General features: G+C 40.5%; 3 protein-coding genes across 5 annotated transcripts; 2 read left to right on the forward strand and 1 right to left on the reverse strand.

Annotated features, from left to right (window-relative positions):
* Window positions 1-16,373: 16,373 nt before the first annotated feature.
* Window positions 16,374-22,068, forward strand: pcdh20 (protocadherin 20). The gene is made up of 2 exons (XM_088414139.1): window positions 16,374-16,526; window positions 17,342-22,068. The coding sequence occupies exons 1-2, from the start codon at window positions 16,479-16,481 to the stop codon at window positions 19,958-19,960; spliced, it is 2,667 nt and encodes an 888-aa protein (XP_088270265.1). The 5' UTR covers window positions 16,374-16,478; the 3' UTR covers window positions 19,961-22,068.
* Window positions 22,069-35,376: 13,308 nt separating this feature from the next.
* Window positions 35,377-47,943, reverse strand: tdrd3 (tudor domain containing 3). Its single transcript, XM_088414063.1, has 13 exons — window positions 47,774-47,943; window positions 46,902-46,986; window positions 45,580-45,645; window positions 44,601-44,758; window positions 42,808-42,949; window positions 42,648-42,719; window positions 41,712-41,855; window positions 41,388-41,525; window positions 40,720-40,897; window positions 40,459-40,581; window positions 38,549-39,444; window positions 37,569-37,694; window positions 35,377-36,448 (listed from the first exon to the last, which is right to left on the reverse strand). Exons 1-13 carry the CDS (start codon window positions 47,809-47,811, stop codon window positions 36,332-36,334), a joined length of 2,283 nt encoding a protein of 760 aa, XP_088270189.1. The 5' UTR covers window positions 47,812-47,943; the 3' UTR covers window positions 35,377-36,331.
* A 1,227-nt stretch (window positions 47,944-49,170) lies between these two features.
* On the forward strand, window positions 49,171-116,577 carry diaph3 (diaphanous-related formin 3). 3 transcript variants are annotated; one of them, XM_088413527.1, is made up of 30 exons: window positions 49,171-49,285; window positions 49,541-49,706; window positions 50,435-50,467; window positions 50,797-50,976; window positions 51,261-51,365; window positions 52,164-52,294; window positions 52,896-52,970; window positions 53,196-53,265; window positions 54,815-54,951; window positions 55,137-55,242; window positions 55,848-55,958; window positions 56,784-56,902; window positions 57,116-57,232; window positions 59,093-59,211; window positions 59,303-59,367; window positions 59,511-59,615; window positions 61,282-61,611; window positions 63,023-63,137; window positions 69,788-69,820; window positions 71,481-71,576; window positions 73,325-73,419; window positions 73,959-74,060; window positions 76,468-76,707; window positions 79,976-80,105; window positions 82,487-82,611; window positions 84,122-84,286; window positions 86,338-86,473; window positions 91,509-91,604; window positions 92,292-92,354; window positions 115,200-116,577. In XM_088413527.1, the coding sequence occupies exons 2-30, from the start codon at window positions 49,584-49,586 to the stop codon at window positions 115,535-115,537; spliced, it is 3,660 nt and encodes a 1,219-aa protein (XP_088269653.1). In that variant the 5' UTR covers window positions 49,171-49,285; window positions 49,541-49,583; the 3' UTR covers window positions 115,538-116,577. The 3 variants fall into 3 exon arrangements, with proteins under 3 accessions (XP_088269653.1, XP_088269656.1, XP_088269654.1); XM_088413530.1 differs by lacking the exon at window positions 69,788-69,820; XM_088413528.1 differs by lacking the exon at window positions 49,171-49,285 and having other exon boundaries at window positions 49,408-49,706.
* Window positions 116,578-121,896: the final 5,319 nt, after the last annotated feature.

Raw genomic sequence — 121,896 nt, forward strand, 5'->3', positions numbered from 1 at the left:
ATGGGCTCGGACCGTCACCGGTATGGACCTGGCGAGTCGTACCGTATTTTTCATACTATAAGACGCACGGGTATATAAACTTGTTTTTGTCACGGATAAGCCGCACCGGACAATAACTTCAGACAACTAGGAAGAGAGAAAGTATATGGAAGTGTTTCAACTTTTTTTAAACCTTTATCTAAACCTTTTTTTTTTTAATTGCCTGCTTACAACGACAACCTGTCTTCAAAAGACTGAACATGTCTACATGTTTATCCCCAATATATTTATAGAAAACGGATGGGGGGGTATTTTCGACATAACGCCGACAAAATCCTGCAGTTAAAAAGCAGTTCACACACCACAATGTGGATGTGAAAATAAACGAGAGAAACTATGCTGTTCTTGATCAGTTTTTCCATTTTAAAAGTTTCCGCCACTTGTTTTTTCCGCGTTCGTGGTTCTCATCTCACCTCGGCGTTAATTCGCTAGCTAAACAGCCACTCGGAGCGTAGCTCGTTCCGATGATTCAACGTGCCGATTCGGCCCGAAATATTTTTCCGACGAAGGCGGACGTTCCGAATTCCGAATTCCGACAGCCGACGTCGGCTCGGCGTGCGGGACTGAATGAAAATTGCGTCTTGTTGTTTACCTAGGACAACTCAGCTAGCTATAATAAAGATAACAACCACTTGTTTTGTTTTTTTTCTCCTGAGGGGATAAACGGAGATGTGTATTTGGCTGGAGGTGTTTATTTGCTCTGCCTTATCTATCTGAGTGATACATTTGCCAGTGCCCCGCGCACAAATATATTTGTCAAGGTGAATGTTTTTGACGCTGATGCCAGGCAGATTTTTAAGAATCAATCACAGATGCCTGTAGGCCAATCAATACGGTGAGTTGAACATTATCGTTCTTTTCGACTTCACAAAGCTATCGCGCCTATTATTATTGCTACCGCAATTCACATCAAAGAGATGGAGAAAAAACGGTGAGGCTCCCCCACGTAAGATTTTCTGTTATGTATTTACTGTCATCAGAGGAATATTTGTATGTATGGTGGCACATTGAGTGGATTTTGAGCTACGGAAATTCCACAAAGCAAAATGTTAGCAGCTCTCGTGGGATTAAATCCATTTTAATTTGAATTCTAATGGACGGAACAAACAAATAAATGAACAAACGAGTGTTATAACTGCAAGTATCGGAGGCACGGATGAATGGAAGGAAGGAATGAAGGTCATGACTACAAAATTTGGTGGATGGATGATGAAAAGAATAGGAGGAAAGATTAGAACTAAAAAAAAATTGAACAGATGGACAAGTTGGACAAGTTTGGACAATGTAAAAACTGCACTTTAAAATGCATGAAATCCGATTTGTTGCTTCCTGCAGAAACCCCGTTTCAAATGGCGTGTACCCCTGAAATGCCTTCAGGTAGCCAAATTTTAGAAGTGTCAGTAAATCTTAACAAAGTGAACAATATTTCAGTTAACATACTGTATGTGTGTAGTGTGACTTTTTTTTCCAATGTAAAATATGTAGTTGATTCTAACACCGGTCTACAGTGTGTAAAGGTCATTAAAAAAAGACACTGAAAATTGAGCGCATCGCAAATAAAATAACTGTCATATTTTTCTTGCTGAGGAAATCAGTTGCGCCTCATTCCGTGATGGCATTTTTATTTGAAATCCATATCGGACTTGATCTCCAAATGTAATTGCGTGATTTCTTTTGTTTTTGTTCCCGAGACGCTGTCAGCAAAGTGAAAAGGACACAAGTCATGCGGCTGATGGACGGGCGCAAAAAACGTAACCGCGGGGGACTCGGGGGGGGCGGGTGGCCCGTCAGACAAACGCGTCTCCCGATTCCCACACAAAATTGCAAACGTGAACACATCAACATAGCCTCCAGATGCGTTCTCCTTTGTGAGCGCTATGTAAAATCCAATTATGCATGTCTGCGTAGTATGTCGCTGCGCGGAGGCTGGGATTACAATCGCGTGCAACGTAACAATCGCAATTATTGGCCTTTCGCAGCTTTTTGTCAAGAAAACGCTCAATACATATGTACAAGTACCTTGCCACAGTGCTAAAGATGGAAGGGAAAGCAAAAGCCGGTGCCATGTTTTACATTCTATAAGGTGCACCAAAACATCTTGAATTTTCTCCAAATATTAGAATCCAGCGCGCCTCATACGGCGCACAAACTGCGAGTTTTTTATTTTTGGGGGACAAAAAATAAAATGACTTCAATTCTTCAGTTTTCATCTCTGCATCTCAGTTATAAATTCTTCAGATGTAGAAAATACTTCTGCATTCTTCAGATACTACTTTCAAGTCAGCTTTTTTCTTCAATTGCGATTGTCTATTAGTAAACTTTTTGTTGACATTCCCTTTAGCGCAGCTCCATCTAGTGGATGCATAACGCAACCCCAGCCACTACTGTAGCTTCATTTCTATGTGCCTTATATATGAAAAAGGTTTTAAAATGGGCCATTCATTAAAGGTGCACCTTATAATCCAGAAAATACGGTACAGAATTTCAATCCCAGGTGCTTAGATTTTTAGAAAAGTGTTTTGCTAAAGGAAAATGTCTGGTATTAACTTAATCGAGTCGTGAAGTAACTTATTGACTACGGTACTAAAGTAATCAATAATCAAGCACTTAAGTCCGAAAGTAATCAACTACTTAAGTTTATGAAGTCTGAAATTAATCAGTTTATTTGGGTATTCAAGTACTAAAATAACAGATTACTTTAGGCGCTAGAGTTATTGATTACTTTTATGATTAATAAGTATTTACTTTAAATAAATATTTATCTGAACAGATTAGACACTGTAATGTAAAAATCAATCAATCAAGCAAAATTAGATGGCAAACTGGCTATATAATGTAGTAATTAAATAAATGCTGAGTCAAGGGTTTCTGTTAAAAATAATTAGGCAAATTAGGATTTGTCACCCCCACACTTCTAATGCTGTCTACAGTTTTTGTTTTTGTTTTTTTTGTCAAAATGTATTTTCAGCATATGCGGCGGGCCGTTAAAATGTGGATGACGGACCTCAAATGGCCCCCGGGCCATAGTTTGGACACACCGACCGAAAGTAATTGACTACTTTAGCACTTAGTAACCATAATGTTACTTAAAGTAGACATTCCCTTGGCCAAACATATCGGAGAAAAAAAAAAAAAATACAAGTAAATGGATTCAATTTGTGTTCTCATTGTTGCAAAGTTACTTTGCACTCGTTTGAGTACGCTACATATGGCGCCGTCGTCTCTGATAATATTGGTGAGTGTAATATTAAAAAGAGTACGACAGCATGCTGTGATTTTGGCGGCCAAGTTATTGCAAGTCAGATCGTTTTATCTTGGGGGTCAAGGTTGTGTGTTGCTGCCGCCGTAAAACCCTGTAATGTGCTGTATAATCTTGTACCCGCGCAATGCAACCGTTGTTTATAGTACATTTATCTTTGGCTTATGGCATCATTTATACAAACAGCGGCTTTATGGTAGGTCCGATAAAAGGATGGAATGTATTGATGTTATTATATGCCGTAAAGTACAATCACTTGTGTCACTAGCAGATGAGATCACTAGGCACGCTTTCAAGCTAATGCTCGGCCGACAGTTACTCATCTGGGCCGCGCCTGTTTGAAAATCAACCGGAACCAACACACAGAAAGGGGGTTTCTCTCGTCGAGGGGACGTCGACATAACTGCACACGTGGGGTCCCCATAAGTACAAGAGGCCCCCCCACAAAGACAGTAAAGGCTCAGATTTGGTCCCCGTTGGCACACAAAGGCATGTTTGTTTTTTTATATCACTGTGGGGACATGCCACGGCAGGTTAGCAATCCATTGCCTAACCCTAACCTTAAAAGAAAATTCCACTATGCACTAAAAGCAAGTCTTGACCTTCAAAGACGGGTATGAGCTCATGGGGTCTACCAAAATAGTCCCCACAAGTAAAAGAGGCCCCCACAAAAGTCGGTAAGACCTGGGATTTGGTCCCCCATTTGTGGCAAAAACCAAAGGCAAACACAGACACGTTTTATTTGTTTGTTTGTTTGTTTTCTGTCATGGTGGGGAAATTCCAGAGAGGGTTGGCTTCAATTGCCTCAACAAAATCTGACTATGCACCCCCAAAAACTCTTCTGAATTTATGGGCTCCATCAAAATGGGTTAGGGCCAGACAATAAAACTCGAATATCGCATGTTGCATAAACCAAAGGCACACACACACACACGTCACTGGCGTCCACCGTTGTTTCCATTTTGTCTCGGCAAAAACAAGAAAATTAATTGGATCTCTTTAAATCGTATGGGACATCGACGGAAAGTCCAAGATGTCCTCTACTGGGCACACAAGGACTCAGTAAGGTAGAAAAGGACAAATGCCCACTCCGCGTCAAATAAGAACAAACATCAGATTGGTAAGGACCCACAGCCACTGTTCCTTCGCCTATCGAGAGGTCGTAGAAGAACACAAGTCCCGAGTGGCTGAGCTTTAGTCCTCTGACCTTTTGGGGGGCCTCGTCCCCGATGTCCCCTCCCTAGAGGTGTCAGATCAAGACAAGCGCCGAGGTCAAGTATGCAAAGACGTTGGAGGGAAATGCAAGTCGAGAAGGTGAAAGAGGACAGGAAGTCATTTGAATGAAGACCAGAGAAAGGGATGAGGGGAAAAAAAAAGAACGACGGGACGCTTTCCGAAGGACTTAAATGGAGATGAGGTTCAGTTAGCGGCACATCCCGAGCCAATTACAGCTGCGTGTGTGTGTGCGTGTGTGTGTCTCACTTCTATTTCTTCACTCGCCTTGTCCTTTCACTTTCCTCTTCTCACCCTCTCCATTCGCACCTGCTCTGCCCCTACTCTAACTATCCATGTGCTGTCAGCAGCAACAGATCCCTAAATGATACCAGTGTGCACTGGCAGGTTTTATCTTTCAACGCTACAATAGCAGAGACGGATCTGAGACGAGATAAGATTGGAGCCACCAGGGGTGACAACAGCAAACGCCTCATGCTGAGGCGCATTGTCCCGCGTGGCGCATCACTGCCATCTATCGGCGGCTTGCGGTTAAGCCACTGCTTCTCGATTTTATTTTTTTTTTGCAGTCCCCAATAGGAAAGCGAATGCATTTTGTTCCCCTCCACTCGCCGAGGTGGCTATAAATTAGGTTATTATCTGTAAAAGTGGATCCTATTTGATATTACAGGAAAGAAAAAAGCCAAATAAAAAAAGCTTTCAAAAAATGGTACCTACTTTTTTACAGCGTTTATACAGATTAGTCTCAAAGTGAAAAAAAATAAACGACCAAGTGCACCAAAGTGACCCGCTCTTTGAGAAGGACTGATTCAACTCATTCCATTAGTGGCTATAAACGTCAAAGTCACATGACTTAAATGTATTATTCTACCTGTCTATACTAATAGTTTGATTACAAAAATGTTGCTTCAAATCTCTGGGATGAACCTGCAAAAATAAAAATACTCCACAAAACTCTAACCCGGTGCACACAGTTCCCTACCTCGTCACTCTTAATTGAACCTTGACATGATCCTCTCCGTTTTAGTGATATTCCCGTTTGTGAAAGATGGACTCGGATGTTGGTTCAGTCTGCTCGCTTCTTTGATTGAAAATAATGCCCGTTATGGTAATTATTGCAAGTTAGAATACGGCAGCTATAAAAAAAAAGCACATCCGTGCTTCAAAACTCAGCTTATGCGGATCAATCTTAAAAAAAAGAAAAAATCCCATTTTTAAATGACCATGTATAGGACGCACCCATGATTTTAGCCTTCGTTTTTTTTTTTTTTTTTGGGGGGGGGGGGGGGGGGGGGGTGCACGTTGTAGTATGGGAATTGCCCTAAGTCAATGATTCACAAAACTGCTCGGCAAAGAGAAAATATTAAAAGCCTTAACGCCACATTTTGTGTTGTAGATGAACATTTGCCTTCAAATCCGTGATGGATAACTCAGCGTTTTATAACTGCGGCGCACCGCTTCTGCTGACAAATTGGAGTCGAACGATTATCCAAAGTTTCATTGCTTGCTCGTTAACGTTCTGTAAAACCGGCACTGGAAGTTTGGAACGTTACTAAAATGAAGTTGTTTATTGCTATCCAAACACGTTTTATCTTTTTTTTTTTAATAACTTTTGAACGTTTCGCTCATTATTTCAAACGCTTTTCTTTTTTTGGCGCAGCGCGCTGGCGTTTATGTCGGCGTGTGGGCGTAGCGTTAATAAATTTGTCGAGTGTTTGAAAGGGCTAAAAATGACAGTCATAGGAGCGCTGCAGAAATAATGGGACATCTGGCGGAGACATCTGGAGCCAGAGGACTTTTCGGAGCGTCGCGGCCTCCTCTCACCTTGCGACTAAATTAGCAAAGTGAGGAAATATGGCGGGGGTAAACGATGGTGACAATCTAACAGAGGGAGGATAGTTGCGACAGGCTGCAGGGGCATTCATCATTTTGGAGGTCTTTTTGTTTTGCTCTCCCACAATGGCTGATAAATAATAGGCTGTGTGGGAGTTGCCGCGCCAATGTGCCTTCATGCAGATGCCTGGAGGAGGCGGGATCTCCATCATCTTTCTTTGATCGCAATATTCCAGTAATAGTTTGCCGCGCGCTCTGGACTCCGCGCAAACGTTCCGTCGTCGGTTAACGGCGGCAGTGGCGGGAAGACATAGAAAGCAAGGAAAGCGCTTTACGTTTGCGGAGGGTCGCCGTTTGATATTCCTTCAAATTTGATATGACATCAAAAACTTGGAAGACGGTGGAACAAGCGGAAGAAAACGGGGCATTGAGTAAAACAGTCCCCAAACATTTTTCAGAAATGTGACAGAAAGAGCGGCCGATAGCTCTCCCCGAAGAGTAGATTTGTCCCCTTTTGGACGTTATACGTACACGTTTATGAAATGTGTTTAAAAAAATCTTACTTACCTTTCTGCAGCTTCCCATGGATCTCCTGACCTTAGTTCAAAGGCTTAACGCTTTTTGGGGGCACAACAGTCATTTTCTTTTACAACACACAACATACAGTGCGCCGGAGCTTGGTGAAAGGCTCCTGTTTTGATGAATTTGCATGAAATGTTATTTACTGACTGAATATTTTGTTTTTAAATGATTCGGTTTTGTCACAAATGGGTCTGGTTTAACCCTCGGCCAGTATTTTGTTCAATTCTACGATCTTTACGTCAAACACATTTCACGGGAAAAAGAAAGCATTGAAAGGAGGCACCGGGGCGCTGAAATTTCACCCAGATGGTGATAACATGCCTTTTTTTCCGCGTGGCTTAACCACTTATCACACTACCAAGAATGGGCCATCCATGGGCTAAAATACTCCCAGGATTATGTGGAAGGATATGACCAAAAATGATGTAAATATTGCACAAGGGCTATCCAAGGACTGACATTTTTTCCAGGCACCTTTCATGCACTTTTTTTTTTCCTTTTCAGACTAACCTGTAACTTGCATAAACCCTGTAAAAAGTTGAAATTTGATTCATATTGCCTTTTCCCCATCAATGCAAATGTATAGTTTTACGTATACTTATAGAATTTTGATCATTATCTTTTTTTATAGTCACCCCGAGCAAATAGTGATATTTGATTAGAAGCAGCTTTGAGTAAGATACATTCTTCAATCACGAGGCAGAATTTTTATGCGAGTACGCACCCTGACGGGTTAGCACGTGTCACGGAGAGAGAAAGATGTCAGATGTGATGCGGGGGTCTGTGCGCTTGTCTCTGCTTTGCCCTTGGCCTCATGTAAGGTCACAGTGGAAAGGTGGGACAGCGAATATACCAAAGCGTTCTGACAGCTTGACCCTTGGGAGAGAAAGTACCCTGTCTATTCAATGCCCCGCCTCCCCAATGCCCTATTCTCTCCCAAAACTCTTCTTCTCTTCCATTTCATCGAGTTTCTCCTCATCGGGTGTAATTTATCTTTTAACCTTTTCGCGTTTGTCATGTGCAGAATCACCAATTGTGGTGGAGGACTTGGAACGAAAGCTAGCGCCATATACTCTCACCGGTCGAAATATTAGGTACACCCGCTCGGTCAAATACAGGACATTTGATGGCTAAGGAAATTATTTGTGGCGCTGAATCCAAGGATTTCTGAAATCACTACGTTTTAGGAGAACCATTAACATACCAACCTAGAACGTTTATTTCACAACTCACAAAGAAGGAAGACAACAGACTTTAGATTCTTTTTGCTCGCGAGGTAACACGTCTTGTCAAGCCCTCTTTTTATTAATCAGAGTAGCCCCAGTGACAAAATGTCGCCCCCTAAAAGACTTTGGGGGCAGCACAAAGGGCAGCAACGCGACGTGCTATACCATCCGTCATCAGTTCAATCAGTGCAATAACATGAACATAACGGCCATCCATAGGGCGTTCTGCCCTGTTGTCAGTATATTTTTGAAAAAAGAGAAAGAGATTCTAAATTTAGGAAATATGACCTAGCCCTAGATTTACAATAGCTGTTCAAATCTCCCCTACCTCCATTTGAGAAGCACATAACGTTTTAGTGTGAACCTTGCATCGGCCACTCCGAAGAACGGAGCGTATGTAAACATGCGCACCCACACGCGCGGCTCCAAACTCCTCCTTGGCAGTTTCTGTGAACTCTAATGCCAAAAAGAAGTAATAAAGATGTCATTGAAAGTATGGCCAGAAATCCATATTCTTCCTTTTGTTCCACTCCGCTCATAATTCTCTAGAGGGCATGAGGACATATATCACCTGGAGACTGCGCTGACACAGAATTATATTGCTTTTGTGTAGCTTGTCCACATGCACAACAACCTCATGCATACACAAAGAGCAGAGAACGCGGCGCGCAAACATCGCCGCGCTTTGGATATCTGCTGATCATTAAAGGATTTATCCCATCCTAATCAAAACAATACGGCGAATGTATGTCGGAGGTCCCCGTTGAAAGCAAGGGGGAGGGGGACGCGCAGTGTTTATCCCCCCGCCATCTGATTGGCTCTGCCATGTTGTCTTGTCAGATATAACCTTGAGCGAGTCCATTGTATCATAACAGCGACACGGCGCTGTCACGCGGGAGCGTTCCGCCCATCAGAATAAAAACAGCACAACAACGGCATCCTAATGATGCCGCGCTTGCATTAGCAAACGGCTGAGGGCGCTTCGTCATACCCAATTATCAAAGCTGTCTTCCCGGTTAAACATTCGGGTCCGTTTTACCACCGCGCTATAAGGCACGCCGGATAATAAGACGCGCCTTCAATCCATGGCCTTTTTTAGCACTTTTTTCATTTATAGCGTGCACCACTTTATAGGGAACATGCCATAGAAGCTATTTTGGGTCAAATTGACCCCACTTTTTTTTTTTTTTTAAACCAAAATAGCCCAATTATGGTTAAAAAAAATAAGAGATGTGACCTAATGATTGGGTGGCTTTTACCCAATTTTGCAGGTCATTGGATACAAAACAACAGGATTTATGAGGCTATCATACAAAATATGTTCTTGCTTAGAACATTTCTGTCGAACTGACCACAGTATTTTGGCAGTTGTTTTTTTTGAACAAAAATAGCCTAACCAGGGTTAAAAAAAAAAAAAAACGGACCCAATAATTGGCAGTTTTACCCAGTTTGAGGATTGTTTTATACACAACACAATTTATGAGGCTGTCATACAAACTAATTAATTACCTAGATAAATGGGTCAAATAGACCCAATATTAGATCAATTCTTTTCGTGAAGCAAAAATAGCCCAATTATGGTGAAACAAAGACCTGACCCAATTATTTGGTCCCTTTTACCCCATTTGTTGGGTTATCTTATACAAAGCAACCTGATTTATGAGGTTATCATTCACAATGATTGTTTCCCTGGAAAATTGGGACGTGATCATTTCGTGAATTTGACCCTATTTTCTGTTTAAACAAATCACAGAATGTTTTCGGTTGTCATGTACAAAACGATCAAACAAATCATAACACGCTCAGCGTCATGTTTTCGAGATGTGGAGCCCTTCATAAAAAGAAAATGCATCATAAAATGAAGAGGCAGAACTCAACATTGCCGTGCCTTTAATTGACTCTTTTATCAGGCTGTTCAAGAGCCACAAAAACCTGCGTGAAATTTTTATGCACATACTTTCTTATAATTTCTTCCAGTGAAGTTCACCGTGCTTGTCTTACAAAATATGCCGCATGCAATACAATCCCTGCATGTATATTTTTATTTTACTTTTGTTCCCCTTTTTTAGACAAAGATATAACTGCTTAAAATTGATTGACCATTTTTGGATTGTTTTATAAAAAAAAAAAAAAAAATAGCCTTTTTGCTGTTTTAGTTTGCATTTTGGTTGCTTTTGTTTAAAAAAAAAACATAAAATATTTTTAAAAATTAAAACATTGTATTAACCTTACTGAAAAGGAAAAAAAATGCAAGAAAAATACCAAAGTAAACCTGCAATAGAAAAAGTTATGGTCATAAATGAAAATCGACAAGAGTGAAGTGGCAATAATCAAAAAGGTTGGCTTTCCTACAGAATATAATTCAAAAACGGAATATTACAACCTCCACTTTGTTCTTTATTTTTCCCCTCTCCCAAGTTTAATGAGCCCAATGAGCTTTGCACTCTCCTGCTGAGACATATAAGCAAAAGAGAAAATTCTCTTCACATTATACCCTCCCCAATGACCGTAAACTATCAAAGCCCCCCCCAAGAAAGAAAAATCGGATTTTCTATTGACCCAGCTGAAGCTTAAATTGGACTTTGTTAAATTGCCTTCAATTGTTTTCTATTGGTAATTGACAAGCTGCAGGAAACGCTCTTTTAAAAAAATGGAACTAATGCACTCAAAAACTTTAAATTAAAACTTTGAATCAGTCAGCAGACAGAAACAAGAACCTATGCTGGGCTCAGTCAATAGAAACTTCATTACTGGTCGGCCTGGCAGGTAATCTTCTCGGCTGCTGCTGCAAGAGCGATGCACTGAAGCAACTTTCACAGGGGGGTAGGAAGGGGGGGCGCCGCCCCTCCCCAAGAAAAACCCAGCATGCTCCTTCAGTCTCAACCCCTAGGATATTTTAGTCTCAACCTCGCTTGCTATTCTGTCAGCCAATCAAATGTAATATCATCTCAATGGATTGAACATGTTCGGCATTTGAAAAGAGCTCAAGAGAAAAAGAAAAAAAAAACTTCAAATCAAAAAAGCTGGGAGACGGCAGAAGACGGAAATATCTTGGGATGCATTTCTGATGTCATGCATTAATATAAGAAGGGTCTCATCAAAAACTCCGTTACACAAGCTGAGGAGTGCAACAGAAAAGCAATCATACTGTAAACTTGTCATAAAACATCATCAACGTGTATAATTCCAACCAGCAGATGGCAGTATAAGCGTAAATTCATCCAATCCGTCTACCGTCAATAGCAGGGCTGTCAAACTCATTTGAGCTCAGGGGCCACATGGAGGAAAATATGCTCTCAAGAGGGCCCCACTGCTAAAATCATGCTATATAACTTTGAAAAACAAGTCAATTATATGTATATTTTTGCTATGCGTGCCGGCCTGGTCCAATTCCAAGAGCAGAGCAGCAGTCACCTGGAAATACATTGTTGCAAACTAAATCATTAAACAAAAAATAAATGACACCCCTGAAGTAGAGGAAAAACGAATATATATATATATATATATATATATATATATATATATATATATATATATATATATATATATATGCAGATTTTCATTTTGGCCACTGGGTAGCATACATGACAGAAGAGAAGTCACATCAAATACGGAAGCGCTGTGTGTGAACTGCAGAACTGTAAATGAAGTCCGTTTAGAGAAAAAAAAAAATGCAAAACTGATTGTTTATGTAGCACTATTGAAGACTATAATGAGAGGTGGCTATACTGAGTTTATTTTATTAACATTAACACATTTGTAGCATAAACAACTATATAGCATGTTTCTGCATATATTTAGTCAAAAAGCATTAGATTGCAGCTGAACGATTAATAAAGACAATCTGGATCAGAATTTTCCCAAACACGTCAAACCTGGATAGACAATAAAAACACAAGTATATACATAGAAAATGGAACATCTACTGACGATGATAAAGAATGATAGAATATAAAAATGTATTGTTCAGTAGTTCAATTTCACAAAAGCGTTTCAAAAGGTAAAAAAAGTCAACATAAAGTGTTCACATACACTTATTTAATCAAGTTAATAAACGACCGGCCTGCCAATCATTACCCCAATGTCACGTTGCCGGCCTGATCCGAAGCTCGTGTACGTAGTAGCCTAAAACTAAATGGCTCCTTCACCGGTAGACAAATAAACAAAAGGTACCTTGCAATGAAGCGGAATCGCTCCAGTGGCTCACACGGTAAAGAAAAAGGCACTTGGAAATAGATCCCACGTCCTCCTCGCTGGCAACGCTCTCACAGGGTCCTGGTCGTCCTCGGTACCTTGCGAGTTAGCTCACGCAGTCCTTGCTAACTGCCGCTCGCTAGCTACTTAGCCAAGTCCACTTAGCTAGCCCATGTGTTAGCGGCTAACCCCACAAACTGCCAACTTCCGTTGAGTAATCCACCAAAACCAATACAGTTGTTCGCCGTCACTAGTTTTAAAGAGTCGTTTTCGAATACTTTCAACCACATCCCTTTTAGTCTATTTTCTTCTGCCTATACATGTTAACTATATCACTCGCCCGGCTTAACTGCGCTCATTCTTCGCCTCCCATTTTTTTCTTTTTATTTGACCTCTCACCCCGGATGTGATCCGATCATTTTCAATGGGAGAGAATTAAAAATTTTTACAACTCAGACAGTATTTTGCCCTTTGTGTTTATTCGTGAACATAATACGAATCCCATTTCAACTGGAAATTTTATATAACATAACAAAGTTGCAAATCAATAACACTTTTCAATGTTCAGCCTTTGCATATTGACAATAAACTTCATACTATTTTTAACTTGGCTACATTTAGAACACAACATGGACCCAAGTCCACGGACCCATTTTCAATCTCTTCTACCTGCGCTGAGCAGTCGTACGCCAAAGCTAAATGCTAATGCTAACGGGCTTGAGAGTGAAGTGTTCATCTATTGGTCACTTCCTCTTGGAAATTGCTGTGCTCGTCAAGGATCTTCTTATAAAAGGTATCATTGTTGTCTATTGATTATGGAGAGCGGACTAATTGATTTGGTTCTATTCATTTTTTAATGATTCACAAAAACATCTCGCGGGCCGAATTAAACCTCCTTGGGGCCCAAATTCAGCCCGCGGGCCGTATAGTGGACACCAAATATCTATAGTTTTTATGCACCGGTTGCCATAATTTGAACATGACACTTATCAGTCAAATGAAAGAATTAATTTGCTGTGGAGCTAGTGCGAGTGCGGCGGTCATAGCCATCCAAAGTTGTGTCACGGCTATCAAGCTAGCTTAGCAGCACTTTGATTAAAAGAGGAGCGCGTCGTTGATAAGACATCTGTTCGCAAATCTGGGAGGAGATTACCCAGCCTCATCTCACACAGAATCAAATGAGTAAGAAAGCCCTTGGCCGGATTGAAACTTCTTCTTTTTGTTTTGTTTTTTTTCCACACACGACTTGTCAATTAAAAAAAAAAAAAAAAAAATACTATTTTTGCTGTATAATTCCCTGCAAGTGAAAATGCATACATGTTCAAACAAAGTCATTGTAGTCATTTTTTTATTTTACAATGACCCTTGTATGTGTTTAATACGGATTTTAAAAGACATTTGCCTGTCACAGACAGACAATAAACATCCTATAACATAAAATTAAAATACAATTCTACAATTAACTCCTTCACCGGCAGCCTAAAATAAAAAAAAATAAAAAGATTTTGATGTCAACATCCGTCAATGGCAGTGAATGAACAAATGAGTCATTTATTTACTGAAAAGAATGCTATTTTACTCTTCAATATTTGCCGATGTATTGTAGTGAAAGATTTAATAATTTACTGGGACTTTGACGTCTGACGTCGAATGTTCTCCCTTCAAATGGAGGCTTAAATCGTATATTTACTTTGAGTCATGCATGTTATTCTTCAGTATGTGCAAATGTTGACAGGTAGAATAATGAAGTCACTGACAGCCCAGTAAAAATGGATCTTTGATGTCTATCGCCGTCAATGGCAGTGAATGAGTTATATGTTCTCAGTCAAAATGGGCAGCAATGATGCATTTTTGACGTCTATCGCCGTCAACGGCGGTGAATGAGTTGAATGTTCTCCCTTGAAATGGGCAGATGAAGTCATTTATTTACTGTTAGTAAATCATTTTACAATTTGATATATAGAAGTGTCATGTAGTGACAAGAAGATTCATTACAGCAGTGCCAGCTCAGTAAAAAGTGATTTTTGACGTGTATAGCCGTCAATGGCAGCCATTGACTTGGTTTTGCTTCATAATTTTTTTTTTAAATCCAATATGTAGATAATGTTCACCAAAAATTAAATATTGGATTTCTGGGTGGGATCTGCCAAGATCCACCTTTGCATCCCAAAGTGCGCTTGCGCATGTGCGTGAGCGAGTGTGTGTGTGTGTGTGTGTGTGTGTGTGTGTGTGTTTTTCCGATGGACTTCAATCATCATTTTCTCTCAGCAGTATGTTTCCAATCCCAGCAAACAGCTGGCCTGGCATTTAGAACACATGGGGATTAGAGTGCTGAATTATTTAAAGGCTCAATCCAGAATCAGACCATATCACTACTTATGATGCCAAGATCTGCCTTCTGATCATTTTTTTTTTTTTTTTTTGGCTATGATTTTTATCAACAAAAAAAAGGCTGTGAGAAACCCGTTGTAATCCAGCGCTCTCGTTTGCCCGCATCCCTGCGTCCTAGATGCAAAATTTTTGCCTGGGACGCATACTTTCGAATCAAAACATTTTTTGTAGGGGCGTGCTCAAAAATGGGTTCACTGTTCGCTGATTTTCATTTATTATACGATTTAAAACGTCATTACATGGATATTGCAATAAAAACGAAATTGCTACGCTTCCTGTTTTTTGTTTTTTTTGCCGTTCGCTTCTGTACTACGTCGTGATGTCGTCACGATGTCATCACGCAGCCCTTTCTCCACGGTCACGTATAGCAGGACAATCCACGAAATAATAATAATACAATGATTGTAAAAATGCGATAATAGCGGAAGTAAATATGCTGTATATTTATATATTTATAAAAATGAAATAGGAATAGTTATGATGTCATAATTAGAGTATAATGATTTTTGAAGACTTTTGCATGATGGGAGTCCAGGCTAAGCCCATCATCAAAGTCATTGAAAGGCTTGCAAATGTCATAAGTTGGCCGCTAGCGCCAAATGGTGCTTTTGAGGTGCCAACACAAAAATTTCTATGCCATTGAAAGAATTAATGCAAAAATCGGGGGAAATGCATAAAACATGGGGTTTTAAATATGTCCGAAATGGACAGTATTTGCAATTTTGAATGGCAGTAAATGAGCCCGACATGGGCTAAATTTGACACCTATAGGGTGTAGCTCTCTACCTTGCAAATATTTAGAAGGAACGGCAGCGTGGCACATTGAAAGTCGTCACGTTTTGGCGATCCATGCAATATTTTGAATAGTTTATTTTTTGCATGCTTTTTCTTTGATATCGCATATCAAAAACATCAAAAAGCCCAAGTTGGGTCAAATTTCCCCCAGGAAATCGCAGTCCTGGGAACCCAACACTTTCCAGGGGTAAAATAAGCGCTGTAATCCTACCACACACCTTTAATTTTGCTCTTTATCGTCAAATCAGTCAAGATCAAAACTGACGGGCAGCGATCTTGAACCACGGACGCCCCGGAGTGCTGAGCGGTCGAGCTGACCGCCGTGAGTACATAAAGTTAAGCAACCGGCGGAGGGTTGCCCTAATATGGTTCAATTTCACCGTCTGCTGATGTCTTATCAAGACAATGGAAAGTTCCAACCCGTGTCGTTGGCGAAGCGAAACCATCTAAGCTAAACGTTCAACAATCTGGTTTGTTCAAGCAGACTGTGTGTGTTGGAAGTTTTTGGGTCCTCCACAACAAAACCACCGTCTCCCGGGTGATTTATATTGAGCCTATTTTCAACTCGCTTGCTGTTCTTCACTTAGCGGCGGCGGAAAAACACCTTCCCGCTAGCGCGGATGAGGCCGGAGCAGAAAGGGCCAGGAGTGTGAGCGCGCATGTTGAAAGCATGCGAAAAGGGTCATCTGCCAAGCGCAGATGTCTCAGCGGCCGCCGGGACTGATTGGTCGGCATATGGGAGCGATTTGCATACGGTGGGAGTGTCCCGAGCCGGCGCCGGGATGAATGAGCGCTTCGCTTCGAGTCAGACGGCCGGTCGGCTTCGGACTCAGCAGAGATCTGCATGGCTCAAAATGCCTGCCTTGTTTCGCATGCTACGCCTTCTGCTATAAGTGGAAACAGGTGCAACTGGATATACTATAAATATGCTCGACAGAAAGCTCCCTGGACTTGGCGAAAGACGGGAAATATGGGTGAGCGTTTTTGGTTTTTTATCTTTAAAAAAAATCACAACTTGTTCAGCTGTTGCCAGGTGTGTGAGGGAGTTGCTAACAGCAGACTTTTTTGTTCACCGAGGGTTTCAATTTGACAACAAATATATTTGTTACTTTTCAGCTGTACTGAAGTTTAGAAAATAAAAATTGCATACCTCCTTAGACCAAAGCGGGTCCATTTCCGCCTATTATTTAGTCAAAAACGCCATTATAAAATAACGCTTTCCTGGCTTCATCGCCTCGTTAGGAAGCAATTGTAGGGACAAAATGCATTTAGATGAAATACAAAATTATTACATTTTGAAAAATATTTTTACTCATCCAATGCCAGTGATGTATTTTCATGTTTTTAAGAGGCCGGACAATTAAGTACATTAAGGACATTCACTTCCAGATACTTAAGTATTTAATCGATACAAATGATTTGACGGACCCCCCGCACTCAGGCTAGGTACATTAGTGAGCGGGTAAGAGCCGATCATTTAGTTCATTAAATAAAAAAATACATTTATAATAGATAATATGTCATAATGAAAAAATATATAATTCCTGCCTGAGTGTGAAATGCATATCATGTTTTGTGCGCTAGCATTAGCGGCTAGCCGCCAAAACACCGACGTAACGAACTCTCATTTGATTTATTTATTGATTTATCTATTTTTATACAGCATACGACAGAGTATGTGCTCATGAAGTTCCGGTGCGTTATAAACAGTTCTAGTTCTAAAACGGTCCGTTCAGTTTTTTTAATTTGTTGGTTTGTCTTAAAGTCTGACGCTAATTTTGCCTTGCAGGGATTTTTCCTCCTTCTGCTTTCCAGCGGCCCTCCTTCCTGTTTCGCTACCTTCAGTCAAGCAAAAGAAATCGTCTATAGAATAAAGGAGGGCTTACCCGTGGGGACCTTCATAGGAGCCACCGGAGTGGACTTAAATTTGGATTTTACAGTTGACCCCCCCTATTTATTCAGCGTGGCTCAAAAGAGGCTGAGTGAACAGTACGTGACCCTCAATAACGTCAGCGGAGAGTTTTTCACCTCCGCCACAGAGATCGACCGGGAGACGCTTTGTCCTCATAACCCCAACAGACATGGATGTTTCCTCTCCCTGGATGTGTTTGTGCTTCCCCAGCAATATTTCCAGCTCATCAAAGTTAAGATAATCATCGAAGACGTCAATGATAACAGACCAAAGTTCCCCGTGGATGAGATCCTTATATCCATCCCGGAAAACGCACCCGTCAACGCCCGCTACGCGGTGGAGCAGTCGGCGGTCGACCCGGATCTGGGTCTCCACGGGGTGCAGACCTACTGGCTGGTGAACGACTTTGGCGTCTTCACGCTGGACGTGGAAGAGAACGAAGGCGGGGAGCTGACGCCGTTCGTCATCGTGACGGAGTTTTTGGACCGGGAGACCCGAGACGAATACGTCACAGACATCATCGCGGAGGACGGCGGGACCCCCCCTCTACTTGGCGCGGCCACTTTGAAAATTGCCATCTCGGACGTGAATGATAATTGCCCCCGCTTCGCCCAATCGCACCTTAACGTCACTCTCCACGGGAACTCCAGCAGAGGGACGCATTTGGCCCGTCTCCATGCCTTTGACCCCGACCTTGGTGCAAACGCTCAGATCAGCTACGCTTACAGTGAGCGCGTGCCAAGGGAGACCAGAAGCTTGTTCCATTTGGACAAAACTACAGGGGTGATCAAACTAACGGGGAAAATAGACGCCGATACGGCCACCTTTTACAAACTCACCGTTCTGGCCAACGGCCCTGGTTGCATTCCCTCCGTTGCCACTGTGGCGGTCCGTTTGGTGAAAGTTCAAATGGGTCCGCCCGCCCTCATCCCGAGATACATCGCGCAGGAAAAAGACGGGGTGGTGACAATTAAGGAATCGGAGCCGGCGTTTACTCCAATTGCTTTTTTTACCGTCAAAAATATCGACGCCGGTCAAGGAGCGGACTGTCATTTAGAGGGTACGGGTCCTTTCAGGATTGGACCGTATCAGCTCGTCAAAAACGAATACCTGCTTGAAACCACCGAGCCGCTGGACTACGAGATGACGCGGGAATACCAGCTTGTCGTAGTCGTCGCGAGTGGCCGAGGGCCGGTCATCGAGACGTTCCTCAGGGTGCAGATTCTGGACGAAAACGACAACGCTCCCGTCTTCGAGCAGTCGGTGGTGGAGGTGTCCATCGATGAGAACAACCCGCCCAACGCGTACCTCGCGCAGCTCCGCGCCACGGACCGGGACAGCGGGGCCAGAGGAGAGGTCGTCTTTCTCCTCGGGGGCGACGCTCCCGGGATTTTCCTTTTGGATCGCGCGACGGGTATCCTGAGCGTGACCACGTCACTGGACCGCGAGGAAAAGGAAACGTACCGCTTCATAGCCAGAGCGGTGGACCAGGGAAGCCCGAGGAGGGAGTCGATCGCCACCGTCGCGGTGACCGTGCGAGACCGGAACGACAACAGCCCGCGCTTCATCAACAAGGATTTCACTTTTTTCGTGCCGGAGAACTTCCCGGGCTACGGCGAAATCGGGGCGCTGTCGGTGACGGACGCCGACGTCGGGGAGAACGGCTGGGTGGCGCTTTCCATCCTCAACGGGAGCGAGGTCTTCATGATCGACACGGGCCGAGGAACGCTGAGGGCCAAGGTCTCGCTGGATCGGGAGCAGCAGGGGACTTACCAGCTGTGGATCGAGGCGGTGGACGGCGGCGAACCCGCGCTCTCCTCCGCGACCATGGTGACGGTGCTGCTGCTGGACGTCAACGACAATCCGCCCGTGGTCCTCTTCCCTCAGTCCAATCAGTCCTACATGCTGGTTCTACCCGACACCCTGCCCGGAACGTCCGTCACGGAGGTTTACGCCGTGGATAACGACACGGGAATGAACGCCGTGATCGCGTACAGTATCATTAAAAGAAAAGGGGGGGAGCCCGGGTCTTTTTCCATCGACCCGGAAACGGGAAATATCACTTTGGAGAAGGAGCTCAGCAACCGCGGTCTGCATAGTCTCCTGGTAAAGGTCAGCGATCACGGTCAGCCGGAGCCTCTTTACTCAACGGTCATGGTCAACCTCTTTGTGAACGAAACGGTGAGCAACGAGAGCTACATCCAGAGTTTGCTGAGCAGAGAGGCCGACGTCCAAATAGAGGAGAGACCGTGGCAGATCGGGCAGTTGCAGGAGGGGCCCGAGCGCTACGACGCCTTCCCGTGTAAACCCGCGCTCGTGGCCCTTTCGGTGACGTGCGTCGGGCTCTTCTTCTGCCTCGTCGCGATGGCGGCTTGCGTGTGCTTGAGTAGGTCGCGGAGGCAAAAGACGAAAGCGGAAGTGGAGTTACCTTTGAAAATGAAGAAAGACTCCGCAAAGGTTCATAGCAGGAAGTTGCGGCACGTCCCGAACATTTGATGTCAGGTCACCGTGTCCGTTCGCGCCGATGTTTACGATACGCTGCGACGGGTCGGCGGGAATTTGAGCTGGCCGGTCTGAATATACCGCGCGCGTGTGAAGTAAACATTTTTGGCTTTGCGAAAACATGCCAACGCATTTGCAATTCCGTTTCAACGGACTGAAATCCGTTCCGACGTTCGCTCAAAACAAAATAATTGAAAAAAAAACTTCCAATACAGGTTGTTTTTACAGGAAAAAGATGTTAGCATTTAGCCCGCAACTATGAACTATTTTCGGACCTATGTGCAAATATGTCCCGGCCTTTTTACCAGTCCAAAATGTTTATTCCACATCCGTTCCACACGTATACGTTGTCACCGTTAAACATTTGTCATTTGTGGTTAAACATTCACTGCAAACACAACGAGCTCCAACTTGCACAAAAACAATCCCTCCAGAAAGATCATTCTTTCAGAGGTTTAAACGTAATCAATATTTATGGCAGTAGCTGTAGTTTGTGGTGTAAAAACGTATTAAAAAAATGTTTGAAATATTTGACCCTTCTCAAGGAGTCAAGTACGACAGTGCATTGCTGAGAATTACAATATTAATTTTTGATTGGTAGTGACAAAAGAGGACCGCTTAAAATGTCTAAATACACCAATTTCTGTCAAAGTGAAGCCGATGGAAAATAAAAGTTAGCAGTAGCATCCCGTAACTTTAAAATAAGAAAGATTGGACGAAATGATGTAAACATGTACATGTTGTAGTTTGTTTGTTTTAAAAATTGTATGTACATATTTCATCTTTCTAAGGCACAGCTGATTTTATCACTATTGTAAACCATTTTTTATCGTAACTGTCATGCTAAGTAATACAAAAACAATCTTTTTTGTATGAGCATGAAAAGATGTGTAAAATGTTGTTTTTTTTTTAAAAATTGCAATATTTATAACATGAATTTGGAAGAAAATGGAGGAATGTTTACCTCTTGGTAATTCTGCATCCAAATGTACGTCTCTCTCTCGAGGGAGATTTTTAGAGAATTTGAAAAAAAGTTTCGATTTGTTTCGTTCATTCTTTCACCGCCGGTGACAGCCAGAGACCGTGTTTTCCGTAACATAAGGCACGAATAAAAGCCTTAAATGTTCTCAAAAATCACCAGCGCGCCCTACAGTCCGGTGCGCTGAGTAAACCTGTAAAACTATTTTGGTAAGCGCTCCGCTTGAGCGATTTTCCAACCGTTTGGGGCTGACGCAGGGACGGAACAGGAAAAGATACGTAGACCGACAGCAATAAACCATTTCGAGAATATTCCATAATATTGTTCGTACAGTACGTAAGCTGCGCGTGACAAATCTTTCCGAGAAAATTACGTACGTTCCTTCTTTTCTTTTTTCGCCGACCGTACATTTGAACCTGCGCTTTTTAATATGAATGGGTGAAGTATATGGTGTGGAAATTATGTGGTTTTTTTTTTTATCTGTTTTTTTTGTGTGTGTGTGAAAGGGGTCCATGAGGAATTTGATCCATTCATTTCATAGCCAAGACTGACCTAAGGTGGCGGCGTCCAAACTACGGCCCCGGGGCCCTTCTGCGGACCGCCGTCCACATTCTCGCCGCCCACGGCATATATTAAAAGGACATTTTGATCTGGAATGAAAGGCTACCAAAAAAATATCCGAAAAAGGTTAATTGTAGACAGAATCAAAGTTAAAAAGGAAATGATAGACAATAAGTAAATACTTGCTTGGTGGATTAAAAAGTAAGAAAAACGTCTTTGTATTTTTCTGCAGAGAGAAAAAAGTTTGGAGACCCGTGAGCCCATTTGGATTTGTTTGTGCACATTTCGCCTCCCAACCTCCGGGCCTGTGTCTTTTGGTTTTGTTAATTCACAGTTAAACCTGTTCGAGCAGTTCTGTTCAGGTGCCATTGTTGGCAAGATGCTTTTCATATCTCTTATCATATGACGCCATATTTTACTCTTTGTTTGTTTGTGTTGTTATATAATACAAATCACCCTCTACAAATGTGCAATTCTCAATGTGTCTGTGAAATTTTACAAAGTGTTAGCGGGAGAAAAAAAAAACAGGAAATATTAAAGTATTTTATTTTATTATACGTGATGTTTCGGGTTGATATTTGTGAGTATGCTTTTGCGTAAATGGGTGTAAGCAGCAACAGGACGAAAAAAATAAAGAAAATCCTCCAATAATGTGACGAAAAAGCCAAAGGTGAAAATCCGGTTTGGCTGTCATTACCTGCAAAGGTGACGACTCGGGCGTTCACGTCCCGTCATGCGTAGAAAGCAAATAAACACCCATGGATTTCTAAGCTAGTCTAATAATATTCTGTTTGAATGCAAAGTTGGTTCAAGAAAGAAAGTTCGTTTGAGTAAGCACCCTCCCAAGCCGGGAACTCGGTGCTTGCCCTCCTCTTTTTAACCTGCGCGGGTTTGGCTTGAATAACAACAACAAAAATGCTGGGCATGCACTCACACACACACACGTATACAGTTTGATTTTGTTTTTGTTTTTTTTAATATCATAACGGGGACATCGAGTTGATATAATGCATTTCCTAGGCCCTAACCCTAAAATGAACCATCACAAGTTATTGCCTAAGTCTAACCCTTACCCTAACCCAGTGCTTCTCAAGTAGTGGGGTGCCCCAGCCCCAAGGGGGCGTGAGGTGATGTCAGTTTTTGTCATGTTAAGTGTGATTGCAGTAAATCATCATTTGTTTTGTTAGTTTCAGGCACTTTGATGCGCTCGGTTATTTTTTCGGTTTTAGACTAAGTTGGAATCCATATAAACACTGTAAAAAAAATGACAGTTGTTGAAAGTTGATTTATATTGCGTTTTTTCATTTGTTAATGTTAAAAAATACAGGTTTAGGTATACTTAAACCATTTCTAAATACAATAATCGTATTTATTGTCAGTGTGTCGGGGGGGGCGGCACGAAAACCTTTCTTTTTCCTGGGGGTGTACTCTAAAACCAGGTCTTGGCCCTCAAAAAGAGGTCTAAACTTGTGGGGTCCACCAAAATGGTCCTCGCAAAGACAGTAATACTTAGAATTTGGTCCCCATGATGCAGTAAAAATCAAAGCCAATCACACAGGTTTTTATCTATTATCCATTTCCTGGCCTCTACTTTAAGCCTCGTGCGGCATTTTTTCCAATTTCTTGGTCGTCAGGCAAAGAGAGCGTTGAAAGAAGACACCGGGGAGCTGAAATTTCATCCAGATGGTGACAACATGTCAAATTTGAAATTCACTTATCACACGAGCAGAAGTGTGCCACCCCTTGGATAAAGTCCTGGCAGAATGATGTAGAAGACAACGACCCAAAAATGGTCAAAATACCGCGCAGGGGTTAACCGTCACAACAGATTGCACGAGCCTAATCCTTACCCTAACCCCAAGCAAAACCCAATTCAAAGCTATACTCTAACAGCAGGTGTCGGCCCTCAAAAAGGGGCATGCGCTGGCGGGGTCCACCAAAATGGTCCTCACAAAGTCCCCACAAGGACAGTAAAACCCGGAATTTGGTCTCCACATGCGGTAAAAAACAGGATGGCACACACGCGCGGCGTCACAAGTTATCAAGAGCGTTGCAGCAGCAGCAGCGCACGTCATGTAAGCACGCCGCACATCAGGAGCAGCTCAGCGTAATCCTTCCTAATCACCTCTGCCCACCCTGTGCGGGCTGAGCTATGATATTGGTTTGACACAGAAATACCAAAAAAGTGCAATAACACCGAATAGGCGACAACGTGAATCGTCCGCTTGACCAACAAATTGTGCAATTGTAGACATGGGACCAGACGCCAATTGCCCCCGACGAAATGTCACGACAGATTGAATCCACCAAGAAATTGGTCAAATTTGTAATATACTGTAAAAACGTTGGCTGGTATAAATGTTCTATTTTTACTTTTTTAAACCGTTTTCAGACCCATGTCTCTGAAAATGGAAATTAAGATCTATTCTAACTGCATTTAATTCCTCTCAAAATGACATACGAGACACGGAGGAGCTCAACATTTGGCAAATGTTGAAATCCCAAATGTGTAAAACGCGGTCAAAATTTTGGCACGTTCATCTTTCGGTGGTGCACATCGCCTACTACGACCTGATTTTCAAACACTTGCGTTACAATTCGAAGCTTTTGGTTGTTTTGTTTCGGTGGGAATCCCAAAATGGATGTATGGGTCCAAAATTCATATTTTCGCCAATAACTCAAACATAATATCCGCCACGTGTGACTGCTTTTGTAAAAATTCATCACAAATATAAGAGCTGCGGTCAATGACGGGAAACGACCACCGCAGAACCCGTTTGATTCAAAAGTGATCAGTAGGAACAGCAACCGTCAGGCCGTCAACGTCAAAGCAAGGATCCCGCATCTATTAAACAAGCTTTGAAAGGTAACCTGGAACGCTCTCGCCCGACTATACGGAGTTCGCCGTTCAATATATTTTCAGCGTATTTACGTACTGTTTTGAATGTCCCGATTGAGCGTGATTCCAGAACAACGTCCACTCGCGAGCAAAATGAAAACATACGAAGATTTTTGCATCCTTATGCAAAATTTGGAACGTTTTTGGAAAGAAATTCTCTGTTCTGATGCGATAGATTCCGTTTGCGCCGTAGTTTTGACGTTACACCCAACTGTCGCTACGTAGGAAGTACCAAAATTCGAGCCTAAAATTAAGGGTGCGTCCTATACACGAGCAGCTCCTAGATTTGGTGAATTAGTTTATTTTGACACGCTCAGCCCACGTCAAAAGCAAGAGTAAATCTTGCGTTGCGCACAGGTGAGAAATTTTCATGGCGTTCTAATCTGATCCAGTCCGGATACAATCGTATACAAGCAAAGGTTTTTTTTGCAACTTGTACAGCCGGTTCCTGAGAAAGATTTCCGGCTCATACATTATACAAAGAGCTCAATAAATAGCCCGATGCCCCCCCCCCCCTCCCTCGGTACGCTCTATCGGTCCATCTGTCTCACCGCCAATGCCCGTCTGAAATGACATTAAATTGTTAATGGTGCGGACGGACAGTAATTACTGTACTGTATTATCCCCCCGAACACCATCCAATTTTCGGATTGGCTCGATTGTAATTCGGCTGGCAAAATAGTCCAACAAATAAAAGCGCCACGAAAAGGCCCGGGTTTGGTTACGCCGTGGTCCCCGTTTGTCGGTATGAACAGACACACACGTACACACTTCCTTTTCAAACACGTACTAAACGCTGTCTAGTGTGCTCTTGTTTTTATGACCTTGATAATCATTTCCTTTAACTTCATCTTTTATTTCAAGTTTAATGAGTTACATCCCACGCGGATGCTCAACAGATTCTTTTCGGCTTTGATTTTTTTTTTTTTTCGGAATTCTTTCTCTCTTTTTTCCCAGTGCCGATGAGTCACGAGTTTTTTATGAATGTGCTTCAATAATGTAGTACTTTTCTCTCTTTGTCATTCAAAAAATATAGTGTCATTTCCCAAATATAGGACGCACCTGCGTATAGGACGCGCCCTTAATTTTAGGGTCAAATTCTGGTATTTTCAATGTTACCGTCGTCAGTTGGCAACAATGTCAAAACTATAGCAAAACGGAATAAATCTCATCTTCCAAAACTCTCAAATTTTCTTGTGTTTATATCCGAAAGTTATATTTTTGCTGCGTGTTAAGCGTGTTTCAGATTTCCCGCATTGTGAAGGGTCAGTGAACGTCTCGCCAGTGACATTGTCTGATGGAACAATCTTCTTTGAATGGTGTCAATAAAGAAAAAAAATTTGGTTCTCAACCTTTTTTCAGCGTACCCCTTAACCATTTTTGGGTTGAAAACGCCAGGTTAAAAGGACGCACGTCTACATTTTTGAGAAAATCTTTTGCGAAATTACGGTGTATCATAAACTAAAAAAAATAGGGACCAGCTGTTTGTTTTTAAAAGTGTTTTTCTTAACATTCAAAACAATAAATAAGAAAACGTAAGTTCTCGTTTTATTTTTCGTCCCCCAAAGTCGTGGCTTGTGCACTGTAAGGGGCGCGCCGGATTTTAGGATGCACTGTCAGCTTTTGGGAAAATTGAAGGCTTTTATGGTGCGCAAAATACGGCAGTGAAAAAATATTTGAAGTGTTTACAACCACTGCGAATGCGCCAAAGAAAGAATTCAAAGGTGTTTGTAAACTTTTGAGGTCTGCCCATGTTTAGTATATGGAGATGAAGGTAAGAATAGATGCCCTTTCCGACGGAGCCTCCTGAGGAGGAATAATAGGAAAAATGCCGTTTATGGTTTGACTGCGTGGCTGAATTGTTGAATGCGGCTTGTTAATTTGAAGCACTCATGCATTTCAGGAAGCTTTTTTCCTCTGCCAAGAGGAACTAAGTCCTTGCACCGCATTTGGCAAGGAAAACGCGCAGCCCGTTTTCAGGTGGAACATCATTTCTCTCAGGTTGGTAAGCGGCCAAATTATTTGTTTGAATTAAAATGATCCATGTTTCGGTCTTTTCTTCTTTTTTTTTTTTTCAGCTAAATAGTGATGATGTTTATGGAGGACTGAAAGTGCCAAAATTAAATAAACAAACAAAATAAAATTGTCATTAATTAATTAAACATTTATTTAATAATCATGTTTCACGCCGTAAATACATGTTTAATTAACTGATTAAATATGCATTTAAATCAATCAATATTTGCTCAAATGTGTTGTGGAATAATAAATTAACAATTATATATATATATATATATATATATATATATATATATATATATATATATATATATATATATATATATATATATATATATATATATATATATATATATATATACATATAATAATTGATTAAATGAATCAAATTAAATATATACATAAATATGTATTTTTCAAGCTACTTCAATGTAATTTATATCATTTTAAAGGGAATTATATGTAAAATTTGATTACATCTCAGTGTTCATTGTCGGGGAAATAAGTATCACATAATTATAATAATATTCATCATCATCATCATCATCATCATAGGCAAGTTACTTTTTTTTTGCTTAGTTTTGTTTGTGTGATTTCAGGGCCACCGCGTAAAAAAAGACGAGGAAACAAACACATCCAAATCTCAGCTCAGTCAGCCTCACTAACTACTTTGAAATTCAGAATGAGAACGTGTTTGACAGGTTTACCCAATAAAACTCATACACACCTTCTCCATCACAAATATGTTGCAACACACACACCTTTCTTTTTAATTCGTGTTGGTATTCCTCGAATGCTTTTTCTTGTACACTGTCAATGTCTCAAGAGTTTTTTAGGACTATTTTTATACGTGATCAATCTCTTTCTGCATTACTCAGTGTTGTATTGTTTTGTCGTTTATGTGCCAATAAATAAATGCACAATACAAGAAGGCGTTTTGTATGAACAGGTGGCAATAGCGTGGTTTGGTTAGTCTCAGGTTTTCCTAACGGAGCATATGGCAGCAGGCTAGATTCACTCTCCAAATTAAAAGTGTCAGACAAAAGGATTTGTTTACCGGGCGTGACGTCCGGCAGCTATTGCGTTAGCTTCATAAATTTGATCATAACATTAAGATATGCGCACAAAGACACCCATTGTTTTAGGGGACTTGAAATTTTCAAATTTCATAACTACATCCCCTTTAAATTGTTATAATACTACGTTCAAAGGGGGCTACACTAGTCTAAAAATGGTATTTTCATACTTTAGTCTTTTTTGGCATATGAATGACCGTATTTTCTGTCTATGAGGCACACTGGATCATAAGGCGCAGTTTCAAAAAAACTCCTAAAACTCCGGACCGAAACAAAACTAAAAGTCCTGGATAAGGTTGGTTCGTATTTACCCATGCACAGGCAACACGGGTGTCATGTACATATTAGCTCTGCCATCATGGTTTTTCCTGCTGGGGCGGGGCCGTGTGTGAGCAAGGAATGCTTTGAAATGCAACGGTGAGGGAAAATGACACTTTTGGGGGTGTTTAGGGTAAGGAATCTACATTGGAAAGGATTTCTCATGATAGGGCCACTTTAAAATGACAGCAAAAGCGTTTGTACCGCACTACACCGAAACACCACGGTGAATAAAATCCTTACAGGTTGATCCTATTTCCATCCACATTTCTCTTTTATGTGTTTTGGCTAGCAGAGGCGCTTTTACACTTCTCCATATGCTTTTCTAAAAGTGCCATGACACCCATCCTCTCTGTTTACGGTAGGTTTCTTTTTTTTTTTTTTGCACTTCAATGTGCAAAGGTTAATCCTTCTGTGCTTCGTCAGACAAAGATGATTAGAGCAAATGACACACTGAAGCCTAATTTGGTGCGCGTGCACTAGATTTACTTTGCTCTTGGACGGCAGGTTTTTTTTTTTCCGTGTCTCGTAAATGTTGCAACAGTTTTAAGGATCTATGTGGATCGTGGCCCCGATCTGCTTTATAACTTCGAAATTCCTCCGTGAGGTCAGCGGGCCGGGAACAAACAACCTCTGGAGCTTGTTATGTGCATCCTGCACTGTTTGACTTTGAAGCCATTTAAGATGTTTGAAGACTTTCCAAACTCTAAAGTCTTTAAAAATGTGACCTACACAAAAACAAATGCAGTTTGTAAGCAGTGAAACTACAGGGAGCCTTCTATGGAAAAAGGAGCTGATTTGTATAAGAATGGAGAATTGACTGAATCAATAAGAAAAACGTGACTAAACCTCCAATAAAGCTGAATACTGAATATGGTTGTGAAAATATCAATAATAAAATAGACAAGTGAATCGCAACATCTAAAAACTACAATTGTGCAATTACACTTCAGAAAAATCTTCTTTAAGTTAACAGTCTTCCAATAGGTCCAAAAGTGCCGCTTCAAAAACACAAAAAAGACAGAAATTATTACGACACATGACTATGACTATGAATAATAAAAGAGCCATGTGAATAGCAACATGTCACAACCATGCATGAAATTACAGTAAAAAAGACAATCCAACAATGAAGCTGAATACTGGATGTGGTTGTGAAAATATTAATAATAATAATAGCAACAACTAACTAAAATCATGACATGATTAGTTTAACATCTATAAACACAAAAAACAACAAAAAAGCAGAAAAAATGACTAACTATCCACCCCCCCAATTCCCCAACAACGATGCTGAATTTTCAATATGGGTGTGAAAATATGATTAATAATCATAACAGACATGGGCATAGCAACAATTTACAACTACAACTATGAAATCACAATTAAAAAAAAAATAAAATCTTACTTTGGTTCCTAGCCTTCCAAAGGTGACACAAAAAATGACTATCCAAACCTCCAACAATGAAGCTGAATTCTGAACATGGTTATGAAACTATTGTTAACAATAACAACAACTACGATTGCAAATTTGCAGTGAAAAAAAACTTCCAAAAGTGTCACTTGCACACGCAAAAAAATGACAATCCAAACTCCCAACACTGAAGCTGAATATTGAACGTGAACATCTGGATTATAATAACAACCAAGCGAACAGCAACTACAATCATGAAATTACAGTTAAAAAAAAAAAATCTCTCAGTGACTATGTGTTTTTCTTGACGTTGCCCCCCCCCTCACCCACCCCCCCACTTCAAAGGCACAAAAAGGAAAGGCTGTATTAAGCGCAGATGCTTGATGCAAATTCTTCTTTTTCATGTCCGTTCTTTTCATTTGCGAACGGCGCCGCCTTCTAATGACGCCGAGCAAGCCCCACGATAAAAACAATACCCCCCCCCCCCCCAAGCTTCGCCTCGGAGCCTGCGGAAAAATCCCGGCATTCCTTTGATCAGTAAAAAGTAGGGAAGAGTTGGACGTGTCAAGCTGAAATATTACAGGCGAAGCAGATGCCCGCTTGGCCGGCTTATTTGACGGCCGGATCAAGTCGGAATGATGGCCGGCTGGCTGGCTGGCCGGCTTCCAACTCGCTCCCTCAAACATACGGGGCGAGGGCCGCCGCCGGCCCGCCAACGTGGTTCATTTGGCCCGCGCGATGATTTTGTATAGTAGAAAAAAATGAGCTGAATTTTTCCATGAATTTTTTTTTTATTAGTAGTAGTGTTATTCTATTTACTCAATCAATCCCAAAGATGTATTTTTACATTATGTTTTATTGAGTATAATTATTTCTCTGGTATAAAATTGCTATGTCTGTCTGTCCTTCAGGGTAATATACACATTCCATTGCATCCCAAAGAAGCATTTGAAGTCATTTTTCATTTACTTTTATTTATTTATTTACTTAGTCCAAGTGTGCATGAGTGATGGGGCGTGTCTTTCAGTTTGTCCTTTAGGGGCATTTTACTCATTAAATCCCAAAGACATATTTTTACGTTTTGTTTTATTTATTTATTTAATTCATTTATTTGTTATTATTTATCAAATTTATTCATTTTGTTGTTTTGTTTTGTTTTTTTTTAGTCCAAGCATGCTTGTGTGATGGGGTGTGTCCTTGTCCTTTTGAATGAAATCAAAGTGTCTTTCAGTTTGTCTTTTAGGGCAATTTACTCATTCAGTCCCAAAGACGCATTTTTGTTATGTTTAGTTTATTTAGTTATTTAGTTTATTTATTGTTATATATTTATATAAGCCAAGCGTGCATCTGTATGATAAAGCGTGGACTCGTCCTCTTAGTGTAAAATTGAAGAGACTGTCTGAAGAAAGAAAGAAAGAGAAGAAAAAGAAAGCAAGAAAATTTGTAGACAATCAAAATAAAATGAGATTTCGACCCCAGGTTTTTGACTAATTGTCTTTCTATGAATAACACGGAAAACGACGCAAAAAAGTGGCTTCATTCTATTAGCTATACGTTTGCTCTCAATTCTTCCAAAAAAGTGCAGTCAACATGTTTCTTGGGGTCATAAAGTTTACAGCGCATTCCCGTGAGCGGTTCTGGCATTCTAATATTTTGAAAAAAAAAATTGCAGGTACCGCCAGGGGTGTCCAAAGCTTGGCTGGCTTCTCTGGCAATTAAATTCCTTCTTGATGTTTTTGTGTGCAGCTTCCCTGCCAGGGACATCTTTAGCGTAAATCTTTACATCTGCTCCCTATCTCCTAATGAAAACGTTCTCAAATGTTTTGGTGCCATGTACTCCGTGTGAAATACTGTATGTTTTGAATTGCATCACTAATCCACTATTCGCATTTGTACAAAGCTTAACGGCGTAAACGCACTTAAAATTTTGCAAAGGAGACACTATAATACCGTTTAGCACTGTTGCTTCATGTTCCAATTCATTTGTTCTTTTTTCGAAAGCCCTGTTAAAATCTCACACTCCCATTCGAGCATAATTTGAGCCGTTAATAATTTATATTGCTACTTTTTGGTGTTTCTAAAGAGATGACTGTTTACCTTAAAATTTCGGATGATTGGCAGCTACGTTTTTCACACGCTTTGAACCCTGCGGCTTATAGTCCAGTGTGGCTTATATGCAGTTATTTTTTTTAGTAGCCACGAGGGGGCAATATACCAGTAAACAAAGGGAGACAGAAGAAGATGCTCTCCAAGTATTTTTTTTGCCACCAATGGACATGCTCCACCAGTAAACACAGTTAGGGATGTTACTATTGTGTTGATGCAGTATTCTAACAATTTGCATGTGTCATTGTTACGTTGGAAATATGTTTGGTGCTGCTCTTGTTTCCAAACATGCTCAGTCTGTTTTGAAGGCAAGATATTGCTGTAACCAGGCAGGTAAAAAATGTTTCAGATAACAACATTTTTACAAACTTCCACGTAGCATCTTTCTTCCTAAACGTTTATCAAGTTATAACCTACGGCTTGTAGTCCGATGCGGCCTATACATGACAAAAACGGACTTTCCGTCAAATTAGTATTATTTACAAAATACGATATATGTATTACCACACAGTAGGTCGGATATGGCATTAATGATGTAAGATTATATTTTTGTTTAAGAGATCATTGGTTTAAAAGAGGACACCTATAGCTTTGGATCCTTTCTTTTAGCATTTACAATGTTACTTGCAGCGACAAAGTATTTGAAATGTCAGTGTTTCAAATCCAATTTCTATGGAATCATAATAGCAAGAGTCTTCACTCGGGTGGACGCGTCCTCAAGCGCGGGCGGCGAGTCGCGCAACAACAAAGCCACGCTAATGACAAGAAAGCAAAAAGAAATGGCACCACCCGGACTCAATAGTTCTTTCCCGCGCGGCGTTGGGCGTCATGGAGCTCAGCAACAGCAAGGCAATAAAAGTGACTAAGGGGTGCTTTAGTTTGTTTGCTTTGCCGCGTACGGGCATACCTCGCAACGGCAAAGATCAATACCCAGCTTCTGATTCATCACTCACGTATGCTCCACACTGTCTACGCTCAAACTAACAGGCCCTGTTTGACCATTATACTGTCATGTGTTATGAGTAGCACAAGAAGTACCTGGCAACAAACGTTGGGAGGAATGGCCCGCGTTGGCCACGCTCCGACGCGCAGCGAAAACATCCATTACCACTTGACAAGCGCCCGCTACCTCGCTCGTTATGTCCTGGAGCTCTCTGCTGTGGAAACACGCAAGTTTTAAAGCCTGCGAAACTTTGTCCATATATGTTGCTGCCGCTGCGTCGGGCAGTCTTGCGGGGGTGAATGAAAGGTCGTGTTTGGTCCAGCCATACTTCAGCCTCGTGAGCAAAACGATTCTGGCTGGAAAGCTTAAAAGGTTCATCGTCAGCCCAGCGCTACTGTTTATAAACCATGTGAATTCCTGCAAATATGGTACGTGGAGTATAAGTATCAATAAGTCAAACCTCAATATGATCTGTGCTACAGCTAGGCTTACTGACCCCGACGGTGAAATTTTCCTCGAATGAACGAGTCCAGAAAAAATCCCTGTAACACCACTGATGTTAGTACTGACCAAAGATGGACTCATTTGAGCAGTTATTGGACTGATACAGGGTCCAAAAATGGGTCCAAATGATTCTGTTGTGGTTTGGCCATATCCTTAAAAGCACATTCAAACAAGCTGGGCTACCGTGTCGCAGGTACACGCAACATCAACAACAGTATGCAAATGTTTGATTTTTGTCCAAACATTGCACCTGTTACAATTTTCACTATACGAGTGAGGTTTTGCAATTCAAATAGCACTCGCCGAGACATGCCAACAAAGCGGTCGGATCATTTCAAAATATTACCCAGGTGGCTGGACTTATAAAAAATAAATCCAGAAACTTTTTTAATCAACAAACCAATATAGTTGAAGGTTTTTGGTTGCAATTTGTTTCAAAAATTAATATGTAACTATTTCTTTTAAACTCTTGATTCGTCCTGGCATGGATCTAAACAGTCTTTTAATGTACTCGAGGTATTTTTCCCGTTCTTCGGATAATGTGCAGCTTAAGGGTATTCATGGTAAGATGAACTCAAGCTGCGTCGCGAGGAAAAGAAAAAAACAGCAGCTTAGAGCGCATTCAACGTTATCCTGGCGAGGCGTTCAAATGACCGCTCACAATGCGGGAAATCTGAAACACTTTACCCACAACAAACTTACTGAAATGAAAACGAGAAATTATGAAGTTTAGGAATATGAGATTTATTCGGTTTTGCGCTACTTTTGACGTTGTCAAAGTGTCGGTGCGTCTTATAAACGGTAACGTAGAAAATACCAGAATTTGACCCCAAATTCAAGGCTGCGTCCCATACACAGGTGTCATATTTGGGAAATGGTGGTACTTTTCAGCGCATACGCTGCCAGCCGGTTCCTGCTCCACTCGATTTCTCTCTACAGAAGGGACAGAAAGCTTTGTGTTGTCGAAATGATCCGAGAAAGGACACTTTTACGGGGATCACGGGGTTCAGATATCACTGCCACAAAAGGGGGACGGAGGGTCGGGTAAAGGGAAAGATAATGCTCGTTGACTCCAAAAAGCGACATGAGAAGAGGGGAGCAGGTGGGAGGCAAGACGGCAGGGGAAAAAGGATGTTTTTGTACCTAAGCAAGCTAGTCTCCTCTCATGGGGTGCGAAGAATGTCTCTTGTGGCTGGGAAGGCTATCGTGTTGCAGAGATGATCAAAACGCAAATACAAACACTAAAAATTCCTTTGAACGCACCCGTCTTATCCAAAAGCACTGATTTTGTTTTCTAAATGCACAAAAACAATCTAACAATCTCTACTTTCAGTTTCTCATGGAGGCAAATTATTATGTGTGTGTGTGTATATGTTGATGACCAGCATTTTAGATTTTAATTCAAGTTCAAATCCTCATTTATAAATTCATTAAAGAATAAATCCTGTGAAAAAAGCCCAATGATATTGGACCCTAATTTTAAGTTTTAAAGGAAAACTAACATTCATACCTTGTGCAAAAAAAGGCTATTCATATTTCGCATTTAACTTGCTAAAATGTTAAGAGTTAGGCAGTAAATATACTAAACACATCATGTAAACAATAGATTTTCACATATTTATCTTTTAAATGACAATCAAATTGCTATGATTTGTTGCCTGAGCTCATTTCCAAACAAAATAGACTACCTTTTAAAATATACGACTGGCCTGATTGAAAATCTGTACTTGATGATCTTGCCAGGGGAATAATCAGTCCCTCAAATGCTTTCAAGAGCTTCACTTTCAGTTCCTCTTGGATAACTTTCCATATTACCACGTGTTAATTATTCATCTGCGTTCACTTGGCGCCTGAGTAGGAAAAAAAAAAAAAAAGTACATCTATTGGAGCAGTGATACAGTATAGCAGCGCAACCTCAAGTGAACCCGAGCGCATTGTCCGTTTGTCTCCTGCCGCAGGTGCGGCAGTAATCGGAACCGAGGCGGCCAATATTTTCTGACGTGTAAAACTCGTCCCTCGCACAGCGCGAGCGGCGTGCGTGCAACGCTTCCCTTTTGTAATGTGCAAAATGATATCTGTGCAGCGCAAGCGTCTCCATTACAGGGGAAGAGATTGCTTTACATGGTGGGATTTGCTTGAAAGCACAAGACAAATGAGCGTGGTACCGCTTGAGCAGTGAGACAAACAGCCACAAGCCAGTCAGCTTTCTTTTATACAGTCCGCCCCAAAAGTATTCACCGCGCTTTACTATTTCCAAACATGTGGCATCTTACAGCCTCGTACCAAACTATTAAATTGCACGGTGGTGGCAGCATCATGCTACGGGGCTGCTTTTCAGCAGCGGAAACTGCCACGTAAAGTCGGATCCACAAAATATTAAGCAAAGGGCCGTGAATACGGATGGAAATGATTTCTTAGCGTGCTGGGTTTAATCAATTAAAAATGTTTTTAAAAACCTTTTTTCCACTTTGTCATAATGGGGTATTGCGTGGAGAGTTTTTGAGCTAAGAGATCAATTGAGCACAGTGGAAAGAGGCTGGAACATGGTTAAATGCGCAGCTTCGTTTGTTCAATCGAATAAGCAACAAATGTGCAAGCTACATAAGGTTTTATTTCAATGCATCCTTTTAAGAAACCTGCAAAACATTTACAAGGAGCTCATTTAACAAAATCTAGTGCTCAGTGTCAGTTTTTGCTTTTATTTTTGTAAGCCCTTTGAAGAACCTTCCATGTCTAAACAACATGCCAAACCCAAGTTTAGGAAATGATTGACGAAGAATAAATCTTGATTAGGAAACAGTTGCAAAATAAACATTTGGTGAAGCTAACTACTATTTTCCAGTTGCATTGATGAAGGAAAGTTTGGAAGAAGATGAAACATTCTATATTCAATGCATCATTCCAGCAATGCCATTTTCACAGCTACTGTGTTAGGGATGTCCAGATCCCTGTCAAAATTTTCAGCTGTTTCGAGTTAGGTGAGAAGACAGGAGTTAGGAGAATTTGGCTTTGATTTGTAGCAGGTCGCTAAATTGGAGGTTTGCGAGCCGCAAATGGCCGAGTGAACCGAGTTCGGACACCGCAGAATGTTTAAACCACAGCTTTACTAAAAAACAAAAAAACAAATAGGCAATTTTGATATTTTTTCTGTCCTTAACACTTTGCCTAAGTATCGAATCGGGAATGCGTAACGGCAGATCATCAAAACCAGGTGACTCGGATTTAAGACTCAGGCTCAAAAAAAAAAAAAAAAAAAGTGATCAGGACATCCCTAACATGATTTTTTTTGTTTGATAACTTGTGAGATGAGTTCTTTAAATGTGTATGAAACACATTTGATTGATACAAAGTTAGAAAAAAGATTTTAGACTGGAGAAATGCGATGATGAAAACTTCCTTCCGTTTTTCTGACCACTTTTAGGGCATGGTTCAGACATTTTACAACACTGACATTTACAAAAAAAAAGAAGAATAAAGAAATGAATACCACTGAGGGGAAGACCCTGCAATTAGATATAAATTGAGCGGCCAGAGTAAACGCTGCCATCAATCTCGTGCCCTGGGCGGCTGGTAATACTGTTGTGTGGGTCTGGTGCGTCTGGGCTGTCCATCTCCACCACGCCGGAACTCCAGAGAACTGTCATAGTAACCGTCATCTTCGTCCTAACGTTGTGATTTGAACACAGTTGAGGGTTGTTAAGATGAAATGTCATTGCCCATAACAGTGTTTTTCCATGGCATACCTAGGGAGCTTGGAATATCCTTAATGTGGGTCTCGACTGCTCAAAAAAAACGGGAATGTTCTAGTTGTGCTTGCTGCAAGCTTTAGTTTCAAGCATCTGGAGGAATGTTGCTGTTTTCTTAATGGCCAAATAATTAGAAAATATTAACATTCAAATCAAATATCGTCCATCCCGATCCTCACAGACTTTCTTAAACGCGGGGTCTTCTCGAGTGCATTAGTGTCTTTGTTGCTATTGTTAGCTGCGGCAGCATTTGCAGCTGAGTGCTTTGCATTGATGCGGTAGGCTAAAGTTGAACTGCTTCTGCGGTAAGCACATTTTTTCTTACAAAGAAAGAAAGCTTTATTTTAAGTTCAAAGTAAAATTCATTCGACAGACACATGTGCGTTCATTTTCACATATTCCTTGATCCCTCCCAACCACAACAGGAGCCTATCAGGTTATACCAAACACAGTGATAGCCTATCAGCGTACACACACTTCTGGGTGTGATTGACATTTTTTTCCAACCCCCAACTACTCAAGCACAAGAAGACCGATGCATAAAAACGGATCTGATTGACATGCAGAAAGCATACATTTAAGAGATTAAAGAACAGATTAACATGGTTAAAACAATGTAATACTTAAACTTTGATAGTAATTCATTGATAAGTATTCATGTTATTTAGATACTTGTAGTTATTCTCAAAACGTTTCTTTAACAATGTATACCAAGTTAAATATATTTTTCAGCTGAATACCTCCTCAGCAACATCAGGTATTTCTTGATGGAAAAAAAACAAGTGCTCTACGCATTTGTATAAAAGGTATAAAAAAAAAAGGTTTTGCCAAGAAGTTACAATAACACAATTTAGCGCTAAGCTACTTCATGTACCTATTAATTTGCTCTTAAATTGAAAATAAAATGTACTATTCATGAATTCAATGAGATCTGCTGATCCTATAAAAAAAAACTGAAAAAAATGATTCACCATTTCGTAGCTCCATCTGAGAACCACTGATACAGTTCATCATGAACGCACCATTTGCTAGCTTACCAAAATGTCAGCAGAAACAGGCTTGAGGTTATGAAGGAGGACCTCTTCGCAGTTGCCGTAATCACTGAAGATGACCACAGCTGTAGAGCCCGATGGATGCACGGCATCTATTCTCGCATGGTAGAACTTTTCCACATGTCAAGACGAAGCAAAGTGTCAATTCATCTCAACTGCAGATCACTCTCAATACACACATTTACAGTATTTTTGTAAGGTGTTTTCCACACTAAAAGCCTTCAAAAGATGACAGTGCATTTTATAATCCCAAGATCCTAATACAGTGCAAGTTTTCATTTTTGGGGAACAAATCATCTCCATGTATATTTTTCAATTTTTACCTCTGTATTTCAGCTATCAATGTGTTTTTTACAAATGAAATTTTATAACACCGTTTGAAAATTTGATGTGCTATATATACTCCAATTTTGAAGCAATTTACATGAAGACAAAGCACAAAAACAAAGAGTTTTTGTAAAAAAAAGTGCAATTTCATAAAAATAAATCCAGAAACTGTTTAAATAAAAAAAAATAATATATTCAAGATTTGTAGCCCCAAGATATTAACTCTTTCAGTGCCATGGACGAGAATTCTCATCTTTTAAAAAAGCAGTAACAATAATTCTCGTCAAATGCGTTTTTTTTTAATGGAGGGTAGCTGACACCCTTGACTAATGCTTAACTAACATAAGCCAATTGAGCCACGTAGTGACAACTGTGACCATCGGATGGCAGTGTTTGGCCACACATACAACACAGATATTACCTACATGTAATTTTTAGTAAGGAATGGAAATCATTCTTTCATATGATACCACCCATATTTACATAGACATATCAAACAATATTTTGTCGGCCTTGGAAGGTTAGTGAAAATGCTTAATATGCTGGCCCTCGAGGAGTTTCCTTTTTCAATAACGCCTGGCACCGAAAGAGTTAATGCGTCAATTTCTGAGGTTCTACGGGATGAAGCTGAAGCATACCTTACTGTCTTCCCAGTACAGAGCAAGGCACTGATCTCCAGGTTTCCACGCCTGATCGAAATTGGTAGCTTTCACAGGCCCTCGAGGACCTTGACCTTTGCCTGGCCCAGACTTCCTTTTAGGTCCGGGATTATGATGAGCGTTCCGTTTAGGAGGCTGCTCCCGGTAGGTAGGACCAGGTGTGTTGCTTGGCTTGATTGGCCCAGTTCTTATGGGTACCACGTCTCCATTTTGGTAATTAGACGGACCCCCCGTCAGGAAGTGTGAACCCTGCAACATTTCTACTTCACAGGACGTTCTGGAGTTTCCTCCCTTCGGCGGCCAACTTTCCTTTTGACGCGCTACATAGTCAGGTCGCTCATTTTTCCCCTTTTTCCTAAAGTTATTCAGGTTGGGGTTAGGAACTATGTCATTTCCTGTAGGATTTCCCAGTTTAGATGAGGGAGCATGGTCCTTCGCGCCTCTCCTGAGAAACGGTCCGGCCGTGTTGTCAGCCTCGTCGTTTCTGGACCGCTGCGGAAATGATCCCAACGACTCCACCTGCTGTTGGGCTTCCTTGGAACGTGTAAAAGACGGCGTGAAGCAAGACGGAATATTACGTTCGTCGTCAGTCTCTTTCCTGTCGTTGGGTTGTCTGTCTGGTGTTGCCCGTGACGACCTGTCCTGACCCTTCCACTGCTGGGCTGATGAAGTATGGGCGGTTATAGAGTTCGAGGAGGAGTCCTGTCCCGGTTTGGGAAAGTCTGTGTCCCTGTGGAAGCGGGGTGGCCTGTCATTCTTTTTTTGCCTATGATCACTATGGGAGGGGACCTTGCTGTGAGAGGCTTCTTTAGAGTGGTGGTCCGAGCCATGCCAGTTGTTGTTTTCATGTCTCTGGTGGGCCTGGTTCTTTGGCTCTGAAATGCAGAAATTGAGCAATCAAATGCAAACAATGAAATAAATTAACATTCACCTTTCAATAATGCACATTGTCCACTCATTTTCATATACTTCAATTGCAATCTGAAACTTCCGGCTGCTGGGAAATGAAAGTTGAGACCTTAAAGTGACAATATGTAAGATTTGTGACCGTTTTTCATGAAAAATGAATAATTTTTATAAATTCCAAAAACTTGCTAATAAATGTGTTCTAAACGACAATCAGTATGTTTTAAATATAAACGTAGGTCTAGTTATCATTAAATTGTATTATATGGGGGGGTGGCACTCCTCCGGAGGTTGCCATGTCTGTTCTAGCTACCACGGCCAGAAGAGGATTGTCTATTGCTGCATTTACCGTAATGCCCCTAAAGCTCCCACGGGTGCATGAGAAAAATGGCACATACTCCCTTTAAGGTGCTTGTTTTGGTAATCTCTGTGAATCAAGCTTGGTTTTGTGAAAACACAAACCGTGTTTTTCAGCCTATAATCCGCACCAGATTATAAAACGCACCAAGAAAAATTAAATAGCAAATGAAGGTTTCCACGTAAAGGCCACAGGTTGTAACTTCAGATATATACGCAGAAAGATGGTACATGGAAGTTTTTAATTTTTTGTTTTTATTTAAAATGTTTTTTTTACCCAAATTGCCTGGTTACAAAAACATCCCGCCTTCCACACGGACTGAACATGACATCTACAGCCATCATCGTGTGGCAAACGTTTTAAATATTTCAAAAAGCATTGCCTCAAAGAAAATGACAGACTGACATAAGATATTTCTAAAATATTAAAAGGGAATGAGAAAATGCTTGCTGTACAATCAGTATAGCTGCACTGTCAGTTCTTAAGATTCCAGAAACCGTATTTATCTATTAAAACAAAATACGCCATGATTCACTCATGATTCACAGCCTAGTCCTAGTCTAGTCTACTTGTGTTATTGTGAGATTTGAGACCAGGATCCAAATAAAATCCAAATTTGACCCACCATCAATGGAGAAAACACCCATCTTGGATTCCAGGAAGTCAAAAAGGGTACTTGGTCCAGAGGGCCTTCCTCCGGCTTCCTCCTCACCATCGTTTTTGAAGCGGCCTCGTCCCCTTCCTCTGCCTGAAAAGGCCCCAAATATCAACACGTTATTTCGGAGCGGTTATAATCCAAAGCCAGTAAAATTGCGCATAGTGTAAAACAATTTGAAAATCCTTTGTAAACTACAATATCGCAGGCCATGTCTCTCTATTTACAAACCTCTGGGTTGAGGCTTTTCTGTGACCACAGAGTTGGGTCTGCTACCAGTACCGGAAGGTCCCGTCAGAAGACTGTTGAGGGCCACCTCAAGATTGTTGTTGTTATCCATTAAGGCCTGCCGGGCCGCCTCCTTGTTGAAGCCCATATCTATGATGTTTCTGAGAGCACGCTCATCCACCTGTGTATATGGTGAGAAACGGACCAACACCGTTTAAAAGATGTACAGCCGTGAATCCATCCAAATAAGAGCAACAAAATATACATCAGTGCTTCTCAAATGGGGTTATGTGAAAGCACTTCAGGGGTGCTTAAGATTTTAAGGGTAGGTATCAGTAAATCAACTTGAATGCCGTAATTCCCCAGATATCGGGGGCTCAAATTCTGGAATTTTTTGTTACCATGTAAAGGATGCATTGCAACGCAAGATAAAAACTATTGCAAAACAGAATAAATCTAATCTTTCCGAATGTTTTCCCTTTTCACTGCAAGGCTGCTTTTTTTTTTGCCCCCCAAAATGCTTTGTTTTTGATCAGGGGTACCTGGCAAAAAAAAAAGAAAAAAAGAAAAAAGAAAACACTGTGAACCACTGCAGTATCAATTCAATACATACAAGTAAAATGCTCATTCAAACAGGCTTAAAAGGTTTCATTGATATCAAATCCTCTCACCAGCTCTCGATAATTTCCATCTTGTCTGTTTTGGTGTCTATCAAGCCTGTCTTCCCGCCTGTGCTTGTCACGACTTCGTGAAGCTGTGGATGATAAATTACTTCCTGCATTTCCTCCTCCACCAAATACACGGGGACCCTAACAGGGAAACATGAAACAATAAAGAAACCAGACAACGACATTTAGAGCATTTTGACATGTTTTAAGACCAACAGAATGTGTTCAATTGATACACCGACACTCCATGTATCTGACGAAGGAATCTTCTCTAATCTGGAAGGGGCCAGTTAATTCAAGTCGGCATGGTTTTCCCGATTTCCGTACCTCTTTGCCCTTGGCCACCTCGGCAATGGCGGCTGTCCGCTGCTTTGCAAACTCGTCATTCTCATCAACAGTTTTGGTTACGCTCTGAAGGGTTTTCCTTTTGTCAAGCTCTTCGCTGTCCATGCCATCCTTCCTTGTATTATTCTGCAGAAAGACAACATTGTCACTTATAATTTCACGGGCTTTAGTTTGACATCATTGGCGTTAGGAAACCAAAATGGCTCATTACATTATTGTTCAAATTTATTACATCCCTTTTAAATCGTTCAATCCCAAATACGTTTTTTTTAAGAAGGTAGACAATGATGCAATCCCAGGCACTTTTTTATGTTTTCACTTTTTTTCCAAGTGTTTAGCTGAAAGAAGTTCTAAAATTGGCTAGTACTGAACGAAATGAGTACTAAAGTAAACACATACTTTAGCACTTCAATAACTAAACAAATGTATCTCTTCCGGCAGTAAAGTATTAAATTAAATGATTATTTTAAGCAACCAAGTTCTTATGTACTTTAGCTTCTACAGTAATTGATTAAAAATACCTCTTGATAACATTAAAAGACTCTTTAGATCCTTTTATATATAACTGAAATGCAGAGATACAAATTGAAGAATTTACATGGCGATTAAGTTATTTTATTTTTTGCTCCCCAAAAATGAAAATTCATGGTTTGTGCACTATAAAAGGTGCACGGGATTACAAGGTGCGCTGTCAGCTTTTGAGAAATTTGAAGGCTTGTAGTTGCGCCTTATAGTGCGAAAAATATGGCAGCTGAAGTAACCAATTACATTAATACTCGATTAAAACAAATATATATTAATATCTGGAAAAACGACGTAAATACGTAATTTGGGATTGAATGTTAGAAAGCTTTAAAAAAAAAAAGTAGAAATTTCTTCTTTGGCATTGAAAAAAGATGATGCTGCGATTAACCTTACCTGGCCAAATGCCAAAAAAGGAGGCGGCCCACCTTCTGCTCCAATATTGTTTCTGCTGTGTTTGGCCAAACTCTATGAATATACAGTATGTTTTATAATATCAGGATGTAGTCGCCACAAAAATGAGACGCGATTTAAAAAAAAAGAAGAAAACACTTACACGTTGCAGTTCCCATTTCTCCACCATGTGTTCAACGCGTCCACCAAGAATCGAAATGTTTGAGTCATCAAGAAGCAAAAACCCATTTCTAACCGGGACTGTGCCCAAGAGCTTAATTTTTGTTCCGGGGGGAGTATTAAGGCTGCAAAGAGAACAAATGAGACATTAGTGCACAAAAGCAAATAATACATTTGCTGATAAGCAAAAAGAATGGTTCAATTTAATCACGACGCATCCTTTCGCAACATTTTTTATTTTTTTTTGCAACAGCCACAATGATTTCTTTCAAATTCACTTTTTGCCCCCATATTGTTCTTGGGGGGGGCGGAGGAACAAAACACAAGTTAAACCTACATATGTATCGTGCACAAGTGTTTTTCCACAATAAAGCGATCCAAATCCAAATAATCCCGGCATTGCCGCGACTCAACATCCTTCACACAGAACATTCAGCTATCAACCATTTGTTCGCCAGATGCCAATCTTAGCAAAGAGCGGCAGGATTTATGATGAACACTGTCAACTATAGTATAGAACAAAGTGATGTGTGGCTGTCACTGACGACCCAGTTATTACAAAATCCAAGGCTTGCCATGATCACTATTTGAAATCAAAAGCCCGGTGGTGTATTGTCATGTTTCTCAACAGTTTGACTTGACAGCCACAACAAACTAAAAAGCTTATACGACATTTTCTTCATCTGTTATCCAGACAATAACGCACGTTTGAGGGAAAACACTAGACGGTGGGAAAAAGTTTCCTGGATGCTTTGAGGTCTTCTCACTGCATCATAAAACATGCCCTAGGATAACCCAGGTTTTTTGTTTTGGTTTTTTTGGTGGGGGGGGCAAAACAAACAAAACAACTTTGTTTCCTGACCATTTACCAGCCACTGCAGTTTTTTTTTTTTACTTCTGACGTTTTCCATGGCATGGGTCAGGCCCATTAGAGTATTTATGCAGGATATGGTAGAAGTGACTAGTGGCAATAAGGATGGAAATGCATTATTTATTATTAAACTTAAAAGTTAGAACAATCATTACAGCCTCGCTTGCTGTGGAGAAAAGTGAAAGGTGAGTAAAACTAAAGCTGTTCGGAGTGTGACAACAGTCAACGGAGGGGGGCCCGTGGCGCCACTGAATATTCATCATTGGCCTCCTTGACTACTGATAATGTATATCGAACCTGAAAAAACAAGCCTACCCTAAAAAGAAAAGAAAAACATATCAGTCTATCTCTAAGGAGAGACAGACTAAAAATACTGCAGATGAACAGCCTTTTGTGGTGAAAACACCCCTCGTGTTATTTGACCACTGTTGGTTTTTATTCATTAACTGAGAGGAACCAAGATTTTTGTCTATACATGTAAAGATTCCACTCTCATCTCTAGCCATCAGAAACTCAAGGCCCACGCTCTAGCCGCTCCACCTGTAAAGGCTGTCTGGTCACCATGGTAGCAGTCACCAAGGCCACCATTGCTTGGCCAGAGAAATCATTCTGGCTGGGAATTGTTAGATCAGCAGCCACCGCGTGGAAAAAGCAGATAAAGGGAAAACTGAGGCATGTGTTGACAAGGAGGTTATGAACTGTAGACACATTTCCGCAATGGCTCATGAATATTCCGCACAACCAGCAAATTGATATGCACTGCACGTAAAAGCCAAATATACATTACAATTTGATTTTAAAGGTGGAAAATAATCTTAAACTATATTGCAGTAAATGGAGAATACTTCATTCACCACAACCTTACGCATAAGGGAAAAAAAGGCAAGAAGCAGTGAGTCGAGCACCTGATTTTGGTCAGGTGTTTAAACTCCACTCCAGCACAGGTGGTATGGCCATCTGTCATTTGCAGGCGCAGCATTCGTAGCCCTCCCTGGGACTCGCTATCTTTTGGTGCAGAGATATTCCTCAACTTTTGCAGCTGGAGCACACATGGACCCTCCAACTGGCCACGTCGAAGGATAGACATTGATAGGAAGAAAAGATTGACGAGAAAAACAATGTATGATCTTTTTTCCATACATTTATTTCATTCTGTATTTTAACATACTGGATTTTCAGCTATTGGGAATTTGATCACAGCAGGCCAATCTATTATTCAGGTCTATTTCATTTTAAAATATAAAATAACCTTTGCAATTCATGCAAATTCTTGCATGTTGAAATGGATGAATAAAGAAAGGCGGGGAGAAAATCCTGTAACCTGGATTATTCAGGCTAAATTTGCATTCACTATTAACAAGAATCATTCATACAAACTGCGTAACCAGCATGACGTAAAGACGTGTGAGTGATGTGCGCGAAATGTGTGGACGCATGGCTCAAGTTTGGAAGTGTGTTATCGCCATCTAGTGGCAATTACAAGAAACACAAGCCAGCTCCATTGTATCTAATTCAACGAAAACAAAGGTGTCATTTTTGGTACCAGACAAAGCAGACATCCAGTCAAAATTACAATCAACTGACACAGAAAGAGAAAATGAGATAACATTTCCTGGTGTTACACTTGATTCAAAATTACGTTGGAAAGTACATATAGAAATGTTCAAAGGAGGTTATCTAAAACAAGGTTTTCTCATTAAAAGCAAAGAATGATTAAACAAAAGATCACTAGACAAATTATTCTGCTCATTAATACTGCCATACTTGTATTGCATGCAGGTATGAGGAAATACATCAAACACAAACACTCAGCCTGTCAGTTTTTTTTTGTTACATTTTGAAATGTGCTTATATGTTCAACAAAATGAATCAAATCAAACTCACCTTCTCAACTCTTCCGCTATTGATGTCAGATGGCAGAAATTTCCTTCCGATCGGTCTCAAATCAGTCTGCAAGAGAAATGTTGCTCAAATGAAACAACGGACCTTTGATATTCTTATCTAACGTCGACGTGTATAGCGGTGTTTGCACTACGAGGCACGCAAAGTGATTCCCCTGATGATGTCACAGCCTCAGGACCAAATAACAGGTGGACATGGTCGCAATGACCAGAGACAACCATTATATTATTGTTAAATACATCACGGAACTAAGTGGTGAGCATTTTTGGATGATGACTTATTGCAACCTCCTATATGAAAAACATAAAAAATGTCGGTAGCCTTTCTTTTAAAGAATGATATTCAAATCTTGTGTTAGTGTGATGCCACAACACTTGCAGCTTCGGGTATTTTGTGTAGTCCAGAAGGCTGTTTTGATGTCTTAGCTGAGTGTTAAAAATCGCTGCCCTGCTGAAAAATGAACCGATGCCCCACTCTCCGGTCAAGAGCACTCTGAAGCATGTTATTTATCGCTACATTGCTGCATTCATCTTTCACTCTGTGAGTGCTGTGCAGTATGAAAAAAAAAATATATTTTTATATTTTATATATTTACTGGTGTAGCTAAGTTCCTTTCACTATATATATATATATATATATATATATATATATATATATATATATATATATATATATATATATATATATATATATATATATATATAAATAAAATATATGGGTATATTGAACAATAATTGTCCCTAAGTGTGATTGTGAGTCTGAATGTTTGTCTCAATGCACCCAACATCCAAGGACTCGTTTACTCGTTACGCTGTTAGCTTTATGATGCGTTTTTTTCTTTATGATCTAAAATGACTACATTCACACCATTGCTTTTTGCTTTTTCAAGAATGCTTTTGATGTGTTTTGAAAACGCTAGAATTTGAAGGTGACTAAATTTTTGACTGTTACTTTAAATGCATGGATGTTATTTTGTATATATCTATGTTAAATGGAGGGGAATGCATGATCCACATGCGGTAATATGATATTTTCAGTTTGGCTTCGAATTCATTGATAAATTGATGAGACATTTCATTATTATATATGCAGCGGTATCCACACGTCAGATGTCAAAAATGTTTTGCGGCTCCCAGTGTTTGTTTTTCTCAGTGTTGAGGTGTCGAAGTGGGACTCACTCCGGTTTCAGCAGATACTTAAAAGTAACTTGACTCTGACTTGACTCAGCCCTCCCCCCCCGCAAAAAAAGTGTGATTGGAACATTCCTAGTATACAAAAGTGGGTATTCGCAAAGCAGAACTCACATCAAGTGCAATACGAATAATATCATTATGTGTGATGTTCTCAGCAGATCCTTTCAGTTCAGCAATCCCTTCATCACTGAGGTACCTGAGGGGCAAAAACAAAGAGGTATATAAGAAAAACAGTAACAATTAAGTTAATCAACTGAAATGTGTCTCGCAAACTGCCATTCTTTTTTTACTACAAGGAAGGTGAAATGGATGAGAATGGATGGACGTTTCGGAGTTTACTAAACAGTGCAGTCACTTTTTTTGAAAAATAAAGACATAACTAAAGATATCTGAGAGATACTTTGCTTGAATTTGACACTCATTCCAAATCAATGCAAAAATGAAAGCAATCATTTCCATTCATTGACTTCTTTGCAATGATTTTACTTTGTAATCATACGCAAGTGATGTTCAACGAATTCAATTAGCTAGGAATCTACATATAGCGCATCATTATTTTCACATTACAAATGTTAGACGTTGTAATAGCGTTATTGTCATGGCAGGACGATGAAACCTGTGGAGCTATTATTCCAATATACTTGAACGGAAAGCTACCATAAAGGCAACCCTTTAAACCGCTACAAACATTCAGAATTTTACAGATCTATAATTTCAACAAAATGGGGCGTTTAGCGTCTATCAGCATCCCTTTTCAGCATACCAGGTTTTCTTTTGAGGCTAGCTTTCTTGTCATTCCTAATAGCTACATGGTTAGGGTGACTAAAACATTTCGTTTTAAAGTCAAGACTCACTATCTATGTTTACAATAGTTTAACATTTATTTGTGAGGGTCTTTATGGTTCTACACCAGGGTGAGTCCAAAACAACTGGACGCTTCAGTTAAGTATTGGTGAAGCGATGCTAGCGTGCATGCGACTTACCAGCCCTCGTTGGCGAGGGACTCCACCAAAGTGGACATTGTCGTCCGAGTCGACGTAAATATGACGTCACAAAAATGTCCAAACACACGCACACATAAACAAATAACGTTATACTCCGCTGTACATATGCTTCGGTTAATAATAATACCCGCTGCGTCGAATAGCTATCACGTCACTTACGTCACTATTATGAGACAGGACGGCGTGCCAAAGGGTTCAAAACAGTGCACACTTTTGCGTTTTTCGTTCAAAGGTGCTTAACAGTAGAGCGCAATACCCTTATAGTATGTCACTGTGGTGGAGATACAAATACAGTTTGTTCCACAAGTACCGTTTTCGATTGGAAATGGCAGTTATTCAAACGTCGATTTGATTTTCCTCACGAGTGTTGTAAAAGATCCGATTGTTGCACTATTCCAATAATTCAACACTGTAAAATATTTCGCATGGAGATGCTTATATGGAGTAAATATGAATTCACTGACAAACTCGTTCGAACATACTTGTTCAGTTATATTTTATACAGTGTAGTGTTTGCAAAAACCCTTTATACCATCATTATTTTTATTTTGCAGTGTCCCGGTTTATACTGACATTGGGGGCTTTTGTTTTATTACGTCCACTAGATGGCAATATGCACACGTAAATAAACGAAAACAAACCATGGCCCCACAATCCAAACAGCCCTGGCGTAGAAACATAGAGAAGATACATTTTCTGTGTCGTAAATAAAAAAAAAAATTCAACCTGTTTTTATATATCTTTTCCCCAAAAATGGGTGAGAGTCGGTGCATTAGACGGCTTCAGAATACGGTTCACAGGAACCCTGGCTCAGACGGGCTGACTTACACAAATGCATCAAATATCCATCTCCTCAAAGTCGCTTTGTTGCATCATGAAGCCATTTGCATTAACCACAGAGTTTGAGATTTTAGCTTTAGCCAACGGTACACTTGTTGTTGCTGAAAACAAGCATTACATTTAAAGTTATTTGATTGGCAGCATTGATAACCAATCAAATTTACGTAAAACCGAAAAAGGGAGGAGCTTGCTCGTGTTTATTCCTCTATTCTATTCTATTCTATTCTATTCTATTCTATTCTATTCTATTCTATTGTTAAGTAAATCACGAATAAATTCAACACAAAAAATATCACGGGGCCAACCTCATCACAGTATTTAGTTGAATGAGCTAATGTGCTCACAACAGACCCTCGTTTCAAAAAACAAGCGGTGCCGTTAAAAGTTAGTTGATTGACAGCAACGATAACCAACCAACATTGCGTAAAACCAAACAAGGAGGAGCTCGCTCACGTTAATTCCACCTCCACTCTTCAGTGGATATGATTGGTCAACTCAAACGGAAGATTTTTTTACGCTTCTTTGCGCGGGTTAGTCGAAAGTAAGACTTTCTTCAGGCAGAGTTTCTTCATAACACTTTTCAAATTTGTCCAGAACTAGTAGACCTAAAGCATATCTTCAGAGAGACTCTATGTCCAACGCCTTCCCCAGGTTAGTAGAACACTGACAAGTTGGCGTGACAGTCCCCAAATTGGATTAGCGCTATGTAAAGCCTGCACTAAGTGAGGTTGTAGCAAACAAGCTAGTTGACAGCTAACACGGACGCTTGCTGCGCGCTTATGTTTCCAAATAACGTGACATCGATTTTACGCACTTGACTGCAACCGCCGTCGCTTAAGATAAGGCGGCGTTGGAAGAAAAATGCATGTAGTCTTTGACAAGGCTGTCTTGTAACCGTGCACTCAGGTCGAGGCCGTAACGTCGAGTAGGTGCGCTCAAGTCAAAGGCGATGGACACTTACGTTCAGCGGTTCGAATCGGGGCGAGATGGAAAAGGTCACAAGAAGAAAGCGGCCTCAGCCACACATCTCGGTACGCCCTGTTCAGAAGAAGGAGAACGAAAACACAAGTTTGTAAGTTTCACTCAACGATTTATGATGCGGAAACGATGGCCACTTTTGACAGGCGTGCGCTTGATTCGGTAACATGGAATTTGGGCTGGGCGATATTGCCTAAAAAGAATAAAATCAAAATAAAATGATCATATTTATCCTCACCAAAAGTCCCATTTCTGATTTTTCACCCTTCCGTTTTTAAATATAATCAGTAAAAATGTCAAAAAATGCATAACAACCATGTAGTGATGGATTTTCTCTGAGTAGTCTGAAAGCAGGTGTCAGAATAAACTGATATTTTAGTGACTTTATTATGATTCACAAGGTACACGTTCAAAACTGCTTCACACACACTGCAAATAGGTTTAAATAAAAGAAATGCCATAACACTAACCAAACATGGCCCTTGGCCAGATGAGTAACCTATTTTTCGCACTATAAACTACTAAATAAATATATGTATATGTAAGCTGCAGATCATAGCATCACATATTTATGCAGAAAAATGGCATATGAAAGCTAACATCCTATCTTTAACATTATCATATATATATATATATATATATATATATATATATATATATATATATATATATATATATATATATATATAATATCGAGACAGGCCTACATGGAATGCTTGCTTTCTTAAAATACAGCATTGTAGACCAGTTTTATACAGTTGCCAATTGTGTGCAGGGCAGTAATGGAGCTTCATATTGTTTATGTTTGTCCCCTGTTCATAGCACCTACAATTTAGAAATCTCACTGATGACATGGTAAGATATCATTGTAAACAGTTCCTTCTTTTGCTTGTCCGCAGACAATCAACTAACATGACTAAAACTATCATTTTTTTCATGTTTCATTGCCAAACGTTGAATTTATTAACAAAGCAAATCTTTGACCTAAAATAAAAACATTTATCAGTTTTTCTTTCACCCTTATTAAATGCTTTTCTTACATGCAATATTTATGCTTTTCTCACAAAATACAAATGACTGCAACATTGACCCAAATGATAAATATTTCGATCTGTAGAAACTAACAGGAATCTTACCTTGGTATGCCTTTTTTCCTTAGTTTGATTTGGTCTTTCTATGCCCAGCTGGACAGGTTTGCGAGTATTCGGATCCCGGGCAGTAAAAAGGAGCGGCCAGCCATACCCCATTCGAAATACAGTACCACTGATTGGTCTGTATTTTCGTCATCCAACTCCCAGTTTGAGGAACTTTCCTCGAAGATTACTTCCGAAAAGGAAATACTGGCACTCTTTGAAAAGATGATGGTATGCATGCGATATCATTCATTCTTGTTATGATTTTTTTGTAATTGTAATGCTCCTGAAACTGTTTAAATAGCTGCTTTTCACTAAGCTATCCATATTGCTTTACACTAAAGTAAATGTGACAAGTCACATTGCACTTGATGTTCAGCCCACACTTGTTTTCCGAGTTTTAATTTATTCTCAGGCAATGGAAAGTCATATTGCCTAAGGTTTTATAGAAATAGGAGAGGAAAAAAACAAGTTTATTGTATTTCCAACTTTTTCTTTTTTTTTTTTAATATAAGGAGGACATGAACTTGAACGAAGAAAAAAAGACTCCCTTAAGGGACAAGGACCTGAATACAAAGAGAGAAATGGTCATCCAGTACGTCTGTGCTGCTTCAAAAACGGTATGTTTTATATTTTCGAATGTATGCGTACTCTTGTTTTGCTGGCAATATGTCATGAGTGCCGGATTTACACACTTAAAGGTGCATTTAGCTGCTCAGGTTTATATATGCTGTGTTACCTAATGGTTGGGACCTTGATGAGTATGTGTTAAACTAACTGAACTGATATGCTGTAGCAGAGGCTTACTGCATTAAAAGAGACAAATCAAAGACTGATACAACAAGAGAATTTTGTTGTTTTTTTAAAGCAATTACAGCCAAATTCAGATATAAAACAAATATCGTCACAGTTGATCAATTTTCAAATAACCAAAAACATTTACGGCTTATAAACGTAACGGCTCACCTGTTCTTAGGGTTTGGTCATGTGACGATTACAAGCTGAGCTTGTGGGGACTGTGATGTCAGTGATATTATTATTATAAACCGTAAACGTGAAACACAGATGCTGTGCAACTTCCGGAATTTATGGTAAAATGAACTCAAGCTGCGTCTCGAGGAAAAGGAAAAACAACGGCTTTCAAGCGCATTCACCCTCACACTGGTGAGGCGTTCACTGACTGCTCACAATGCGGGAAATCCGATACACACTTCACTTTAGTCACGCTTTGAGATACTTTAGATGCAAACGAAACTGAGTTGATGTCAGAGGCAAAGTTAATGCAAGCACAGTCGTAGCCACACTCTTTGGATACAGTATACCTTAGACGAGCGTACAGTATAATACAAAGAGTATATTTGTCTGTGTTTTTCTCTCCTCTACCTCGTAAAATATCTTCTTTGTTTCCCTTCCTTCAGGGTAGCTTAAAAAGCAGCTATCAGATATCTCCTCAGGAATTCCTTGGAGAACTTAAGTCAGGGGTGATGGAAGAACGCCTGTTTGCTTGCCTCGACTCACTGCGCGTCTCACTTACTAGTAATCCTGTCAGGTACAGTACAGTAAGAATAAATGGGCTTATTTCTAGACCTTTTGTTGCGGCCGTTGTTTTTATTATGATTGAATGTCTCAAGTTCTGTCCTCTCTTTTTAAAATTCTTACCTATAATTATATGTTTAAAAATTCCAGCTAACCCAGATAAAATAGTTTTTCATTTCATAAAAAATATTATCGACATTTTTGCAACCTATTGACAAAATATAATAGACATATCTTTAGGAATGGGCAAGTATCAGTAGCCGCCTGTTACCTGGCATCATTTTAAGGTATAGGTACTCACAATTGCGGCCGATACTAATATCGATTCCTCCCTGAGAGCAGTTTTACAATCATTAATTAAAAGTTACGACTTAGAAGAAAAGAAAATTAACATCCATTCATGAAATTTGAAGGAACATACGATATTGAATTAAGTTAGGTCTTTCTTTATATGTGTAAAGTACTAGAGGTGATACCCGCAGGAATACTCAAGTGTTGAGTACTTGTGCTGGTATTGCTCTGAAAAAAGTGGTATCAAACGCCCTTATGTAATTTACATTTTACTTTGTGGATTAAACTGATTATGTGATAGTCCGTGTGTGTTCTTTTTCCAGTTGGGTACAGAGTTTCGGTCATGAGGGTCTTGGACTGCTACTTGACATTTTAGACAGATTGCTGGCCAAGAAACAGTAAGTTTTTCCATTTTCAATGTTTGTCTTGTATTCTTTGAATAATTGTGATTTTTCGGCAAGTATGGAAGATGGGAAATGTTGTTTAGAAACGTATTGTCGTTGCCAAGACTGTTACAACAGAGCCGTTGTCTAAAACAAACTTAAGAAAAACAATTTGTTAGCACGCAGGATGCTTGCTACAAACTACTGTATGTATACATTTTGCCTATTTCATGTCCCTAGGCAGGAGAGGATCGACAAAAAGAACCAACATAAGATTATTCAATGTCTCAAAGCCTTCATGAACAATAAGGTAAATACACCAACAACAGAATGGTCCGAATGGTCTTCATTTTTTTTGGTCTCGTATAGATACACGACAGTTAAGATTTGAGTCATAGCTCTACTCTACAAACGCTTACCGTGCGCCTTATAATCCGGTGTGTTTTATTCTGTGCATTAACGGCCAGTTTTCATTTTGAGACACACACAAAAAAAAAATATTCACCATGTAAATACTTAAATTTTTATTCCTGCATTTCATTTATTAATGTATTTTTTACAACTAAATTCCCATTTTGAAGCAATCTATATGGGGACACGTTGCAAAAACGGCGAGTTTTTGTAACAGCGCAATTTTATGAATTGTTTGTGTTTTTTTGACATTGCCTTTAGCGCAGATCCATCATAGTGGATGCATAATGCACCCCCAGCCACCACTGTAGCTTCCATTCTACGCGCCTTATAATGCGGTGTGCCTTATATATGTTAACGGTTTTAAAATAGGCCATTCATTGACGGGGCGCTTTATAATCCAGTGCGCTTAATAGTGTGGAAAATATAGTCATCGTGTGCGGACCTTGGCCTAAAACATTCTTTGAGTTTTCGGCCCTCTGTGGCTTTGATATGACACCCCCGGTAAAGGAACAACAGAATTGCAACGCAAGTAGCTCAACCCCAGTACAGAAAGCTGGGTTGTAGCCCAGTGCCACTCTTTCACAAAGTTTAATGTAAGGCCTCTTGTAATCCTGCATCTCAACAGATGCCAGATGCCATTTACCTGTGGGCTTATCTGCCAGTCCAGACCTTTCGTTGGCTCCAAAAGCATCTTGGAAAGCAATGTACCCAATGCCCAAAAGACTGCTGTTCTCTGCCAGCTGTCAGTACAGCTGTGACTTCCTCTCCCTTTTTACACTTTGCACATTTTATTCTGTGCTGGCAAACTATCTGAATGTAGCCACTATTATTTTCCAGCACTGTCTTAATCCTCGCTGGCGCGGAGTTCACTAGAGCTTCACAGGTTGCCGCTTGAAGCCCCTTGCACTCCTCAGTGACTGCATCACAGAGCCGGTGGATGTAAAATACCTCGCGTTTCTCCACATCAATAGTTTAGGTTTGTAGAAATGCGTGACTGCCTTGCTTACCACTTTCTCGCCTCGCTGGAAGGGAGGTTATCAAAAATAATTTATCAAGTCGTTAACCCCCTAATATAAGAAGCACTTTTTTTTCCCTCAAAAAAATAAAGGCCAAAAGTATGGGCGCGTCCGATAAACGGTAACTTCAGAAACACTCAACGCGCAACAAATATATAACTTTCGGATATGAACACAAGAAAAATGAAGGATTTACAAACATAATATTTATATTCTTTTTTTGCTATAGTTTGTTTTATCGTTACCAAACTGTTCTTGTGTCTTATACACGGTAACATAGAGAATACCGGAATTTGATCCTAAATTTATAGACTGTTGAGTCTGATTTCTGGGGATTTACGGTAATTGTTGCACCTCTAGTGGATTTAAAGTGTGACTGAAATGCTGTTTACGCGTGCATTTTTGATGTATTTATTGATTTTTTTGCAGTATGGCTTGGATAGAATACTTGGGGAGGAGAGAAGTCTCGCATTACTAGCAAGAGCAATAGATCCCTCCCAACCCGCTATGATGACCGATGTGATGAAGCTGCTGTCGGCCATCTGCATTGTGGGCGAAGACAACATGTATGTTCTAACAATTTTAATATTGGCGTCAAATTCCATCAACATTGAAGTTTGAAAAGTTTAAAAAATGAATAACTTTGTCACTTTAACACAAGTGTAAAATGTCATACTGAGTAATTAATGATCTTACGACAGATATCATCAGCAGCCCAATATCCCCTCACGCATTTTATGTTTTCATTTAGTTTGGAGAAGGTCCTTGAAGCCATCACCACAGCTGGAGAATGGAGAGGCATCGACAGATTTCATCCCATCGTGCAAGGCCTGCGAGATCGCTCCGTGCAATTACAAGTAAGACCGCGGGGCCAGTCTGAATTTAGTATAGCTATCGGAGTGGGAATTCTTTGATTCAATTTTTTTTCCCGTTCCCCTACACAAATACTGTATGTTTGTTGCCTTTGTAAAAAGAAATATGAATAATAAAAAATAATTATAAATATTTATTGAATAATAATTACTTTTTCCAGACTCCAGGATTGCTATTGTATTTTTCATACGTGAGTGGATGGCTTTAGCGATCAATAATTGATTTGTTTGTCGCCGGTCGAGTCGCCAGAAAAGGTAGTCCCTCAACTCGACTTGGAGGGCAGTGAAAAACAACTTCCAAATGATCCAATTTTCCCTTCGATTGACTGTTGGTTTTATATGTGTGCAGTTGTTGCATCAATATTAAAATCAGCCCTCCCTAGTTGGAGGCTGGAGAAAATGGACATGCATTAGTTATGTTTCTTTTCTTCCTGGGAGTCGAGCTCATTTCAGATGCATGTTGGTATGCTCATCACCTACAGGAAGATGGATGCTGTTTTTTTTTCTTCCCTATCTCGTAGGACTGACCCAAACCTGCCGCCCACCGCACTTGTGTTTTTTTAATGTTATTTTTTTGTTTCATATTTCAGGTGGCGTGCATGCAGTTAATCAATGCGCTAGTAACATCACCTGAGGATCTGGACTTACGGCTGCACATAAGGAACGAATTCATTCGTTGTGGCCTTAAAGCCATTTTACCAGTAAGTATAACCACTTAATCGTAGACGGACACAATTTCGGGTAAGGACTGGATTCGTAACCCCGAAATCCACGATCGCTTTACCATTTAACCGTCAAATCCAGTGTCCATTCAAATGAGGCTTTAGCTGAAAAACACGTCATGGTCCAACGAATGAAAAATCCACTTTGATTATCATGGTAAATGGGGTGCACGTTCCCTACACCGTATGTGGTCTAAAGCGCTTTACCAGGCCATCGTTTTTGGGGGGAAAACCAAATAGGCAGTGTATCAACACCAGTGCGAGTGCCAGTGCGCTAACGTAGCCACGCCAACCTATTGAAAGTTTTTCGCATAGTTTAAACTCCGCTTTATTATAACGATCATTAGCCTACTGCACAAACACTTTCACCCTAACAACAATATGCTATGACGCATTTGAGCCCAATGTGAAACTTCTGTTTCGCCGTTTGTTTCCATTGCCAATTTAGTACTCAATTTGAATGAGCTCTAATTCGTTCCATGCTCTAGTCTGGATGTTTGATACCACTTGTTTTCTGACCGATACCAGTAAGAGCACTCAATGATACCAAGTACTGATAGACTTTTGGTACACGAAATATCCCCTCAAAACCAATAACAGATCATTTTAAAGACCTATCTATTCCAATGTAGCGTTTTCCTTGAACTCTCATGTAATTAATGGCAGTTTAAAATTCTCGCACATCCTTGTTGTATGCGCGTGTACTATAAGTTTTAATGCTTAAGTTGCTTCCTAATCTTAATTGTTTTCCCCTTTCAACCAATTGACTGTGTGTTTTTCTTCTTTTCCTGATTTTAAATGTAGCAACTGTCATCTATGAGGAATGATGCCCTTGACATTCAGCTGAAGGTATTTGAGGAGCACAAAGAAGAGGACATGATGGAATTCTCTCATAGGCTGGAGGACATCAAAAGCGAGCTGGAATATCCTTTATACCATTTATCTAATTTAGCGATTCTTCACTCTTAGTGTTTTTATCTAAAATGAAAATGTACGTCACCTGAAGGTCAAATGTTTATGAATAGATATTAGATAATACAAAGTGGGAATGTAATGATTCCTGTTTTTTTTTTTTTTTTATGGTTACAAAGCATTGCTTCCATTTATCAGCCAGTCCTTGCCTTGACTCTTTTTACTGATGCAGGGGACGTGTTCAATATTTTGCTGAATATGGTGAAGGACAGCAGTGCAGAAAACTATTTCATCTCTATACTGCAGCACTTGGTCCTCATTCGCAACGACTACTATGTCAGGTCTGTCAAGAAAAGGTGGACAAACAAAATTAGAATGAATTATCAACTGTTCTGCAATCAACTTTACAGAAGCATTCAAGTAGGGCTGTTTAGAGTAGATTGATTACTCGAGTACCCCCCCCCCCACACACACACACACACACACACTCCACATGAGGCCCACGTCATTCTTTAACAGTATTCTTATTGTTTTCTTTAGATTTCTAACATAACAAATATACAATCTTGAAGCAGCATTTTACACTTTCTTTTCACTGGCCAAGAACATTAATGATGTCCTTGTGTCACTTTGTCCATTGGCCTATGTAATCACCCAAATATGTCCAAAATGCATATATTCCAATTCCAGTATTTTATTTTAGTTTTAGAAGTGTTTTGCGTCGATTCTTAAGGTACTGCAATAATGTCTCTGGCTCATTTTGACCCAAGGTTATTTGCAAGTACCATATTTTCAGCACTATAAGGCACACTGGATTATAAGGCACACCTTCAATGAATGGCACATTTTAAAATGATATATATTCATATATATGGCGCACGGCATTATAAGGCGCGCAGTAGTGGCTGGGGTTGCGTTATGCTTCCACTAGATGGAGCTGTGCTAAAGGGAATGGCAACAAAATAATCAAGATAAGTCAGTTAAAGTTTATGCATAGACAATCAGAAATTAAGAACTAAGATGATTTGCCCGAAAAATACCTTCTTGAAACTAAAGGCTTTTGGCTGTGCCTTATAATGCGGAAAACATAGTATCCAAAAATTTAATAAACATTTTTACACGTGTAATTTTGCTAACAAATCTTGCGATACCCTTCCCCACCTATTCTTACAAACCTATCTGATAGTGCCTCTTGATATTGAACTTTTTGAAAAAAGCCGCAGTCTCTTAGTAAAATAGATGGACATGTTTTTTTTGTTTGTTTTCTTCCCCACTGGAAAATATGCCAATTTCTCCTTGGCCAGGAAGCGATGACCCACTCTTGTCGACGTCCTTCTTATTCAATACAGCCTCCATTTTAGAAATGGTTTGAAAAGGGTCACACAAGGGTCATGCAGCAAAAGGGTTCACTCTCACACTTAACACAACTTTGAGTGGTGCGTTTAGAGAGGCAGAGAATGCTCACGGAATATTTCCAAAGCCACCCGAGAGCGCGGCCACAGGTCTGCTGACATCTTCAAATCAAATAGAAAACAACTTAGTCGTACGTGGATTTTTTCAACTGCGGTCGACGGTACTGACTGGCCACACATGATTAAATTCATGCAAGAGGCTGCGGGCCGGTGGAAATTTGAACACTGGCAGCACATGGCCCCCGGGCCGGACTTTAGACATGCCGGCGCCAACGTACGTTGTGATTCCGCCCTCCCCGAGCGTCCTTTTAAGATGTGTGATGATACCTTGCTCAGAGTGTGTGGCTGGCCCCATTTGGTCTCATTAATGCCCAGGATTTGAATGGCGTCAACTAACAGAGAGAATGTTGTCTCTTTCATCTGGTAATAATCTAGCTTGCATAGCTCGAGAGTATTTTCCATCTTCTTTCATGGTACTTTTCAAAGGCTTTTTTTTTTTTTTCGTTTGTTTGGCTCACCCACAGCTGCGTGAGCATTGATCAAAGTTCACTTGATCAAAACAACAATATGCCTTATTTATCAGTTGCAGTTTTAGTCACACCCTTAATCTGAAAGAAAAACGAAATGTGCGCGATCATAATGCTTCAACCATTCACTGTGACAAATAGAACTTTCCGTCATATCGAAGACGCTTATCACCCCAAATGATGTCGATTTGTATGCGTAACAGCAAATTTTCATTCCTCATTTTGTCCCGTTCTCACTGATGTCACTTATCGTCACTCTCAGGTCCCAGTACTTTAAGATCATTGAGGAGTGTGTGTCTCAAATCGTTCTGCATCGTAGCGGAACAGATCCAGACTTCGGTTATCGTAAACGTCTCGACGTGGATTTCAGTCACCTCATCGGCAAGTCGCTTTCTCGTGTGCAACATATTACAGCCGTTTAGCCAACTATAACTAGTCTCATTTTTTGTCGTTGTTGTCCCGTTTCTTTTAGATGTCTGTGTAGAGAATGCCCGATTTGAGGAGTATGAACAAAGAGCTTCAGAACTGGCAGAAAAGGCAAGTACTGACCCTCAATATTTTATCAATTGTACCTCCCCCGCAGATTCATAACATCAGTTTGTTGGACTCATTTGTAGTTTTTAATGTACGGTGTATTATGTTCAATGGATAAGGATTCATTTGGGTATTTTTATTTTCAGCTTGATGAAGAGTTTGTAAAACGACAGGAGGTCCAAGCTCAGCTGGTTAAGGGTGAAGAAAAGATCGCTGAGCTTCAAGCTGAGTTGCAGGCTTACAAGTCTCTGGTATTTGAAATGGTCTTTTACCGGTATTTACATTTACCGTAATTCCCCAAAAATAAGATGTACCCGTGTATAAGACGCATCCTTAATTTTGAGATTAAATTCTGGTATTTTCTGTTACTGTGTATAGGACGCATCAAGAGTTACAATGTAAAAACTGTAGCATAACAGAATAAATCTCATCTTCCTAAACTTTTTAGATTTTTTTGTGTTTGTATTCATAAGTTATATATTTGTGCGCCATTGTAACGTTGAATGCGCTCCAAGCTGTTGTTTTTCCTTTTCCTCGCGACGCAGCTCGAGTACATTTTACCATAAATACCAGAAGTAAAGTAATTACTGTAAGAAAGAATATGACCGATATAAAAATGTACATCTGTGCATCAAAACTCGGCCAATGTGGCTGACACATCAATCTTCCGCGAATAATATTGAATAAAAAACAACATCAAATGTTTAGGTTGCAGTTTATACAACACACTCATACTTTTGGTCTTATATGAAGTGGGTCTTATATTTGGGGATTTACGGTATATGCAATAAGTGCTTTCTGATATGAAACATAATTCAACACTGATTTAAAGGATAAGGCATCTGTCTCCACCATAATTCAATATTTCTCTCCAAATATTGAGTTCTTTTGGTGCATGAGCTTCATTGTTTGTCTTTTGTTTTTGCCGCACTAAAGCCTATAATTTTGATGACATTGATGCTTTTCTACCGGTAGGCTGACACCAAAAACAACAACATGGACCGAGCATGTCAGCCATTTCTGACTCTCGTCGCAATTCAATGAAAGCAAATTGTGTTAAAAACAATTTCTTTTGACAACACTCTTCAACCTCTACTGGCCTGCTACCCCTGATCTGCAGCATCAGAAGAGGATTTTCGTTTTCTTTGCTAGATAAATTTTCAATTTGAGAGTAAAGGACACTGAAGGAATACTCAAATAGCACACTTGTTGAAAATGGCTGTGGCCAGTTGCTTGCTTGCCATCACTCAGAAAATTCAATGATTAGATGAATCAAAATTAAGGCAGACCCTCATTGTGCATCCTTAACCATAAAGGCTTTGAAAAACAATTAAAAAAATGTCTAGATACCGTATTTTTTGCACTATAAGTTGCGCCTAAAAGCCTTCAATGTTCTCAAAAGCTGATTTGAATTGCCATGTAAATCCTTCAAATTTTACTTTTGCATTTCAGTTATACATATATTCTTTACAATGAATTTTTTTTCAATTCCTTGTTTAAAACTGCTATATATGCTCCAATTTCGAAGCAATTTGTATGAGGACAAGGTTGGAAAAAATGTGCCCCAGTGTCCAACTCAAGGCGCGTGGTCCAGATCGGTAGTTAAATCTTAACTACAATGTAGCCTGTGACAAAAATGAATGGCGGTCCTGGCTCAAGGCTTGTTTAAAAAAAAAAAAGAAGAAGAAATCCTTGATATATGGCGCATTTCATGCACAATGAAGCTCATTATGCTTCACATACTGAATCTGAGGTTTGACGTTCTGATGAATCCTCTTCTCTTGAGGAAAAAATCTCACATTTTGCACGGCCTACAATAGACACGAAGGACACGTTAACAAAAATATGTGTTTTTAATTAGTTTTTTTCTTTTTGCTAACACATAATGTGCATATGTCATGTGATCCCTATGTTTAGATTGGGGGTGTTCCAGTGGTTTTGTCATCTGTCCACAATGCGCAGGAGTTGTCTTCGTCTTCCGCATTACCCAGCGGGCCTTCACCTAGCAACCCATCATCCGGGTTACCGGTTCCACCTCCCCCACCGCCGCCTCCCCCTCCGTTACCCGGTTGCCCCGCGCCCCCTCCTCCACCTGGTGTGCCTCCTCCATTTGGTGCCCCCCCTCCACCCCCATTAGGATTTGCGTGCGGTCCAAGCTTGTCCGCTTGCCTTGCCCTGCCTTATGGCCTCAAGCCGAAGAAGGAATTCAAACCTGAGAATTCCACCAAGCGCCTGAATTGGTCCAAGGTAAGTCATAAAACTTTGTTAAATATACATGCCTTTCCAGTTTATGCAAGTCGGCATAGGTTTAAAGTTTTCTTTCTCTGAGACTTTTTTTCAAGAGAAAATTTACCTTTATAGCTGTTGCGCTGATTTTGCTTAGTTAATTCTAAACATTGTAAAATTGGTCATTAACGATGGCGGAAAGATTGCTAATTTAGAATGTTCTATTTTGATTGCTACTGTTCAGTCTCACCATCTTTTCTGCACAGTGTGGTGCACCAGATCATAAGGCGCATCTTCAATGACTGGCCTATTTTAAAACTGTTTTCATATTTAGGGCTGCACTGCATTATAAGGCGCATAGAAAAGAAGCATTTTAATGGTAAAATACCAATTCATAACGAAATACAGAGATAAAAAAAAAAGAGATTTTACGTGGCGATTCAGTTTTTGGTCCCTCAGAAATGAAAATTCATGCACCGTATAAGGCGCACTGGATTATAAGGGACACTATCAGCTTTTGAAAAAATTGAAGGCTTCTAGGTTTCTTATCGCGTGTTAAGTACGGTATTTGAGCAAGCAAAAGTTTTTGAAACTCCAATTCAGTGCCTTTTCTCCACTTTTAACTTTGTTCCTGATATTTACTGGCAGCAACTGAACAAAACACTTGTTTTTGCCCAGACCTAAACAACAAGCTTCTTTGAGAAGAGAGCAATTTTTGAAAATAACAGATGATCATATGCTTCTGTTAGATCACACGGAGTGGCACTTCTACAGATGTTGTTCCCCGCGGAGCAATATTAGTTCACACTACAAATGGTGTTAGTTTGCGCTGTGATTAATTATTTAATAGACACCGCAGGTTCGTACAGATGTTCCGCAAACTTAAACATATGCTTGTATATTCAAATGAGCGTTTTAGGAGGATATTATGCTGTCTAAAATACGCACATTGAATCAAAATCATCAACTAATTTTCAAAACAACTTTTTTTTTATCATTCGCTTTGAATAAAACATATAACTCATTACAGGTGTGATACAGCTGGGATGCACCACATTTTCAACCACCCAAAATGTTCGCCCAAAAACGGCAAAAAATAAATACCGCAATTCACCAAATACAAAGCGAACCCTTAATTTTGGGTCAGATTCTAGTATTTTCTATGCTAACCGTGTGCTATATATGTAAAGCGTTCACAAGACCCATGCTTTACAGCTAGCTGTACACGTAATGTTTAGGCAGCCTTGTTGTGCAGCAATTCATTCTGAAAGATCTTTTGTGCTCCAACCAGCGTCAAGCAAACTGATTTAAATAATGCATTCTTATTAAAGTTTGTTTACAGCATGTTAGATATACTCGGGGCTAGGTCCAAGCAAACAGGGTGATTTGGGGATTCTTTTTGTGTACGTGTGCGTGTGTGTTTTCTATGCAGATCCATCCCCAGGAAATGACAGAGAGCTGTTTCTGGGTGCTCGCTGATGATGACCAATACGCAAAGCCGGACTTGCTCAGCAGAGTTGCTCTCACATTCGGTTCACAAAGAGCAGGTAAGGTTTTTCTTTGTGTCATGGGAACCAAACTCCCAGTTCTGTAACATTTGTTATTGTGTAGATCTTTGTACTGTAGAAGTTGCCACACACTGCTTCAGTTAACAGACACGACTACAATTTTTGCTTCAAGGGTCTGTCAGGAGCCTTCTATTTTTGTCTTTTTTTTTTTCAAGCCTATAGATGTGTCATTTCGTTTAAATGGGACTATTTTATTGGATGTGTAAAATTAGACCAAAAAGGGTTTTAATGTTGGACTGAAAATGTTTTTCATTCAATGTGTATATTGCGTTTCACCAGCTATGTCCAAATTTCTTGTCAACTGTAGCGGCTCGAGGATTTTTTTTTTCTGTTGGGGTGCAGCAGAAGGGTTAAACGAGTTTGATACCACTTATTTTTTCCGGCCGATATTCAACTCTTGAGTAATCACCAATGCTGACTACTGATGTCACTAACACGTTCATATTTCTTCAGACATAAGAAAGACACAATATTCCGATATAGTAGTTCTAGTAGTCCTTCTTTTGATTTGTAATTCCTTCTTCGTGATTGTGCAAGTGCTCCAGGAGTGTCTGATAGTAGTTTTGTCTGCCATCGCGAGTACTGATTGCTTGCCCGTTATGGATGCTTGGTATCCTTACTCTCCCATCCCGATGGAAAAACTATTAAAAGAAGATTCGGCACCTCCGCTGGGGTTGCGTACCTAACGATGAGGCGTTCATGGACATGACACAATCAGACAATAGGGACTGCAATGCCTTTTTTTATGATGAGAGGACTGCCAAACACGCTCCGTTAATTGAGTGCTGTTTTGTATTACCGCGTTGCGGTTTTACATTTGGTAAGAAATGCATCAAATATTTTAGCTCTTCCAGATGGTTTGTGGCCATCTTAGTTGTTTTCCTCTTGTTTTCTTGCCATCCCACTGGTGGTTGTAAGCGCAGCATGACTGATTCCTTCAGCTGTTAGAGAGAATTGCTGTGAGTGTGTGTCACAGACTCTAGGTCTCACTGAATGTGTTTGTTGCCTTATTATCACAGTGTAGCATCTCATTTAAGGACAGCATCTGGATCAACATTAAACATTTAGAAGGACACCATATGGAACAGTTTTTCGCATCAAATTTTCATTTATATTCTTGTCCTTTAATGACATTAGGGACCGTACAGCTGTTGACTTTGACCAGGGATTACTAAGCGCAAGGCAGAGCAATTATGGAAAAATAATCATCATCATTATCTTTGATTGATATATAAATCCCAATCATTAATTGTTGTTCACTGACTTAAAGATTTTTTTTCAGCTACCAAAATTCCACTTTAAGCATAAGACCTAATAATTATATTAATGTAGCATACTGTCCACACTATAAGGCACACCGGATTATAAGGCACACCTTCAATGAACGGCCTATTTTAAAACTGTTTTAACATATAGGGCACGCAGCATTATAAAGCGCATAGAATAGAAGCTACATTAATGACTGGCGTCGCGTTATGTATCTACTAGAAGGAGGTGTGTGAAAAGGAATATCAACAAAACAAAGATAAGTCAGTCAAACTATTAATAGACCGTCAGAAATTAAGAATCAAGATTATTTGATTATCTTTGGGGAATTGTAGTGCAGTGGATTTACGCACTTAAAGAAAAAAAAAAGTATGAGAAAACCCCAATTTAATTTAAACGACAGTATTGTTACTCACTTTTATGGAAGGGTAAATATATGTGGAATGCCTACAATGACGTTTTCGGATGTAAATAGAAAAAAAAAAAACCCCTGTCTTCACTTCTTTCTGCTGGGATATTTTTAGATGTCCATTTCCTCTGTAATGACTTTATGTGTCTGCCAAAAATTTCTGCCATTATGAGAGCGCTCAATAGATGCATAATCATTAAAGGTTCTTTTTGCTGTTGAAAGGCTAGGTGTAAGGGTAAATGCGGCGATAATGGATAGCTACTCTTCGGCTGTCTCTTTCTTATAATATGTGGCCTTTTATTTATTTATTTATTAAAATATCTGTCATGTCATATCTGGAGAACATTTTTGTTACCCTATCACGAAAGAAAATCCCAGAATAGTCACTAAAATAACTTGAAATGGTTGAGAGTGTAGTCTTTATGGTAGCGTGCACAATAATGGTGCTTGCACAGAAAATAATAATGTACCTACTTTGAATAATGGGGGTGTGAATTTTGTGCAGAGATGATCTGTGGAAGAAGCTAAAATATCCACTTGGGTGAAGGCATTCTTGATGTAAAACAGGTTGATTATTTTGGTGTTGTTCAAAGTAGCTACAGGATTGAGCGATTCCATTAAGACTAAGAAAAATGGTTTGATTTCTGTAAATGCCACGCAACAAACTATTAAGATCGAGATACTGTACCATCTTTTTTGTCCAGGCCAGTTTCCTTACTTTCGTTTTGTAGTTGGACTGTAAGGAAATGAATCTGTTAATATAACATTTTTATAATTGATTAATCAGTCATTTTGTTGTCAATTAATTGATTATTCTAATTAAAACACGTTTTAATTTATAACTGACTATTGTTCTGTTGCATTGAATTGACTGAAAAAAATGCTAAATAAAAATTATGCTACTGGTTTAGTCCATAGAATGTCAGGAAAAATTAAACAAACATTAAAAAAAATTAAAAAACATTAAAAAAAAAAAAAGCATGCAATGCTTACCAATGTTTTATTTTGACTCAACACAATTCTGTTTAGGCAGAGAAGCACAGAAAGCAGATACTGTACAGTATTTACTGCATAAAATGACATTTCAAGGATTTGCACAGTTTTAAACACAAATGATTATCGATTGTTTTTTTTTTTTTATTGATTAGGTGCCATTTAATTTTTGCAGCTCTACCCACTCATCCTTCCTCTCAATCTCAAGCCATACCCTTAATCATGACAAGCAATATACAAACGGGCTAGCAAGCTGTCTTGTAACTTAAAAATATAATAAGTGGACAAACATACAGGCATAAGCCCATTATTATGGAAAACATCTGATATCAGCAAGGTAGCCTGCATTATTTCAAGCTCTACATTTTTGTAAGCAATACTGCATTTATTAAGGGATTTTTTTGTTGCCTTTTTGAGCATGGTAATTGATCTTTGTTTTTCCATCATTCCTTTCTTGTTTTATATCAGCCACCATTTTTTTTTCCCAGGCATCAGCATTTCGATTTCTTCCCCAATTTGTGTTTTTATGTCCTCACATCACCCAAGTAATGGTCCGGCTCGTTAAAAAGATATTTGCTTTTGCAACGTTTTCCCGTTGTGATTTTTCACCCAGACTTGTGATGTGCTTATGACGGTTTAGTAAGTATAGACGGCTAGAAGCAAGACGTGTTTGCATCATCTGTGTAAAATTGGCAAATGATTTTTCTGAGATGACGCTAGTTTGCAATAGCCTCAATCTATTAAGAATCTTCAAGAATGTTAGTGACTCAGATGGAGTTTTCCATATTTACCAATGAACAGCGCTAATAATGTTTCTTAGCTGATAGGCGTTTGACTGCTTATGGTGCTCACAAGTGGCGTGTGTATAGAAGTGACCTTTAGAGGGCACTACTCCACCGAGAATAAAGATGAAGAACATCACCCAACTCGGCTAGTAAAAAGCCTTAAATTGTGGCAATTTGTGTGTGTACCAGTATGATGTATACCGGGAGCGATGCTTATGCAGAGGTGATTCTCGTAGTTTAGAATTCAAGGCAATCTGGCTAAGAAGGGCTAAAGAGAAAGCTTAATGAAGTCTGTTAATTTGCCGCTATCAGAATGAAAGTCTCCCAATAATTACGGCCCTTGGTCATCTGGTGTGAATCACAGGGAGATGTGGCCTTGCATGGTTCACTTTGATTATCTCTCTTGCGGCGCAGCTCCTCGCGCCATTATTCTGATCACCCTCATCTGCCTTCTCCTCGCTCATCTGCTATCCTGTCCTGTCGTGTCGGTATTAGTCAAGGTGCTCGAGTGTGTACGGGTACCCGAGAAAGGACTGCTCGTTTGCTTTCAGGGTGACTGAGCGCCGGGGCTTTGCCATATCAGAACAAAACGGCGGGTCAAACGGAACAGCCGCTTTGCCTATTTGACAGATGTGTCGGAAGAGTGCCTTTCTTCACCTGTTATACGTGGCGTGTCTCACCTGTCTGCTGGATTTCGCCGTGGGCAGAAATGAGGGCGTGTACACTTTTTTTTTTTTCCTCGATTTCTTAATCAGAAGTCTTAATCAGTATGGACGAAGGCACACGTGATTAGGGATGAGTCTTCGCTATCCAGATGGAATGCTGAATTGTCATTTGCTACAGACCGAATCAGCGCATACTATACATCTCGCCGTTGCCTTTTTAGGCTTCACTTTGATAAGACATGATGAATTAAATTTACATTTGCTGTGATTAGAGTACATGCCAGACTTAGTATTTGGTCTATTCAATGTATGTGACGAAACAAGAAAATTATTGTATTTTTTGAAAGTATTAAAATGCAAATAGCATTTAAACATATATATATATATATATATATATATATATATATATATATATATATATATATATATATATATATATATATATATATATATATATATATATATATATATTTGGGTTTTCCCGTTTTTCCATGTTTTTTTTTTTTTTTTTAAACACACCTCATATGGTTGCATATAATGTATTTGTGTTATAGTGGGGGGGTGCCAGGGAAAACCCAGACCCCAGGGAAAAGGGTTTGTGGTTTGTTTTTGTCATGCAAAGTGTAATTGCAATAAAATGAGAATTTTTGTTTTTCTTCTTTCATTTCAGGCACTTTGATGCGCTTGGTTATTTTTTTCTGTTTTATATTAAGCTGTAACCTGTACAAACGCTGTAAAAACTCCTCGTTCCTAGGGGGGACTTGGCAAAATATAATTGAGAAGCACTCAAGTGTAGTAGAGCAGCTGCTAATGAGCAGATCTAAAGCCAGAAGGGAAAAGTTTTATGAATTGTCTCCATAAGAGGCTAAAAATAATGGCATTAAAAATGAGTCAGATTTGATCAACACTTGTATTTTAGAGGAAAAGGATTGTGTTCAAGGATCAAAGAAATCTATCACTTGGCAATCAAATATCAAATCTTGTATTCAATGTTTTTATGTTCCAAGCTTTTGCTTAGCTAAATGTTTCTTCCAAGCCTCCCAGAAAATAGTTGTCGAAAACGGCGATTAGTTGTGATTAATTACAGAAAAGAAAAGAAATGTTGAATCACTTGACAGCACTTCATATTTGTACATACGCACGCAGCGGCACGCCCCCACACACGGCGTGCATGTTGGTGGCTGTTTTGAGAAGGGTGGCAGGGAGATTTGAGGAGTTCCTTGCCTGTCTCTGAGGCCCGCCTGTCATGTACAGCATCAGTCATGCTTTTTCACAGCAGTTTTATTTCAGCCGCCGTTCCCTTTTAGTGCTTTCACCATGCAATTTAGTGATACTACAGCCTTGTGGGACGTCACTGTTGGGGTCACACGTGCATATTGCTGGCGCCGAGCGCGTACTTTGCAGCAAATAGTTGTTTGCTGCTAAACTCGTTTATTGACTGTTTATAGAACGATAGTCCTACTTATTATGAGGAGTTAGTCTTACTTTTCAAGTACGCTATTACATGTCCACATAAGGGACACCGTAGGGTTTAGAGACAAAGGCGGAAGGATTGAGATGGTTTGGTGCAATAGATCTGTCGGTAAAAGGATGCTGGAAATGGAGCTGCCAGGTGGGAAGCAAAGAGAAAGACCAAATCGGAGATTTATAGACGCGGCGAGGGAAGATTTGCAGATAGCCGGTGTTAGAGCAGAAGATGCAGACGGCAGGAGAGGAGCTTGATGAGCTGTGTTGAAGCCTGAATAGGGTTAAGCGAAAAACAAAAGCCCAACTTTTTTATTTTGCAGTGTTTTGAACACGCCACCTTGTGGCACCTAGAGAGACACATCTCGACCGGCTTTGTGCAAGTTGAGCTAGCATATTCCCGTCTTGTTTGTGTTTGATAACCACATAAACAGTAAGGCATTTATTTATGATATTTGCCAATGTAGTTTGTAGTTTATTTGTGATTTTGACCTTTTTAATTGTATAATTACAAAGATATTCGGGAGTCGTGACAGTTACTTTTCATTTTCCAGCTATTAGCAGCAGACCTTGATCCTTATATAGAATGTACAGCTCAACTTTAAGTGTAACGGTTTTGTAAAGTTTCTATCAGCAATTTTCACTGGTAAAAAGTGAATATTTTTTCTATAAATTTTTGATAACCAAAGTATTTTTACGTCCAATTAATATTAAAAATACTCTCTCCACTTGCGGTGGACTGAAAATGACTACACGTGCTCAAAGCTCACCTTTTGCTCTTGTGACATTTACATGAACATTAGCTATCATCTTAATAACAAACATAATATTAACTTTTTACGACTGAAAAGGGCTAATGAAGTTGAGCATAACGCGTTGGGCCCCATTATCTTTTTTTTTTTGTGACCAATTACTATTTTGATTTTAAAAATTGTATTTGTATTTTTAACTTCTCATCCGTCACACTGCGACGAATACAACTCCAACAAGCAATGTTTATTTATGTCCTCTTCTTTGTGTACTTTACCGCCCTCACAATATCGAAAGAGTGCGAAGAGAGTCCCTCGACTGAAGAGCCGCGTAAGTCCACTCTTGTGCGACTGCTTGTGTGTTTGTGGGTGTGTGTTTGTAGCGTGGCACGCTTGTGGACATGCCAGCACTTTTCAATAAGAGCTCATGTCACAAGTCACATCTTCACTCAATCAGGAAACGTAGCAGCCTTGTAAGGGCGGCAGGTTCAACGGTAGGCAATCTTCCTCCCCTCTCCCCCGGCTTCGCCTGTACTAGATTACTTTGTGTGCAAAGCCTGTCTGAAGCAAGGGTGTCAAACAGCCGGCTCGCACGGGGTTTTAATCCGAGCCGCAAGATGATGAGAAAATGAGTAAGAGCGAACCCATTAGTCTTCTGTCCATAACCTATTGGCAAAAATCAATACTTTTACAAGCAATGCCCACGTAAGCACTCCTACTTACAAGCGGGAGTGACCAGTTAGAATGCCCGTGCTAAATAGCTCACTAATTGCTTCAGTGACAGAAAGTGGGAAAACGTCCACTGGGTTCATGTTAGCATTAGCATTTAATTTCATTGCGCTACTGCTCAGGGCGAGTCAAGTCCTTCGATCGCCCCGAAGAGAATCACAATGGGCGGGGGTCGCCGTCTGGGCCGTTACCGGTCATTCGGCTTTTGTCTGCGTTACACTTCACTGTACTCCTTGAAAAGAAGTTGTGCAACCACACCTTTTCCCTTCCAGTGGATATTTGCGTTTCATTAAATTTATTTATTTATAATTCCTCTTTCTGTACAAAATATGTATATTTTGAACAAATGGGAAAAAAATCATAGAAACATTCTATTCATATCATGCAATTTATGGAAAAAATATATTGTGGAATATATAGGGGACCAAAATTTGATTAATTTGACTTCATTTCTCTTTTTTGTATGTATTTATATAATTTTACAACAACATGTTAACGGTTGACCCCCGCGAGTCGTTGGAAACTGGGACTAGGCTGACGCGCAAAGCAAAAATCTATAAATAAGTGGCATTAATTCTTTTTCAGTATAAACTATTATTTTACTAGCCCCACCCCTTGTGGCCCCTGAGCCAAAATGAGTTTGACATCCTCGCTTTAAAGAATTAGTGAGCCAGCCGTTCATCCCCACTGTGACAGGCCAGTAATGAGACGCAAATGTTTCGTTTGACAAAAATCTCCTTTTCAACATTCCACTTGCAAAAACCTCACGGTGGGAAAAGGCATTTGGGTAGCTCGTTCTTGAACTTGGTAATTTGTTGGCAAGATTGTTGGCAAATATTGTTCAGCCTCCTGCTGCCTGTGTGAAAGTCACACTTTCAAAAAATAGATTTTTTTTTATCGCATTTGGGGATGATCATTTCCAGTTCTACTCTCCTTTTGCAGTGTCCTGTCATTACAAACTAATTTTTTTGGTAAATATTCAATCCTATGAAATGACTAAATAATTCAATGTACTCGGTATTCTGAGGAGCGTTTTGCTGAGTATAGTGTACAAAGCTTCCCACATGTATAGTCAACGCATGCCTGTGGATAATCACTACATCATACACCCTTCATGTGTTTGAACCTGAGAATGAAGATAATATATAATGAACCTTAATTGGTTTGTAATTTGCATATGCCGGTGATATAATAAACATCGGTGTGTGCAATTATTCACTGTATTCACAGATAACAATTTTCTGTTTTTATGTTTTCATCAGCCAAAAGAGACGAGGAGGATCTAGATGATAAAAAATCCATTAAGAAGCGAATTAAAGAGCTGAAGGTGCTTGATCCCAAGATTGCGCAGAATTTATGTAAGTATTTACTTACTCACTCCTTGCCGCCTGCCCGTAGAAAAATGTACATGTTTTTTCCATTTATGTGTATTTATAGTACATTATGCTTTAGTACGATCATTCGGTTGTAACCTCGATGAACGTAATCTGTTTGAACTTGGTTATGAAAATATTTACACAGCAAATGCATAAAAGGCACGGCTTTCGATTCCTTTCGCACTTTATGTTGCGTGTTGATCATATTGATGAACTGTCTATTTTTAATTTTTTTTTTTTTGTCAACCAAGCTTCTCGGCGTGCACACAGATGCATATACTGTAAAGTTTGAAAATAACGGTTTTAATCCATACAGAATGAACGAGAATCCAGTCGGAACTCCATTTCTCTAATATTTACCCCCTCATTATCTTTTGTCAAGGAGAGCTATGACCTTTATTCCATGTCTTAAAAGAAAATGAGTGTAATCAGCCCTGGAACGGTGATAAAGCACGCAGTGCCAAATTATGCAATTGGGACGTGGAGCTTTATGTGTTTTGTGTTCAGCTGGAGCCAGTGTCAGCTGCCTTGGGGTTACAGGCAGCTACAGCTATTGAATATTTCACTTTCCAAGTATCCTACTGAAAAATGTATCGATTAATCATGTCTTCGGAGTAACTACCGTATATCTTCGAGTATATTTCGAGGATTTTTTTCCTCATTTTCAACCCACATATTAAGGGGGTCAACTTATAACTGTATATCTCAAAAACACTTTTTCCACATATCTGCGTATGAATAACATTATTTCAAATGCGAAATATGTAATATGTCATTTACGAGGCGTAAAAACACTATATATAGCTCTAATTTCATATAGTATACGTCTGCCTTAGAGTCTTTGGACAGAACATTGCAAAAATGCCCTTTTGTCAAGCGCCGCCTAATTGCCTCTGCGTAGTCAACAACGGGGCTGCGTGGCTCATTTTTTTCGGCGGACTTTGACGCATTATAAAAAGGAAAAAACGACTTGGGGAAAAAATGCGAGAGCGGTGGCATGCATGGATGTCAGCAGGTGGGGGGGAGAAACACAGCGAAGGGCAACTTCCACGCTCTGATCTCGCCACAGCCGTCACTTGGGGAAAGAAAGCTTCAGCAAAGCGTTACCGGAGACCGCCATTCCAAACAAATTGGACGGGTCTAAAGAAGACTAGGTCTCCACATGACCTCTTTTCATCTGTGAAGCCCTTTGAGACTCCGGTGATTTAGGGCTATACAAATAAAATTTGATTGATTGATTGATTGAAGACTACCGTCGGAAGAGTAACCAGAATGTTTCAAGTGGCCAGGAGGAAGAAGAGGACCCCCGGGGGTTAAATGGCAGAAGCTATTTGGCTGTCAAATGGTGAAGTTAGACAAATTAATATTCAGCTATTTAAAAAAAAAATAGAGCATTGAAAGTTCAAATCGCTTTATTGTTGCAAAATTAGATTTAGCATTTGCCTCTATACGCACGCGTACATTGCCTCGCAGTCTTCTCTCGTTTCTACCCCACCCCCGACCCCTTTAACCGCAACACTATGTTATGTGATATACAATGTCGAAATGCCTGTAAAAGTACTGTCATTTCATCATTTTAATAACACACAGCATGTTTTATAATTGGACAGCCATGATCTGAAGCCAGGGGTAGACTTGTACTCGCGTTTTTGTACAAATTCACACAAATTGAAGTTTAAAAGGGGGGGGTATGGTACTCAGTTTCATTTCATGCCTTTGTTTCCCTGCAGCCATTTTCCTGGGTTCTTTCCGCATGCCTTACAAAGAAATCCGTCAGATGATTCTTGAGGTTGATGAGGAGCAGCTAACCGAACCGATGATTCAGGTGGGGTTACTTTTGGATCTTTGTTTGTATAACTCCAAAAACTCATACCTCATAATCAATTTCGGTTTTGACAATAGTCAATTTTATTTTGAGTGTGTACTGGCCAACAATGGCACCGCTTGTAAATTGAGCCCGCAGGGAAGTCCAAGAAACAGATTAATCTGGCTTTGAGCGGCTGGCGTAATTGCATGAAACCCCATTTTCGGTGAGGTGCGTTTTTTTCTTCTTCTTCTTCTCACATTTTTCAGAGCCAGAAGGCCGGTTATGCTTTCTGGCAGAAATGTAGTAGCATCACATTTTGGAAACTGAGAGACAGAAAAAAGCATGAGAGTGAGTATCATGTGTTCTCGAAAACCCAAGCGCTACATCTGTTTCGAGATTTTTTTTTTTTAGAAAAGTAGATTTCACCAACTCGCTCGGCGCTACGCTTTGCTAAAATCTTCAAACGTCCTGTCTTTGACCCCCCCCCCCCCCCCCCCCCCCCCGATCATCCCTCCCCACCAGCAACATTTATTCATATTCTCCTCTTGTCATTGTAGAACCTTGTGAAGCACTTACCTGAACAGGAGCAGCTGAATGCTTTGGCCAAGTACAAGGATGACTATCCAAATTTATCCGAGCCAGAGCAGTTTGGGGTTATAGTAAGTGTCTATGCAAACACAAACAAACAAACTCCCAAATATCTTCATTTTATTCTTAATCTAGGGCTGCAGCTATCGAATATTTTGGTTCATGGATTTCCTTCTGAAAATCGTCTGAAATAATTCGGTATTTGGACGGAAAAAAAAATTCCCTTGGTTGAAGAACAACTATAAATACAAAAGACAATAAAATACATTTCCGATCAATAAATCAACATTTTCATTTCAGATAGCTTTATTTTTACTTCAATTTAAGATGTGCTTAGCAGCGGACATATTTTTTTCTGCTCTTTAATCGACAAATGTCTTCCCATTTGGTTTATTAAATAAAGTGGTATCAGAACCACAGTCGACATTTTTGCTGGCCAAAACATATTTAGTAAGCCCGCCTTGCTAAAAAGTGATCAGTAGCAACAGCAAATGTCATTTGAGCCATTTACATCTATGAAACTGCCTTTGAAAAGTTGAGAGCGCTTGCTAGCCCATATGAGTGCCGCTAACGTTGTTAGCATCTTGTACTGCTTGCACCTGCTAGTTCTGTTGCCCGTTAACATTAGAACTAATCCCTGGCAACAGACACTGTATGTCAGCGTAATTAGGTCTTAACTTGCAAACTAACCAGCAATTGACCTTGAACTTGAAAGTCGAGATTATTTTGAAGTTGCACAAGTTGAGCATTTTCACAAGACTTTCTCTTTTTGCCCTGCAAAAATGTCTCAATCGTTATCCAAAACTCATAATACAGAGAGACGATTTCTTGAAATATATCTTGAATGTACATTATGCTTTCTTTGAGCGTTTCTTTGTGGCGAGAATGAGTTGAGTAGCTGCACTTTCCAATAAATATTCTCATGCACATCTTTTTAAAATTCAGTCTTGTTTGAGCCTGAAGTGACACCTGGACTACCTGACTAATTTATGCACTCTTAAAAAGCAACTCTGCTGCTTAATTTTTCTGCATCGCTTTCTTAAATACTTTTCAAAAGACCTGCTGAGAAATTTGCATGAGGAGTGTATCACTTTATGAATGTGCCATGACTGAAAATCTCCGAAAAAAACACCTTGTCATTTTCACTACCCAGTAGGGACACTTTAATTTTTTTGTCTCGAAAATGTCTTTATAATCTTTGTATTAACGGTACACATATTTCCATGTTGTATCAAAATGAAAATATTTCAGCTCTAGGTTTAGATCTCAGCGTGGCCATACATACTTTTTGTAGTTGCTAATTGGACTTGGCTTCAGCGCCATCATTTCCATATTTACTAGTATGCATAGCCCCCATTCACGTGTAGTCGCAGCTCATGACTGGCAGCGTTTTGGATTAGTCTTTCATCTGGGATTTAGATTGTTGTTGACACTTCACGCAGACACATTTTACAAGTTGCCAAAACATTTACTCACAAATAGCTTTACACATATATATAAATATATGCTTCATGGTCCAAAGTATTAAGATTTTGTTTGCAATATTTTGTTTCTATTCCCCTTCAGTTATTAAATGTAATGAAGTTGTTGCGTATATTCACACACGTACATATTAGTCATTTGAGAACATTTCTGTAGCTATAATTACGCAAGCTCATTGGCCCACCTTTTTTCAATGATGTGCCATCTGTGAAATATTTTTTCAGCCTAGTACCCCAGTGCAAAGCAATTTTGAATGCGAGTGCTGCGCCATCCATGTGTGATTTATTAAACTGCGTAACTACATTTGGTGGTATCTATTGAATTATAGATTGCGTAACGTATTTATTTCTCCTATTCTGAATAGGAGACACTAACACAATTTCGTAAAGAGTTGCTTTCTTTTCCAATGAATTTGCTCTTCAGTTGAAAAGAAAACACGCTGTTCTTGTCACGGCATTAAATTCCATTTGCAGAAACCTGCAGAAAACCCGGTAAAGTGCCTTCATGTATCCCCAGGAGTACTCACACTCACATTTGAGAAGTGCTGCACTGGATGGAACATCAAATGGCACGGCCTGCTGTTGTTTTAACATAAGCCCTCCCTCCAACGCCACACGCATCCACAATCACCGTTGCGTCCAGGTCTTGGGGCCCAATGCAATATTTTCCAATTTGCTGTAATTGTGTGAGAGCGGTAATCCAAGTCAGCCTGTTGTATATTCCGATCACGTTCCATATACGGACACTAACGCCATAATTCACTTAACGGTCCTGGGTCCCAAATCGCATCAATGACAGCATCTATTACGCATGCCTAGCAAAGTATAGCGTACGGCGGTAGCCTGAATGTTTTCGAATTCAACTTGTTTCGTAAGAATCCATCAAGAGTGGGTGTTGGTTACTTTAGGGAGATTCATATGATTGTATTCATCCTTGTTTTTGGTTCAACACCTCTTGTTGTCTTATTTCCTTCTCCATCTGTGCGTCACCTCCTAGATGAGCAGCGTAAAGCGACTTCGCCCACGACTCAACCATATCCTCTTCCGATTGCAATTTGAGGAGCAGGTAAACAATCTGCGTCCAGATATTCTGGCTGTAAATGCCGCCTGCGACGAAGTGAAGATGAGCCAGTCCTTCGGCCGCTTGCTGGAACTTGTGCTGTTGCTGGGCAATTACCTGAACGCAGGTTCTCGAAATGCCCAGTCATTCGGCTTTGACCTCAGCTCCCTCTGCAAGGTGAGCTTTGTTAACCTCTCATTTGTTAAACTTTCATTTGATGAAGTAGGATGCACTCGTTCGGCTTTTAAGCACATTATTCAAGGTGCGCTGTCATTTTAATTGATTCAATCAAAATCACTGAGCAAAGTCAAACGCAGGGTCATTAATAATCGTTTGTACCGTGTGAGTTGTGTAGACAACTTGCGCATTTCTGGCTTTTATCTTTGCAACTTTTACCTGGTAACCGGTCACATATCCAAATCAGTCCTTTGCTGACAAAAAAAATGCAGCAATTACCGTAATTCTCCAAATACAAGAGGTACTTTTTTCCCAATCATGAATGCCAAAAATATGGGTGCGTTCTATAAACGGTATCTTATTTATGCATTTATTAATTTATTTATTTATTTATTCAGCACCATTTGAGACAGATTGATCTGTCAGCTACATAAGCCGAGTTTTAATGCGCGTTCCTATATCGGACATATTCTTGCTTACAATAATTACCATAACGGGACGAGCTAGAGGGCGGACATCAGTTGGCTGTGCGGCCAGTGTGGCTAACAGCAGCTCGTGTTACCTGAAGTTGTTCCGGCATTATTTTCAATAAAAGAAGCGAACAGACTGAACCAACGTCTGAGCCCACTGGTTGGAGCGCGCAGAAAAGTATTCCTTTTGACTCGTTTTTTAATCGCAGTCTTTTGGCATATACACAAAATCATAAACTTGCGCAACTTAGTGGTATTCATGGGAAAATGAACTCTAGCTGCATCGCGAGGAATAGGAAAAACAAGCGCTTGGAGCACATTCAACATTACACAAAGACATCTCATATTTGGGGAATTACGGTAAACGGTAAAGTATTACCAATACATAATTGTCACAGCAAAGTCATGCATGGGGCTACTTTGAATCATCCCCAGCTGGTAGAGCTCCCTGCCAGTCCGATGCCAAATTTGGAATTTGTTTTAAATGAAAATATAGCGAGTCTCCCCTCGTTCCGTTCCGGGGGGGTAAAAAAAAAAAAGTAAATGGCAAACGTGCAGGAACCCCGGCCAGTACATAATTTATCAAGCTAATCTGACCTTTATCACGTACGTGAACCTCTTTGGACTATCCTTGTTTCAGGTGGCAAGGACTTTCAAACACCTGTGCATTTGCATAGGATGGAGACAGAGCAGTCAGTTTTTCTGCATGTTAGTGATGATGACAGAGAGCAGAGTGTAATCCTTAGGCAGGAGACTCATCCATCTTTAGCTGCGAAACTACCAAAGCGCCCATTCATCACTGACAAAATTCTGCCCTGTTAAATTCGTGCTTTCAATATTACGTTCCGATAAATAACGTTTATTGTATGTGTCGACTTGATGAATTCGTTGAGCGGCGGTACATCAACTGATAAAGGTTTGTTTTTCCGTTGGAAATGTTGAAAAGCTGATGATTCAGCGCACATTTTGGATGATTGGAATCACCTTTGTGGTGAGGTCGAGGAAGGAACTGATATGAAAGGCCGATTATTGTATATAATAGCAAACATTATCCTTCTGCTTACCTTAAAGTCCTTCTACTTATTCCACGGTCCACTTTCTGGCAAAGCAAATATTGGGATCGTCAATTGCAGGGCCCCAGAGCTTAATTGGCCGGTTGATTAAATAGGCTATGGCCTTTCAAAAAATAATTGGCCACATGTCTAAACTTTCTACTGTATTGACTTTACATCACTTGTGTATACGAGTAACGCTGGTGTCATTTCATTACATCAAATTTAGCCTTGTATTCTTAAATCTATATCATAAAGTGTCTTTATAAGCTGATTCTCCTCACCTGTCATCCAAAACAAAGCAATGTTTCCACCTTTCCAAGTAATTCTTGGATGAGAAATGCAAGGAAGTTGCGCAACAAATTGACCTCCGTGTCACAGCCTAGTCATAGTTCAAAACAGAACTAATAAATTAAGCATGCATTTGTAAAATATGAAACCCATGCAACTAGAAACACATATGACAAGAATTACTGGCCTGATAACTTAATTAACTGCACCATGTAATGAATGCTGTGAACCAAAATGTATTTTTTTTTTTTTTTTTTTACCAATTTATGTATTATTGAGCCCCGCTATTCCCAAGGATAGGCATCAGGCCCCGGTCAACTGTGCTAAATACAGTATGTAGACGCAAAAACAGGTTTCCTATCCACGTAGTATTTGTCAACACAATTTGCAAACCATTTTTGCCAGTTCAAAAAAAATAAATGAGTGAAGTGCTGTCTTCAACTTGCTACATTTGATGGCTTTTGTTTGGCATCTGAACTCCCTCTGTGCAACTTGACAACACAAACATGGATGTTGTTATCAAGGCTGACAGATGTGGCACTCATGAGAATAAAATAACAGATTCATGAAATTGCAGCTTAGAAACCTGACAAACTTTATTTTCTTCTCGTATTTTGAATGACAATACAGGATAATATAATCATGGATGTTTAAAAGGGTCCCAACAAGTAGCATTTAGCTGCTGAGCTGCCGAGAGATTGTCTTCACTTTCTTCAGCGAACACCATGATACCGTACACATTGTATTACAGTAATTTCCGAACTAGAAGGCGCACTGGATTGTAAGGCGCGCCTTCAATGAATGGTGTATTTTGAAACTTGAAAACTGAATGGCGCGCTGCAGTATAAGGCACATAGAATAGACGCTTGGATTGTGTTAAGCATTCATTAGATAGGGCTGCGCTTAAGGAATGTCAACAAAACCATAACCATAAGTCAATCAAACTTCTCAATCAGCCATTTTGAATAACGATGACTTGTGCAAAGTACAATCTGAAGAATGGGGGAGGAATACCTTTTTATTACATTATAAGACTGCTAAGATCACTCAAAAGTTGGAGAGTATAATTATGACTCAATGAAATATTAGTTACATTTTTTTTTAATCAATTTCCAACCGAAAACCTTAAAATATATTGTTTTGTCAATTCAAAAACGGTTTCTGGATTTATTTGATGAAATCCCGCTTTCTTTTACAAAAAACTCACGTTTTTTTGCACCTTGTCCCTGTATGAATTTCTTCAAATTTAGAGCATATGTAGCATATCTATCCGTTTCCTAAAAAAGAAAACTCGCGGTATATGCATTGTATAAGGCGCACCGGATTATAGGGTGCACTGTCGGCTGTTGAGAAAATTGAAGGCTTTTAGGTGTGCCTTTTTGCGCGGAAAATACGGTATGCTAGGTGAAATGGATAATGTCATCCTTCGAACGTGTTTCCCGGTGCTTTCGACAGCTAAAGGATACCAAGTCAGTTGACCAGAAGACCACCTTGCTCCATTTCCTGGCGCAAATATGTGAAGAGGAGTTCCCAGACGTGATCACATTTGTCGAGGACCTTCGACATGTGGACCGAGCGAGCAGGGGTAATCATCATGCAAATTCATACTCCACACACACCGGTTGTTCCATTTTACAATTTCTGCGATCGTTGGCCCGCGATTGACTGGTGACCATTGGGCGGCGTGGGCTGTCTTCCGCCTGTCGGTTTGGGTTGGCTCATGCTACCCGCCAACTTGAACAGGACAAAAGAGTTTAAAACGTGAATGGATGAATGGGTGGACGGCTGTTAAATATGACAAATCATACATGAGTTCTTTGCCCATGATGAACAGAACTGTACTGATGTAGAACTAAATTATTTGAATCTTCTAACAACGAGCATTGGGATTTATCAAGCTTTATTATTAATTAATGCTCAGTTTGTACTCATCCAAAAATGCAGGGAGGTTGATTTAATTATTTGTTAATAGTAACTACAGTATAGCGGGATATTCTATCAGCAAAAACTCATTATGATCTTGACAGGACAGAGAAAACACTCGTCTGGGAAAGCGGCATTAAACTTTTAACCTCAAAATGAATTTTTGTGAAGTAGATAAGCAGTAAATAAACTGTTCCCACCGAAAGACCTGACAAAAGCACCGACCTGTACAAATGCTATTAAAAGGGGATAAGTCAGCATTCCTTTTTCATTTCAGGGAAGAAGACTCTTCTGTTTGACATTTTATTTTTAATGTATAGAATTGATGCTGCAGTCATGAGTGGATATTTATGCTCAGTGTGAATGTCCAAATATTAAGTAAATAAATATGAGTGTTTTTGGTATTCAGATATCCTACGGAAAATTTGAATTCAATCATAAGTACTTGGATTAAAAAAGGGAAAACTGTGAAAAATGTTTTATTAAGGCGAAAAACTATTATAAACCAACCTATTGTCCACATAATTTTGAATGTCAACATTTATTGCTATTTGTTGAGCAACATTTTGGTTTTTCCTGCACACTTTTCTAGAGACATTCGATTGCAGACAGAAATCTACCCATAATCTTAGGTCAATGAGACGAAATTGCTCTGTGAAACAGAAGTCATTTGAGTCAAACGTTTTTGAAAATATGATCAATACGACTGGAAACTGTATCATGTTGTTAGCATCAAAGTGCGCAGTAATTTGTATCATCACGCCAGCCTATATAGAGCACTTGAGCGCTGCTAGCAAGCTAAATTATGCGAGATGCAGCGATCACAAAGCCTGGGCCACCTTTAATCACTAGTAATATGTGCTGTGTATAAATGTCAGAGTAAATATGTCTGGGGGGGGTTTTTTAGCGGTGATTGATCGTGATTTCAGAAAACGTTATTTTAAGTTGTCCTTCTCGCCGCATTTCCTGCGTGTTTTCCTGTCATGTATCCAGTTAACAATTGTTAACAATACACTAATAAGCAGGTATCCAGGACAAGAAAACATTCATATTTGTTGAGCCGAGGTACTCAAATTCCTTGAACTCGTTTCGGCCTTCATCTAAATAGCGTGTGTTAAATTAATGCTATTATGTTGCATTATAAAGTGCACCTCAAAAATGTTTGCTGTGTCTGTAGGTTCTGCCCGGGAGCAAAATTCATAGCATTTTTAGTCCCTTATTTCCCTCACATAAGATGATGTACTGCAAATTGAAGCGCTTGTTGTGTGTGCGCTGTTGTGCCCTGGCAAAAGAGTATGCACGTGTGTGCGCTACTTGTTTTTCTTTCTTTTTATGGCACAGCAGGTTGTAAAGAGGTGTCAGTGGGGGATTTGACCTCCGCAAGCTTAACAATTTTTATTTCTTTAAATCGTTGTACATCTGGCAGCGATCCCTCGGCCACTTTGCCGTTCAGGCCCCAGCGCTCCGAATCACTCTAGCTTGTACACAGAAGTAAAAGTGGGGAGATGCAAACGTTTGATGCCACTGACACAATACGCCTCGTAGCTCCTTACCACCAGATTTGTTCATATTAAGTACATATATTTTTTTACAGATGTTGACATACGCCAGTCGGACGGGTCAATTGGGTACCGGTAAAATATATTAAAGATATATTTTTTCTCTTTTATGTCACCAAATTGTCAGATGTGTGCAAACATGAACATGCAAAAGTTTTTTGCTCCGGCCGATTAGATATCCAAATGTTATTTCTTTATTCGTGAATGGCCTTTCACTGGAAGACAGAAGGCGAAAACAAGGGCTCCCCTGACGCCCCATTTTCAAACATGAACCTGCGTCCCATTTATATGTTCTCTGTTAATTTCTTACGTGCATTTTCTGACCCTTTGATCTATTTAGCCCCTCAAAATAATACCGCATTTTTGAAGTAGCCGTGCTGTCCTTACTGCTTCATTCTCCTTCGATTTTTCTGGGCACGGCCACGTGTGTCCTTTGTGCTTTTATGAATCTGCGTTCGCCTGAATGCATGTTGGTGTGTGTCAGTGTCTGCAGAGAATTTGGAAAAGAGCCTCAGGCAGATGGAGAGGCAGCTGTTGCAGCTGGAGAGAGACCTTGAGACTTTCTCGTCCCCTGATGACCCCAGTGACATGTTTGCCAGTAAAATGACTATATCCTTTAAACACAGTAGTACGCTGCATTCTCAGGTGGGTTTTCTTGAATAAACAATGGTCCCTTGAAGTGGAGAGTTTTGGTGGCAGGTGACTCAACTCACTTTACCGGATGTAATTAGTAGATCGTCTTGAAGAAAAAGATTCTTTCCAGAGTTGAAAAGAATACAATAATTATGATTCAATTAAATATTAAACATCATTTTTTTAAAGTTCAAATTGCAAACAAAAACCCTCAAATATATTCATCTTTTGATTTAAAAACAGTCTCTGGATTTCTATATGAAACTGCGCTTTCTTTTACAGAAGTTTGTGGATTTTGCGCCTTATCCCCATATAAATTGCTTCAAAATTGGAGCATATATGGCATATCAATTTCAAAGAGGGCGTGTGAAAATGTTTCATTGTAAAAGATACATTCATAACTGAAACGCAGAGGCAAAAATTGAAAAATTGACATGGTGATTATATATCTCATCTTTTTGTCTCCCTAAAATGAAAACTTGGCGTTTTTTGCACTGTATTAGGTGCACCGGATTATAAGGTCAGCTTTTGAGAAAATCGTTTAGGTGTGCCTTATAGTGCGAAAAATAAAGTACATGATCATTTTGGTCTGATTCTTCTCAGATAAAGAAGTGCCTAAGATCCACATTCTGCAAATTTAGGGGCTTTTTGATTAATTTGTATTAACTTTTACTGTTATTCACCGGGAAGATAGACGATGTCCTAAGGCTATGGTGTCAGACTGTTTGCAGAGCTTAGGCGGCGATTTGATATGAGTTTCAAAATGGAGGCCTTAATTAGTTCATCCCGATACTCTATCTACCTTTCAAAGGTCTTGCAAATGCCAAATTGACAGATTCTAAATCTATGTTTAGCATTTTAGTGGATTGGGGAGCAGAGCTGTCAGTACGTTCAACGTGGAAGGGCCAATTTGAGTTTGTGATTGATGCTTAAAATGTCAGGACACCGTGGGTATGTTTTTCTGCCTTATGTTAATGTTTCTGCTTGCTGATATTTGTATGTCTTAATTCTAGCAACAAATTGCAGATTTCTAACAGGTTATCAAATGAAGTAAACAAAATGCAATTCACATCAGATAAAAAGTAGGTAGGGTATCCTATTGGTGAGGCCCTTGACAACCGCTCCTTTCCCACAAGGCTCCCAGGGAACAGTAGTTGTCCACATCCCCGTCAGCTTCACGTATGTTTATTCTCTAACAAAAGTCACGTGACGTTTTGCAAAAGAGTCACCGTTACAGAGTTAAGCAAAAGCCTGCATCATTTTCCAATTAATCAGCTCTTAGTTGGAAAAGACGATTGCATTGCTCCTGTCACGCTATGAAAAATCATTACATTACATTGGATGAACCACTGTTAAAATCCCACATGCCCCCTGAAGTGCCTTCACGTACCCCCAGGATTACCCCATTGGAAAATCACATGTATTTCCATGACATTTATGCCAAATGCTTGAAGAGTTTGTTCTGGGCCTTGACCAGCACTTTCACAGCTTCAGCAAAGCGGCACGTGAGCAGTACGGCAAGCTGGTGACCATGCACAGCAGCATGGAGACACTTTACCTGAATCTTTTGGAGTATTTTGCTGTTGATCCAAAGAAAACATCGGTGGAGGAGCTCTTCACTGATCTCAGCAACTTCCGGACCATGTTCGCGGTGAGTGCGCCGAGAGGCCCAAGGTACACTTTCATCGCATGTTCAGGATTCGCAGAGGAACAAAACCTCACTTTATTTGGAAGACGGTGAAATAAAAATTCAGAGGAAGTAACGCCAAAGACAACAATATAATAAGAATATATAGGGCCAAGTATGGATATTAGCTTTATAAAAACAAGCCATTTGTAGCCGTATGAACAATATTATACATAGTGGTGTGACCTACACATGAAAGCGGTTTTAAAAGAGCCCATCCATTGAAGGTGCCCCTTATAATCCGGTGCGCCTTGCGGTGCGGAAAATACAGCACCTATAATGCATATTTTTGGGGGGAAAGCGGGATTAAACCTGATTACCCAGAGAAAACCCAGTGTGAGTGTCACTTACTTATATGCAACCATTAGAATGAGCAAAAACAAACATGAAATGTACGTCTACCGTTGATTATGTGAATACATCTTTTTTTTTTTTTCATGAATTAATAGGTCAAGGCGTAAGCGGGCGACACCCTTAGTAGCATGTCGATAAGGTATCTTCCCGCCGTCGCGCCGCCGGGAGCCAAGGCGAGGTCAAACAATGCTTTCACGCCGTAAATCTCAGCACAGTAACCCCTTGGTCAAATCTGTGTCATCATATACACTGCTGTGCCAAGGTCCGCGCTAATGGGTACATGTTGTTCGGAGACCACCGCGTGTAATGAACTGAGCCTTGAAGTGCAACTGTGTTGGGAAAATATGCGTGCACGTTTATGCGTGGAAAAAGCAAAGCAGCTTTCCCTCGACAAAAGGGAAAAAAAAAATGAAATAAATAAAAACAGCGAAATGACAAGCGCGTACAAAGGCATACACAAAGCAGCGCACACACATGCTCAGTCACCCGTAGGAAGGAGACCCAGGGCGAGGCCGCACATCTGACAGGAATCCAATTGAGCGTGTCTAATGGCAGACATCCAGGAGGAGAGGCGGGGGGAAAACAGACCTGGAGTGATGAGGAGAGCTGAGGGCAATATCCTCTCTGTCTTTGGCTCTCCCTCCCTCACTCCGCATCATCACTCTATTAGAATTTGCTATGCACAATATGGCATGACTCATGACATTTTTCCTAATGATAGAAGACCCGAGTTCTGATTGCTTTTGTGCCTTTGTGTTCCTTCGAATCTCAAACGCAAATTAAGATGAGGTTTGCTTCACAAACTTCCTTTTGTTAATGGTGATTATTCCTTTACTGCGCTCCACTTAGAATTGATTTTAGAGATGGCCGTGTTTTGATCTAGTGATTGTGATCATAGAAGGTTTTTTTTGGGGGAACGACGGGCTTGTGAAGTATTGCTCTTGCGCTGCTCGTCTCCTGCTGCAATTTCTTTGTGAACTTAAGTGTGATTCACTCTTAGCAGGACCACTTGTTGTATTGATTTGTTATGGATGAAACCTTGTCTTATCTTTGATGATAGGAACAAGTGGGGTTTTTTCCCAGCCCTCTCTTTTTCTTAACGCGAACTAAAGAAAAAAGGAATATAAATCAACTTTCAACAACTGTTAATTATGTTTTACTGTGTTTATATGGGCTACAGTTGAGTTGTAACAGTATCAAAAATGAAATGAAAATTCATATTTTATTGCAATTACATGACATATACAACGCCTTTTCCCTGGGGTCACCCGCACCCCCCATGGGGGTCCCGCCCCACTATTTGAGAAGCACTGGTTTAACATATGGTATAAGGTTATCAATTTAAAAGAAATGCTAGCTGATGCCAGCGCAAATTTGTATACTCTAATTTGCATATACTGTCGTTCTAATGATGATTGAGCAGGCGTTTATTGTTCTTAGTGATTTGATATAATGACTAAACAATAATGTAAGCTTTGCTGTAGTTTAGAGAAGAAAATAAATACTATAAATACTGCAAATTTGGTTGCATGATTTTTAGTTGTAACCACATTTCGGCGATATTAAGCAAACATGAACATTCAACACATTTGATGCCATCTGAATATTGAACCCAACGTTTACTCTCTCTGCCGTTACATGTTTTGTTTCTCGTTTTACAGCAAGCACTTAAAGACAACATGAAGCGCAAGGAGTCTGAGGAGAAACAGAGGAGAGCACAGGCAGCGAAGGAAAAGGCTGAGCGGGAAAAGCAGGAGAGGCAGCAGAAGAAGAGTGGCTTGCTGGAACTTAATGCGGGTACAGACCGTTTCATTTTTTACGTACGGTTGTTGTTGTCGTGACATGCCTGTATGCTACATAAATCTCCGATCAAATTTCATCACTCTCCCAAGGTAAGAAACTACTAAATTGTTGAAACGTAGATGGTCATTCACAAAAAGAGCTCTGCGAAAGAAAATATTTTGGGCCTCGTCGCATCGTACGCGTTATAATCTAATTCCGTGTTTGAAGTGAGAAACGTTCTGGGAACAATGGAGTCTGAAAACTGTTTAATTTTTAATTTTGCATATTTACCATAATTCCCCAAATAGGTGACACACCTGTGTATAGAACGCACCATTAATGTTTGGGTCAAATTTTGGGATTTTCTACAGGATGTTACTGTTTACAAGATGAACCAACACTTCTTCCTAACTTTTTATATTTTCTTGTGTCTGTAAGTTATATATTTGTTGCGCATTGTGATTCGATTTCCCACATTGTGAGCAGTCAGTGAACATCTCACCTGCGTAATGTTGAATGTGCTCCAAGCAGTTGTTTTATTTTCCTCGCATTTTGCCATAAATACCCAAAGTTGCGCACCACCCACGTTTCACCAAGTTTGTCCCATTCGGGTAATTATTGTAAGTCAGGATACGGCTGATATATAAAAACGCACACCTGAGCCTTCAAACCCGACATGTGGCTGACAGATCAATATTCCAAGAATGGTGTTGAATTAAAAGATAAATCAATAAAAAAAAAAATCTTATTTTTAAGTTACCGTTTAGGACGCACCCATATTTTTGGCACAAATTATTGGGAAAACAAGCATGTCTTATATTTGAGAAATTATGGTAATTCATGTGAGCGTGTATGCAGAATTTTTTTGCATACTTACTACTTAAAAAAAATGTTCATGCCTGTGCCCTTCAGTGATGATTAACTAGAAATTTAGAACATGCTTCAAGCTTGCAGTTGTGTGTTGTTGTTTTTTTTTTTTTTTGTCCCCCCCACCCCTTCCCTTTGGAGCGTTGCTGATGCCAAGAACTTGTTCAACAACACAGCCTGCAGACCTATTTTCAATGCCAAAACTAAGACTGGCAGACGACTCCAGCCCATCAGTCCCAGCCCCATACTAGCATCTATAGCTAACATTTGCCAACCATTGTAGCTCGCCCGCAGACAGAGTACACATATAAAACCACAACAGCTCCGTGTGCCAAAATTCCGTCATATGTTTGGATAAATATCATATCCAAGCTTCCCTTTCCCTCACTGTTCAGTGGCAAAGTTTAAGACGAATTCACAGATGTTTTACAGGGTTTAATAATACAGTGTAAATCTATAAAATCACATTCTGCTGGAGGGGGTATGTCATCGTTTCCAGTTGGACAAAGAAAAAAAAACTGAATGGTAAAGTAAAAGCTTCAATTGATCAATATGCACAAGATGATATAGTGAAGCTCTAACTCAGAGATCGGGCTCTTCCTCCGGTCCGACGTTATCGCTGAACACCACAATGTTCCAAACTTCCAAATCGTTTGTTTTTCCCACGTTTATTTGTAGCTGCTTTGTAGGATGTCACTTGCTGCTTGGGATGGGAATTGTTGCACTGAGGAAAGCTTTTCTTCCTATATCAGGCATGGAAATGGTCATTTGGAAAGCTCATCTATTTTTCAGAGGTTATTTTGACGCTTTCGAACCACCTAAAAAGACCTATGCTATCGCTCGCCGTTATTACGGCCCCAAGCATCTCTCCTCTAACCCCATGCGCGGACATTCCAGCCTTGTTGGGACACGGTGGCCATCCATCAACCATCAAGACCCCCATCCAGCTAAAACCATCCAGGGGGGCACAATATTCTCAGGCAATACAGACATAGAGTATACGCACGCACAAATTGTTGGGATGAAATGAATATTTCATCGAGATTTGGCATTTTGCCACTAACCCGGGCCCATCTCTCTTTCACAAACTCTTCTGCTCTTTCTGTCTACCCCTGACTATATTTATTAACTAAAGAGCTTCCTCTTTGTTAGGAAGGATTGCCCTCAACGGAGATATTGTATGTAATCGTTTCATCATCCATCAATTCCCTAAAAGCCCCAGAAAATCTGCTGTCCACATTACGCTGAAGGACACCGCAATGAATAGCGTTAGATAATCAAAAGGTTGAGGTTTTTTGAAGAACATTTTTAAATGGACGTGACCGTTTTTGTATAGAGAGAGATACAAAGGAATAGTAAGCGACATATACCGTAATCATGCTATTCTAATACGTACTGTCTGCCTGAAATAAATTAGGTATTGGACACTCAATGTATACACAGAATGTTCTCGCCATCTGCGATGTGTGATCTGGCTGTTTGAGAGAGTGAGACCTTCATCTTACAACCATTTGCATAGAGCCCGACGGAGATTTAAATTCAGATTGGTTTGTGTGTGTGTGCGCGCACGCGTGTGTGTCCCCCCCATCTGCAAGTGTGCCTGTGTATGACAAATCTGTAGCGTCAACTCCCAGGATAGGCCAGGAGCTAAGATGTTTGTACACAGATGTATTACACATTAGAGCCTTAGTTAACACTCACTCTATAGCTACAAGCTGCAGTATTTAAACATCTAATATTAAAAAGACCTGCACTGAAAGGCGAGAAGATTAGAGAGAATTATCAAAGAGAGAGAGAGGGTTTCGTGCTCCTCTAGGCTTTTGCTGAATCATATTTAACAATTCTTAGTAAATAGCCCCCGTAGCCAATGTCGGGATATTCTAAAACACGGTTGTCGAACTGAAGGTCCGGGGGCCAGTTCCGGCCCGCCACATTATTTTATATGGCCCGCCAAATACTCATTTGACTTGGTGTTTCTGGCTGAAATACCAAACTTGCAAATTGTCTTCAACTTTAAGAAATTTGTGCGGGAAAAAGAATCAACCATATTTCGTTTCCAATTTCTCTTTTGAACAGTTTGAATTTAAAACTAGGTAAGTGATGGAGTGTTGATTTGACTTGACAGTCATCCCGGACCTCTGAGAGAAACTAACTGCAGTGTGGCCCTCGATTACAAACGAGTTTGACACCCCTTTTCTAAAATCTCATATATATATATGCAACAGTATTTCTGAGGTTTTCGACAATTTAAAATAAAAACAGTCGAATAACTCATCAAAATGATTCGAGGTTAATTTGGTAAGCAATCGGTGGTGGATTAATGACTTCAACTACAAGAATATTTTTCTCTGATTCACTGCACACGCGCATACCTGTAAATACCATCTTATAAAGCCCAAACCCAAATATTTTTAGTCTACGGTAAGAAAAAAAAAAAAAAAAATGGAACTAGCCTCAGGGGTTCCAATACTTGCGCAGGTGGTCGTAAATGAGCCCCGCATCTTTATTTTTTCATGGAACTTGTACAACTGTTGCAAGAGTTGCGATCCCAAACGCCGCTTAAAAAGGAGAGCCTGGCAAGTTGCGCGCATCAAAGGACCAATCAGTTTGTTCTGCCGCCAGCGCCGGGAAAGCACTCCTCACTGTCTCGGTCCTCGCATGTCTTTATTCTCCCGCCAGATCTTCAATGCCACCTTTCATAACATAGCCAACTTACAACCAGTAGCATGACTAATATTCCGCTGTCAAGCGCGCCTCCCCCAATGCTAAGCGTGGGACATCTGGTTCTAACTTTGCAAGCGTGTGGGTGTGGCTTTCAATGCGTTAAAACGCTCAGCGTCAGGTTGTCTATATTTTATAAAGCACTCTTCTGTCTGCGGGTTCTGATAGATGTCTACAATTGGACTGCTTTTACTCGCCAATAATCTTCAGGCTGCAGTTCTAAGTGAAGTCCCCCCCCCCAACCCCCGCCTTCCCTCAAGAGGCTCCCACTGTATTTCATGTCATCGTACTTTGGTGGCAAATGGGCCACTACGCTTGACGGCACGCACTGCAGGTTTCGCTTGATTTATCTGCTTTGTTTTGTTTCTTTTCTGCATTCGCTTTTTGATGGAAAACATGTATGTGTGTTAGCGTGTGGAACACCTCCCGCCGATGATAAATCGTCTTGGCAGCCAAAACAATTTTAGACGTCGTGGAGCGTCGGGCCTTGCTCAGAAATCCGTGTTGCTTCTCCGCTCCGAGTGATGAAGAACAAGACGTGAGCATGAACTAAAGCTGAAATTCCGTGAAAAGAAAAATCACGTGAAAGTGACGACTGTGGTATTTCCCTTGTTTGAGAAAAGCCATACTTTATCGTTGCTCTTTTGTTTTTTTTGTAATCGGCACATACAGTCATTTCCTCATTGTAAGGTGCACCTAAAAGCCTTCAGATTTCTCAAAAGCTAACAGTGCGATGCACCTTATACGCCGCGTAGAATGTCGGTTTTCATTTTGGGGGGGATGAAAAAATGAATGACTTAATCGCAATGTAAATTCTCAGTTATAAATGTCTTTTTTTACAATTAATATTCTTGTACACCGCTTTTGAAGCAATTTATAGAGGGGCAAGGCGCAAAAACCACACGTTTTTGTAAAAGAAAGTGTGATTGTATTGAATAAATTCAGACACTGTTTTAAATCAACAAAACAATATATTTGAAGGTTTATGGTTTCAATTTGATACCTTTTTAATATTATATATTTAATATTTAATTGAATTAAAATGTTATGCCTTTAGGACGCAACCCCAGCCACTACTGTAGCTTCTATTCTATGCGCCTTACAACGGGGTGCGCTCCGTATATGAAAACCATTTTAAAATAGGCTTTTCTTTGAATGTGCGCCTTATGGTTCAATGCACCTTATCCTGCAGAAAATACAGTACCGGTGTACTTGTTTGATTTAGGTTTAAAGTCTGATCACATTTTGTCAGTAATTTGCGTAGCCCTTTCCGGTTCCCTCACTTAGATTCTGATTTTTTTCAATTGCGCACACTAGCTTGTGTTTTTGGTACAAAAGGTTTGATATGCTACATGTGAGGCAAACGCTTGATATCCTGTCAATTTTGAGTAAAGACTCACGTATAAGAAAGTCTCCCTTATCCGATGTTCTTCAATAACCTCTTCTTCTTCTTGGTTTTCAGAGAATGATGAGACAGGTGTGATGGATAGTTTGCTGGAAGCCCTACAATCGGGAGCTGCATTCCGAGACCGCAGGAAGAGAGCACCAAGACCTAGAGGTAAATCTCCCTTTGCTTTACACTCACATGCTTATTATGGATGTGCGTTGAATAAAATGTAGTTGTCCACAGCCCGACCCGGTTACGGCCCGTCACCCGGAAACGTGGTTGGCAAAGTCTAACCCGGTTATAGCCAGCCACCCATATTTTTTTTTTCATCTCAATGAGTATCATGAAACAGTTCCCTTTTTAAATTTGAACTGCAGCCACATGTTGTACTCTTGAATCCCATACGACTTACTCCTTCCAAGTTAATGCTTAACTAAGTTTAGAATGCTTATTTGAGCGGAGCGCATAAAATATGGAGATCTTTTTGTTTGTTTGTGTTTATGCATGGACTGCAACGCAAACCGGATTCTAAGGTGCAGTCTTAATGAACACATATATTTGGGGGAAATTTCCCACCTATTAAAAACAAACTCCCAAAAATAGTGGCATAGCACAAGTCAATCATACCGCTCCAAAAAGGATTTAGTGTCCCGTGTGACCGGACACCAGAGAAACTACTGCTTGCAGAAGTTTTTTAGGTATGTGTTGGTCATGTATCGGCAGGTAAAGGAGAAATACAGATGGTATTTGTGGTTGTAATTGGAGCTGAATTGTTGTCAAGCGGTTCATGAATGTTCAAAGCTTTCTCTGACGCTCCAAATATGCATTTGCATTGTGTGTAAACTCTCTCCTTTGCAGAAAAACAGCAGCAGACCATCAGTCCCAGCTCCTACCGTCAGGTTCTAAAGCCTGTTAATTATGGTAAAGCAGAAAACAGTTATCTTTTCAGCTAAAATCTCAGGCATGGTTAACACTTTCTTCTTACGCTCATGAATCATTACCATTTCATTAACAATTTCCTGTTTTGTATGTGTGTTCCTTGGCCCCCTTACCTTTTGAGTTGTCCGTCTTGCCGTGACTTGCTGTACTAGCACTTCTCTCACCAAGTACCAAACACTAATACATTACGGCAGAGGTCCCCAAACTTTTAATCACTATGGACGCCTGAGATGTTTATGGTGGACCGGGAATGGCGAACGGGAAGCGCACATAAAATATGAGCTCAGCATTAACGACAAACTAATGGGAGCCCTCAGCTTGTTTATTACTTAACACAGATGTGCTGTTGGGAATCTGGAAAATACTTTTGAGGCTGCCGTCATGTGCGAGCTTATCTGGTCCGGTCTTTTTTCAAAGTCGTAGGCTCGTCGCCTGTCTCTTCAATGGACGTCTGTTTCATTTGTGAATACTTTTGCTACAATTTTGACCTCTTCAACGAACAGATCTATAACTGTTAAAAGGATGAACTAAATCAGTTCCAAAGCATCGTTATTTCGGGTGCGGTTCATGCGGCCCGCTACCAGTTAATCCGCAGACCGGGCAGCAGAACAGCGGTTGGTGACCTCTACGTTCCGGAGTTTGTAGTTTCTTGCCTGTGCGTTGGTAGGCTAGAAAAATAGGAAATCAACACATGGATATTTTTAAGTTGGCTTTCAGGGATAGCAAACCAATATAATAGTGTATTTCTTTCTCTCAAAGGCCTTCTGCCATCATGCCCCAGCCACTCATATTGTGCCTCTTTTACCTTTTATCACCTGTAATTGAAATCCCCATGGGCTGGCGTAAAGCACGCATGAATAAAATTATTCAAGCTCAAGCCGCCCACATCATTGATGGCAGTGATAAAGGGCTTTGCTCAGTTGTTCTGCTTTGGAAAGCGATGAAGGGTTGGGAGATATAAAGTGTGGGAGGAAAGAGACAGATCGAGGTAGCTGCAACATCAGAAATAAAAGAGAAATTGCGTGAGGAAGAAAGATTGAAGCAGTTGGTTTGCCTGAAACAAATTTGTAATGTACAGTAAAAAAACAATATCAGCATTCTGGGACTCAGATTTTTTTTTTATAACGAGAAATATTATACGTGACAGAACTCGGAATTGATAATGACTCCATTTTGAATGGTGACGCTAATACAGACCTGAAGCAGGTAGCTCGGTAGCTGCAAACCTGGCCTTGTTGACCTGTAAACCTCAAGACTTGTCTGCATAGCAGGTCTGGCGTTCGATGCCAAACACCCGCAGCAAACAGCTAATTACTTTTCTCTACCCTGCCCAAACACCAGCTCAGCCCTCTCAGCACCCATTCATCTTAATTTCCCCCACTCTACCATCTGCCTCCTAAATAACACTCCTCCACATTTCCCTACCATCCCATTTCCCTGCTGTCTTATTCTATACTCTCATGGCCTGACAGTGGCCCACCCCAAACATAATTATCTGTTATTGGTATGAAGTCTACACTTGTGCCTCAGCCCATCACTCATTATTCCCCTCCCACCTACCTCACAGGAAAATGGAGCCCTTTTATCGCAAGGCTTGAGTTCAACCCGGATATTGGTCTGTTTTAATGACTGTTTATTACGCGGTATAGTCACAAACTCACCTAAATTCCCAACTTTTTTAGAGAGGTCTGAGTATCATTTTAGTAATTGATCTCATGGGGGGGGAATTGTTTCACTCTGTTGAAGCAGCAAAAAAATAATTAATACATGTTGCAGGGAAGCTTCTTGAACATGAACATTTGCAAGACGCCACTAAACTGGCGGCAGAACGTCAGCGCGATTAAAAATGCCGTGTCTTTTCACAGCTTGCGCTACCTACTGTTCTAGTCAAGGTCACGCCAACCAAGACCAAAACATTATCAAGACTAGAGACTATCAAGCCTAAGACAAGACCAAGACTGCTCATATTAAACAACAACAAAATGCCCAGTACCTTTTTTGTTTTTCGTTATGTTTCCAGCATATGTTCCGCACTATAAGTCACAGCTAAAAGTCTCCAATGTTTTCAAAGGTGACAATACGCCTTATAATCAGGTGCGCCTTATACATTGCATCCGCCGCGAGTTTTCGACTTTGGGGGACAAACAAAAAATAATCGCTATGTGAATTCTTCAATTTTACCTCTGCATTAGTTATAAATATATTTAATTAAAATGTTTATGCACCCTGTTTGAAATATTTGAATATTTGAAATAGGCTATAATGCTCCAACTTTGAAGCAAATTTGAACAAAATTCAGCTCGACACTACCAAGCCATTCAAATTTTGTCTTTACAGTAGATCAATGTATATTTTACAATAGCACCTAACTGTGTTTATAATTTCAAATGTACTTGTGCCGAAAAAGCAGCGCGGAGAGGATTTTTCACCGCAGTGCAGTTGTGAAGTCAATGAATAGAGCAATTATCGCAGAGCCCCCCCCCCCCCCAAAAAAAAGACAAGCCTGCATAGATTAAAGAGCAATTACAAAAACAAATCTCAGAGTATTTTTCTTCATGTCATTCGCTAGCAAAACAAACTATAGTTTTTTTGAAAGCGTACAACAAAACAAATCTAATTGAAGTTTTTGTTTCACTTCTTCCATAAATCATGCAATTTCTCAACCATCACAGCAGTAGACGTAGCAGTGGTCTCAACTGCTTTTGATCAAAAAACCCGAGTCCACCCTCTCCGAGACTGAAACAAGACGAAGTAAAAATTCCTTTGATTCAGAGATGAGACAGAGAGCCTTAAAAAGTTCTCTTGAGATGGGTCTCGCGACCTAGACCGAGCTGGAGAACTACAGCACCAGCTTGCAGAGTTTCTTGGTATGAAGAAAGTTTCAGACGGCCCCAATGAATATTGTTTTACGGTAATACCTAACTATATTTATATCTTTTTTGTGGCGGGTCTGCAGTCCTCTTCGGCACACGTTCACAAGTTCACATAGAAGTACACAGGCACACCCGACTCCAAGGGATGAAGGTAAGCAGGCTTTGTGCTGGCTGGCCTGGGATTGGCTAAAGCTTTAGGGCTCTGGGGCTCCTTGGCTCTCAAAATTGGATTGGGCTGTACAGAATGATAGATCGATGGTGGTTAGCCACACGGGTGTAGGAGACTTATTGAATCTATAAAGCAGTCATAGCTTTTTAACTGTATCCCTCGGAAAACGTCTCTCCGGGCACTGTCTGATCATTTCATTACGTTTTTTTCAAAGCCGTTTTCTTAAGGTTGTTGAGTGGTGAAGGTATACACTATTTGCTTACCGCTGCTTTTAATTGCTCCGGTCATATGCTGTGCAACCCACCAATAAGGTGTAAGGTAGGGTTTCAAATGGGAAAGGCGTTCACAAATGTAATTGCGTTTATTTGCGATAATAATCCACGAGGTTTACTTCAACAAAGCCGTAACAATTCCTTTTGGGTTTGTTAATTGTATATAGTCTTTGTTTTGAATCAAAACAACAGCATCATATTTTCCGCTCTATAAGGCGCACCGAATTATGAGGTGCACTTTCAATGAAGGGCCTATTTTAAAAGTGTTTTCATGTATAACGTGCAGCACACAATAAGGCACATAGAATAGGAGCTACAGTAGTTGCAGGGCTTACGCCATGCATCCAATAGATGGAGCCGTGCTAAAGGGAAAACAATCAGATAACTCGGTCAAACTTTATTAATAGACAATCGGAAATTAAGAATAAAGATGATTTGTGGAAAGTTAAGCTAAAGATTCGGGAAAAAATACCTCTTGATTACATTGAAAGACTGTTTCAATCAATGCCAAGACCAATCAGTAGTTTAAAAGAATATCATTATGATTCCACTAAATATTAAACTTTGTTTTTAATCAAATTGCAACCAAAAAAAAAACTTAAAATATATTGTTTTGTTGTTATTTGATAAAATCACACTTTCTTTGAACAAAAATTCTGATTTTTTTTTTTGCGCCTTCTCCCAATCTAAATTGTTTCAAAATTGGAGCATTGTAGCATATCAAAATTTCAAAACAGGGTGTTATAAAAATTCTAGGTGGAAAAATACATTTATAATTGAAATAAAAATGAAGAATTTACATGGCGATTAACTCACGATAAAATACGATACTCTGAACTCATATGTAAGCTCAATATTAATTCAAATTCATTATATTCGCTTTAAGGCTGGGTGATATGGGCAAAAAAGGATAGGATCTCGGCCATCTTGCCTGTAAAATTCAGCTTTTATGCCCATATATTGAGGTGTCACAAAAGTCAAACACACTATAATATGATCTCGCTAAAGTTCAACATTGTACCTCCTTTTTTCCCAACCTTGTGAGCTAATTAACACTTAATACCGGCTGAGGTTTTCCACAGCCTATAAATGGTCTCAGTCTGGCTTAGTAGGCTTCAGAATCACGGGGTAGATCGCTGACTTGACAGGTGTGCAACACCATCATCGACACACTCCGGAAGGGGAAAAGGTCTCGTAAAGAAATTGCAAAAGAAGCCGGAGATTCACAGCGGGTTTTATTAAAGTCCGTGAACGGCGTGTTGAGAGAGGGAAAATGGAGTCCAGAAAAGATACATAAGTACCTCTATATATCATCATTAATCAAAGACACTCTGCACTTTGGCCAGATCAAGAACCTCACTCCTCATACTTTGTAGGAAAACCAATAGCGCTCAATAACTGCTACCTACGCTAGGGATGGAACCAGATCCGGTGCGACGAGACCTCGTGATATTAAAGCGCTGTCCCTGAACCGCGCAATATTTATTTCTTTATCTATTTTTGGTCAGGCCTCAAGTGCAATGGAATACACAGCTGAAAGCGCCACATGACAATAACATGTCAAACTTCAAAATACACTTTTTTAATTATTTTTACCCAAAAAATAGGTGTGTCCAACAAATGGTAATTTGAAGATTAGGTTGGGGTTTTTTTTTCCTCCCCCAATTCGACATCACTCGAGGAATCACTCGCCGCATAAGTTGAGTTTTGACGTACATATTAAATTTTTTTATCCGCCGTATTCTCACAATTATTACCGTAACGGGACGAGCTAGATGTCAGTAGGCTGTGGGCAACCGGTGCCTGTTGCAGCTAACGGCAGCTCGCGTTAGCTGAGCTTGTTACGGCATCATGGTTTTTAAAAAGCCCATTCGTTGAAGGCGCGCCTTATCATTCCTTATAGTGCGGAAAATACGTTACTGTACGTCAGGGGTCACCAACGTGGTAGCCCCCACAGATCACATGAACGTGAGTAGCCCGCAAGCCTGTTCTGCAAATAGCTTACAAGAGATGGAACATTACAATTACACAACATTTACGCTACATACTACACTCGATTTACATATGTATTATAGCCGTTCCTTAGTTATGGTCAAGAATCATCAACATAAACTGGTAAGAGCTCTCGCCTTCAAAAAGGTGGGCGACCCCTGCTCTGCGTGTTTCTTTGCACGAGCGTGTAAGCTATTCTAATAAAATCAAAATACAATCTAGGTAATAAATTGTCCCTTGTCCCCATCAGCTAAGTATTACTCGGCATGCGAATCTGCTATCTTTCAGAGGCATTTTTTTATTCAGGTTGCAAATACTTTGAGCTATTTCCTCTCTATGGGGGGGAAAAAAACATACTTGACATTTCTCTCTCCACGAGCCCGCGGAAAGTAAAAACCGCTTTCAATTCCACTTGAACCCATTAAGCCCTTTTCCTTGTCCACTGTATCCACTAGCCGGTCTTTTGTCAAGGCCCTTCTGAATATCAACCACTCTATTATGGATTGCAATACAGGAAAACAGCTGGCTGTCAATAGACTCCTTTTAAAGGAACACGGCGTTGATTTGCCTATCCAACATGCTTAGTAGAATGTTTCTGCCATTGGCTGACCGTCATGTTAACCCTGTCGCTCACCCAATGACGGCTGTCACATGTCCGGCACCGGCCTGCCCGCTGCTCGAGTGAGAATACCGGAAGCGCATCAGACAATGTGTGGATTGGGGAAGTAAACCATTTCGAAGAGTGATGTTTTCTTTCCGCGTCACACAGCCTTTAAATTATTTGAAAACTAGATTTTCCCTTGAACTCGTGTCATTTACTGAATATGCTATCACCGTACACTCAAGAACCGCTGAGGTCAATTCCTTTCATTTTGATTTCAGATTTGATGTAAAAAAATGTATATCTAGCTTGCAAGTATTATTTCCGGCTTTTGATTCTTTTTCTTGATTTGTTTGCAAAAAATACTCTTCGAATATGAAACCAGTCGCCATTCTTTGTAAAAGAAAAGGCGGGAAGAGAGGGCCACAAATTCAGTACGGAGAAATATTAGAAGCGCGCTCGCGTTAGCCGATGCGTCGCCATTTTTCACGTGATTCTCCTTCTCCTGTCTGGGCTACGTGTTAAAAAATTGAGAGCGCACGGGCTCCGTCTGAAGCGTTGATGAACAAGGCTGACTTATCTAGGAAGGTTTTAGCCACGGAAGGAGCAGGCCGCCTGTAAATCATCCGCCTGCGGCATAGTGAGCCGTAAGCCGCGACAACGGAAGGTGTTTGGGCTGCGGCGGGGTTGACGTGATTTATCGGAACGCCGAGTGATTATAGGAAGCCTCCGTACGTAAAAGGCGGACGGACCTTTAAAAAAATGATCCTTTACACATGCAAAGAATCCTTCGTCGGAGTCGGCGACAAAGTCAGATGAAGACGTCGCGAGTACCATTATAGCCATTTGAGAGACCAAGGAAAGAAATGTTGGCCCGTACGGCGTAGAACGGCTTTTTGATATCGAGATGCTATGTTATAGCTGCTTATTGTAAGCACCGGCCTTCAAACTCGTCACTCTACTGTGTCATATTGAAAAACAGCTTGAGGTAGGAGATGACAAAATGCAGGACCTTTTTTCATTTTTTAATGGATAATTATCTGTCAAGGGTGTTACGGAGGCGAAATGACGAGCACCAAAATAGATCAAGAAAAATGAAACGTCTGTGATCTCTCCCTGGCAGTGAAGTGGAATCAAGTAATGAAACACTTAATGTTAAAGCGCAGCTCGTTTTATGTGCAAATTCAACTTTGCACATTGACAGTTGGCTCACTCGGTTGATGACGTCTTTTTTCTCTCTCTCTCTCTTTTTGTATCGGGCTTGTCATGTTTTTATTAAATGTAAGTCATTACGTCTTTGCTTGGTCCCAGTTGCCATGACTGTGAACGATTCAGACTTTGATAAAAGAGGGTAAGGGAGTTGACACCCATTTTAATAAGCTTAAACGGCTATCTTTGAAGATGCGAATGCAAAAAATAAATAACAATACAAACAACTGCGATCACAGCCTTTGCAGTGAAGGCGCTTGATAACGTAGGAAAGTTGAGCAAGTGGCGCTATTAAAGTGCAACAATAAGAAGATCCGGCGAGAGATAAATGGAGTCAGTCAAGGCTTCAGTGATTATGCGGAGAACTCCAGTTCTCCCAGTGCAAAAATGTACCACTTCCTCTGCTCTTGGCGTTCAAAAATGTAAAGATAGTATAATCATGCATCCTTTCTGCGTGGTGATGGTGTTTTTGAAGATTGTAGCGCTAGCGTAGCCTGTTTAACAGCATCCTACATTATGATGAAAGCATAGGGGGGGTGGGGCCGGGTAAGAAATTGCATCCGTTCCATTAGTTTGTCATTTTCAAAATCAAAGATTTGAAAAATAGCCGTAAACTATAAACCGTAACTTCAAAATGTGTATAAATATATTTTGGACACCGTTCGAGGAAGATTCGTCAGCCACTTAAACTGAATTTTGAATTTAGAAAATACCATAATTTTACCCTAAAATTAAGGGTGCGTCCTATATTTGGGGATAGTATCTAGTATCAGTATCTAGTTTGCTTTGAAACTCTCACACACTCTGTAGACTACCTAACATCATTTGATAACATATTTAATGTGATAATAATATAACAGCTCAAATGTAATGTGAAAATCATGAAATGTGTTCAAATATGCATAGAGTCCCGCATGCTTGTCTTTTAACGATTCCCACCATAGTATCCTGCTGGGAAGTTCAAGTATTTGCTTCTCAATTTGTTAAGTCTTTCTCTCCGAGATCTTTGTACTTACACCTTCTACCCGGAAGGCTTTGAACATTTTTAAGCATGTCACAGTCATGCAATCATAAAAATCCGCTATACCTGCATTCAAGGTATTTTACACCATGTTTCATCATTTGCCTGCCTTTGCGAATAACAGCAGAATACCTTGCCGGTAGTTTGTTTTTTTTAATTTATTTTGCTTGAAATCATTCTTCGTTTACCCCCGCTGCAAAATGACACAGTGTAGTACAGTTTATTTGGAAGGATCGGCTGGCTTTCTGGCAAAGTCTGGCGTCGACTGCCGTACCGTGGCTTGAGATAGTTCATTTAAATGTGATATTGCGGAATGCTTGGCTCCCGCATATTTTCACTTTACCAAATCTGGCCCTCTGAAAAAAGATTAGACAACCCCGCTTTAGATGTTCAGATGCTAACATACAGTATTTGCTAGCGAATAAAATGGCGTCTAATTTCCGCTAAAGCCTTAAAAAGGCGCGCTTGTGTTTTCCCCTCATTGCTTGTGACTGGTAATCAGACAGTAGCGTTGGCCGGTTTGTTCTTGATAGTCTGGCAGCTCGTGTTCATTAAACATTTGGCTCAGGATCCGCTGTGTGGGCACATGGCTATCACTGGCTGCGTGTGTGTGTGTGTGTGTGTGTTTTGATGTACACACTGTGTGTTGGCGGCAAACAAAGAACAAAATAAAGATTTCTGTAAGTCAAATGATTTGCAAATGTTTGCGTTTTAGGCTGCCAATCACTCCGGGACATATTCTCTCTCTTTTTGCCTGTGGGCGTTCTCCCGGCCAGTCAAAGGCGTCATTTACATGCCGCCCTGGCAAATATGCTCTTTCTAGGTGGAGCAACGCTAAAACGCGGATGCTTCCTGGCCCGCACTTTTCAATGGCGTAAACGATCTGCCTCCTTTCAAGATAGTTAGCTAGCTAGCTAGGAATGCATCGATTATCCCTGCTTAGATTCAGCGTTTTCGTAAATTATTCAATATCACTGATATTATATTATAGTCCTGTGCAGCCCACGTGCGAAAAAAAGAAACAGGTGTCCTGTTGAATATTCGTTATTGTGAGGCGTTCGCAGACCGCTCACAATGTGGGAAATCTGAAACACTTACCGCGCAACAAATATATCATTTATGGAGATGAACACAAGAAAATATGAAGAATTTACAAAGATGAGAGTTATTCTGCTTTGCTAGTGTTTTTACATTGTCGCCAAGCTGCGTCCTATAGACGCTAACATAGAAGGTGTCAGAATTTGACCCTAAAATTAAGGGTTTGTCCTACACACTGGTGCGTCCTACATTTAGGAAATTACGGTAAGACTAGCATTAGAACATGTCAATATCTTAATTTTTGAAGACATAACCCTGAATTTGACATGTGACGCACTCTCCCAAATCGGGCTCATCTCGTGCATGATCATTTTAAGTATGTGAAGAAAATAAAAAATTTGAATTGGTGTTCACTTTGAGACAAAAACAACCTCCTAAAGGTCCTGACATATATATATATATATATATATATATATATATATATATGTATGTATATGTGTGTATATATGTGTATATATATATATAATGTGTGCGTGTGTGTGTTCTTGGCATGCAATTAAAATTGCCATTATAATAAACAGAAGCGCCTTCAAAGAAAAACCAAGATGGAAATAAAAGGAAGGAGAGCCATATTGATGAATATGAGATGACAGCGAGGGGGGGGGGGGGTAATGTAACGCGTCCAATCATGCCCCAGCGGTTCTTCTAATCGCGCAAACAAGGTCACTGCGCTCCCGAGCCAAAGTGGCAGACTATATGCTTGCATCTCAGGCACGCCGTCTCGCCCTTTCATCCGGCGTTTCCCTTTCGCCGTCATTGTACATGTTTCCTTCGCGCGCGCGTTTAATCATACAGTACATGGCAAAGGCGAAGCGGAAATAGAAGGGCGCGCACCGGCCATCCGCGCTCTCACTGGGATATGCGCGTTACTCTTATGACATTGCTTCGCTGTTCGATGCGAAAACAAAGGTAGAAAGTCGTTATTTTGGAACTCACTTGGGAAGAATTGCCAGCGTACTGATGAACATGCAGAAAACAACAGATGAAGGGTGCGTGACATTCATGAAATGCAGTTTTTTTTGTTTTTCCAATGATGACTTGTCATTTTTTCTAGATAAATTAGAAATTTTTTTTTGAGGGGGAAAAAAAATTCAAATATTCTGAGGTCCGAAACTGAGGATGAACAAATTTTGCACAATAGTTAACCGTAACTATTTAATTATGAGCACATAAGCACAAGCTTTTGACTAGCTTTTTTTATTTTTTTGCTTTAGCTGATTTCAAATCAGTAAGCATTATTGTTGTCTGAATGTTTTGGACATGATTTACAACTTTTTTTTTTTAAGAAAGTAAAGCTTTAGATAAACGTTTGTTGGGTTTATTACTTTGAATAAAACCAAATAAATTTGTAATCGACCAGACTTAAAAAAAATAAATAAATAATAGAGATTTTATTTTGGGGCCATGTCACTCAGGGCTACTTTTTTTTTTTTTTATGTTCAACATCTCATAGTCAGTAGATCACTCTGAAGAATCGCTCAATATTCTTCTGAGCAATATGCTCAATAAGATGTGTTGAATCTAAGATATATATATATATATATATATATATATATATATATATATGTATATATATATATATGATTATTATACCAACTTTTCTATCTTAAGGTGACCAAAAAACATAGACAAAAAAAAAATAAACACAAGGTGGCCAAATTGTCCAATTTTCAGAATCGGAGAATGAACTGTGCGCGTTTCGTTTGAACTTTGAGTTTGTGTTTTGTGCAACGATGAATCAGAAGGGATAAAAAGATACGCCAATATCCACGGTTGCGTTCAAAGCAGAAGGATATTATTAAGTGCGCTATTGCCGCCGTATAGAGTTCATAAGGTGGACTTGCAATTTTCGTGCGCAGTATTTTTAGTAGTATTTTTTTCTGAAAACTTTTCCGTCTCTGCTGTAATGCGTTAAGTCGTCTCCGTTACATATCATCCGTTTGCGCTAGATTTATTTCCCGGGGCTTTGTCCGTGTCAACGAGCGACGGGTTTTAGAAGTTTACCCGAGCGAAAAAAAAAACGCTTTCCTTTTCATTTGTTGCGCGTGGAAGTTGAAGGATGAATCCCACTCGACGATGGGGCCAAGGTTGCTTGCCGTAGCCAGCACAAAGTCATCAATAGCAGTTTTATGATTACAGACCTTGCCCCCGAGGAAAAAGCGGAGCGCGCTCCTATTTTTCGACTTCACTTTGTTGTTTGTGTATCTGTAACGTGTAGAAATCCTTGAGTAAGCGCACAACAATGCCACGTCACAATGATCAACGAGTACTTACAAACTTGCCTGCAAAACCTCCGCGTGCTCATCTCGCTTTGTTCAAAATCCAAAATATTTTGCTCTCGTTTTGTGCCTATTATCAACTAGTGTTATATAACTATATATATACTGTGTATATATATATATATATATATATAGAGAGAGAGAGAGAGAGAGAGTTTTTTTTTCCAAATACGTTTTTTCCGTGGAGGGTAGCTGCCACTCTTGACTAATGCTTCCCCAATATAAGCTAATCGTTATAAGTCCAGTTCTAACTGTGGCCATTGGATGGCAGTGTTTCAACACATACATTACATACTTGTAATTCTAAGTAATCCAACTTTGGGTTTTTATGGCTAGCTGCGACACTAGGAAAAGGACAAACGATTGCTCCGAGCAAATGAGACTGGTGCGGTATTCACTGGCCGCTCACAACGTGGGGAAATCTGAAACACGCTTAACCCGCAACAAATATATAACTTCCGGATATGAACACAAGAAAATATAAAGAATTTAGAAGGATGAGATTTTTTCAATTCTATTTTATTCTATTTTTCAAACTATTGGCGCGTCCTAGTCAGATTGCTAATGCTATAACATAGAAAATACCAGAATTTGACCCTAAAATAAAGGCTGCGTTCTATATTTGGGGAACTACGGCAATTTCCCTCCAACGCAAGTCAAGCAAACCCGCCGAAGGTCACGACTTCGGTTTCAAGGAGTCCCTTGGTTCCGTGCTGACAGCTGTTTGCAAAATTGACCCGCGCAAGGCAAATGTGACTTCCGCTTTGGTGGTCACACAGCTCATTTTATCTTTCTATTGATCAACATCTTCCACCTCAGTCACTCCACATTTTTGGTCTGTGGGTGTTCGCCTTGCCAGCTTAGGACTTGTGCGTGATGAACTACAACCCTGGCTGTTGCTCCGTTCCCTTGAAGGTGATTGGGTTAATGCGTCCCCCCGAGCCGTGATATGTACAACCGCGTTTTTTTTTTTTTTTCTTTTACCGCATCATTTGCCTGCCGCGTCCATTAACGGTTCATTGAACGAAACTAAGCTGGCTGGCCATCACGTGTAAGCGCATAAGTAATTTGAAGGATCTGCGTCGGGTTCCACGCATCGCACGGAAGGCATGTGTCCGTTTATGTGTCTCTCGCGTAAATATTCCATCATGCTCTTCGGAGGTTTGCGCCGACCAATGATGCGTGCAATTTTAATTGCCGGGCCCGAGAAAGGAGAAGCCCCGGGACAGGTGCGAAACTCCGCCATGCCTTAATTGTTGCCTCGGTTTTGAGTGAACTCGTTGTTTTTGCCAAACGTTTTCTGGGTCAGCTTCTCCATTTCTCGGACTAAAGGAAAACGGGCGAGCGCGCTATATCAAAGCAGAAACTAGTCGGCGTTTTCCCGTTGGCGTTACTGTTGCTTTGTCCGCCGCTCATCCATTTAGCTTAGAACCAGTGCAAATCACGTTAGCGGCGCCAGTTTGTGGAGCACGGTTGTCATTTGGTATTCACTTGATACGTATGAGTTTCTCTTATTATGGTTTTGATCCGTGGCAAATGCGCGATGATGCCTGCCGTTGCTTTAACCAGCCGCTCAATTATTTTGAGTCTTGAGTTTGAGGAAGTATCGTTTGACTGCGTAAACAAGGGCCCGTTTTCTGCAATTTAGCCAGGAAAATCTTATTTTTTTTAAAAATGTTTATATATACTACACCATCACGTCTGAAGCTTAAATTCTCCTGTAGCGCAACCACGTTGGCATAAAACTAATAACCCGTTGTCTACCCTGAGATCGTCGGCACTTAATGTAAACATCTCCCTCTGGTATAGTAATGTTTTGATTTATCAATGCGACATCAGATTAGTTATGCAAAAATCTTGGACCTCGGCTTTCATTGCTTCTTAGTTTTAGCGCTGATATTTCTTGATTTAATCTCATTTTCCCAAGGCTGGTAAATGGGCACACATGTTATTGCCCACAGGCTTGTGGATGTGCCTGTCATGTTTATTCATCATTGATTACCCACATAAGATCAAGTGTGCAAAAATTGAGCATTTTGTGTCGTATCAAGCAGTGAACAAAATTGTTGGGCCCCTGTGTTGTGAATTTTCAAAAATTCTATGTCTGAAAGCCCTAAAAGTCATCATCATTACCGACACGGGTAATCATTTTCGGACCCGTTCAATTTGTTAAAATGGAGGTCTTCGAAGATTATTTGCTGATCATCTTACTTGGGACGTTCTTTATCCAAGTGATGACTGTTGTGAGGTCAGAGCGTGGAAGGTTTCCCTAGGCTGTTTCTCCCCCCACCTGCCGACATTCATCCCGGGTTGTCCAAGCGCACGCCCGATGGCTGAAGGAGACAAAGCCGTCTTGTCCTTTTCATAATCAGTCAAAATCCACCGGAAAAATGATCCACCCAGCCTCTTTTTTGACTACAAAAATGAAATTAGGCAACGCTTGATGAAAGTGCATTTGAAAATGCAAACACATTCAAATGGTTGCATACTATATCGAATTAGCCGCACGTATATATAATCATGGTAAGCCTCGTAAAGGACACGATACTACTTATTTTGCAATCGAATTAATGTTATTCAAAAGCAGATATGTTGAAAAAAACTGGTGTGTTTTGAGTTATGCGGGTTTAAGTTGGCCCCCTTGGTTGAAAATGAGGAAAAAAAACTCGAGTCGTACACGGGGGAATACCGTGGAAGATTCCACCTTACCATTTTCAGAAGGATCGTAAGAATTTCAATTTGGAAGAAGGGCGCGTTGCACTGGGCGGTTTGTTAAAGACACAAAGTTGAAGGGCGGCTAAGAGAGTTAGCAGAGCGTTGCAGCGGCACCATTAAGGGAAAAGAAAGGGAGTTCCCGGGTGCCAGTAGGAAAAGGGAGACTAAAGGGACGGAAGCAGGAAAAAGCGCAAAGTTGTTTGACAGAGAACGGGGGCAAAGCCTGTGTTGATGGAGACGGGCTGCTTAGCAGATGGCTTTTGTCAGAATGCGAGGGGAACAGAGAGCCAAGCGGTGAAGAGATGGGGCAGATGTGGCCGTCTGTAATGCGATATGGCAGATGCCATTTTATTTTTAGGACACAAGGCCCCAGAACGATAGGTTTTATAGGCTTTTGAGTGGGTTGATCTTTTTAAATATTCAACTTCAATGAAATATAGAGCATGACTCCAGGCCGTTTGGAATTCATAAGTCTGTTTGGCAGGACTGGCCTCGCATGTCGAGATCTGTCGAGCGGCCCGAGTGTTAAACACAAGCGCTCGACTGGCGCTGAAAACAAAAGAAAAAGAAATGACTTCAACACAAGGAGACGTCTATAGGACGGCTTACTTTCGTCACCTCTCCGTTTGGACGCCGGCACTTTTGGAGAAGCTTTCAAATATGACCAATAGTGTTTTACCCGAATCGCGTAATTGGGTGAATGGTGAAAACCCGTCAACTACTTCTGCGTTTCTCGACCGATTGGAACCGTTCCTACCTGAACACGCTTCAAAAATCCATGCCCTGCAGACTATTACTTTTCTCCTTTCAGGCATGCCCAATTTGCTCACAATTTATTGTTTTATACATAAAGAATTGTCCATTCATTTGCGGTGAGACATTCGGTCATGCGGTCTCACTGAAAATTCAAAATGTTAACCTTGTCTTCAAATCTGTAAACCTTTTCCAACACGATCCTACATTCACCCCAAATTTCCATATATTTCAATATGCAATATCATTCAATGTCTTTGCACATTTTTCATCATCATATTGCTCATGTTTTTTTGTGAATATGTCCCCACCTTCGAAAACCACCAAAAATCTTGATTTTCACCAGTGATTCTGGACAGTTACAGTTTTCATTCATTTTAACAGAAGTAATCAACCCAACAACAACAAATATTCAATCTATTCAAAAACGTCCTTTGAAAAATATCCATCAAACTATCCATTAAATGTCTCAATTCATTCATTCAATCCCAAATGTATTTTTACGTCTAGGGATTCAACTCTAAGTATCTTTGTATTTATTTATCTATTTAATCATCAGTTTGTTTTCAATTCATTCATTCAATCCCAAATGTATTTTTACGTCTAGGGATTCAACCCTAAGGATCTTTGTATTTATTTATCTATTTAATCATCAGTTTGTTTTCAAATTATGGTAAAGGAAGGTCAGAAAATGGATAGCAAAATAAGTTAAGTTTGGAGTAACTACTGTCAACATTCTGCCAGTTTTGCAAAACACCAATTTTAAGATTCTTGAAAATTTTAAAAGGACTGCTTCGTCAAATTAATTTGATGAAATTGCTCAGCATTACTCTGTTCATTTTAAGTCTTTCAACAATCTTCTACCTGATTCAGTATCATCCCGCATTGTTCCTTTATTTCTCATTCGGCATTCACGTGCAATTTCTCCCAAAATTGCTTCACCGAGTCCCAAACGCGTTTGATCTTTGCGTCTTTGAAACATTTTCGCCTCCCGAAAGGTGGCGGAGATAACGCTTGCTTGGCTTGCACCGCCGTGCTCGGTTAATGCGAATCCGCCGTTCCATTGAATATGTATCAGCGCGCTCACCGATGGGCAAATTTACCAGCGCTAAGCACATAAATAACAACAGGTAGCGGAGCCTGCAACCAAGATATGTTTCATTCAAGCCAGAGGCTACGAGCCACACTGGCAATATTTTAGCGGTGAAACAGCCGGGGCTTAATAGAAAAGGTGAAAGGAAAGCGAACGGAACGGAACGAGGGGCAGACCTTTGTGATGTCGTCCCGCTATGACGATGCCTTTTTCAGTCCATTAGCCCGCATGTAGATGTAATTAGGGGAAGGCAAAGTGGATTAAGAGCCATGGTCGCCATGGCGTCCGCCAGGTGTTTCCGCTCTTTCTAATGTCCTTTAATTGCCCACTAGATTTCAAAACACAGACTTAGTTTGGCCGTGGACTAACGAGTGCATTTTTATACATTACGCTCGCTAATTGACAGCGCAGATGATCGCTTCGTCGGCGTAAAATAAGTGTCTTTCGCCAGACGGAGCGGTTTCGAGCGCTCGGTGTTCTTTTTGTTTATTTTCATTTATTTGCTTACCGAGGGTGGTGTTTGCAAAAATGGAAGGGTGGGAGGACCACCTTGAATTGTGTTATGAAGCGCACCGTTTCATTTTCATATTTTTTTTTTTTTTTATTATTCAGAATATTGCTATTTTTTTGCTTAAAGGGCTACCTAAATATCATTCTGTAACAATTATGGGCTGCACGATTGTGGGCAAAATAATACGATTATTTTGCTCAATATTGAAATCGCGCTTATTAATCACGATTTTATTTATTCTATTTATTGCCCTTTTTTTAAACAAGCAGTATATAAACAAGGCTTCAAGACTTGATACTTACGAATAATATTCATAAACTAACATAAATAAATCAAGTAAATAATTAAAACAAATTCAGTCAAAAGCATGGCAAAAACCTGGCACACAGGTCAACACGGCTAACTTAATTGCTGAGTGCAAACCAATGGGAAAAAAAAGACTACTTAGAACCATGCACATTATTTATTTTTAAGCAAATTTTAATCAATTTGCAGTCAAAATGTCATTTGCGGTCATTTCAAACCGAATTATACCAATTTTTTGCCAATCATATTTTTCAAAATGGCTCTCAATTGACAGTCGGAAAAGACTGCCCCCTGGTGGTAGGATAGAAGTATTTGATTTGACCTGTAATAAATAAAAAAGAAACAACTTTTTATATGTTAATATCACCATATAATCTCACAATCATCTGAAATTGTGACAAGAATGAAATACTCGATGAATGCATTTGCCGCGGAAAAAACCCGACGTTACACTTACACACACACGCACCTAAAAAATGTCGTTCGGCAGTCGGCGCACTCCAGAAATGCCAAACCTGAAAAATGTTTCGCTATAATTGCAAATAATTCATGGTATGCAGTGTTGTTTTTGTAAACCTTTTTAATTGATTTAAAATCGGAGCTGCTTCACTGCCGTCGCCAAGTATTCTTTTCAATTCCGTGTTTCAGCAAGGATCGGCGGGGAAGCGTTTGACGCTACTCTAAATTTCAATGGCGTAAACTTTACTGATGCACAATTGCCACTAGGTGGCATGAATTCTCCATTTGAGATGGAACAGAATATCGCGTGTGTCTGGGAACCGTCACGATACTTGAAAATGGCTAGCCGGGAATGAGTTGAGTATTTTTTCTATTCATTTGTGTTAAAAACAGGCCTGCGCACGTGGTGGCGAATGGGCTTCGCTTTTGCGGCATTGTTTAACGCACCAAAGCGTGCAAACGCAATGTCATGCTTCAGTGCATCTCGCGGCGGTTTGGCTTCACTGAAGGGCACGAGCCGTGACGGACATTCAGCTCAGCCTTTTCATATTCTTGCCGTTTCCCTTCATTTCTTTTTGGAGGAGGATTTTCTTCTTCCGCTTATTTAATGTCACGGCGCGTTCTTCAATGCGCGACACTAGATCTGACCGGTTCCAGGGAAGACCGACCGGAGTGACTACTAGGCCCCATCCGACTCATGTAATTATGGCTAAGGACTAAGGGCACAGCAATGGGCTGTTATTTTCAAGTTAGCCTTCATAGCTAGCTTGAGTTTCGCCACTTCAGATTTTTTTTTTTTTTTTTGCGATCTTAAATCTGCTATTTAAAAAAACAAAAACAACATATTAAGGACACTAAGAAACCATAAAACCAAGAAGAATGTCGGGGGTGAAATAACTAACAAATTTCATGCTACTAGCTCAGCAAACTATGGCCCGGGGGCCATCTGCGTCCCGTTACGCTTTTTAATGCGGCCTGCCGAATTTCGGGAGGGCGCTAAAAGAAAGCCTCCTTTTCTTTATTTTTCAGTTGTCGTGAGCGTCGTTTGGATAAATAACGAAATACGTGGGATTTGGCAAACACCGTTGGAGTGCTATGTCAATTTTATTTTGAAATATACCATGCGACCCTTTTGTCAAAAGTTTTGTGTCCGTCGAGTGGAAAAGTTTGCCCGGCCCTGGTCCGGCTTCCATTCTGGTAACCGCTATGCCAGCTGATCAAAATAAAGAAGGAATCCGTCTTTGGGAAATAGATCATTTATTTGTGTTTTATTTATTTTTCAGTTTCCTCCGGACGTTTTCATTTGGGCGCATACCGAATGGGGGCGGAGCTGATGGCCGCATGAGTGCTTCCCTATGCTGAGAGGACAAACGCTAACTTGTTGTTGGCCGTGAGTGGAAATTGACAGTTTTTTGAGTCTAAAAATACAAGACGAATCAAAGTTTTCAATGGACAGACGAGCAGCAAAGCGTCCCGGCGGCCGTGCTATACGGAGCACATATATGCATGCTGGGTTTGATCCCTTTAGCTTTAACTTGTTGTGTCAATCACTCCACAGGGAGGAACCGCATATTTTTATAAGTGTCTGACTACTTTCTTCCTTATGTGATCAAACAGCGCAAACTTCATAAGAGCGCGGAGATGGGGAGTGTGAGAGTGATGAGAGGAAAGGCTCATCCGCATCGTGTTTGATGTGGCAAATGCAAATGGACCAAATGATCTGATGAGGGGGAAAAAAACAAATTCTTCCTTGCAGCTATTTGCAAAGAGAAAAAAAGGACCCACAGTACATTTTACCTTTCCACTAAGTATGATCTTATCGGACATGCGGGCATGTTTACCTGTTTTTTTTTTTTTTTTTTCGCAATACCTGTCTTTTTTTTTTTTTTTATCATCAGTACACGAACGGCTCCAGACCCGTCCAGACGAAACGTGTTCTCCACCCCAATTTTTCTTTTCCTTTCTGATAAGAACATAATGTGATTTCTCTCACAAACCTTCCTTCGCAAATGTTGCGCGGCGTTTCCTCCTTCCAGCTTTCGCATAGTCAGAAGCCCAGGCGCCCAAACTGGCCCCCGATTGACAGATTAAGCAGGAGCTCATTACTCGAGTTCATGTAGCTCATCAGGAGCCCGGCCAGACAACATATCCTGCTCTTGCTAAACGTCTCGATAAACCGGAGAATTAGGATTCAGGGGAGGCCCGGAGTCTTGCCTGATTATTTATTGATGAAGTAAGTGGGTATATCAATACTTTTTGCTCCACCGACCGCTGTAGCTCTACTTAAACACCCTGGAGTCTTTGGTCCGAACGAACGCTTATCTGTCGGCGACTCGCGCGCTGCCGGCTCCCGTTTTGAATTGGCAACCGGCAGATGACGAGCGTCTTTAGCCTTGCTTTACAGCCGCCGCCGAGGCATACCTTCACAAGCTATTTGACTTGAAAAGGACGGGTGAGCGAGCATGTCACCCAAAGGCGGCGTGAGAAGAAACACAACCCCAGAGCGCTTTGATCATCAAAACCAACTTCAATGCTTTTAGGCTTAACGATGTTAAAGGGTCCAGATCGTGTTTTTTCCACAGTTAAACATATCCATAGCAATTACACTCGGCGACTTGACCGTTTCATTTCCTATTAACTCTTTCGGTGCCTTGGACCAGAATTCTCGTCTTTTAAAATAGCAATAATATAATAAAATTCTCGTCAGGAACATCCACCGATCCGTCGATTTGACCGCTCGGCGTCACTTGGCTCACGGCTGATAGAGACCAGTGCAATGGCGGGGTCAAATACGGGCGATGAACTGACGTTAAAATGCAAAACGCCGTCAATACGCCGCTCTCGCTAACACCCGCTCCTCCCATCAAATCGGTCCCCGTGGTAAACCAGTATTCACAACGATGATTTACTTCTAGGTGCTCTCAAACGCGCATCTTGGCCACCTCAGCATTCCTACAGTAAAACGTAGTAGCTAATAAATGAAGCGTGGCTGTTTACTTGGCCGAATCCTCTTCAACTCCTGAACCGATTCTAAAAAGACGAGGGTGAGGTCGGAGTGTATTTACTCTTGCACAGGCGGTACGGGGCGGTGTAGGGGAGCTACCAAATGTTGTCATGAGTTTTCTTCTAGTCATATTCATCTGCTCGGGCGGGGCCGGAGTGCCAGGACAGATCAAGCGGGAATGCTTCGAAATGCGTCAATGGAGGAAAATCGCACTTTAGGGATGCAAAATCAACATTAGAACATGGTTAAAAGCTCCAGAAAGATGACTTTTCATGATAGGGCCCCTTTAAGACAAAAATGGAAAAACTTTGATAACAGGAATCCATATCTGATCTTTTCCCGTTTGCTTGGAATGGTTCCTTGTCGCGGCAAGGAACTGGCAATATTTTGTAAGTCTTTTCACGCTCGGTTGCTTTCGTCGATGACTGGCATTCGATTCAGTGGCAGCGTGCGGGTTGTTGGACGTTAAAAGGCAATTTGCTGATACCGCTATTGCCAATTTTCGCATTAGCCGTGAGTGCGTTTCATAAGAAATGTGTTTATGAGACACGGCGCGCACACAACAAGCGGGAAAGCTGTTACGAGGGTGAAATGTCAGAAGGAGAAAGAATGGAATTATCAAATTGAGTCTCGGCTTTTCAACAGTGTTAAGTCCCGATCTAATAAGCTTCTTCCAAAACGTCGCGTCCCGCCATTGAAAAGCCTCACTTGACTTAATTTTGCAGTCTTCTCTATCTCGTCTGGCCCCTCCCTCTCCTCCCTCGCTATATCCTTATTTATTTGTCAGAGTTTGTGTTCAGGGACGTCCCTTGTCATTCGTCAGCGTGCCCATAAAACACACTGTCATGACTGACTGGCCACGCTCCAAACTCATTACCGATTGGCTGACGGAGCGGCCTGTTCTGTTCTGCTCCGCTGTGTTTGACTCCTATTTGCCAGACGCCGGGAAACTTTAAATGCGCCGGCGTCTTCGCTCGCGCCGTACCTTTCCCGTCTCCGTGGCAAGGTCACATGAATATGGATTCACCCTCTCCTGCCAGCGCGCACATACTGATGATGAAGTTGAAGCGCGACTCAAAGGGATTATAATTCACAAGGCAGGTCTGATTTGGTCACCGACTGGCTCTTCTAACTATAAAAGCCAATGGGAGGGGCGGTGGCAGAGGTCGGCCGGGGGCTCGGGGTAAATAAAGATGATGAGAAACACTGTAGGAGAAGGGAAAGAGATGAAGAGAATAGATAATGCGTACGGGAGCGGCGGCGTTGGGGGGAGCTCGGCCTTGCGGGTCGGTGGGGGTGGGCGCCGTACAAAAGAGTGAAACCGACTACGTACGATAGTTGCCTTTCCATCAGGTCGGCGGAAAAAGTAGTCGCGGGTTGTATTCCGGGTTCGGAAAATACATAACTTACGGATATGAGCACAAGGAAATACAGTGGGCCCCCGTGTTAGGAGATTAGTCCGGTCCGCGGTTGGGCTCGTGAGGCGAGTTCGCCGTATGGCGAATTGTAGTCACGCGTTGCATAGAAGCAGTTAGACGGCAATGGTAAATAAGTGCGATTGCCTAAAAACGCCAGCAGACGGAGGCAAAACAACACAAATACAGCCAACCCCCTAGGGTCATGACAGTTGTTTGTGTCGCAAAGCAAGGGAAAAAAAACTCTGTATTCCATATCGCAACGTGAAAAAGACGTAAGCCAAGGACTGTAACACGGGGGTCCACTGTGTAAAGAATTTTGCAAGATGACCTTTATTCTGTTTCACTATAGTTTTTTTGGGGCGGCATGGCTCGGTGGTAGAGTGATCGTCTCCCAGCCGAGAGGCTAGGGGTTTGATCCCCGACCATCATTACCATATCGAAGTGTCCTTGAGCAAGACGCTGAACCCCTAATTGCTCCTGATGCTGCGTCATCAGTATGTAAATGACTAGTTAGTGTAAAGCGCTTTGAGTAGCCAAGGTAGAAAAGCGCTATATAAGTGAAAGTCCATTTACATAGTCACCAAACCTTTGGTACGTCTTATACACGGTAACATAGAAAATACCAGAATTAGGACCTAAAATAATACACAGCTGCATCCTACAGTATATTTGGGGAAATAGCGTACTTTTTCAAGGTTACTGTGGCAAGACTGCTCATCATACTTTGTCGTATATGGCCAATCGTTGTGTTATATATACGTATAGATAGAGCTATATACTGTATGTGCTTCCATTTTTTTTTTCTTATGTTTTCATCCCAACACACAGTGGAAAGCAAATCGATGTGTACGTTCACTTTGCTTGCCAAGTGCCTCTGGCTTGTCTTTGCCGTTCATCCTGTCGCTCCGTCGCGCCATTCACACAGGCTGACAATTTGAACGCCTTCTTTGCTTTGCCGAAGTCCCTTTCGCTCGCAATCTCGTCACCTACCGATACCCGCACCCTTTAATCAGACACTTCCGCTTGCCGCTTTGTTTTCGTTTCCCCTTCACAGAAAACAAGAAGGCGAGTCTACTTCGCTCTCGTTCCCGGACGAATACGAGCGCCGCTCCTGCCGCGGTAAAAGCCCCGCCCGCCAAGGAGCCCGACGGCCAAGCGGCTACGACGGCGCCGCGTACGGATACGGGACGCAGGTACGGGGACGCCTCGGCCCAGAGTTTGCCGCCGGGGAATGCAAGAGTACCGCTGAGGGAAGATCCGAAGCCTGCGGCCATCAAAAAAGGGAAAGGGGGAGAGGCTCCGGACTCTCGGCCGGCGTCCGCTATGGGGGCGGCCTGTAGCGACGATGGGGAGTCTGTGGAGGCGCTCTTAGCAAAACTCAGAGCCTTGTAATAGACACAACAAAATGGGATCCTTTTTTAACACCGCAATTCAAAACATCCCCTGCTTTTTCTCTGTCATTTGGACATGAGTAGAAAACGTGTGCTTGTGTGTCATCTGAAGAATTCAATCTGCTGAAGCGCCACAGGATTTGACAAATTTACACACAAAGTATGCCAAAGCGACAAGTCGGGCAAAATCAACGTAGAACGCCGATTTAGAAACTAGGAAACCAATTCAGGTCTCTGTGCGGCTAATGCGCGCATTTACAATTGTGAAATCTGACGTTTTTGTTCTTGTCTCCAAAAAAAATTGTCAAACTGCAATACTACTAAGCACTTTCTAACATATTTTTCTGATGCAAACTTTCACGTTTATTTCATTTCCCTCTATTTATCCTATGTGTGTTTGTGTTGTATCAAATATTTATCAGCAGGCGGAATTTAGACATATTTAGTGCATTACTTTGGCATTGCGCACGTCAACAATTTGCCCACACTCCTCAGTACGTTCTCCATTGTATGGGTAGGGGCCAATAGAACGGGACCACTTGGCGGTTCCCATCGCCGTTGGGAGAGAAACACACTACCAATCTTAAGGTTTATTCCGTATTTCACAACAACATTGAATTTCATAGAAATTAGCTCAAAGCAAATCAAATGTCCCTTTTTGTCATGACAACAGCTACTTATGAAAACCTCCTGCATAATAATGAGTACATCAGTAGTAGTAATAGGGTTCAAATCAAAAGACGATTATTTTCATTTAACATACAGTCTTTACTTTTGAAGTCGCTTTGAGATTATTTTCTATTTTTCAAAGTCTTTTCTACATACTCTTTATCTTGCTATATGATTGTATTTTTTTAAGAGAGATTGTCAGGATTTATTTTTTTTTTCTGGTAAAACTTTGTAGCCAAGGGAACATTTCTATTCCCAAGCAGTAAAGTTAGTCTTAACTTACTTTTCATATCTTGCAAGTGAAGTGATTAATCACTGCATTCTTAATCTCGATCTTGTACTCTCCCTTTTATACATTTTATCAATTTATAATAAAATAGTTGGCTTTGTGACTGATGCTGTCTCCGCCTGTTATTACCGCAACAAACCAATGTATCTTTTTGATGCGACATCAGCTAAATTAAAGAGGCCGTAACGTGAAAATTTGGAGCTTTGGAGCAATTGGCAACTCCCTGCACGCCCTGTGCAAGAGTAAATACACGCCCTCCTTAGCCACGTCTTTTAGTTTGGTTTTGGTTCCGGAGCTGAGGAGAAGAGATTTTAAACAGCAACGTTTCATGTATTAGCCACTACGTTTTGCTGTAGAAATGCTGAGGTGAGAAAAATGTGTCTTTGGGAGCACACAGCTGGACAATTAGCGTCAGTAGGAAAGAATTCACCCGCGGGTGGAACTGATGTTATGAATACAGGGTTCCCACGGGGACTGATTTGATAGAAGAAACGTGTGTTAGTGAGAGCGCTATATCGATGCCGCTATGCATTTAAACCACTGGTTGTCCGGGGATTTTTTCACTAGCCCGGCCTCATAATCACCCAGCTTGGGCTGACTTTGAAAGGCTCGTAACATGGCCAAATATAAACATTTACTTTCAACCCCTCAAAATGTTCACTGGCATCAGCCCTATCCATACATATACAGCGGAGCCTCATTTTACGACGTCCCTGCCTTATGTTTTTTTTTTCGTATTGTGCATTTCGCTGTTTAATTTAAACTTGATTTGGTTAGCCATGGGTCCCGAAATTGCTACTGATGTTAAAGGGAGAAGAAGACCATTTAAATGGAAACCCAGCTGGAGATAATCAAGAGTAATGAAGAAGGCTAAGCTAGCTTAGCCTAGGCTACCCTCACTCGGGCCATAACAAGCTCGCCACTCAAAGGTAAATCTGTCCTTTATGTATTTTTTTTTATTTCTGATGTTATTTAATTGTATACGTGTATATTTAATATACGTAGCACTAACTATACTATTTTGATACCAATTTTTAATATGTATATACAATTTTAAATGTTTTTACCTGGGGTTTTACACGCATTAGCCGTTTAACACAGAGAAAAACACGTTTAAACTTTTGCCACATTCATCTTTCAACGGCGCGCGTTGTCTTAATCCCTAATTTTCATACGCTTCCATTAGAATCGGAACAGCAGGTTGTTTTTGTAAAACTCTGATATTTGTAGAAAAGTGGGCCGGTTGCATCGCGTCTCATGACTTAGGAGTCTGCGTCCACGCAGCCGTGGCGTTTATCTATAGGCCTAATAAAACATATTGCGGAGCAGATTGCAATCTGGGCCTCTTTGATTGGAGATGAAGTTTAAAAAGCATTTACAGAAGGTGGCAGATACAAAGCAGATTCCATTTGTGCCTTTTTCTTCTCCCCCGAGTCAAAGCGTGAACGGCGAGCCGTATTTCTAATCGCCTCTGCACATCAAGCTGCGCAATTTTACGCCGCCATTTATTTTTCTAATTTTCCAGTCCTCTGGCGGAATCGTTTGTCATCTACCGTTGACGGTGTCGGTTACATCGTCCGTCCGGGCGGACAACAGTAAGAAAGATGAAGCCGTCAGTCGCTTTGCACATTTGGACTGCTAATGATTTGACAACAACGTTCAGCTGCCCGGATACTTCGTATTTGATTTGTATTCAGAGGCCGTGGCTATCTCTTGTAGTAGGTAGCAGAGGTGGGACTTAGATTTTTTTGCTGGTCCATAAATTGTCATCGTTTGGCACCCTGTGCTGCCATTTTTCAAGCCCACCCAAACTGTAATTGCAAACGGAGCGACGGTTTCCGGTAGGTCTTGGATTTGGACTCGGGAGACCGACTCGGGTCTCAGACTGCTCTTCTTTTCGACAATTTCCAGTACACTAACTAAAATCATCTTAAAATCTTACCGCGCCCTTTGTAAGCTCCCCAGGCTCCCCGTTCTGGCTTTTCACTGCTAATGCCGTATTTACTGAGGCTTTTCTGAATATTTCAAACCGCGCATGGGATGCCAGCTACCTCTCGGGTGAAGAGGGCGAGAAAAAAAATGAAAGGAAAATGCTGCAAAATGTTGATTAGGATTAAGGTTCACCTTTTATATTAATACTGGAGTGCAACGTGAGCTTTGTTTTAGTCAAACAAAAAAAAGCCATCTTTGCTTTGCATCTGTGCTTTGTTCTTTTCTTTTGCGCCCCAGCTCTCTCTAATGTTCACTTAACACGTGCAAATACTGCTGAAAAATGTTCTGTTTAGTTTGTAACACGTGAGCCCAATTTTTTATGATAGCATTATATATATATATATATATATATATATATATATATATATATACACACTCACGCATGTCAATATGTAATGAAATTATGAGGTAATATGGTGTTTTTAGCATTTCCTCTCAACATATTTGCAAATATCTTGGAATGTATTTGCCAGTCAAAAATGTGTAATCCAAATTGGCAGTGTTATGCTTCCGTACGTGACATTAAGAAAATCCGCCTGTTAAAAATAACATCCGCTTGCCAAAGTTTGAACAAGCAGTGCACAGCTTTTAACAGTATCGTTTGGTTTCTTGTCTTTTTTCAGCCTCATTTCCATTTGGCTTGCAAGTATTTTCAACAGGAGAACACATCCCTTTTTTTTTGTTTTTTTTGTTCCACCCCCCCCCATTGAGGCCTTGGAAAGCTCTAAGCGATGTCACAAACTGTCATATACTCGAGTTGAACTGTAGGAGGCAGCAATCAATGATACAATTATTTCCATTCATGTTTGCTTCCCCAACAGTTTGTCATGTTGGTTTTGCCCGTCATGTCGTTTGGGAGGCACTCAGTCACCCCCAAGGACTTGGACTGTGGAAGTCCCCAAATGAAGCCGCGCTTCCTCACTACTGTGCTCGTATCATCTTTTTTTTTTTCAGTCGTGCACCCCCTGTGAAATATTTTCTTCAAACAATAACCAGTGCAAAGCAATTTGGGTTAGGAAAAAAAAAAAGCTTAAAAAAAAAATAGTGCTGCAAAAGGCCGGGAGGAGTTGACCAGTCGGGTCCGTCAATTTAAAAAAAAATAAACAGGTTGACCAAAAAAAAAAAAGCCGCCTCAAAGCTTCGCTTTCTTACATACAATCTCTCATGGCTCCATTTTAGGTGTTCAAATTTTTACTTCCAATTTCATCTTCCAATTAATTTGCTCTTAATTTAAAAAGAAAACCTGTTCCTGTCACAGCGTTGTCAAAACATGATCTTAAATGTTAATAGATGCAGAAATCCTGGTAAAATTTCACCTACCCCCTAAAGTGCCTTCTCACCGCCCCAGTCGAGAGGCGCCGCCCTCGAGCAAGGCGCCAAACCAATTGCATCCCGTCTTTCACCTCAACCAATGACATCTTTCCTTGCTCGCTATTGTCCCTGGAAGTTGATTAAAACACATCATTTTAAAAATGCGCTCATCAGAACAAACTGATGCGATTGACAAAAAAAAAAGCATTTTCTAGCATGCCTTCCATGAAACCATTTCCTTTGTATTATCATTGCAAAAAGCAGTGTTTTGGTTTTACATGAGAGCGGACCTTAATTGAATTTTGATTCTTAGCATGAGACACAGAAGACTGCATCGCCGCGTTCCTAGAAGACATTTATTCCGGCGCCCAGCCCGGTAGTCTCCTGACAGCGTTTGGCTGTTTACGCCTCTGAAAGAAGAATTGTTGTAATTGCTCAGTGCATCAATGGCAAAATACTCGGCGCTTCTCAAAACTTTTGCTCCGCACATCTAATAAATTGGACTTCAGAGAGACTCGGCTGTGGGTTTAGTTTATTTTTTTTTTTCTCCCTTTCTATCTCTACTACCAAGCAGGGCTATTTATTTCCTCTTACTTTTGAGCTATAAAGAGGCAACAAAGAGTTGGACTCGGCGCCAGATGAAAAAAGTGCTCGTCCACCAACGGGGTTGGCGGAATGAGACGTGCCCCTATCTCTGGAATGCAAAGATAAAGCCGAGGAGCCCACGGCGCTACTCGCCGTCTTCCGCCAAAGTGGCGGCTGCTGAGTTCTGGACCTTGGCCTTCACTGGGCGCCGAGGCTGAAAATAAATCATGCCGACCTACACTTGACTGGGCAGCGTACGTAACTCCTGCGTTGGCAAATGAAGAGGCAACAATTTTAGGAATGAATTAAAATATTTGACAAATTTAGGCGGCTCGGAGGCGCAGTGGTTAGCAAACCTGCTTCACATATCTGGTTCCCCAGTTCAAATCCAGCTGACTCCAACCTTCCTGTGTGGAGTTTGCGTGTTCTCCCCGAGCCTGGATGTATGGTAATGGATGTAGAATAAGTTTTAAATAAAACAACAATGTATTTAAAATATTAAACCCTTAACAAAAAGACCATGTATAGTCAGACTCTATGTTAAGAATAGTTTTTAAAATAAAACTCATGTATATTAAATCCTTTAAAAATTGAAAGGAAAAAAACACTGTATACTAAGGTTGTTTTTTTTAATATCTATAGAAGACCATTCTATAGTAAGTTGTTTTTTTTTTTTTTAGACGAAACCATATCAGGATTTTTTTTTTTTTTTGTCAACATATATAGTAAAGATCTTTATAAAAATAAAACAATCATGTATATTACAGGGTTAGGGTTATTATATATAATTGGGGACCCGGCCATAGAAAACAAATCCATTTTTTCCGGTGGAAAAAAATGTATAAGGAGCTGTAGGCGTTGATTTTGGGGACCGGAGTGAACGCGGTCATTAAGCCGCCGGAAGGTGAAAGACTTGTGCAACTTTATTCTGCATTTTTAGTCTGAGTGCAAGCGCCAGGTTTTGAGCAACCGGTGGCAAAATGTCGAGCGGGAAGCCGGCAGCGACCCCCGTGGGCGGCGGACGCTCGGCCCTCGACGGTGAGCTCTACGCGGAGCGCCGAGGACTATGGCGCCGCTCCGTGTGTGGGCCGCGCACCCTCTGCTCGTGCCGACAAATGCGCCCCCCTTCTCCAAAAAAGTCCACTTTTCTTCCCTCCGCCACCAGCCTCCTAATTAGGCGGCATGTCACCTGCTCGGAGGTTGTTTTTTTTTTTTTTTTTGGGGGGGGGGGCAAGTACCACCTAACTAGTGCAAAGCATTTGGGATGAAAATAAACATTCATAAGAGAGCGCTGTGTCTGATTTATTACATTTTGGAACTACATTTTTAGCGTGCAGTGGCCTTTAAGTGCCTTTCACTAAAAAAGATAAAAATCACAAACAATTATTTGCAATCATAATAGAAAAACACGAACATAACATCTCATCAAAAATGACAAAAAAAGTAAAGACTGACACGCAAACAAAAGAACAAAAAGCACATAACACAAGTGCAAATCTGGAATCACAAAAAAA

Source organism: Hippichthys cyanospilos, chromosome 4 (assembly GCF_059441005.1).
Source record: "Hippichthys cyanospilos isolate Australia breed blue-spotted pipefish chromosome 4, RoL_Hcya_1.0, whole genome shotgun sequence".
In the NCBI taxonomy this organism is placed as follows: Eukaryota; Metazoa; Chordata; class Actinopteri; order Syngnathiformes; family Syngnathidae; genus Hippichthys; species Hippichthys cyanospilos.

Coding starts and splice junctions, on each gene's coding strand:
- pcdh20 (XM_088414139.1), top strand. CDS start 16,479: ATGCTCGACAGAAAGCTCCCTGGACTTGGCGAAAGACGGGAAATATGG. Junction 16,527..17,341: donor GCGAAAGACGGGAAATATGG/GTGAGCGTTTTT, acceptor TTTGCCTTGCAG/GGATTTTTCCTCCTTCTGCT.
- tdrd3 (XM_088414063.1), bottom strand. CDS start 47,811: ATGTCCACTTTGGTGGAGTCCCTCGCCAACGAGGGCTG. Junction 42,950..44,600: donor AAACACCTGACCAAAATCAG/GTGCTCGACTCA, acceptor TTCTCTTTGCAG/CCTTAATACTCCCCCCGGAA. Junction 41,526..41,711: donor AGGTGGCCAAGGGCAAAGAG/GTACGGAAATCG, acceptor TTTCCCTGTTAG/GGTCCCCGTGTATTTGGTGG.
- diaph3 (XM_088413527.1), top strand. CDS start 49,584: ATGGACACTTACGTTCAGCGGTTCGAATCGGGGCGAGATGGAAAAGGT. Junction 56,903..57,115: donor GACATCAAAAGCGAGCTGGA/ATATCCTTTATA, acceptor GACTCTTTTTAC/TGATGCAGGGGACGTGTTCA. Junction 59,616..61,281: donor TGCAGGCTTACAAGTCTCTG/GTATTTGAAATG, acceptor CCCTATGTTTAG/ATTGGGGGTGTTCCAGTGGT.